At 45.8% G+C, this 144,179-nt stretch overlaps 1 protein-coding gene, 1 non-coding gene and 2 pseudogenes across 3 annotated transcripts; 1 reads left to right on the forward strand and 3 right to left on the reverse strand.

Annotated features, from left to right (window-relative positions):
- Window positions 1-10,432: 10,432 nt before the first annotated feature.
- TRNAL-UAA (transfer RNA leucine (anticodon UAA)) lies at window positions 10,433-10,516 on the reverse strand. Its single transcript has one exon. It is a non-coding gene; the product is annotated as a tRNA-Leu (tRNA).
- A 29,071-nt stretch (window positions 10,517-39,587) lies between these two features.
- On the forward strand, window positions 39,588-111,590 carry LOC142570935 (gonadotropin-releasing hormone receptor-like). Of its 2 annotated transcripts, none has more exons than XM_075679235.1 (4): window positions 39,588-39,661; window positions 71,897-71,955; window positions 108,181-109,208; window positions 110,456-111,590. In XM_075679235.1, exons 3-4 carry the CDS (start codon window positions 108,423-108,425, stop codon window positions 110,876-110,878), a joined length of 1,209 nt encoding a protein of 402 aa, XP_075535350.1. In that variant the 5' UTR covers window positions 39,588-39,661; window positions 71,897-71,955; window positions 108,181-108,422; the 3' UTR covers window positions 110,879-111,590. The 2 variants fall into 2 exon arrangements, with proteins under 2 accessions (XP_075535350.1, XP_075535351.1); XM_075679236.1 differs by having other exon boundaries at window positions 71,897-71,951.
- Window positions 71,472-73,004, reverse strand: LOC142570399 (uncharacterized; annotated as a pseudogene).
- On the reverse strand, window positions 73,747-75,411 carry LOC142570400 (uncharacterized; annotated as a pseudogene).
- Window positions 111,591-144,179: the final 32,589 nt, after the last annotated feature.

Genomic DNA, 144,179 nt, shown 5'->3' on the forward strand with positions numbered 1-144,179 from the left:
TGTGTGTGTTACATTGTATGCTTTAAAGAAAAAAGTTGGGATGATTTGTCTGAGTAAGGAAGAAACATTCCCTCAACGAAGTTGTTGTTCGTGTTCTGCAGCTCGTGTTACGTGAGAACCACCTGGAAGACAGACACCTGAACCAAATTTACTGAGCATGTAACCAATTGGGCGATATATATAGATGAGCGACAGCTCTTTTTGGGGCATTTCAAGCGCGGTTCGCGCGTTTTGCTGTTCACTCGTGCGAAAGTGAATCCAACCATCACGGCACCCAGCTCATTCAACATTCAAGAACCACATAGCGTTATGCTCTTCAAGGCGATCTATACAAAGTGAAGAGAATACAACCGCAGGAGTGCCGTTAGATTGAAAATAACAGCTCGAGTGTAGCGTATCTTCCTCGCGTGCTTACGATAACTGTAGCATTAAAGCGCGGCTGCGAGATACCGATGGCGCAATGCGCCACGCGAACGCGCACAGTCGATCGAATATCTTAATCGTTATCGTTCGTGTTCTCGGTTGTCCTTTGGAGCCGGAGGACTATTTCAAGCTGTCTTCTTTTTTTCCCTGCGTGTTCCTAGTAATAAAAATGAATGGGGCACTTTCGGGGCCGATTCGGAAACCGCTTGAACATTTCCGTAGGCTTCCGAACACTTGCGCCAAGAGCTGCGGTTTACGCGTCGCTTCAATTGTGAAGGGATAACTTCTTTTCGCGGGGGACTGCGATTTGCTTTTTAAAGCAGGCCAAGACAAAACGGCCGCTCATTTATGGTTTTATTGCGACAGCAATTATTTGGAAACTCCAGGCGAATTCCGGCCGTCGGCGTCGCTGCGATGGTCTATATCGAAGACCGAGGGCGATAACATCGTCGCTGCACGCCGCATGCTGTATGTGCAATTGAAAGCGCGCGAAGGTGAGCCGTCGATGGTGGCTCAATCTTGCACGCGGAGGAAAGCGGGGAGGAAGCGCGCCGACTTCCGTCGCGCGAATACCACCGAGGAAGGAGGGGGAGGGGGACCCTTCTACTCCGGCGTTGAAGTTCGCGTTGAAGCGAGAGGCAGCACGACGGTCACTTCGCTCGCTGCTGCTGCCGCGCTACTCACACCAGCGTTCTGACAGCGAGTGTCCGAAGCTCATCGAGTGCTATTAGTTCATGTTTGCTTGCGCCTGCTGACACCATCCTTGTTATTTCACTTAGTAAGCGCATGTTTGGAAGTTTCCACGGCTGATAAAACCACTATCCTTACTTCTTACAGCTGTCTACTAATTTGCTATCACGATCGATGCTTCGCTTTTCGGGTGAAACTGCAAATTTCTTTCTAAAATGACTTAGATCAACATTAATTCGATTTTCTTCTTTTATTTCAAGGCGAGCTCAACATATAGGTGACGACCTATATTCATATACGACTTATTTTCGAGTAAATATACGCTGTTGCCGTACTTTGTGGTGCTCTCTCTGGGCTATTCTTTCTTATTTTCCATGTAAAAGCTCTACGAATATCTGAGTAATGACATGCCAAAAGAAAAAAGAAATTGCGATGACTTGTAATGTTTTTTTTTACTTTTATTGCGCTTATCTCTAAATCGTGGGAAACCACCTTTCTCTGTACCATAAAGGCCTTCAAGGCGAGATAATTTGCTAATCCAAAGTAGAGCTACGCCCTGCGCCACACGGCTGAGATCAACTCCATAGCTTTACGACACCGAAATATTTTAGCATCGGTGCCACAAAAGGGTGAGACTTCTTCCGCGGCCCGACGCAAACTCAGATCGATTGTTACTCGGCGACGCTGCGACAGGACGTCCAGACACGGCCAAGAACCGCCGATCCAGTGTTCGCCGGCGTGGCTAGCTCGCCCATATAGCAGGGTGGGAGAAAACACTCGTCCGCTCAGATGAGCCACATCAGCAGCGCCGGTCCCTTTCACAGGAGCGCCTTCTAAGAGCTATACTGCTCAAATGAAACTACAGTGCATGTACTACCAGAAGACAAAGCTAATCTGGTTTGTTCATCTATGGAAGAAAATTGTTTGTAGAGCTCGGGGAAAAAAACAATATATATAGAGCAAAGAAAATCTTGAAAGCAGTGCCTTATCGATCGATCAGCATTTTCGACCCTAGCGCTGAACGAGATGTTCGCATTGGTTGCACTCCAAAAGGAGCGCTAACACAGCCCTCGAAGAAAGTAGAGTATAGGATTTTCCTGAGTTCTACTCTCCTAATAGCTTTTGTTTATGCCATCATAGCGTTGTATTCAATATCAATGCTCACAATATAACCGAATTCCTCACCTCGATCTGAACAATAGAAGGCAGTAGTTACTCGAATCTAAGCCGACACCCAAAATGCCGGAATTGCCGAATGATATATCTTCAAGTTTTATCAAATTTAATCTATGTGCCGTACCAAAATTACCGACCCTTCCAGTCCGTGAAGATGGTCGAACAGCGCAGCTGTGTTATTTACACCGAGTGTTACACCATGCAAGTCAAACTTTGCAAGCAGTATATATTGTAAATCATTTGTTTCACTATTCTCTCACCTCATTTTCCCTTCTGCGTGCTTCACATGGTGAGCATGATTTAGGAGTGCTTTTTCTTTTTGCGGTTCTCCTATTTTTTTTTTTTTTTTTGCGCGTGAGGTTTCTGATTGTGTTTTGCCGTGGTTCTTTTTTCGCGTGCGAGTTGCTTCGCCCCTTTCTTGCGCGCCAGTAATGAGAGAAAGGTGTGGCTTGAAATGAAAACCATCAGATTGTTTTTTTCTCTTTATTTTGTGTGTAATGTTGTATTTGCTTGGTCTTGTGTTGCCTCTTCTGCCGCTCGATCTTGAGTTGTCGTCTTTTTCTCTGCACTGCTCGGTGTGCCCCCTCTGCTTGAAGCGCTTTGTCTGGAGATGTTGAATCTCTAATTGCTTGCTTTTGAGTTGATGGCAGGTAACGGCGTTTACGTTTCACAATCACAGAGTTGTGCTTCAAATTTAAATATGTTCGTCACGCAATAAGACAATGAATGGCTCACACCCCCTTAAGCAGTGGCTCATACCCCCGTAAACGCGGCCTCCCCGTTACGAAAACAGAAGAGAAGTGAAATTCTACACTGGGAATGACGAGCGGCAAACGGAACCAGCTGTGGAGGAAAACCACGATGTTCGAGCCATCGTTGATAACGATAGTTTTAGCGAACTCCGACAACGACGGTACAGGGTCCGCGTAAACATCTTCACTGTAAAACAACCGTATAGTCCCGGACAAATTAAGTGCGAAAGAGTTATAACGCTAATTATGCAACGCATTACCTCGTCTCTAATTTGCCCGCTTAAATGGTATGACATTCTAGAAGAGTTGACTGTTGGGCTAGTTGGTCGTCCATATTCGAAGAGGCAGCTTAGCGCAAATAAAACCACGGACACAAGGAAGACAGACAAGGACAAGCGCTACTCACAACTGTTTAACGGAAGGAAGGATGGTGCATATTATGCACCATCCTTCCTTCCATTAAACAGTTGTGGGTAGCGCTTGTCCTTGTCTGTCTTCCTTGTGTCCGTGGTTTTATTTGCGCTAAGCTACCTCTTCAAAAAATGGTATGACGTCAGCGCGATTTGAGGTTCTGCGCTAGCTTTAGACCTGCACGGTATTTTGCGCTCTCGAGCTTACGTAACTCGTGAGGTGTGTTCGAGCTTATGCTTTCCCGTCTGCCTTTAATTCGTCTAGGAAATAACTTTTGTGGGGTTGTAAAAGCCAGAACTGCAATTTGATTATAAGGCGCGAAGTAGTTAGAGGTCCCTGGTTAATTTCAACTCCTTTGCATGATTTAACGTGAACGTGAACAGGATGCGAACGCTCTTCCATTCAGCCTCCCTCAGAACGCGGCAGCAGCGTCAGTGATCGAACCGGCCACTTGGAGCTCAGTAGCGTAACGCTGTAGCCACTAACGCGGCGGATCAGAGTACTTTTCGTCCACCGAGATCATCGAAAGTGCTTTAGCTGATCGTACGTGAGAAAATCAAAACCACACTGTCGTCATATCAAATAGCCACTTTGTGCCTCAGTGGACTGCCCTCAGTTCTCTCTATTAGGCAGTTCACTGAGGCACAAAGTGGCAAGGGATCAACCGACATCGGCGCATATTACGAGGGCAGGATATTTGATGTGACGACAGTGCGGTTTTGATTTTCTCATGTAAGATCAGCTAAAGCACCTGCAAAAAGTACACTGATCCGCCGCGTGTATATATATATATATATATATATATATATATATATATATATATATATATATATATATATATATATATATATCACTTTCAGCACTTTCAGTGTGATGTGTTACCGAAATTTTCTGTCATCAACCCTGATTAGGAAATTCTGTCCCTCGTTATCGAAAACAAGGTTGTGGTGGTCGTATATCGCCCTCCAAGCGGAAATTTGAAATCGTTCTTCGATTTTCTTGACCTTTTTTGTCCTTTGTAAGTGAAAACAAACACGATGTCATTTTAGGAGGTGATTTTAATATTAACCTCCTTGCAGATAACCCCACAAAAAAAAGAATTCCAAACGCTAATAAATTGTTTTGCCCTCGTAAACGTGATATGCGATCCTATACGTGGTATATTGCAGACTGAATCACTACTTGATCTACTTATAAGCAAAATGCACCTTCCTATTCTGAAAGCAGGCGCAATAAATACTGATATCAGTGACCACCGCGGCGTTCTTATGTGCGTTCCGAAAAGCAAATTTCCTAATACAAAAAAGATAACAAGTTATTTCAAGATATGTCGACAAAAAATCTGAACAATTTCAAAGAGAAAGTTCGTAATCATGACTGGAGAACTGCTCTTGAGGAAACAAGTGCCGAAAAGGGTTATGTTTTGTTTTTAACGTTTTTTGTGTATATACAACGAGTGCTTCCCTTATAAGCATGCAGAGGAACAAATGAACATCAGAAAGCCATGGATCACACCTGAATTGCTGAAGAAAATTTACAAAAGGGATAGGCTACATAAGAAGTTTGAAAAAACTCGAGACCCTGATAGGCTTAAGGCTTTTAAAGTGTTTAGAAATAAACTGACGGCGGAAATAAGCACTGCACGTGATCAATATCTCTGTAACCAGTTTTGTTGCTCGATGAATAAGTCGGGTGAATTATGAAGGAAATTGAATGGGCTTCTAAACAGATCTACAGGCCCAAGCCCAGTAACAAAAATTCATACTCAAGATAAGGAACTCACAGGCACTGATTTAGCAAACGCATTCAACAGCTACTTCACAGAGATAACTAGTAATTTCGTTGATTCTAATACTCTTCATATAAGAAACGAGAAGTCAATGTTCTTAACACCGACATCAGAATCAGAGGTTATGTCGGTTTTCATGGGGCTAAATAATAGCAAATGTTGTGACGCAGACGGGATTCTGATAAAACCGGTGAAGTTTGTGATAGGAGACATAGCAGAGTGCTTAGAGAGAGAGAGAGAAGTTTAATGATATGAAATGCTGAGAGGTCGGCCTGAGGTATATTCCTCTAGCCAGCTACTCGGCATTGGGGGAAGGGGAAGAGGGAAAGAAAGAGGGAAGAGGTGCATGATGGGTGATGAGTGCTTAGCTCACATATATAACCTTTGCTTATCTCAAGGAACACTTCCGGGGCAAATGCAATTCGCCAAAGTGAGCGTATTGCACAAAAAAGGCAGTAAGAGTGATTTTACAAATTTTAGACTGGTATCCATACTACCCGTTTTCTCAAAATGATTTGAAAAAATGGTTCTTACTAGAATAACAAATTTTATCGAACGATGGAATATCATTCACGGCGCGCAGTATGGCTTCCGGAAGCATCGATCAACACAAATGGCACTGTTAGAACAAAAAGAATTTATCCTGCAATCGCTTGAAAATAAAGAAGTAGCCATTGGAATATACGTGTATTTTACGAAAGCTTTCGAATATTTAAATCACTCTCTCCTGCTAAAGAAACCTGAAATGTACGGATTCCGCGGAACGGTTCCATCACTACTGACGTCCTACCTTAGTGAGCGCAAGCAGTACGTGTATTTAAATGGCTGCTCTTCTAATATGTTACCAATTTTTGCCGGCGTACCTCAAGGGAGTATTCTGGGCCATTTTTGTTTAACTTATATTTGAATGACATTGTTAACGTCGATCCTATGGTGAAATTTATCATTTATGGTGATGATGTGACACTGTTATTCTCTGCAGAAAGTACGGTCAGCTGATTCTGAGAGCGAACAGAACGCTTGTGGAATCAGATACATGGGCGCAGCTTAACAGATTGAAAATAAATGCTAGTAAAACGAAGGCTGTCACATACCGTGCGAAAAACAAGAAAATTAACATTACCTCAGACATTAAGCTGCAAAACTCAAAGGTAGAACTAGTAAGCGCAATTAAAATACTTGGAGTATATTTCAGTGAATATATGACCTGGGACATTCATATCGACCACGTTGTGTCAAAACTGTCTTGCATCGTTGGATTGACATAAGCCAACAGATACATTCTACCGTCAAAGGTTAAGCGTTTATTGTACAATGCGCCATTCTACTCACATATGAAATATTGCCAATTAGTTTGGGGGGACACAACAAAAGGTAATTTTTAAAGAATCGTGATATTACAGAAAAAAATGTTACGAAATATTGAAAACGTCCCCATGAGTCACCCTTCCCACCCTCTGTTCTTGAAGTACTGTATAATGAAAATAGACGAGCTATATCCGCATTGCCTGTGTTCACGTTATGAGCTTGAAGTAAAAAATAACAGCTTTCCCTACTACGGTTGGCATCGCTTTCTAAAAGAACCACACCTTATGAGAATCGAAACACACAGCCATGACTAATCAAAACGGGCAGAACCGGATATGGATAACGAATGGTAAACAGAACGCTAGCGCATTTGCTAAATTTCTGCCATAACAACGGTGTCACTCCCGAAACAGCATCGAACCAGAAACTGAAATTGTTCTTCTGTGGCAAAGCTCCTTTCCCATGACAGAATTTCATGTGTTTTTTTCATCTCTGCGCATGTACGCTATACGCATTGCAATGTACCAATGTACTGTTTCATACTACACAAATGTGTGCCGTTTTATTTTTCGTCTTTTCCTTGATTATGTAGCGCTTTTTTTCATGTTTGCACGTTTCCTTAAACATTGGTTTATCACGCAGTTAGCAAACTTTTCATTTATATAGTTACTTATTCTCACTGTTATCGACAAGTTATTGCTGCATTTCTATTACTATTTGTTTGTGGTTTTTATGTTGCCATGCGAAAACTTCTGTTTCTTCTATTTTGTACTCCGGGGAGCTGGGAACTAGTCAAGCTGACTTGTCAGCTTTTTTTTCCCGCACTCCCTCACTTCGTGAGTGAAATAAAGGCTATTATTATCATTAATATTAATTACTTTTAATTAGTGACGTTTTTAATCATTGCTTGAATCGCAAACATATCAATTGCAATGTTGTATGGCACCTCAAATAACTTCCGAATCACGCATTTGTTTAGTGCTCAGCTTTGCCTCGTTAGTGTTTCCGAGAAAAAAGCAAAAGCTCGCGAAACATCCAAAATACGAAATGGATACGCGCTCGCGCGCCGATACTCAAGCGCTCCCAAGCGAATAGCCACGGATACACGACTTTACCAGCGGCTCGATACAGGCCTTCACGCTATGTGATGGTCGCGGCATCAAGAGAACACGCCGCTGAGGCATTGATAAGCGTAGTGGAGCCTTGTACAATGGCGGCGATAAGATAATGCAGCTGCATATCTTTCAATGGTTGCTTGTAGGCGCTTGAGTAGCGGCGTGCGAGTGCGCATCTATTTCGTATTTCGAGCATTTCGCAGGCTTTTGTTTTTTCTTGGAAAAAACAACCAGAACCACTTAAGCACGAAATAAAGAACCTTACAGGCCCTATGACAGGGCATAAATTAATGGGGGCATATTAAAGAGTAAAGGTATAAAAAGTATAAATTTCGAACAGGAACAGTGCTATAAAAAGGTTACTGTGTTACACAATATCGAAGGCGCAGGGAATACAAAGCAATATCTGAAGGCACGCAGCACTTGTTACTGTTAACAGAGCAAAAGGAATACTGTTTATGAAAATAATATACAACATTGCAAAAATGTGCGATCAAATACACTAGATTGGGCACTCGTGAACTGTATTAGATGAAAAAAGCGTGAGTAACTGAGAGCGGAACGTGTCGGGATTAGATATGGAGGCTATGTTATCAGGGAGGTCATTCCAGAGACGAATGGCACGAGGTAGTGGAGATGAATTAAATGTATTTGTTTTACCGTATATGCGTATGAAACTGAACTGATTATGTAATCTGGGTGAAAAAGAGTGGGGTATTTGCACTTGTAACCGGGTGCGTTTATTAGGGTAAATATATTTGTGGAATAAGCACCGAAGAGCGATGTTGCGGCGGATAACTAACGTCGGCAGCAGAAGTGTAGTTTAATTTGTGCAATGCTTGAGTTTATACCGTAGTGACGTGATATGAACCGGGCTGCTCTATTTTGTGTCATTTCCCATCATATTTTGTATCATATCAGAAGAAAGAGTGCGTTTTTAGTAGTTCCAATGCACGAAAGCTCTCTTTCTATGTTTTATCATAAAAGAAAGACTTGTAGTGCTTCCAGACAAATGCTTATTATTTGTTGTATAACTTACGGCAAACGACTTTTAAAATCGTGGTTATCTATCGAGAAAAAGTGGTCGAAATATGCGGAGTTTTAAAGAATTCCGGCTATGCGAAGAATTCTTTAGTGGAAGAATTATAAAAAGGCCTAATGCTTGTAAACAGCAATATGAACTGAAGCAAGGGTACTAAATCCTCTGAAAAACCCACTATAACTACCTTGCCCCGAATCTTCATAAAATGAAAACTTACATAATCTGTTAGGAGTGAGGTTCGAACCCCCGACCTCTTACGAGTACTAGAGCTTAAATCCGGCGCTTCAGGTAATTCGGCCATCCTGATTACAACCGCAGCGGTGGTTTCTACACTGTTACCAGCAGTAAACGCCAACAAGGCAATTGATCTCTCATAGTGAAGTGGGCTTGTGCCTGTTGAAAGGTGTGCGTATTTCGCAATCTAATATGCGATATTCTACCTGCTACCATAAAAGAGGTGTTTAAAGCACAGCGCAAGGAAATCTAACGCAATACTAGACCGTCAGCATGAATATCGGACTATCGTATCAAGCCGAATGAACTAGCCGCATGAGTTTTCAATATAGGTGTCGACATTGGCTAGGAATATTTTAAAACTAAGTCAACAGTTTCATTTGGTTATACAGTTTATGGTTGTAATTCGAGTGTAAGGAGCGGCAGACTCTAGATACTGAGCAATTTTCGCAATTACGGTAACCAACTTTCTAATTATCAACAATAGGTGGCCAGAGCAAATTAGTACTTTGGCGCTCGTCCTCGACACTACCTACCAGAACGATTAAATTTTTGAATAGCGGATTTCATGTGGGAGAGCTACGCGAACAGTTAGTTCCCCTTGGCAAGCTCCTTGAAACCGAAACTGTCTAGAAAAAGAGCGCCTGTGTCGTCGATGGCGCCGCCTCCTCCCTCCCGCATTTCGTAACGTCTCCGAGGTCACCGCCGGTCCCGCCCCCGAGCAGCTGGCGTTATCTCCTCGCTGTGTGCGGCGGTGGCCTAGCGCTTCAATGCCGGCAGCCCGCCAAATTTACTTCGTCATTCCGCCGGGTGCCGCGTGTCCACTTCCATTGACGAAATGCCGTTTCAGGGGCCCAAGGGAATGACGAAGTAAATTTGCCGGCCCGCCGGCGTTGAAGCGCTAGGCCAACGCCGCACGCAGCAACGAGATAACGCAAGCTGTTCGCGGGACCGGAACGGCGGTGACCTCAGAGACGTGACGAAAGGAGGGAGGAGGGGAGGCGACGTCGACGACACAGACGCTCTTTTTCCAGCCAGTTTCGGTTTCAATGAGCTTGCCAAGGGGAATTAATTGTTCGCGTAGCTCCCACATGAAATCCGCTATTCAAAATTAAATCGTTGGGATAGGTAGTGTTGAGGGCGGGCCCCAAAGCACTCATTTGCTATAGCCGCCTATTGTTGATAATTAGAAAGCTAATTACCGCAATTTCGCAAATTACACACGTAATTACGGAAGTTGCTCTGTATCTAGAGGCTTCAAATCCGTACGCTCGAATGGTAAGCATAACGTTACCGTGATTTATAGTTTTCTAAATTTAAAAGAATTTCATGCAGCTAAAAAAAAAGCACCCTGTAGATAGCACAGAGCGTATCCTTTCTAAGAGCACCTTCAAATTTTACGAAACATAAGCAGAACTTGCAACAACGACAGGCAGGAAACCCGGATATGTAATGCAGACCAAAAAGCTAAGAAAAAAAACAATTTAAATTTTGTCAGAAGTGGGGTTCGAACCCACGCCCTCTCACGAGGACCAGAGCTTAAATCTGGCGCCTTAGACCACTCGGCCATCCTGACGACGACGGCAGTAGCGATCATAACGTGCATTCCAGCTGTAACAAGGATTGCGGCTTTGACGTCATTCATGAGAACAGCTGTTGCGCGTGCCCAGGTGCGAGTTTTCCACGTCTGCGCTTGGCCGCACAAATGCCAAGGCGTGCGAGAGCCGCTTTTAGCCACGTTCTCCAGCAAATGAACAAAATAAGATACGCGTGATCGCGCTGTACAATCGGCGTACGACGTTTTGCGCACTGTCCGATGATCTAGAGATCAGCCGAATGTTTACAAAGCCCCGAGCATGGCAGCCTGGTACGTGGGATTCCAGCTGATATAAGAACAACCTGGTGTTGGTAGAGATTTTGTCGGTTTAGTGATCCTATAGTGCTCGGAGATTCAACTCTTTCTCGGAGCCCGTGGTCTGCAACCGTTTTCGCCCGTACTAACTTTGCCTATAGCCATGTTTCTTTTTCTTGTTTTTTTTTCAACAGAGACTCAGTAATTGCTTTCTAAAGCTTGAGCTCTCTGTAAATGCGGTTTCGTTTTCTCTGTTTATTTTTTTTTTTTTGTCTTGATAAAAATGGGGACTCATCTACAACAGCAAGCAGAAGCATATTCGACTGGGACAGAAAACTACACTTGGCAATAATTTTTATTGAATCCATGACATCATCCCAATAATGAGTGAGCCTAGAGCTCGCGCCGTAACAAGAATACGAGGTCTTCAACGTGGTGCCTTGTTAAACGCTTAAGCTCAATGTAAATGGCAGCCGCTGTTGTTGCGGGGATATAAACCCAAAAAACCGCGTGCGCTGGAACACAAATCCAACAGCACAACCAAAGGCTGAATGTGTGCTTTTTTTTTTTTTCGTGATCGTATACTAGCGAAAGTAGGTATTCAAGGTCCATTGGATGCCAAGCAAACGGTAAACGAAAATTCTTCGTAAGACGCCAAAAATAAAAATTCACAAGTGGTGTTTTCGCGCTTCAACTGTTGAACCACCCATTTTTACGAAACGACGGGCCATTAGTATACATCAATGCTTCCAGCATATTATGTACCACGTCATTTTGATGTCATTTCACACCTGTACTTTACTTCGCGCCAGAAGAATGAGGGAAGGCTGCAAGGATCGGGACATAGATGCGCAAAAAAAAAAAAAGAAGTGCACACCACGGTGCTACAAATGTGTGCAATATTTATCACGGGGGGCGTTCCAAGCCCTGACGCATCTTTCTCCATAAGAACTTCTACTCATGGTTCACTGACCACTCCCGTGCCCTCCCTTTCTCTTCGTCTTTTATCTTCGGACATGATAATAGACAGCTTTAGAATAGCCTTGGCATGCAAACGTAAGCACATTACGCACGTAAATAATTAACGTCGTCCTCACTGTGCAATGCTGCGTAAGCAGTTGGTTTCCGCGTGGTATCCGTACGCTACTTTAACGCACGCTGTTATTTGGCGAACTTAACGTGTACGTACGTAATACGTGAGCTAAGAAATAGCGTTGTGAAACATGGCGAACCTTGTGGCTCGCGCTATAGAGGGAAGTAATTGTGATGTCCGCGCTCTCGTTATTGTTGACGACCAGTAACTGTAGAAATGAGCTTTCATTTCCTGTAAACTCACCCGACACTCTAAATTATGAGTGCATAGCTCATCAAATTTCTGAAATCTTTCTGTGATTACGACGACCGTCGGTCTGGCGAGAGGCGTCGGCATAGAAACGACGGTATGGTTGCCTAGCTTGGACTTGTTTGGCACGAGGCCCCAGGCGGCGCGCTTTGCTTTAGCCATTTACCTCCCGAAATATTTTTGGAAGAACATGCGCAAATTATCAATTTTCAGCGTTATATGGAATCAGCACAATAAGTTAACAAAACACATGCATTCAGAACAATATACCGGGTGTTTAAGCCAACACTTTCAAATTTTTTAAAGGTTGCCTGTGGCAGATGGCGCAATGTTAGAATTCATGAGCAGCCCTACTCGTAGAGGCGGACATTACTTGCCCAAAATGTTTAAATGCGCAATCGACTAATTAACAAAAATTCATAATTTAACCTTTTAACTAATTACCATATGGCCCGTATTGCAAAATTTACAAATTCTAGCCGTGGAGTTCGCAACGCGGATCCACATGGAACGAATTCTCAGAATGACACCAGTTTCGAGATATTAATTGCCGAAACTTTGCGGAGAAATGCGTTGACGTTCCAGTCCAAGCCCCTGTGAGAAGTTCCTTCCAAGCTAAATTGGCCCATGCATCATTGTGCAACAAACTTCGGCAGTGAACTATCTTGTCGTCCCAGTGCACTCCGTCACTGACCGCCGTGGCCAGAATGCAGAAATTCTTCACGCCTCGCGGGTGAAGCCCTTATCGCCCCGTTTAAGTGTTCCCTAAGCTGCGGCCATGCTGGTCACTTTCATGGCGGGGGGAAGTTAGTGTAAGTACTATTAAAGTGCTTCATCGTTTTCATATGTACATAGCCATCATCATCCCTGGTCTTCTGCTTCTTCGCGCTTGAGCTGGCGCGTTTCCTTTTTGGAATAAAAAGCGCTTGGCAACTTGGTCGGTCTAGGTCTCCTAAGAGATATATATATATATATATATATATATATATATATATATATATATATATATATATATATATATATATATATATATATATTTCAGTAGAAGAAACACGCACTAAATTATTTATGTATAAGAGATAGTTGGCTCCTTCTCACGACGACGACGCTATTTTCCTTGTCGGTAATGTTAAAAACGTTTGTACCAAATTTTTGCACAGCAATTGTAGCGTCATCTGTGCACGAAAGAGGGAACTAGACGTATAGGCTCGCTCAGATCGCTTTAGGCAAAAGAAATAGGACCTTCTTGCCGTGGGGCGACCCCAGCAGGTTCACGGTAGAGGGCGCGCGAAATGTGTGGGCATGCTGAACGCGTTCACGCGAGGTAAAGGCGCCCTAGTTAAGTCAGAAGCCCCGAACGGACGCCCAACGTAACATCCCGCAAAGCTGCTTCCCTCTAACGTACTTAAAGGGCCCCTCACCAGGTCTGGCCATTTTGAGCTGACAAGCGCAGATCATACAATGCGCGCCAGTGATCGTGTTTGCAAAGAATTGCATCGCTACGGGGCGCAGAAAGGTCTGAAATTTCAATCCGAACGCCGTTTTCCCTTCTTGTTGCGGCCGCTGCTCTCAAAGCCGGACGGTGACGTACTCGCGTCACTGCGCCTGCGTACTCGGGTCTGCAGTGCGACGTCGCTCGTGGTGAAACGTGTCTTCGATAATTATTCAACGCACCATCTGTTATTTCTGTGATCTGTGGCTTGAATGGACGAATTGAAGTGTAGAGAAATATTAAAACACACAAACGGAATGTCTGTGTGTTTTTGTTTTACTTCGCACCGAAGGAATAGAGATGTACTTCCGCTTCGTCTGCTTGTTCCCATGGTCGTGCGGTCACGTGCATAGGTACCGAAACAATGCCATTTTCTGTCGTGTTACCGCGCCTGATTATGCTCTGCGATCCGCTTGTTCTGCCTCAGTATTCGTGTAGCACTGAATTATACCACTAGTCATGTGTCCTTGTGCACAGCACGCAAAATCGTGCGCTGCGCGAACGAGACAACAGCGGGCTTCCAGATGGGTCGCTTTCTGCCGGTCACCCCTGCTTTGGAATATGGAATGTGCCTGGCACTATCGCTATCGGGGCGCTCAGGAACAGCAGCGTCGCGTGTTGCGCTTTTCTCGCTACGGCGGCTCCGCTCGGCAGACACTTGTAGCTATTTTTTTTCCGCTGGGATTCTACACTGATAAGCAGTGAGGCCAAAGTTTCATTCACTGCGGCTGGCCTTTTCTTGATCGATGTCAGCTATGGGCCAAATAGCAGCCTGGTATGGAAATCTGCTATATGACATGGTATCTTCGACTGGTCGCCTGTATGCCCCGTAGCAGAGTCGTGTAGAGCGGTCGTTTCCCGAGCTCAAAGGTAGGGGACAAGCACGCAAGCCGAACGTGCGACTCGCTCTCGGAGGAGGAAATTGCTGACGCGAAACCACGTGACTACTGCCAACGTCCGATGTTTCGCCTATCCAAAGCTCCTGGCGCTGCCGGAAAAACCCGCGGACGTGCCGGCGGGACAAACGTTCGTCGAGAGGCCAGCATGCAGTGGCCTAGGTTGCCAAGGTTACGGTAGGCCGTCGCCAACAGCAGCGACGCGGCGCTGCGATGACGTTTCAGTCTCGATGACTGCTCCGACGACAGGGCTCGGAGCGCCTCAGAGAGCTCCAAGATAGAGGAGAGCAATCTAGAAGAACCGGCCGAACGCATGGCGCGCACCCTCTTTCAACCAGCCGAAGAGAACGCCGCTCGCGAGAGCGCTCCAGAGTGGTCAAAAACGACCAGCCGAAGATAGCATTAGTGTGGCCGGCCGAAAAGAGGGAGGAGAAGGATTCTGTTGAAAAGGGAGCGATTGACAAAAGAGATGACCACGTTCCGCTTGCGAGCTCCATGCGCCGCACACGGGCGCAAAATATGGCTAAGATGTTCACAGCAGCGTATGCTACACACTATTAAACAAATGTAGACCCTTGGGGTCGTATCTTGGTACAGAACATCGCCATCTCTCTTGCTTGCGCTTCTTTTCTTGAAAACGCTGCGCTCCCTACTTTCCTGTCGTTCAGAATGCTCTCTGATGCTGATAACGCGCATGCCGTTCGTAACTTGGAAGTATCGGGCTCCCCGCGTTAAAGAAAGGAAATGCGGACGAGACAGCTGGCGATTATCGTTGTGTGGCAAGATGCGACCCAAAGGGTGTAATTTTGCTTAAGGGTATCCGCGCTGCATTTTTTCTCGTCAAGCAACGAGGGCGGTTCAGGGCTCTTTTAAAACCAATACATGGATTTTTTTTTTTTGATCGCGCCCCTTATGGAATGCTTTAGCCGCGACCAGCAATCGGACTACCGCCCTCGTGTTCAGAACAGTGACTGGGCCACCATGGCAGGTGAAGGAGTGCGACAAAAGCAAGAGGCTACACGATTAAGCGTACTTTCGACCAGTACGACTCCACAGCACGTCGACGCCGTTCGACGGTCCGTACTCGTGTGAGGTATAGCCTTGCACGGTACGAGTATAGATATTTCTCTGAGCTTCTTATTTTCCCAACATTCACTTATTGCTCATGTAACTCATTCCTTCGAACCTTTGAAGAAAGGTCTTTTCAAACCAGTGTAAGAAAAGGTTGAGTATTCCATTGTAACACGGTCGATATAGATGACGTTCTCCGCGTGGTTCGCAAGGAATTACGATCCCTGTTTAAACCGACCTGCGGCCGGTGGTGATGGCATCGTATGACAGCCGGCCGGCAGGCTTGGCGAACTGGCCTCGAGCACTGCGACACGGTGAGCACTGAACCAGTTGAACGCCCGAAGATGTTCTCTACGCCAGCTTCGTAATGACTACTTGGCATTTTTTTCTTTAATTGTATGCCATAGTTATTATTTTAGTTAAGCCACAAATTCAACATCAATCAATCAATCAATCAATCAATCAATCAATCAATCAATCAATCAATCAATCAATCAATCAATCAATCAATCAATCGATTTATTTGTCGAATTTATTTATTTATTCATTCATTTATTTATTGCTTATAACTTACCCAGAAGCCACTGAAAGGACATTAAATAAAAAGAATGGTAGGCGACCCTAATCTTTGACTTGGGCGTCCCTTAGTGACACTCGCACCTCGGCGTTGGTGTTCTTATAGGTTAACTTTAGGCGAACGGAACGCATGAACCGAACTCGGAGGCAACTGTTCACTATTAGTTAGCCAGATAAACGTCGTGCCACTTTCTTGTGTGTGACGTCATTTGTGACGTCCTTACTTTCGCCTTCTACTTTCGGGTTTCCAGGAATTTCGCCAAAGTCGTGCTCACGTCGTGGTCGTGACGTGGCGTCGCAGCCTCAAGACGGTGGCACGATGTTTAGCCGGCTAACTAGTGGCGAACAGTTGACTCCGAGTTCGGTTCGTGCGTTCGTTCGCTTAAAGTTAACCTATAAGAACACCAACGCCGAGGATGCGAGTGCCACTAAGGGACACCCAAGTCAAAGATTAGGGTCGCCTACCATACTTTTTATTTACTGTCCTTTCAGTGGCCTTTGGGTAAGTTATAATAAATAAATAAATAATTAAATAAATAAATAAATAAATAAATAAGACAAATAAATACATTGATTGATTGATTGATTGAATGATTGATTGATTGATTGATTGATTGATTGATTGATAGCCGTTTCGTTGCTGCTGACGCCGCCGGCCTTTTCGCTCAATGGATCATTTGACGCTTGCGCATCGAAATAAATAAATAAATAAATAAATCGATCTTTAATTACTGCTACAAACAACATTTCCATGATTAGTCAATGCACAATTGGCTTTCATTCTTTCATCTTCACGTATGCGCTCACGTAATCGGGACCACCATTCAATAGCTTCCGCGTTTATTACACCAGAGTAATGATTGAGTTTTGTCGGTCAACATTAAAAAAAAAAAAGGAACTCGAGTTGCGTGTCCGCTTATCGTTGGACATCGTTTCCGCTTACTTCGTTCTCTTTTGTGAAGCTCGCGATCATCTGCCGCTAGCGATTCAGACTCAAAATATTTGCAGTTGCGATCTTTCCACGACGACACCCGAAATAATAGCATATGCGCCGGAACGACACCATTAAACTGATATCATCAAAAGCGACCTCGCGAATTGAATTCCTATGTCAAGGTCAGCTGCTGTACTTTTACACTTGTTCTTGCATGTATCCAGCACCACAAGCCAGTTCAAGCTTACAAGATCACCATGAATTACGCGCTACTCAAAGACGCAGGAAAATTTTTTTTTTCTTTTTTAACATTTCCCGTTTTCGTCACGATGCGAAATCAAGGCAATGCCTGGGTCCCGGTTTCTGGATTCAAAATTCGATTCGAAAAAAAAAAACGAAAAAAAATGAAAAATTCGAAAAAAAAACGCTCATAGACGTCAAATTTCGTCACGTATCGGTAAACCACATCAGCATGATGAATGCGTTACCCGGCGTGTTCAATGTTATCGGCAAAAGACCGCAGTAAGAGGCAGTTTTCATTCTTTCTCTCGTATGAACTGTACCATTTCCGCTAGAAGCAAATTGCACAGAATTAGTATTTTCTTTTACTATACCGCGTGAAAGGGAGATACATGTCTTGATATTCATCCGTCAGTAAAGTGCAATTTCCGAGTTTCTTTCTTCGCTTCTTTTATTGTACTTCCTTTTCTTTTTCCCCACATCCGGCGAGCATTTCTGTCGCCACTGAAACCCACATTGTCACTCTTATCGCAGCTGCAGTCGTTCAACTTCCGATCAGATATCGAATCCAAAAGGAACGGTTTGGTTGGTACAGTCAACGACAAACGTTTGCGGACAACGAGATCTCAAGAAACGTTCAATATCTGAGCAGCCTGTAACAGTAGTCAGTAAAACCGAACATCACAATGTTGTTCACATATACTGGAGAGAGAGAGAGAGAGAGAGAGAGAGAGAGAGAGAGAGAGAGAGAGATGCAAATAAGAGAAAGGCAGGGAGGTTAACCAGAGTTAGAACCTCCGGTTTTCTATCCTGCACAAGGGAAAGAGAAAGGGAAAGTAAAGACGGAAAGAAGAGCGTGACAAAATAAAAGCCTGAAAAAAAATGAAAAGGGACAGAATGGGCTCATAATAGCCTTTCTAATAGGCCACTGCCGCGTAAAAAGGTCAACAAAGCCTTGACCGACTTTCGGTGCGACGACAGTTCATGTCGGCATTCCAAGCGGTGGAGGCTGTTAATGCGAATGATTGGCTGCGCTTTGAGGCTGCGCGGCAATTCAGCTCTTTCTCGGATCTCATGTTCCGTAACATATTGTGGTTGACTGTACGTCTCTCGCAATATTTCTGACGTGCTAATCTCTGAGGGTTCCCGTCATCCGTCGTTTCCAGCATCCCGAATGCATTTCACTGGACATTTGATCGAGGCTTGCGCTCTTCGTTGAAGTTATGGAATTTCGGCGTCGCTTTTGCTCAGCGCTGTACTCCACTGAAGCTAGCGCAGAGAATCAGTGTCCGTATTCGCAAAAACGTTCTTGCTTTTACGCTATAAATTTTTGTAACAGTACACGACATACGATATATCATTATCGAAAGCGGCCAGCCATTGGCAGGCAGCGCTTGCGAACGAAAAGCGTCGTGAATTCGGCACCAGGCACTGCTGGCATCGACTGGACAAAAAATTTCGTCACACTTTAATCAAAGTTGGGCGAATGGGCTGCTAAGCACGCGGGTCGCGGGACTGCATCCCAGCCATGGCGGCCGCATTCCGATGAAAAAGAAATTACGGGGTTTTACGTGCCCAAACCCCGATCTGATTATGCGACACGCCGTAGTGGGGGACTCGGGAAATTTGGACCCCTTGGAGTACTTCAACGCGCACCTGAATCCAAGTACATGGGCGTTTTCGCATTTCGCCACCATGGAAATTCGGCCGCCGTGGCCGGGATTCGATCCCGCCACTTCGTGCTTAGCAGCCCAACACCCACATTGCGATGTGTGCGAAATGCGGAAGCACCCGTGTACTTAGAGTGAGGAGCGCGTTAAAGAACCCCAGGTGGTCCAAATGACCGTAGTCCCCCACTACGGCGTATCTAATAATCAGATCGCGGTTTCGGTACGTAAAACCTCATAATTCTTTAACTTAATCAAATATATCTCTTTTGAAACCAACCTAAATGTTTCCAGATGCAGCCCAAATACGCAGCGTAACGTTCAACTCTAAGGAACCAAACAAACAAACAAACAAACAAACAAACAAACAAACAAACAAACAAAAACAGTCCTTAGAACGGTTAGTGAGATATTCATTACTAACCGAAGTACGGAAAATCAGATACGTCGCCCAAAACAGCCGCTCAAAGTTCATGCTAGGAACCAACGAACGCGAATAATGCGAGGGTTTATCGCATCTGTAACTTGCAGCATTCACGCCTGATGCATAGGCGCTTACGAAACACGTCAACGGTGCGCAAGTCACCAACGTGTTCGCGTCCCTATACTTTCTCAGTGAAAAAGCCTGCTTTTGCGGTCATGTGCCAAAGGTATGTAGCGCACTATAAAGAGGAGTGACAAACAGGGCGCACATTTCTTGTTTTCGTGCTTTATTTTTTCTTTTTATTGCCTAATTGAACAAAACAAAAAAAACACCCGGAGGAAACCAACTGGACCACTGCGCATTTCATAGCACGTAGCCGGTTAAAGAAAGCCTCGTACCAAAAGAAAAGGCAGCGATTGTGTCCGCATTCCTTTGGCAAAACACGCCAAATTATGACCAAATTCCTTCTCGTGGTCATATTTCACTGTCACCAGGACAAGAAAAACCGCGGCGCAAAGTAGCTGTTTCACCGTTGCGGGGGAGGACGACGTTTCATGCACGTCGACGATGGCATGAACCCCGAGCGCATGCGTAGTGTTGGAAGTTCGTTCTTGGTGACTCTGCACAGCGTCTGAAAGTGAAACAAAGCTGCCGTGTCATCCTTATAATACATACGGTAAATAAATGCACCTTCTTGAGGGCCCCGTCGAGATTAGCATAGTTCAGCATTAGGGGCGGCATGTGTTTGTAGCTCTTGCAGCGATATGCGGATTATTATTATTATTATTATCTTGGAGTGGATGGTATATCACCTGTACATTATATGGCACATTTATTTAGTTTCTTATTTATTTACTTAGTTATTTATTTATTCATAGAAAGTACCTTCATGATACTAACACGTTACAGAGAAGAGTGGTTACGTACAGTCCCGTGCAATATGACTTGCAACACCCTAGTTTGTGGTCAGAAGGGCTCCAGGGCCGTGCGGTGGCTCTAACATACGAAACAGCGGCATAATAAGGACCACTAATTGAAGCTTTGTTTAGGTCTGGAACTTACCCTGTGTCTGCGTAGCCGTATAGTCTTGGAGCCCCTTCGACCACGTGCACCGGTGTTGCAGGTCATATCGCGCGTGACTGTACATATAGTTGGGTACGCAGAAAATAGTTCCATACATAGAAAACAATATGTCTGATAAATTTGAGGAAAATGTCCTCATTTCTCAAGTTTAACCCAGGAGGGACTACGTAAGACATTCATTGATGATAGCAAGTCATATGCTTGCCTATGTGCATAAGTTTGTTGTCTTGTTGTTTATTAACTGCGCCAGCGTAGGAAGGTTGGCTAATAAAGCGCCCGCTAACCTAAACGTGAACAATTCTAGGTAGAAATGATCATACTAATCGGAAACCTTCACTATCGCTTAGAGAAAATGAAACTCAGACCATAGATAAGGAGCAGTCAAATTGCAATAATTGCAATAATTGTAAGAGCTATGATTGTAACTTCAAAGCCTTCATATGTGCATACATATTTTTTTCTTCATTATTATTCTAGATGCAAAAACGTAAGGATACGGCAGGCTACGTTATACAGGCGGCTATTCCCAAAAGTCAAATTCGCTTCTCAAGCAACTCTAAAAAAAAATAAAAGAAATGAAAAGGAAGAGCACCGACAAAATATCGAGAAATCTTTATATACGTCTTCCATGTGATGCGCAAGTAGGGAGAATTAATCCTCACAAGCGCGCGTGTCAAGACACAAATGGCATTGTCACGTGCGGTGCGCTGAACGACGAGTAGTGACGCTGATGAACTCACAGCAGCTGCTGCTCGGACGGTAACAATGAAGACCGCAGTCTTAATGATAACCTAGCACGCAGCGACGTCGATGCCACATTTCCCACCCGCGCCAAGCAGCCTCTTCGGCCACGCAGTGAGTGCGGCACCATGACGGAGAACACGTGCACCGAGTACCATCCGGCGCACCGTCAATCGTCCCGAGGCGTACTTATAGCTGCTCTCGAGGGATGGTGCGGTTGTACCTTCAGCGTCCCGGAACATTAAATGAGAACGGATAGTTCATCCGCCAGGCTTTCAGCAACACAGGCCGCCAGGTACTAACTAAGTCGGCTTGTCATGCAACAAGCAGCCAAGGGACGCCGCTCCTACATTACCTTGCCTCTATCGGCGCTATGCAATGTCGCAGCTTCGCTTAAGCTCTTCTTTTTTGTTGTTGTTGTTCTTGAATGCAAGCTTGCTGCATCGAGCTACAGACCGTCTACATTACGCCGAATACCGTCCGAATACCGCGTGGGAAGTATAATATGCACGAGGACTACGATAAACACAATGCGCAGGTAGGTGCTGCCATCTGGTATCGAAAGAGAGCAACAGATTCTTCGCATTGAGCGCGGATCTCCGCGCGTGAAGTTCCTGCCGCTTTCGTTTGTCCGGTTTTATAGTCTTCTCTGGAAGTTCTCTGGCTAGCAGACGACTAAAAGAGGCGATCGGCGCTCGCCGCCATCTTTACGGGGACTTCACGGATTGCAACGCGGGTGCTTGAGGACTTAAATTTACCTCGCTCAGCCTCTACGGTCATATTCGGATTTCCTTACTTCTAGCGTTATCTTTTTAGGTGCTAACGCACCGTTCCGCATCGCGAAGCGGTGTGATACGAGCCGTGGTGAACCGTTTGAAGCTTTTGTGTGCGTGTCCCCAGCTGATTGCTTCTTCGCGGCGGTGAACAGCGCAGCGCGCTCTCATGCGTGCATGTTATCTGCATCGTGTTCCACGCAAGTTGTAGACGCTCATTCACACATTGCGGTACATTTTGGGTTCGTCTTTCTCTGGTGGCGTTCCTTTTCACATATCTCGCGTATCTCCTTTCTCTGCAGTTAGCGAAGGCTTTGCAGCTAGCCCGTGTTCGCTCCGTCTCTCCGTAGTATGCTGTGGCAGCTCGAAACCGATATGTGTTCAAACTGCAGGCCGTTGATCTATGAATACACTGATTGCACTCGGTACATTTAGACACACGTACATTGGCTTATTAACGCGATAGCGTTAAGGAGCTCGTGTCGCAGAAAAGCCGGTGTCGTCGGCGTCGGTGTCGGTGTCGGCGTCCGCGGCGTTGGCCGTGAGCGATAAATCACGGCAGGCACTTCATAAATAAAAGCAACTTCCAAGATGGACTGGGTGGGAATCGAACCAGGGTCTCCGGAGTGTGAGACGGAGACGCTACCACTCAGCCACGAGTTCGATGCTTCCAAGCGGTACAAACGCGCCTCTAGTGAATGCGGTGTTGCCTTCGAAACGAGCCGTGGAAAGTTATACTGCGGTGTATATCGGTAATTATGAACATGTAACTTACAGAAGTCGCAATTACACGAGTAGCGAAGTGCGTTTCCGCTGCATTTCTTCTGGGCTTTCCGCACACGCAGAGCCATCTTGCGGCAAACATAGAAGACCCCCTCCTCTCCATGTACGGCGCTGCCCGACAGATGGCGCGCCACGCGCGCATTGGAGCTGTACGAGGACCGGTGCGAGGCGGGTCGCGGCATGGACTCTCTCTCCCCTTACAACGCTTCGCCTTGCTCCCTCTGCAGAATCATGCGGCCTTCCTTTCTTTAGATCACTATCTGTCTATCTTTCGGCCCGTGCCGATCACGACGTTTGGCTGGCGTGCATCATTTCCCCCTCCGAGATACCGAGTTCTTTGGTTCGTTCCGCTTGCTCAGGCGCACGTTTCGTTGCTGCGCCGAACGCTGCGTTGCTCGACCATATGGCTCGACGCTCACCGCGTCCGATGCGGGGCGCCTCGTAAGTGATGGCTGCCCTGTAGCCCATTGTCTTACACCCCTTGGCGGGTCGACAGGAACGCTGTCGCGTTCCACTCTTGAAGGCGAAGCTTAAGCGTCCTCCAATTTTTGCTCTCATGATTGCGACCAATGTTGTTTTTCGTGCGAAACGTTTCGCTCGTCACAGGCGACGTTCATTTTCATGCGCCAGCCGCGTCCCCAGCTCCTTAAATGAGAAGCACCATCAGCCACAACAAACTTTATGATATGCGTATCAGCTAGACGTACCCGATAACCTGCTTTTTCATGTCTTGTTATGACACAACGCCAACTCATCAATGTCGCCGGTGGTCGACGTGATCGCTGCGAGCAGGGATCCTCCAGCTATCGCTTTCGAGTATACAATCACGATTTCACGTCTTGTCATCCGCCGCGTCGGAGGCCATCTGTTGCGCTGCGCAAGCGAGGTTGGCCGAGTACGCGTCCTGCGCCGAGTCGAGCGAAAGTGATCGTATCCCTGAATGCAACAATATATTTTCAAGCTGGCAACGCACAAATGGGCCGACTACGCCGAGCGCGCGCCAGCCTCGACGGGCGCTGCCATGCTGGCAGCATGTTTACATTTGGCCAGCTGTACCGGCGTTCGATTTTGCAAACTTCGGGCAGGTTCGGGTTGTCTTGGGGTCCCAGCCCATGTGACTTCCTGTCAGAACCGGAACTAGCTGGCTGCCATCTGGCTGCCAGCGGGCTGCCAGAACTCCGAAAATCGAAGAGGCCCAGTGACAGCAAATGAACGCTCGAAACGGAGTTTTCTGTTTCTGTCCCTTCCGCTACGCTGTCGTTGTCAAGTCCCCTGCTCCTCCTGCGCGCGATCCTGGCCATAAAGTGAAGAAAAACAAAATTTGACACAGGAAAGACATGACTCAACGACGACATTAGGGAAAACTAATTAGAGAAACCTGCATGGAGGTGGATGTCATAACCATGGAACTGAAGGATAGTGGACAACGGGGCGCTGCGACAACGCACGCATTAACGGACCCTCATAATTGCGCCGGGGAAAAAAAGCGAAAGACCAGCTAATCGACAGGAAGGCAGACCGTGCATCTACGCCAAGTAGCTTTCGAGCTTCGCCAATTCTGCTGGGCTCCTTGCACAAAGCAGACTCTGAGCCAATAACAACAATAACCAACAACAACCTCATAACATTTTAATATGGTTAGGGGCTTGGTTTGCTTATCTCATTCTATCGTGAAGTTTTCTGTTGACAATGCTCTCGTCGGTACTCTGGTAATCCTCCTTCGATTATAAAGCTCGTATACGTTTTATTTCATTTAGAATCTTGTTTAAATTTAGTTCCTCTCTCTTACGTAAGAGTTGGTAACCAAGAAATACCTTGAATACTACAGTCAGTGCTACATAGAAGCTTAAATCTACGCACAGTGCCAAAATAATCCCGTGAAAGTCTGCACAGTGGGATTTATGAGCAAAGCAGTAGCGATGAGCACTATAGATGACCGCCTGGGGTTTCTGTAACGTGTACCGAAGGCACAGCACATGAGCGTTGTTGCATTTGATTCGTCCACATAAGACTACCGCAGCCGTGACCGTGATCGAACATTTGACCCTCACTCAGAAGTGCAGCGCCGCAGCCACTGAGCTAACACTGCTGATAGAATGTTGCCGTGCAATCAGTCCTCATGGATAGGCAACACCCTTCCCTACCACTTCCCACACTAATTAAGTGTAGTCGAAGACCGTTAACTGAACACTTTTACTATGTAATGGACCAGTACAGCAAAGGAGACAACATGAACTAAGCGGCTTTCTATCCTATATACGCACGCGTGCGCCGGGAACCACTTGAGTATCACTTTTTGGTCTTGTAATTTGGCCGCTCGCAGTACGCGCTCGGCCTCCCTGCAGGCCAAATCTGCAGGGAGGCCGAGCGCGTACTGCGAGCGGCCAAACTGCAAGACCGAAAAGTGAAACTCAAGTAGTTCCCGGCGCACGCGGGCGACGCGTCAGGATGCAATGAGAGCCACAATGAGATGGCACACGCAGCGGCGCGAGCGCTAACCAACCGCGCCCCGGCGACAGACCGTCCGACGTGGTTTGGAACCAAGGACCGCATGACGCACTACAACGAAATCACGAAGGCCTACCGCGTGGCTCGCAGGGCTATCCCACGCCCACACCCGAGGCTGAGTCGAGTGGAGGCGGTACTACTGAGACAGCTTCAGACCGGATCGCTACCGAGCCCGAGACTGATGCATCGCATGTACCCCGAGACATATCCGAACGATAAGTGCAGAGTCTGCCGGAGGGAGACGGCAGATTACACGCACATCTTGTGGGACTGCGTTAAAAATGCAGAAGAAAAAAAAATGAAGAACACTCCCACCGCGGCTAGAGGCAGCCGCGAAGAGCTACGACCGAGACGAACAGGTCTGGGCCGTCCAGCAGGTCCTCGAGGCGCTCGAAAGGCAGGGACCCAGCGAGCCGGCAACGGCGAGCGGAGACCCGCGCCGAGTAAGGGCGACTTCGTAGATGACGTATGCCCTCGTCAGGGCGCACGAGCGCCCAACTGCAGGCACAAATAAAGTTGGCTCCAATCCAATCCAATGCTATGTTTTGAGCACCATTATAAACCAGACATTAATAACGAACTTTGACTGTTTGACGTAATGAGCTGCGCGTCGCTGGTCATATTTAGTTCATTTAATGAGAGTTAAACTACGCCAAATCACTCGCGCGGACTCTTCGTTTGAACTTTGAGTTGGCGACATGCTAGTCTAGTCAAATACCCTGGGAACGAATGGGGGCTCGACTGCTGAGATTAGAGTGATTGCGTTTCGAGAAACGTTAACGGCCTTCGACACCCTGTATAACTCGCCCTTGTGTGAGCCGAGATTATTCAAGTTAGCCCGCTGTCGCCCTCACCAACACCAGGTAAGTGGTACATACGTTTACTCGGTGAAGCAGTGCGTGGACGATACTATGCCTGGCTCCTGAAATGAATATTTCAGCCTTGTGTGAAAGTGTGATTGGTTTCAACATGTTTGGTTTGCCATCGAGCACCACTTTTATAACGACGTGTGCAACGGAGGCTATGTCCTGCTCCACTTACTTCCTTATAAAGGCTTCTGAATGTAGTTCACTCCGTGCGTTATCTCTACCGCATTCCGAATCTATTCTCACATATATAAACATACGGAGCCTTGCGTCACTGTGAACACTGTGCTGACAGTCCACGCAGTGCCTATATAGGAGGGCGCAGGGTCAGCAGGTCACGGGAAAGGCAGGCTGATTAGTCAGTAATGAGCCACGTACCTATAAAAATAATTCGTTGTTCACTAATAAGGGTGCACTGAAAGCACGACGCTCTTGCTTCGCTGCACGGGCGGTAGACTTAGCAGTTTAATATTAATTTATTTATGCATAACTTACATTGGCTTCAATATTTAGCCTTTCCCTGTCAATCTAAATAAGTGATTAATCTTCGCTGTTTGATAATGCTATTTCCAGATTCCTTTCTTTTTATTGGTTCCAAGCGAAATAAGTTTACCAAGTGTACAACGTATGACGCGAAGTTTTGCGGCATTTGTTCTCTTCTTTTCTTAGCAGCCGCTTGAAGTTTTTTTTCCCGCTTTTTCTTGTCCAAAAATTAACTTCATATGTTGCTTTCATTTAGTTTTTATGCGCTCGCGTCTTTGCTCGCGAACTAATAGAACGGAACCTTCGCTGGCAAGTTAAGAACCGTTCTGCAAGGCGCGATCGCTCACGATATCCTGTCCTCGCTTGGGGAATATATACGAAGATACTTCATTCAAACCACACGGTGTTTCTCACACTCTTTAGCTTTCTAGGCTGGCCCGTCCAGTTTCGCACGCACACTAGCGATCACTCTGTCTCTTTGCACTTTCGAAGGGCAGCTGTCTGTCTTCCGGAAGAATCCCCGCTTCTACCAATATTCTCCTTCACAACCTCAACTCCTCTCCACCCCCGTGCTTTCTTTGCACCTGTCAGAGGCTCGCGAAAGTTGCTTAGCTCGGGAGTCTCAAATTGCTCCGTACAGTTTTCCGGCTTCATCCGGGGCACTTTGTGACAGATATACCGGGGCTATATACTCATCCGTTGGTCTTTGCATTAATTAGCAAGTTATGCTTAGGAAATGGTAAGCGCAGGTTCCTTCCATTTTGCCTATAGGCAGCGGAAGTGATTTCGCAGCACAAAGCGCATTCCGTTAAGCTCGTTTGCTACGTTTTCTGTTCTGTCTATCATTTACTTCTTCCGTCCATGCAACGCCGTGCGAACACAGTTCAGGCTGGCTAAAATTGTTGCGAGATGCGATTGAGGCGGCTGTCCTTCTTTAGATAGGAAAGCTCGAGCAGCTATAGAACATTTACACAATAGGCCACTGTCGGAGGATCTCTTGCTAGGCGAAAGGCCACAGAGTTGGCAGACGATAGAGACAATGCGTGCTCTTTCACGTTTCTTAGGCGACACGGGCCTGTCCTCACGCTTGTGATACCAGTTATGCAATGTGTCCTTCACCTCGTTTCTCCCATTATCATCCCCCATTGTGACCCTTTTTCTTCTCTTCTTCACCTTCCATTACATAGAGTAGCAGGCCAAATGCTCCATTTTCCGGCCGACCTCTCTACATTTTCCAGTCATTAAACTATTACTTCTTAAAACTCTAAGAGAGTCATACTTAAATAAAAAGAAGCGCAAATGTGTTTTAGTGAAGAAGCGTAAATTGCATGAACGAAAGCCTTTGTGGATTTGGCCCTATATTGCTTAAACGTGCAGAGTGGGTGGTATGGGGCGGGGTACCGTCAGCAGTGCCTCGGCATCATTGAAAGGTGCTACGCCTCGGCATCATTGTACAGGCGTGCCTCGGCAAGCCGCGCAGCGCGGTTGGCGTACGCCCCCTCGTCAACCGAGGCAGTACAATTCAAGCTCGAGGAAACAACCCGCTGTGAGAACTGGTCACGAAACCTGTAGGTTCAAGCGCCGCACGGGTTTGCGGGGTAACAAGGCTGGCCGGCTGGTCGGTCAACGCAAGAGCAGCCGAGTAGCGGAGGGGCTGGTGTAGGCGAAGGAAGAATGGATGGAGGTAATCGAAGGGGCACCTGAGTGGCCTCACATCGATGCGCCGGAAAACTTTTGAACTTTTGAATATGGTGACGTAGAGCACGTAAGAAACAACGGCGGTCCATGGGAAGAGGATGCGGCGGACGAGAGCAGGTTGGCTTTTAAAGGGACTTCCCGTGAATTGGCGTAGGCGATGTCGCGGTGCATGGCCATACAAAAGTAAAAAAAAAAATGCACGTGTCACCCACGCTTGAGCACAAGTGCGACATTTTTATTAAAAATGAAATTGAATATAAAGGAGGAAAACGCAGGTAGAGACACAATGTTCATGAAGAAAGGCTGCTGGGATAGGTTGTTCAAGAGCAATACGCGTAGAAGCATGGAAGACAGGGTAAGAGAGAGAGAGAAACCATTCATTAAAATAAATGGAAGCCTTAGGAAACTTTGACGGGCCCCGGGAGGGTGGAGCCCTCAGTACAGGACCCCATGAGCGGCGGCCTCCGGGCGCGCTCTCACGTCCTGACCGACCAGACCGCGAGCTGGTCCCGGAAGTTGACGCTATAGACAGCGAGGCTTCCCACTGTCATGTGCCGAAGTGCGGGGTGTCGTGGGGCGGAGCTCACGAGCTGGCACGCCCAAGTAATGCGGCAGAGCGTGGCCGGAGCATTTCGATCTGGGCATTGTTGAGGTTATCTGTGTGTGGGATGCGGTGCGTATAGGTGTACGGAAAGACGTAGAAAATACTTATCTGAGGGGCGGGGGTGGACAGAGCTTGAAATCGGAGAATACGTGATATGACGAGGGCTGTATGCAGTACAAAAGGGATAAGGACGGAGATTAGCTGGGGGTATATAACCCGTTTTACACCGTAGCTGTTGCCCTCTGTAGTCGGTCGGGATTGCTCCTGGCGCGCTCAAAACGGGTGCTCAACTTGGCGTGCTCAGCGGCAGATGGAAGGCTTTCTGTTTGAGTTCTCGCGAAGCAGAATGATGTTTTCTCGTATGTTCAAATTACAATCCGATGCTATCGTGTCTGCAGGTTGTGTGTAAGTCGTATACTTTACAAATTTTCTGACGCAATTTACTTTCAAACATAAATTTACTACAAGGTGGCACTTAAGCCCGGCAAACGGCCTAGAAGAATGGGGATGTATGCTGCACATCCGTGAGCGTCAGTGACGTACGTCGCTTATGGTGGAGGTGCTTGTGTAACGTCGTTCAACGTCCGCTGGGTGGGGGAGGGGGGTACTTGTATATCGCCCACACCAGCTTCGCTGTATATCCACCTTCCCAGCGTAGAATGGAGGCGGATTTTACTTAACTTTATTTTTGGTAATAACATGACAATGTTGAAGTCACAGCCTTCAGCGATTAAATCGCTGCGTGCCAAATTCAATCCCGAGGGGGATTGGTATTGAAACTTAAAGCCTGAAATGTTGACTACCAAGCACAACCGGAAACAAAGTGGTATGAAAGGTAAGCAAGAAAAAAACGCGTCAGTGGCGAACGCACGTGAGACGCGCCGGACAACGAAACAAAAATACGACTCGGGTTAGTCTTTCTCCCGGCGTGTAGTCAGCCTGAACAGTAAAGGACCCTTGCGCTTAGGAGTTGTAATATACATTGAGCTCCGGCACACAAATCTCAGGTGCGTTTTCTAGTCTCTGGCAGTGCACAACGCAGCCGTGGGTAGCTGCCGCAGAACATATCTGCACCTTTTGCGAAAGCATTGGTTCCCGCTGTTTGGGGGAAACCGTTGTAGCGCTCGCACGCGCTCACCGTGACTGGACACATCTCTTAAAAAAGGAGCGTCAAGGTGTTCCTCATCAGCAGAATAGTTACTTAAAGAGTTGCTCCTCAAGTAGCTTGGCTGAAGTGGCTGAATGGCGTGCGCAGGCTTAACAATATTTCGAGCGCCTTAGTCGGTTCTTGATTAAAACGTTCCTACCGATCAGGGCACCGCAAGAAAATCAATCACATAAAGCAGCATGGTTGTCGGTGTTGTTGCTGTCCTTGTTGTTGCCTCAGAGCATGGCTTCTACCCACAGGGGGGATTGGCCACACCGGGTTGATTGAAAAGTGCGCCCAACAATATACCAAAAGGGGCCAAAGGCAAATATTCAAAACGGAGCATTAGCAACTAAATGCTAACATAAATTTTGAGAGGGCCTATACATAAGTTAAGGAAAAATAAAGAAAAATAAAGCGTCCCGCGGTCGATACCCTATAGCAGCGAAAGTTTCCTGACGCTTCAATAAACTTGTGTAGAGCAGTAATCGTCCAACTATGACTGGTGCCTAATTCACCGGCACCAAAGGGCAAAATGTTTGGTCTAGTAAGCGCTAACCCCAGCTTACTAGTTGGAAACATGGGGGATATTCTACGGAGGCAGGAGAAGCGGCGGCAAGAAAGAAAGAAATGGTGCATAGTTTGTGGTTCATTACAAAAAGAGCAGAGGTTAGTTATAGATAAACCAAATCTATGAAGGTAGAAGTTTAAGCGGGGAACTCTATACCACGGATGCTTGAAGTCTGTTTTGCCGATCCTGGGCATAAGAGTCGTCGTCGTGGTCATTGTTAGGAGTTTAAGTAAATGCATCGAGTTCAACGTCATAAAACAACACTCGACCTCAAAAATACGTTTTAGTGGACGCTTACGAGTTAATTATGACCCCGTAGAGTTTTTAACGTGCGCATAAGTCCCGCAATTATTTTTTCTTTCGTCCGCTGTTGGATTACAACTATCGTTCCCTGGTTCCGAACATACGACCTTGTTCTCAACATCGGAACGCCATCGCCACTGAGCAACTACGGCGATGCTTAACAATAATATACTGAGTATTTACTGATTGCTTACTGTAATGTTTGCATATACCTTTTTGTTAATTCTCTAGTACGCAAGGACGGAAGTGCGCATGTTTCGCGCGCGCAATAATTAGGACTATTGTAACATGTTACTGACATGTTACGTGCTTGCTCTTTCTTTACTTTTATTATTTCTTTCCTTCCTGTCTTCCTTCCTTTTTTCTCTTTGTCTCTTTTCGGTCTTGCTTTTCTCTATTCTTCGTTTATTACTTTTATATTTTTTTCTCTACTGCCTTTTTATTCCTTCGTCCTTTCTTTCATTTGCTAGGCGCAATAAATGCATAAAACGGAAGTAACCCCGAGGCGCGCTCTAACCCAATCCGCCCACCGAGAACAATTTATGACCGAGGTGTGCAGAACGTGCCTAAACATCCCACGGGCTTACAACAAACACGGCGCCAGTGCAGTAGCTGCGTTGCGTTGTCCGCTTCTCTTTGGACGTTTTGCACAATGGATATACTCTGCGAGCTACGCTTCCGGCTCTTGATTTTGCAGCCTTATTCTTTATTTCTGAAACCCGCGTTCACCTAACAGGAGACAATTCGCACGCACGAGCGCACGTGTGTTAGGCTTGTTAGTTAAGCCCGGTTATTCGTTCTGGTGAAGCTTCCTATCTATCCCACGCTGTTGCGAAACTCGCTTTGAGAGCGCATTCTTCAAGATATTCTGGTGGCGCTCTTGTCTCTAATGCTATTTATTACGGCGGCTGTTACTCGCAACCCTCCTGTCCACTCTAACGCACGCCCTTACCTTGCTCCCTATCTTCCTCTCTCTCACCTCACTCACAACTTAGAAAATAGGCAGCGCCAGATGCTCGCACTGCTAGCCCCACCATCTCTCCCTGCCTTTGCTTTATTTATTTCTTTATTTGTTCCCTTAACCGTTTCTTCATTCGCAGAGTAGAAATCAGGAGCTTTATCTCCCTACTTTTTCTTTCTCTCCTCCTCTTTCCATGCAGTAAATGTGAGTGGAACTCTGAGTTATTCTTCTTATCTTCTCTGTTTCTTATAAAGCTGTCCTCCTCTCTCCTTCTCTAATTGTGGTGTAGCCAACCGGGCACGACGTTGATTAACCTCACTGCCCTTCCTTCCTCTTCGTCTCTCTCTCTCTCTCTCTCTCTCTCTCTCTGTTTCTGCAATCATGTGCAAATTCATTCAGTTATAAGAAACCATGGCAAAACAACGAAAATGTTGACGTGACAGTAAAGAAACGATCACCGGATCATCGGCGGTGGCATGATGGCGAGGCTGGCATGAACGACAACTCAGGCAATGACGTTATCATCGCATGACTAGGACACTTGATTAAATGACATGAACAGCGAAGGACAAATTTTACGAAAGGAATGGTGGCCGAGAAAAAACGAGATAGAAAAGGAGAAAAGTCCCGTCATGATTCTCAGCTGCAGTCGTGGACCTTCGTGGAGATCGCACAGGCCTTAAGTAGCTCGCATGCGGACTGTTGCCTCTCACATCATCATCCTCAACACAGCTTCACAGCTGCACAGCTTCATTTTTGGTCTTCCCGTGAATGCCCAATGCGAGGCGTTCCACTGGCCTTTGGTTCCCATCGAGTCCTGATTGTACCCCTGATTTAAAGCAAACAACCGCATTTCCAAAAGTAAGTCCTGGAACCCTTACACATTTCCACATACCTCGGAGCACCTCTTACATGTATCCCCATAGCGCTCTATGCTTCATTACGGCTGCATTTCTCTTCCCCTTCACTGTTATTGTTTTTTCCTGTGTTTCCATATATCTATTGCCTTCGTCTATCAATAAACCAAGGTATTTATATTTTTATTTCCTGGCCCTGTATCGCCGCTGTCTGTTCACTGTTTTCATTGAATACCATAACACCTGATTTTCTAACACTAAATTTCAAACCTAAATTGTTGCCTTCCTGTCCACAGACATTAGCCAGGGGTTGCAAATCACTTTGCTTGTTAGCTAGCAACACAATGTAGTCCGCATAAAATAAACCTGGAAGCTGCTGCTTTACTACTGTGCAGTACCTGCCTGCTTGTTTGAGAGATTAAACCCGATATTACTTCCTTCTAGCGCCCTCTCCATCATCACCATGTACATCATAAACAGCAGTGGGTATAAAGGGCACCCCTGCCTCAGTGCGCTGTTGATATGAACTTTCTCCTCGTTCCTCATCCCTTCCCATTCAACGCAAACAGTATTTTCTAGGTAAATCTCCCTCAAAACCTGTAGACAATCGTCACCTAAGCCTTCCCCTTCCAGAATATCCCACAAAATGTTGCGGTCTACGTTGTCACAGGCTCCTGTAATGTCTAAAAAAGGCAACATATAACGGTCCGTCTTCTACATCTTATATTTCGATACACTGAGTAAGAACAAATACATTATCATCTAAACGCCTACCTATTCTGAAGCCATTCTGAAGTTCTCCCAAAATGCCATTATTCTCTGCCCATGCTTGAAGCTCCTTATATAGATGGCACCGCCATCTAGGAGTGATTAAACAAAGTACTGCATCATGAAACTAACAAGCGCCACTGTAAGCGCTGCGGTAGTTCAAACGCACTGAAAACACGGACGAATAAGAGCGCGCATACGAACACATATAAACGCAGGAGTGCCTCTATTCATCCGTGTTTTGGTGTGCTTGAGCCAGTTCTTTAAAATGGAATACCAACGTGTCCAGACTGCCAGATTGCTACTACTATAGACAGGACAGTGGTTGCGGGCAAACTGGGTAAATTTAAGTTCGAGGTGCGGTACGTTTCTGCCATATACGAAAACTAAACACAATGAAATTTTGTCAAGAGGACAACTTACACATTGCGTGCAGAAGCAGAGCCACCTTAAAGCGCACCGTAGGGTCTAGGCCACACTTCTGAAGCGGCCAAAGGTCAAATCAATACTTCTGTGTCCGCCGCTGTGGCTCTTTGGCTATTGCATTGCTTGAGGGTGCGGGTTAAATCCCGACCGCGGCATCCACATTTCGACGGGGCCCGATGTCAAAATTAATCCGGAGACTGCCACTACGGCGTGCCTCATAATGTGATTGTGGTTTGGCACGTACAGCCCCATAATTCAAATGAAGTTTGATACTTCTGCCACGATGCGATGTGCCCTGTGAGGTAGTGAATAAAGTCAGCCCTCTCAGAGGTTATGAAGTATGGCGCAAAACAATGCCTCAAGCAAACACCTCCCCCTGTGTGTTCTGTGTACTGCGCTGAAAAACAGCAGCGGTGCACGCAAGGTAACGTTTAGCATCAACTCACTGCTGTCATGTTAGACTAAACGTTGAACAAGTTAAGCTTTGACCGTCAACATCACCGCTAATTATCGTCAGTCAAAGCAAAGAGAGCAGTGAGCTTTGCGTACATCGATTCTCACAGTGCGTGGGATCCACATAACTTCTATATATTTATAGAGCAAAAGAAGTGGACAAGTGTTCTTTTGTACAGATTCTAGAGGCTGACTGGGAATGCTGGATTCTGGATCCCCCGCCAGACTATTGAACATCATTGTCTTCTGCATATGAACCTTCAACCCCACACTTACACTTTCTCAGTTGAGGTTCTCAATAATTTGTTGTAATTCCTCCCCAGTGTTGTTGAATAAGACAATGCCATCTGTAAACCGAAGATTGCTGGAATATTCGCCGTTGATTTTTACTCCAAAGCCTTCCCAATCAAATAGCTTGAATACTTGTAAGCATGCGGTGAATACCATTGTAGAGATTGTGTCTGCTTGCCTGACTCCTTTCTTGATAGGTAACTTTCTACTTGTGGAGGACCAAGGTAGCTTCGAAGCCTTTGTAGATATTTCACAACATATTCACATATGCCTCCTGTGCTCCTTGATTACGAAATGTCTCTATGACTGCTGGTATCTCTACTGAATCAAATGCGTTTTCATAATCTATGTAAGCCATATGGAGAATTCGATTGTACTCCGTAGATTTTTCAATTAACTGATTGACGACATCACTATGATCCGTTGTAAAATATCCCTTCCTAAAGCAAGCCTGTTCTCTCCTTTGGTTGAGGTCAAGTGTTGCTCTGATTCCACTGGAAAATATCTTGATCAATATTTTATACAATACTGAGAGCGAACTAACGGTCCTATGAATATTCCATTCTTTAACGACTTCCTTATTATGGCGTTGGCATGTTGGCATTCTTTCAGCTCTCTGGTACACTTGAAATCAACGCTTGAAATCAGGAGACATTGCCTATAAAGGGCCGTAAGCTTTCTCGGGCGTGATTTCTACTTCATCTGATTAAATCGACTGTTATTCTATCTTCTGCTGCTTTTCTCCGCGTCATGTCATGCACGGCCCTTATAACTTCATCGCTGGCTATAGAAGAAGCCTCTGTATCCTGTTCATCACTACTACGTATGAAGGCAGCGTGGCTGCTCTGGGTACGGTGCAGGTCAGTATAGACTTGTTCCGCTGCTTTTACTACATCATCGAAATTGCTGATGACACTGCCCTGCTAATGTTTCAGTGCCTAAATCTTTCCTTGTCGTATGCGAAGTTTTCTTTTCACTTAGTTCCTGCTGCGGCCCATTTTTACTGCTTCTTCAATCTTTCTTCTGTTACAGTTTCTTCTTGATGATCAGTTTTGACAGTTCAGCGAATTCATTCTTACCTCTTAAGTTGAACACTTTCATGCTTTGTCTGTTCTTTATTAGGGTCCTTTGTTACATCGGAGAGATTACCTAGAGATTGCCTTGGTGCCTTACCTCCTACTTCAATTGCTACTTCTGTAATCAGCCTAGTTACGATTTCCCTCATTACATCTACGTTATCTTCCTCTTCCTGTTCTAAATCTCATTTCTTGTTTCTCCATTAGGACTTTTCCAGGTCCACTTCCTGTTACTGCGCAAGCTATAATATAGGGGCATGCAACGGCTCCTTTGAAGTAAATGAGCATACAAATTTCAAAGGAGTTTTAATGCAAGAGAGTCGTACAAGGGAGCTACACTGAAGTTCCTGAAAAGGAAACACTGTGCGCTTTTGAAGCTCTCATTGGCTCGAGGTTTCCTTTTTTTTCTTTTCTTTCTTTCTTTAGAGGGAGGAGAGGAGGGAAGGCTCAGAGTTTTTAAAAAGGAAGGTTAGGAGGGAGGGCTAATTACCACAGAATTTCTTACACCATGTTTTATGCGTGTAGAACCAAAGCCGCTCATTGCCTCATGCACGAATATGGAGCAGAACATCAAGCTACACTAGGATCGCTAAATATGATTTTAAAGAGCTCGACTAGCGCAGGAACTAGGCGCGAGAAAGAAAAACACATACAAGAGGACATAAAATGCGGGTGCCTCGAAGCGCAAAAGCTGATAGCGAAATCTCAAATGCCTGCAGTATTGCTGGAAGAACCCCGTATACATACATATACATATATATATATATATATATATATATATATATATATATATATATATATATATATATTCTCAGAGGCATTTGGATAGAGGCTGCGGCTGTCACAAAAAGGCATGAGGTTTCTGTACTTAAAAAGGTTTGTAGTAGCGTGAAACTTGCTTTTTTTTAGCATGTGAATGTTGAGAACTTCTAATTACCAGAAGTAATCCTTTTTTTAAATTTCTGGCCATATTTCTGCCTCACAGGTTCCCTTGCGGTTTCAAGCGACACACGTGAACTCCACAGCGAATTTTCCTGACCCAAAGCTCCTTTCAACGGGACTTTCTTTGATGTGTCCATGCGTCGGTGCACCGTCTGCTTTGTAGTAATGCTTAACGCAAACATTGAAACTGCTCCGCTTCAGTCACTGCGACAACCGCCCGTACATTTAGGGTTCTTTCCAAATTGCTTAAGATCCTTAGCGCTACACTGAAAATGTATTCATTCCAGTCTGTCGAAGGCCAGACATAAGCATGCAGCGTAACGCGCTCGCTTAAGATGTTCATAGAAGCAAAAAAGAAAAAAATGAATTAAAGAAAGAAAGGCGAATCACGTGCCCTAAAACAGACACAGAGGTACGGCTCAAGCAAGCTCTACGTCCTCTTCGGATGTAAAAGGCCTCCAAGATCGGTGCCAAGTATAGTCTTTGTGCGTCTTTGTGCCCCATGCTGAGCAATTAGTTTCTCGTTCGATACCCGGCCAAGGCGGGCGTATCCAAATGAGGCGGAATGCAAAGGGACTCGTGTGTCACGCTTACATATACAGAGAGAAGGCTGAACAACAGGGGGGACTGAAAATGAGCAAGAGAAAATTCACTGTTAACGTCGCCGACGTAGCGAAAGTTCTCTGCTCTGTATCACAGATGGCTGCTTCAGGCTGTTTATGGTGCACGTTTAAAGAACCCCAAGGGGTCCAAGTTAATGCACTAAGGCGTACCTCATAAACAACTCCGCAGTTTAGGGACGCTAGACCCCACTATCTTCTTTTTCTTTCTTTTTTTTTTTGTGTCTGTTTTTGTGTCTCCCTGAATTTGCGCTGCAGCGGCCTCTATAGGTATCTTTTCTTTTTTTCATTCAAATGAGTGTGATAGCGAGGAGACTCTTCAACACCTTCTCTGTAGCTGTCCTCGCTACAATTTACAGAGACGACCGCTCGAAATCGTGATAACGCGATTCTACCAAAGACCTGTAACGGAGGAACTTATTTTAGAATGCCGACATCACAAAGTATCGTAGCGGAGGGCGACGAGGGCATTGTTAACTTTTTAAGGGCAACATAATTGGTCGAGCGGCTGTAGCCTGACCAGATGCTTACAGTGCTGCAAGTGCTACTGTGCTGTGTGGGGACAGTATACGGTGACAGTATTTGATATGTGATTGTATGCCTATGCTCCTTTCTTTCTTTGTCTTTACTTTGCTGTCACTTTACCTCCCCCTCCCCTCTCTCCCCAGCGTAGGGTAGGAAACCGGATCTACCCATCTGGTAAACCTTTCTGCCTTTCCCATTTCTTCTGTCTCTCTCTTAATTCATATGAACATAAAATAAATAAATTAAGACAAGCATAGCGTTCACGGCTCCTCCCTTTCACGTAACGGAAATTAAGCGAATAAATACTGTAAAATAATAAGTTACGTCACAAATACGGAGCTGTAGATAAGAGGGTGGATGAAAGATGTCCTATAGAAACACTGGAACACACGCAAACAAGAGACAAGAACAGGCTGCACCCCGCTCAATTCTGAGTCCCGACCGGGCCAAGGGGAAGAATACATACAGGTTACCTAACGCACGCGCGCATACATAATAGTTAAACCTGTGCTTCATCATATATGTCACACGACGATGACACGCATACTAGAAACCAAGCCCACATAGATACACATAGCGTTAGTCGATCTCGCTTACATAATTTCATAACAAACACATTTATTCTACCTGTTTATTGCAAGTGTGCGTGTGTGTGCGTGTGTGTGTGTGTTCATTTTTAAGGGGGAGCTTTAGCTCTGGTGCTCCTATCCTATCATGTAAAATGAGAATTCGTTTTTCTCGGTAACCACTGCACCAAATTTGACGAGATTTATTGCATTTAAAAGCAAAACTCAAAATCTAGTGACTGTATGCAACGAATTTTCGATTTAGGTTGTCAATCTTCTATGAAAAATTTGGGAAAACCGAAATTTTTCAGGAAACGAAACTGTCAAGTTTACAACTCTGTATCTCAGCAAGGAAATATGATATCATAGTTCTGTGAATTGCATCTGAGAGTACATCTAAAGCGCACAAATTTGATATTTGCACACAAATCTAAAAAATTCAGCCGTATGGAAATACAGCTTTTTCAGAACCCTTGTACACAACGTAACAAATTCACGTAAGGTATAAATTGACATATCGAATTTGTCCGCTTTGAATGATCTAATGGATGCTGTTTACAGAACCACGATATCTATTCTTGATGCAGAGCTATTAATTTATAAACTTCGCTCGTCTATTCTTTTTCGAACTTCCCAATTTCTGAAATGTTTTTAAAAGAATTCAGGCCCTAAATCGAAATCCCGCTTCCAACAGTCACTAGAGTTTAACTTTCTCTCTCGAATGCAACAGATTTCGTTAAAATCGGTCCAGGGGTTATCTCAGAAAAGTGTTTTTGCGTTTTACATATATTTGAATAGGCCGCATCGGAGTTGGGCCTATTCTCACGCGCACGCGCACATATTCTCACGCGCACATCAACCAGATTGAGGGCGCTTGACGCGGCAAAGCCGAGCATGAGCTCCCAAATGCCGATACCGTAAAATAAGGAGCGCCCGAGCTTCGTACCGAATATGAGCACCACCTCGCGAGTGTCGCCGAAATGAAAAGCAGCGAGAGGGGAGGAGGCAGTGAGACGCGGCGGGTGGCGTCCCCTGTCGTCCGGCTTTGCCACGTCGCGACCGCGTTGTGCCGTGGTGCGGCCCGCCGCACGTGCTTCGCGCCGGTACCAGTCGGTCGCGGTCCGCGTTCGGCGTAAGACGGCTCCGTTTTGGATTACGTGCTTGCCCGCCTTTCGGTTGCCGGTAAGTTTGGCCATGTGACGAGGCGGGGCACTGCCAGCGTCTGGTAGGAGCGCTATAGACTTACGCTCTGCGCGCGGAGAAAGAACGTGTGCTTTAAGATGACGCACAATTTTTTTATAGCACCACGTGAATGTCTTTCATGGCGTGATAGTTAGTCTCCCCTAAGCCCAGAGTGCAACGCTTTAACCGAAACAACAGCTCCCTGTTCTTACTAAGAATCTGGTGACTAAAACTCACACTCATCTCGTGTTTTCTCGCTCTTTCTTTTTCGTTTTTGGTCGTTACAACTCAAACCAGGAGAACATTAAACTTTTCACCGTAAACATACGCTGCGTGCTTTCTAGTCCGCCTCTTATGTAGCGCTGTTTCGCTGACTTCAATTTCACGCACTTATAGAATGACACACGAGGTTTGGTCGCATGATGACGGCAAAATAGTTTATGGGTTTCTTTAATTTTTCTAGCTCATGTGCTGCTGACAAGAGACAGGAAATATTACAAAAAGGGGGGAGGGAGGCACAGACGTTTAATCCAGAACGTGTGACAGGCACCGTTTATGAGTGGTGTAATCACATGGTGCTTGTTCATTAGCTTAAAAAATACAAGCGGCCTACAGATTGTATGTGGGTTTGTAATAAGCTTTCCGGTAAGTTATTCATGCTGAAATGACGTGAACCCTGATACGTTGAACGCACAAAATGACTCTGCCTTGCTAAAAAGAGAAGCACAGCTTGCTGAGTACTCGTAAACAATGGCAATTAATTTCAGGACTTAAGCAGAAATCATACCACGAAATTTGTTTACCACGCAAGTAACTACAATTCCTGATTTTTCTACTCTGGCGTACGTATCAATATGAAAATTCGAGGTTACTCATTACACCGGAAAGGTTGATTGCGTTTTAAAGAAAAACATACTGCCGGAACATTATACCGGTCGGGCCGCATGGTATATTACGACACATGGCGAGCCCAGCTCAACTTTGTCATAGCTTTAAAGCTTGCTATGGCAAGTGTGCGGTGATGAATGCTCAGTCTACAATATGAAATGCTCCTTTTATTTCTCGTAGTTCTAATTCTGTTATAAAGTCGGCGGTGCCTAGACGCTTAGCTCGATATTGGTTTGCTTTCATCTTCACCTTATGAATCTTTCTTCTTCACCTGAACAAAAAGTCACTAAGGAATTTTTTGTGACACATAACTTAGTACTTCGAACTAGAGCACACTGAGACTGGAACAACCAAGCAAAAGCATTCAATAAAGTAGCTGCACTTTTCTTCGTGTGACTTCTTATAGTTCACATCAACGTGCGTAACGTTATGTGAGTCCTTGTTAGGTGCAATACCATTGTTTCCGGTTGAAACGTTATTACCTTCATTCATTCAGAAGGCACCTAAACGCTCACGTGCAAGCAAAGGAAAAAAAATTTGCTGTGTTCGAGATTCTGGGGGAAAAAAAATCTAAAATAAGAGACATTACGTGACGTGCAATATCACTGGGTGGCTCAGAAAAATGAGCTCGCTGCCCGCGGAGAGTTGGACGCTTACCTATCATTCTTTACTCTGCTTAATGAATACACATAGTGCACAATTGGTGTTGGTTTGCAGTACTATAATGATTGCGGAAAAGAGGACAGAAGAACATTTCTGCTGGTCGCACCGTAACTGTTTATACTTTGACTACTGATACCTAAACAGCAAACCGCAGAGAGGGCGGAGGTTACTGAGAGGGAAGGACATGGAGGAGGCATGGGAATAAAGAACAGATATGAGGAAAGATATTTACAACCATGACATCTTTGGGCCCGAAGACCGTTCATTCATGGGGTCACTTTTCGAATAGACTCTTAATACAACAGTTCATATCACAGGTTCTTACATTGTAAGCGCGAAAAAAAAAAGACATTATTCGGCTGACTATCACGGCTAGATGCTGAAAGGAGGATCTAACACGTGCGTGTAGAAAGTGCCCAATTCATGGTCGCAGTGGTATACCGCTAAACTGACATGACACGAAAGAAAGACGCAATACCGCGGAAAATATGTGAGTTTTCCTCGCTTCGCCAGTATTGCAGTGCCACTCGGCTCAATAATTTTGTTTTTCCTACGGCTTGCATATATATAGCATGCGATTAGCACGGCGCATTTGTAAATGTATCCTTAATGCCATCGGTCAGTATAAAGTCAGCGCTTGGTTCGTCCTATTGTCTCTTTCTTTTGTTCCGTGTCGGTTTAGCGTTGCCTCTGCAACCAAACAGCTGTGCCAACTCGCCCAGTTTACTATTCTTGTTATTTCATTCCTTTTGTGTTTTTTGCCACAAAATTTACTTTTCTTTACACAGATACAAACAAGAATGTCCACGTCATGAGGTATAGGTACGTACCTTGGTGCTAAACTCTGGATTTTTTCTGTAAACTCACGGTAATCAAAACGCACTTCGGGGAGTCTTGCGATCGTCTGTGACGACGCAACGCTCTACGCAAAATTTTAGTTAGCTTTTGCGAACGCTGCAGAAAAAAATAAATACGAGTAAACCAACTGTATGCAGCTCCGGATACATCTAACTTTATCTTCTAGATAAAAATTTTTTAGCTGGTTGCTATTTAATTTTGAAAAGGTGTGAACGTACCTCAAGTACCGGATGTTTCAGCGAACAATATTCAATTTAAGAAACAAAAATTGCGTGTGGAAGATAGCGCAGTTCTAGTCCATGAGTTGGTCAACTCGAAGAAGGGGGCATTACTTCCACAAGAAATTGAAATGCATAATCGGCTAAATAACTAAAGTCACTAATTAAATTTTAGCTAGTTACGTCATGGCACATACTGTAATTTAAAAATTCTTGTTGGGGAGTTCGCAAGGCATATCCACTTGGAAAGAATTCTCAGGATGACACCAGTTTGGAGGCATTAATTCCCGAACTTCGCGGAGAAATGCATTGGTGTTCTAATTACTTTGGCGCTTCAATGCATAAAACGACGCTTTGCTAAGAAAGTAAGCGGAACGAGAGTGCATTTTTACAACAAGTTTGACGGCGGATATCTCGTAAATGGTGTCATTCCCATAATCCTTTTTTCGAGTGGATATGCCTCGCAGTCTCACCCGCTAAAATTTGTAGATTGCATAATGGGCAACAAGAAAATTAGTTAAAATTATTGATTTATTAAAAATTAATCGATTGTGCATTTCATTTTATTGTGCAACTAATGCCGCCCCTTCGAGCAGATCAGCTCATGCACTGGTATCGTGATATCGGCCGCTTGCAATTTTTATAAAGATTTTTCGAAAGTGTTCGTTGAAACACCCTCTATAACGAACAAAGGGCCGCGCGACGAAAAACAGACCGCGAGTAAGGAATAAGTTTTCACTCCAGTTCGAGCTTCGTCGCACGTCGCGGAGTCTCCGAGCGCCGTCACAGTGGTCGGCGATCGTAGAGTAGGCGAGATACGCCTGGGCCCGACTGCATTTATGAAGCGAGCTACTTCCCCGCGCGCGTTAAGTGTACGCGTGGTCAGGCGGGCGGCTCGGCGCGGTGCGGCGAGCCAGCAGACCATGCGCTCGGTTAAGAGTTGGTTCAGCAATATCGCGAGCGCATTGCGCCACGTATATGAGCAAGTGTCAGAGAGTCTCTGGCGCGCCACAGTCCTTGCAGGAGCTCTATCGAGGCGGCGGAAAAAGCAGGCGGAGGAGGTGCGTTGCTAGCTGGGGAGGCGGGTCCTATACAGTCCGCGCCGGCAACTGCTCGTGCCCGAGGGTCGCTGATCGAGTGCGGTGGAGAGCGAAGCCCGTCGCAATACAGGATACGGGGAAGGCTAACGGCGAGGACGGCGGAGAGTGCAAATGCAACGCAACAGGCTGCGAGCCATATCCATCCTGTGTACTTCGCCGCCCCTTTTAGCCGGCCCACCACACGTCACCGTTCGCACTCCAGTTCGGCATCGCGGAATAATTTGAGGAGGAGGGATTTCTCCCAAGTAGCCATTTAGCAGGAACGCGCCATTTTGCTCGCGCAAGCAAAGTGTCACTTGAACTTGTGTGCGGAGTCGTTCTATATACGCAGGAGTCCATACATTAACGCTTCGCGTTGTCTTTCAAAAGCAGGACACTCGAACAAATAACGCTTAATGTCACCCGTGGCTCGACAGTGCACACACACTACGACGACGACGACGACGACATATTAAGCCCTGTCTAGCACCCTGCGCAGATGCGGTAGAGAATGGGTAGCTGAATTCGGCTCTTTTTAGTCCCTTGGTCCCGCAAACTTGGTGCGGTGAAGACGACAAGGAAGGCATGTTGCTTATGACATTCGTATCGATTAAAATTAAACCATGGGTTTTCACGTGCCAGGACCACGATCTGATTATGAGGCACGCCGTAGTGGGGAACTCCGGAAATTTGGACCCTCTGGGGTTCTTTAACGTGCACCTATATCTAAGCGAACGGGTGTTACTGCACGTTCGCCAACCATCATTTGTATCGATGAGACCCGATGCATTGCATGAGAGCCTGCGCCCGTATGCAATCGCAGCAACTCCGCACGTTCTCTCTCTCTCCTTTTTTTTTTGCTAACTGTTACAAGGCCACGCGCCCATCACGCGCAGCTTGCCAGTTCTTCGCACCCGATGCGCCGCTGTTATATGGAACGCCTATATCGCGTTTCGCTAGCCGGGTGCCTCATCAAAAACGTGAAGTACATCTGAAGCAGATCCTGCTATACGGACGTCATATTATTTATATTGAATGTATATTGTAGCTGCATTTTTTTTTCAGCATACGCATAAACACAAATTTTCAGTTGCCATTTAGGAGAAATACGTTCGATACGGTTATGCATACTTAACACAGCCAGTCCATGCGCTTGCGACAAAGTACGAAAACATTGGATAAACCGTCATTTGTATAATGACATAAAAAAAGAGAAAAATTCTATGAACCACCTTTTCATAAAAAAACACGTGATCAAGAACCAGTTGGCGACATTCAAAAAGGTTCAGAAATCACCCGCAAAGCAAACTGAAGGAAGCTAAACAAAATTACTATCAACAACTGCTTTCTGACATACGTAATGAACCGAAACTGATGTGGAACACTCTGAATAAAATAGCAAGTAGAAAGTCGACTATCGTGTCACACGTACCATTACTGAACAAAAGTCAAATGACGAGCATGAACGAACATATTGTTCAGGCTGGATCGTTGTGCCTCGAAAGGAGGCGAACGAAGAGAGGTTCATGCGATTGATATCCCACCGGTGACTAGCTCCATTTCTTCTGCAACTCACAGATAGCGTTGAGCTGCAAAATCTGATGCACAAGATTAAGAATTCTGATAAAACCGGAGCCGATCAAATGTGTCTCTAACGGAATAAGTGTTGTTCGGGCTTGTATTGTTAATTTGCCAATATATACAGAAATGTTTTCAGATGCGCTAAAAACCGCCCGCATAACACCAATCCATAAAGGTGGGGCGAAAGATCAAGTGAAAAATTATAGACCAATATCGGTCTTAAATATATTTCGAAGCGTTTTGAAAACGTCGTAGTTGACAGGTTCTGGTCTTTTTTGGCTAAACACAATGTAATCTCAAGTATCAATACGGTTTCCAAAAAAATAAGATAGCGGAGCAAGCCCTTCTAGATATCAAAGATAAAATAATCGAGAACATCGAAGAACAGATGGTTACACTTGGTCTTTTTTTAAGATTTGCGGAAGGCTTTCGACTCGATAGATCATAATATACTAATACATAAACTAGAAATCTACGGAATACGCGGCGTCGCTAATGATTTAATAAGAACTTATTTAACGAATCAAAAAGAAATTGTTCAGATAAATTATATTGCATCTGACATTTTGCTTATAAAACATTAGGGTACATCAAGGCTCGAAACTAGGCCCATTATTGTTCTTAATTTATGTAAATGATATTGTACGAATACCCGAGTCACCTGACTTGAAAATGCTTGCCCATGATGCCAACGTTTCTTTTTGCATCCAATGAAACGTCTGAAATTTCTGTCAGCGTTAACGCGTATCTAAATCGCTTGTCAGTTTGGCTGATAGAAAATAGTCTTGAAAGAAATACTGCAAAAACAACATACATTTTATTCAGGGCTCGTAACAAGGACATACCCAATGACATTAACATTCATTTCAATGGTGCGGCAATTAGCCATGTCCAAGAACAAAAATTCTTAGGCGTATTGTTTGATGAACGTTTATCTTGGGGTTCACATATAAGGATGCTATGCGATGACCTTTCTAAATATGTCTGTATCATAAACAGGATAACACAGCTGATTCCGCTTTGACTCAAACACCAGTTATACAGTACTCTCCTTTACTCTAAACGCTGCTACGGGCTTTTGGTTTGGGGAAAAACTTCCAAAACACTACAACAAGTTAATTCGTTTAGAGAAACGAATCCATCGAATATACGGCAATTGCCATGGCCGTTTTGTGGACCTTGAAACAGCTCCATTATTGCAAGACCACTCCCTTCTTCGAACAGAGAGAATATAAGACGCTTTTGGTCGCCATACATAAACGAAAATTATTCACCAAAACAGTCAATGATGAAATATCTCGTTGTCCACAACGTCGGAATACCAGACACTTACCGAAGACAAACAAATCATGGAAAACCTACACTCATATATCAGTCGATAGATATATTAAACAAGGTAGGAAAACTGTTAAATTTTAGCACTTCAGAAAGTGCCTTCAAAAAAGAGCTTTGTGCATTATTACTTGTCGATGACATTTGCTTTCACTAATTATTGATCAATATTTTGTTTCCATTGCATCTGTATGTATGCATGTATGACCTAACAAAGAGTTCATATAGATAGAATTTGTTCTAATGTTTATGCGACTTCCTCATTCCAATGAACGAATGCTGTAATAATTTCTGTGACTGAACGTTTTGTTACTATTGTGCGAAATACATGTACGTTTTATGTGTGTTTATTTGCACTGATTATAATCGCTATATGTAACTGTCGGGTCTGGGACCCCCCTCAGGCCTTCGTGCCTTTCCCAGTCTCCTCCCCTCGCTCGAACAAGAAATGAAGTTGATTCATTCATTCAACAATACTTATCCGACCGCGAGCGTTGAATTTAACTACTTTGCTCTCTATTAAGCACACATCTACTGTTAAACACACATCCATGGGGCCTGAGCGAGGGTGCATGAATGGAAAAAACCACTACGCGCTAAACTTGCGTGTGTACGTTGCATGCTTGCGAAGCTTGTGCATCAATGGTCCTCTTGGGGGACGTCATCTGCAAACGCTCGCTGACGCGGTGAACATTAAACAGTGCGAATATTACATATAGTGCGTGTCGCAGTCGTATAGTGTCTATTGCTATTGACGCGTGTACTTGTCTTCATCGGGCGACACGTTTCACCGCCTAACAAATGTTATCGCACACCACAGGACGCGCTTGCTTGTGTCGGAAGTTTCTGGAATGTTACCGATGGTTCCATCCGCTGTCTGTGACCGAACCTTGTGTAATCTGATTGGATGTGTGCGCGTCGAGAATAATGTAGAACTTTGTGGAAGGCGCGCGGGTACCAGCGATTAGTCGGGAACATTGGACGATTGATCTATAAAAGCCGACGCGCTTGACCCGTTGATCAGATTTCGACGACCGCCGATCGTGTTCGCCGCTACGGTTGTTCGTTGAGTGTAGCCTGTTTTTGAGGGCACAAGTTCGCACTATAATGCGCTCGTTTCGTTAATCACAGTTTTGCTGTCTTCTTAACCGTCACTACCACGTGACACTATCGTAAAATATCTGACGCCAGTTTATGATGTTGCTCACGCGAAACAACAAAAGCGTTTCCATAGACAAGCAAACAGATATTTTTTTATAAACCCCATATGCGCAATGACATCGGCACGTCCGCGCAATGTGCCTATGTGCCCTACGGACATGACAGCAATTTCCACAAAATGCGAATATTTGAGGAGAAATAAACTTCGGAGGGATGTATTCAATAAATATTCAACTAGTAAACAATATCTTTTAAAGTGGGTATACGCTGTACCGCTCCTTCAACACTGAACTATCGCTAATTTTGTGAAAAGCGGTGTAATTATATTTAAAACAGCTTGCCCGCCATGCTCCTTGGCGGCACAATGTGCCCTTGAATTCATAGGCATAAAATGCAACTGAACTTCAGTACTTAACATTATATCTTAGCGCATTTGCACAGCGCAGTTACTTTGTAAACGTGAAGGCCTAAAGCGCGTTTCTTTCGCAAAGCTTTAGTTACGTCGATCATGTTCGAAAATATTCGTTCCTTGATGCGCCACTCATTGCGCATTTAGCTTTGGTTTCTGATGCTGGGAATGTGGCCACAAAGACTCGAAATTAAGCATTGTCATGTCTGCGAGGCAGTGCGAATCTCATTTCGAAAGCGGGGTGGAGGTGAAAGCCTTTGCGCTGCGATGCTCACGCCTCCCAAAGAAAAGGCGACTGCGTCGAGTCTGCAAATTTAGACCATTGCCCGCAAATTTTTAAAATTACGTCCTTCGCGCTTTCACCAAACAACCCTGTGGAAGTCACCTGCACATATAAACCGTCTCATACTTGGCAAGCAAAGCTTGGGAAACTACTTAAGTATGGTGCTCGTAGCAATTTAATATCTCTCAGCGCATTCCTTACTGAACTGGCTTCTAACCTGCGACGTCTTCTAATTACTGTAAAACTATGACGTAGAGTTATTGTTGCGTCAAATAACATATCATTTGTATTCCGTGAGCTTGGCAGTTATGTATTAAGTATTTTGTCGCCAGCGCAGGCGATGTGCTACCGAAGCTGCGCATGTCATTCCGATAGTGTCACGTGGTAGTGACAGTGAAGAAGAACAGGGGCACAATGCAAGTCACGAAACTAACTGTTTATTGCGTGAACCTGCGCCCAGCGAAACAAGTAGCACAACGACAGCGACAGGCACACTCGTCGATCTTCGAAATCTGATCTGCGAGTCAAGCGCGTATAGTCTTTTATGCATGGCTCGGCAAAGGTTCCAGCGTAATTGCATACCTTCCAGAAAGTACAACATTATTCGCGTAGCGCGATCTATCTGATTAGACGAGCTCCGGCGAGAACAGATACAACAGATAGAATCAACTATAACATTTTAGTAAGTTCGAAATCATGCAGGCGTACCTTGCGTTGAGCGATAACGTTAACCCGTTAGCGAGTGAAATGCGGTCCTCCGTAAGAAGGATAAACAAGTGCACATGTCAATAGATTCGTACCTGCGATATCTTATGCACGACACTTGCCCCATATATCGGAACTGTAATATATGAAGTCGTTAGGTAATCTTAGTTCTGCGCCATGACGATACGTATACGCAACGCGCAAGCGCTTTGCGGAACATGGCAGCCCGTGTCGCGACAGGGCTTTTAAAATGTGCCTGGGAGTACCCACGTACTTAAACGTACGAAAACCTGCTGCGCCATCTGAAAGATCAAAATAAACGTGCTCGTTGTCTAAAGCCATGCCGAGCCAAGTCTTCAGGTAGCAAAGCCAGACCGTCGTCCATAAAAAAAAAAAAAAGCCGAAAGAAATAGAGTCTTCCGCTGGTCGTTTTTGAAACCCTTCATTTTAAGAAAACACAGAGTCTCGCACTGTCCCGAATAAACGAGAACTACGACAGCAGCATGCCGAGGCCCCCCACGTACGCGCGCAAGAATCGGGTGCGTGCGAACGCAGCGGCCGCGTACACATCAGATACCGATCGGGTTGCGTTCAGCACGTATGATTTCGATGGAGGCGAAATGCGAAAACACCCGTGCACTTAGATTTGGGTGCATATTACAGCGAAGCTGTACACCTCTACCGTCCAAGGAAATTTTCTTGTCGTTGCGGTAAGCAAAAACCTCCCCATACGTGGGCCGATCCCGGAGATAGTACAATTTTAGGCCGACCCGCGGCGGGGTAGAAGCAGGCGTTAAGCCCTCCCCATACGTAGGCCGATCCCCAAGATAGTGCGATGCCGGGCCGACCCGCGGCAGAAGTGCAGTTCGTCATTAAGGGGCCCACATGCACAGCTTTGCTGGTCATCTTTCTTCAAAGAGTGGAAGGGCGCTGAGATTTTTTTTAAAGAACCTCAGTTGGTCCGAATTCCCGGAGCCTTCCACAACAGTGTGCCTCATAATGAGACAGTGATTTTGGCACGTAAAACACCAGAATTAAAATTTTCAATCTTGACATGTTTGACGTCACTCTTACGTACCAGCGCTAGGCTCTGGCGTAAAATAAAAAAAAAATATGCTGAACTTCTACTCCCTTGTCCCCGTTGCATAATCAATTTATTACTTTGAAATTTACAAACTTAGGGTTTTAAAAGGGTCTACTTCGTTAGTTGTAACTCATTTAGTGTATCTTAGTGTTCCGTTAAAGGGATATTTTTCGCCGCCGCGTTACACAACGCCAACGTCGTGAGGGTGGCTTCGCCGACACCGGCTGCAGCTAAACCCATTCTTACAATTTACGTAGATGGGCCCTGCTCATTGAAACGAACGTAAAACACCCCAAAATTAGGCACCAACTGAACCATTTTGGATGTAGTTCGCTGCATTAAAAACAACGTATCACGTTGCAAGAAGTCACTGTGTAGAGTCAGATATTTATTTAGGCCATGAAATATTTCACAATATGCGTCAAAATACACACACTTAAATAACATTTTCATCTGACGATGTGGTGATCACGTCTGTACAGAGTGGTAGCAACGTCTTCAAGGCAATGTTCGGCGCTTACGCTTAGGAACTGGAGGCACGAACCTCTGCTACGAGCCCAGGCTAAACAATGCGACTTGGGAGATGGGCTACTAATTTAGCAGCGAAACACGCCCGCTACAAAAACCTGGCGTGCCTACACATTTTCCGAACGTTTTCTACGCCCCAAGCCGATATGTGGAAGACAGTGGGCGCAAACCCGAGTGAAACTTTGCTATAAAGGTGCCTCATTCCATTTCTGGGTTCGAGCACTAAATTAAATGCTGTGCGGCCGGACACTGATGCCGAACGAACACAAACTACTCAGACGTGGGTAACGCAGAGTAAAGTGTGTTGTATCGCTTGATAGATCGGAGGGCGCTGCACTTAAAAAAATTTTTTTACGTGCCAGAACCACGATCTGATAATGAAGCAGGCCCTATGTGGGGGACTCCGGGTGGCGCTCCACTTTTCCAAGAACGCCCTTGAACGGTACATTCCATTTGCCGTATTGCTTATTTTATTGCGTTGTTTTTTGCCACTTCTCCAGGTAAGGTGTTTGCTGCCTGTAATTTCCCCCGCCATTCTTACGCGGGCTACTTGGAACAGCGCGCACGTACGATTCTGGCTCAAGCGACCACAGCAGCGATTCTATCAAAGAGGTTACGTATATGACTCTAACCGAACTGTAGTACGTTACTCGCTCAAAGGCCTGTTATTAACATTAATATACAGGATTTTTAACGAACGAGTGCACAAATAAAACATGCATGCGATGCAAACGTAATGTACGGAAAGCTCAATAGTGTAGTTTCGACCTTGCAGAATCACAGACCTACACGCAGCGATGCTGTCACTTGCTTTCAAACCACTGCATTGGTAACATTTACAGCGCACAGCGAAACTTTAATTACAGATGGCTCAGAACACCTAGTGGATGGCTCAGACTACATAGTGAACGTAGTTTAGGTGAAGACCGCGTATTAGGACTGCGGAGTGACTCGTGTTCCTGTTAACTTGCCTCCCGCGGCAGCAAGGAAAGCTGGCGTCGATTTTGAGTGCGCCTATGTAAAACTTCTTGACGATCCTATATAAAGAACTACCAGCCGGGACAATGAATTACATGGGCTTCATAGAATTTAGAATACCTGCAGAATGGTCGGGCTGAAAAAAAAAGTGGCAACCTCTGCACACCAGGTCATCAGGAAAATCTTGTAGTTCACTCAACTGGGGAAGACGTAAATGTTCAGCGCCGCGTTAGTCTTCACTCTGGGATCATAAGTGCGTGGCTGCTAACCAAAATTATCAGTCAGTCCCTGCGAATAGCTGTTTCTTCCCTACTTTTCTTGTTTATTTCCTTCTTTTCTTTCTTTGGAAGGTTCATCTCCAGCATGTAAAGTAATGCTATCATGCAAATACGCCTTGAGAAGAAGTGAGCAGTAATTTCATTTCTTTCTCAAGCAGCCGAAGTACAGCGCTGCTATAGACGCGATGAGCCCCCGACTTCCTGTCATAATGGACCCTCGGGCGTTAATGCAGACCGGCCATTCTTAGCGCGAAGATCGTTATAAAGTGAAGGATCTATGTGCGTGCCCAACTCTTCCTACTCGACGTTCCTTTTCTTTTCTTTTCTTTTCTTTTCTAATAAGCAGAGTTCCTGTCCTTGTCGTTCAAATGGAACGGGGACAACGGAAGCAACCAAACTAAGAGCGACAAACGGAAGCACGGATGAGCTCGGAAGGGCGCGCACAAAACACCGTCTGCACGAAATTTCACGAGCTGATTACCTGCACGCCACGTATTTGTGGCCACGGGAATGCGACAAGACCCAAAAAGAGAAAATTTAATGCGTGATTTAATGGCGTTAGAGCGCAGTCCTTCTATGCGACCTCAAGGAGACCCTAGGTCCATGAACAACCTATTCCTTGCAAGGGCCAGCGTTAACGGCGCTCCAGAGATTTCTGGAGGCGATCGACATTCCCGAAAAAATATTGATTAGAGTATATGTCATCTATTGTACGCTCACTGCATGCATTTACTTTTGCCGGACTTTGTTCCATCCTGTGCCTAACTTAATGTGCCTTCGTGTGACCTTGTTCCATGTTTCCTTATGAGCGATGACTTCAGTTATGTGACTCTACTCTGTGTTCCTTTGTTCTTTCTTTATGCCCTTTTTTCTGCTTTTTCCTTTAATTTCTATCTTTTAGGCGCCGTCACATTTAGACAAGGTGTTTTATTATGATATACGCTACCTTTCGGTATCAGTGCAATTTTCGGTAATGTTTTTATGTCTGTGGCCATCCTTATTTGCACTTCTATGCGAAAAAGGCTGAGCCATTCCACTCTGGGAAGGTGGATGACCAGCGAAGCTGTGTAGCAGACGCCAAGGAGGCGACACAAAATTTTGAACAAAGGTACGAACACATTTAATGTCGTGATCGGTGGTCATCGTAACGAAAGGTACGCACACACATTTACATTTATACACCAGCGTTCATTCGTGTTATACGGTCCTCATACGCATTGGTGTTCTTATTTCACGATATACTGAAGCATGATAAGCGGCAACAGAGCCAGCTGTGCCATAGTAGCATAGTAATAGGTGCCAATTATGAGGGCACACACACACACACACACACACACACACACACACACACACACACACACACACACACACACACACACACACACACACACACACACACACACACACACACACACACACACACACACACACACACACACACACACACACACACAAACGCGCGCGCGCGCGCGCGCGCACGCACGCACACACGCACGCACGCACGCACGCACGCACGCACACACACACACACACACGCACGCACGCACGCACACAGATATTTGATATATAAACAGGAAACGATAGTGTGCCCATCACGGCTCTGACGTTATGGCAAGATGCTATGGCGCAGAATGTCCCGGGTCCGATTCCTGGCAGCTGCGTTCACGTTACAATAAAGGCGCAACGCACATGTTAAGTAATCTTAGCGCCTGTTAAGTAATCTTAAAGGCGCATGTTAAGTAATCTTAGCTGGCCAACATTAATTCTGAGCTCCCATCAATACAGGCGCTTTTTCGCAGAATGCAGTGGGTTGCTTTGTGACGTAAAACCCAACAATTTAACAATTACGTTGGGGGTGAGTGGCAGAGATCGTTGGTGAAACGTCAAATCCTTAGATACCCCCTTGCGGAAAATATGGCTACTGAAGTTCTGCATTAACACACGTAATTCTGAGAATATAAGTTTTTTTTATGCCATATAAAACTAAAAGGAAAACGCCTGTGACAGATAGTGTAATTGTAATTCTTGAGCTGGATTACGAGAAGCGGAAAGTACTATACTCGAACCGTAAATTGAAATGCATAATCTAATAGTTTAAAATTCACTAAATATATATTTAATTGTTTGTTTTACGTAAGGCACTTACTGTGATTTGCTAACTGCAGCCGGTGAGTTTGCGAACACCGCATTTTTACATGGAACAACTTTTAAGGATCACACGGACTTCGAGATATGCGGCATGAAAGTATCGCTAAAGATGGTCTATTACACCACTTACTTTCTAACCTAAAAAAAGCAAAAAATACACCGTTTTATTTACTGACGCAAGAAAGGTAACTGGAAGTCCCGTGTATTTCGTCAGACATTTTGGGAATATATCTAAATGGTGTGTGATCCTGAAAATTCGTTCTAAGTGTACTTGCGTTGCGAATTAACCGGCTGTGCCAATGTGTACGGTATAGTAATGAATTACATAGTCAATTAGTGAGTTTTGTTTAATTAGTCGTTTATGTATTTCGATTTCTCGTCCAAGTAATGTTCGCCTCTTAGAGTATTCAAGCTCAATGATTAGACGTATAGGCAATCCGCCGCAGGCGATTTTAAAAATTCGGAATGGTCTAAAAAAGACACACCCGGTGCCAATGGAGAAAGCGGTTTTTCTTATGGCCAGAGGTAAATGGACTCTATGGTGGACAATATCGCAAATGAATAATGAAAGTAATACTCTTACACAACCCCTCACCCCCCCCCCCCCCCTTTGGTCGAGAACAGTAAACAAAACTTCCGGCGTGATTGCTGCTTTGTCTAGGCGCATGGAAATAAGGTAATAAGTGTAAAACGCTTCAGGCACACGAGACGTAAGTGAGAGAGATATATAACTTTATTATGTCCTTGATAGGGTTCAGGGGTGGCGGGGGTCGGGAGACTAACCCCTAGTCCCCCCCCCCCTTCTTGCTCAAGCGGCGGCCAGTCCTTGCTTTCTGGCGGCGTCTTCGGTCATCCGGACGGCCCAGAGCTGCTGCTCTCGGTCCAAGCTGAGCAGCAAAGTCTCCCACTGCTCGGTCGTAGTTATGATGCGTGTGTTAGTAGGTAGGTGTTGGTGGGCGAGGCTATGGGGCGTTGCCAGATAATGTGATCGAGGTCCGCGCAGGCCTCGCACGCTTTGCAGAATGGGGAGTATGCATCGGGGTAAATTCGGTTGTAACGCACGGGGTTCTGGAAAGTTCGCGTGTGAAGGAGTCGCCAATTGGTGGATTAATATTTATTCAGTGTTTTGTGCGCTGGCGGGTAGCGTAACCGCTCTCTGCGGTAGTGCAGGAGAATTTCTCTGAACGTGACCATTCGGTCCCGCGCGTGAGCGCGATGAAGAGCAGAGGGCTGGTCGGGATCGGAAGACTCGTGAGAAGGATGATGCACCCGGTGTGCGAGAGCTCGGGCGGCCAGACCAGACTCGAGTGACCAGGGGCCCAGATGATCTGGACGCGGCGTTGCCTTGAAGGAGGAGTGCCAGAGTATCTTCTGCTCTTGGGGCACTATCAGTCCTCTCGTGTAGTTGCGAATGGCCGTTTTTGAGTCGCTGATGACGCAGAAAGTGAACCTCGTGATTACGCGCTCCCTCTCAGTTCTGTCACGAGTTCTTCGGAGAGGAACGGCGCATGCGAAACTTTCAAGTAAACTGCTCACCATATGTGACAGTCAATGGTCGATGCAAAAAGACAAAGCATATAGAAATCTACACGGCTTGAATCTTTGTTTACTTCATTGATATCGGGCCATTAAACATTCTGTCGAGTGTGTAATGCTCGCACTTGTGGTTTCACAGTTTCTTTGTACCGTTGTCTTGTGCGCTTCACCTGTAAAAAACTCGCTGTTGCACACAAATTGCCTGCATAAGTTTATTACCAGTATACGTATGCAGCATTTCCGTATCATGTTATGAGAGGTTTCCGACGCCGTATTCGAGCGCCCACAATTATTTTTCTGTTATGTTAATAAAAGAGAAAGCGTGCATGTGTGGCGAACAAATTGAGATTATATGTAGGGAGACTGAATACACTCTAGAGCTAAAGATACCATCAAGAACACGCTTTTCGGAAAGCCGCTTCATGGCACGTGCGTGATGGCCGTGCAAAGCGGTAGCGGAAATGTTGGGAGCGTCGAGCGCTGTACGCTCAGCCAATGCCTCTCCTGTCAAATCGTCGTAAAATGGAATACCTGGCTTCCTCTCACATTTCCTTATCTTACATAGCAGTGCAGCTACTTACTATTCGCCGCATCGAGCTTCGAATCAACTTTTACAAAACTCAACCACGTGGTCGTTCTCGCATTTCTACGCTAGCCGCAGCGCAACTGTCAAAACTATATGTGTAGTGGGGAACACGCATGTGGCGCTGTGCGACTGGCCACCGCTGCGGCGCGAGACCCGAGCTCGGGCTGCTGATACGAACGGCTGGGACTCGCGATCAAGAGCGACTTGCGATCCCTCGTACGAGCTGCAATAAACCCCCTTTCATTTGGTGGAGGTGCGGGGTAGACCTCGGAAACTGGAACTCCGAAGCCGGACGCTACCGACTGCTACGACCATGCCTGACGAAACCACCCAGGAAGATGCACCACAGCCTCCGGCGGTCATCGTTTCCGGTGTGTTGCGCCAGCGTGATCCTGCCATCTTTAGCGGCACCGATGATCATGACGTGGAGGATTGGTTGTCATCTTACGAACGGGTGAGCCAGCATAACAAGTGGGACGACGTCACCAAGTTGCACAACGTGTTGTTTTACTTAACTGGCGTCGCGAACCTCTGGTTCCGAAACCACGAACACGATTTCGGCACATGGAGCACATTCAAAACAAGTTTCGCTGAAGTGTTCGGGCGCCCCGCTGTGCGCAAGCTTCGCGCAGAGCAACGCTTACGGGGGCGTGCGCAACATCACGGTGAAACTTTCACAAGTTACATCGAAGATGTCATTGACCTGTGTAAGCGCGTGAATCCGTCAATGTCAGAACAGGACAAGATCAAACACATTTTGAAAGGCATTGATGAGGACGCCTTTCAGATGTTGTTAGCGAAGGATCCGCGTACCGTGGCCGAAGTTATCAATTTGTGCCAAAGTTTTGACGAGCTACGGAAACAACGCATCTTAGCTCGGCGCCCACCGCCTACGGAAGATTCGTTAGCAGCATTAATTATTGGCGACAACCACACAACTTTGCTGACGCAAATAAAAGAATTTGTGCGCGAGGAAGTCGCACGACAGCTCTCGATTTTGCCGACCACGGAGAAGCCTTCTCAATGTTTGGCTCCAGCGCTCCGACAGATAATTCAAGAGCAAGTGACCGAAGCTCTTCCACCTCCGTGTCAGCCGGCTCCCGTGGCCGCGCCTCTGACGTATGCTGAAGCCGTTGCACGGGCGCCTCGTCTACAGAGGTTCTCTCCTCCGCCTTCAGCGCCTCGCCCGCCGGTGTTCTCTCCTCCGCCTTCGCCTCGCCAGCCGGCGGATCCCTTTTTCAGTGCACAGCAGCAGGGTCCAAATCCTTGGCGCACTGCTGACAACCGCCCAATATGCTATGCCTGCGGTACCCCGGGTCATGTAGTGCGCTTCTGCCGCCGGCGCTTGCCGGCCTTCGTGGGCACCCCGCGACGACCCAGCTCCGACTTCCGACCTTTCCATATGCCTTCACGACCACCACCGGAAGTCTACGCTGCTGATGACATACCGGCACCGCAGTCACAGCTCTACGGCACTCGTCGCTCGCCTTCCCCTCGTCGGCGCTCACTCTCACCCATGCGTCGTAGACCCAGTGCCAGTACTACTGAGGCGGAAAACTGATTTCCGCAGTTCCTGAGGCACGAACTGCGTCATCGTCGGAACATCAAAGTCCTCGTTTTTCCCCCGCTAACGTCATTGAAGTGTGCGTTGATGGCATCAAATCCCTTGCGCTCGTCGATACAGGTGCTGCTGTGTCCGTGATTAGTGAGAAGCTTTGTCGTGCATTGCGGAAAGTGACCATGAAGCCTTCGGTTCCATTGCTTAGAACAGCCAGTGCGCAACAAGTACAGCCAGTCGCTATGTGCACTGCCAGAGTGCTGATTCGAGACATTCTGTATTCCATTGATTTCTTTGTGTTAACTTGTTGCTCCCACGATGTCATTCTCGGTTGGGATTTTCTGTCGCGCCATCATGCCGTCATCGACTGTGCACGTGCTGAGGTTCAGTTCTCCGTTCTGTGCGATTTGCCATCTCGCGACTTTCAAGTTCACGATCTTAGCAGGATCTGTGTAGCTTCAGATACTGACCTTCCTCCTCACAGTGCTGTATTTGTCCCTCTTTCATGCGCATCGCTTGCCGAAGCGACGGTCATGTTTACACCCGCTGCCGTCTTCATTCGCCGCCAGCCTATATTGTTGCCTTTCGCCCTCCTCACGGTTCACCATGGTGCTGCAGAAATACTGATTTCTAACCCAAATTCGTGCACTTTGGCTTTGCACTGTGGCGAGACTATTGGCAACATCGAGTCTGTGGACGCTGACGCTATTGTGCACTTCCCCATGGCCGACGACGTCGATACTGCCAACGTAACAGCACTGACGCCCCATGTGCCGTCTAACCGAGTCCCGCCGGATGCTTTTTGTCGCTCCATTGCCGATGACCTCGAGCCGACACAACGTGAGCGGCTAATTACTCTTTTAAATGAGTTTCACGCGTCTTTTGACTGGAACCAAGCATCGTTAGGCCGCACAAGTACCGTCTCTCACCACATTGACACGGGACACCACGCACCATTACGCCAGCGTCCGCACCGCGTGTCATCCACCGAGCGTCGTGTCATCACCGAGCAAGTTGAAGACATGCTTGACCGTGGTGTTATCAAGCCATCCTGCAGCCCTTGGTCATCGCCCGTAGTACTCGTTAAGAAAAAAGATGGCTCGATTCGTTTCTGTGTGGACTATCGTCGCCTCAACAAGATTACACGAAAGGATGTCTATCCTCTACCGCGCATAGATGACGCCCTGGATTGTCTACATGGTGCTGAATTCTTTTCTTCTTTGGACTTGCGATCGGGCTATTGGCAAGTGCCAGTGGATGAATCCGACCGCTCGAAAACAGCTTTCATTACGCCTGATGGCCTGTATGAGTTTACGGTAATGCCATTCGGCCTCTGCAATGCGCCAGCGACATTCGAAAGAATGATGGACAATATTCTGCGAGGCCTCAAATGGAAGACGTGCCTGTGTTATTTAGACGACGTGGTAGTTTTCTCCCCTGATTTCACCTCTCACCTCTCTCGTCTACGCGACGTCCTTACTTGTCTTGCCACCGCCGGCCTTCAACTTAACTTGAAGAAGTGCCGCTTCGGCGCCCGCCAGCTGACCATACTTGGCCATGTCGTTTCCAAAGACGGCGTCCTTCCCGACCCTGACAAACTTCGTGCTGTCGCAGAATTTCCGCGGCCGACTACACTGAAAGAGCTCCGAAGTTTTATCGGCCTTTGCTCGTATTTTCGACGCTTTGTACGCAATTTTGCCTGCATCATCGCTCCTCTGACGAAGCTCCTGGCTGGCCCAGGTGACCTTCGCGATTGGACTCCGGCATGTGACCACGCCTTCACCACTTTGCGTCGTCTGCTTACCTCACCACCTGTTCTACGCCACTATGACCCGACTGCACCGACCGAAGTTCATACGGACGCCAGTGGCGTTGGTCTTGGAGCCGTCCTTGCGCAACGCAAGCCTGGCTTTCCGGAATATGTGGTTGCATATGCGAGTCGGGCCCTCACGAAGGCAGAAACCAATTATTCTGTCACAGAAAAAGAATGTTTGGCTATCGTTTGGGCGTTACACAAATTTCGCCCTTACTTGTATGGCCATCCGTTCGATGTTGTGACAGACCACCACGCGCTCTGCTGGCTAGCGTCACTGAAGGACCCGTCAGGCCGTCTTGGACGTTGGGCTCTTCGGCTCCAAGAATTTGACATTCGCGTCATCTATCGATCCGGGCGCCAACATTCTGATGCCGATGCACTCTCCCGATCGCCCTTGAGATCCGACGGAAGGCCACCCTCCCCCGTAGAGTGCCCGGTTGCTACACTTGCTGTTACTGACATGCCGTCTGAACAGAGGAAAGATCCGTGGATTGTGTCTCTCATTGACATTCTTCACAGTTCTTCGACGGCTACATGCCCTCGAGCCCTTCGTCGCCAAGCCACCCATTTCGTGCTACGGGACGCCATCTTGTACCGCCGAAACTATCAGCCGGATGGTCGCAAATGGCTGCTAGTCATCCCTCGCCATTTGCGCTCCGACATATGCACGTATTTCCACGCCGACCCCCAACAAGCTCATGCTGGCGTCCTGAAAACCTACGAGCGGCTCCGTCAGCGCTACTACTGGCGCGGCATGTATTCTTATGTCCGCAAATACATTCGGTCTTGTGTAGCCTGTCAGCGACGCAAGACATCTCCTCATACGACTGGCCCTCTGCAACCTTTGCCGTGTCCTGCACGTCCTTTTGATCGGATTGGCATTGACCTCTATGGGCCTCTTCCATCCACTGCTAAAGGAAATCGCTGGATAATTGTTGCAGTAGACCACCTCACAAGATATGCCGAAACTGCTGCACTTGCCTCGGCTGCTGCTCGCGACGTCGCCGCATTCATGTTACGGCATTTCATCTTACGGCATGGCGCACCGCGAGAACTGCTCAGCGACCGAGGCCGTGTCTTCTTATCCGAAGTTATTAATGAGCTACTCGCCGCTTGCCACACTATTCACCGCACCTCTACGGCGTATCACCCACAGACTAACGGTCTCACGGAACGGTTCAACCGCACTCTGGGTGACATGCTCACCATGTATGTTGCGTCTGATCATTCCAATTGGGACGATGTCCTCCCTTTTGTGACGTACGCGTATAACACCGCCGTTCAGGCTACCACAGGCTTCTCCCCATTTTTCCTTCTTTATGGACGTGAACCATCCACTACCCTCGACACCGTGCTACCATATCATCCGGATGCCTCTGAATTCACCCCTCTTTCCGAAGTTGCTCGCCATGCTGAAGAGTGCCGCCAACTGGCTCGCTCGTTTACGTCGGATACCCAAGGTATCCACAAAGATCGACGCGACAACGGGCAGCCTCCACAGTCCTTCGCCGTGGACTCTCACGTCTGGCTTCAGCTGCCCTTCCAATCCCCAGGCCTTAGCCCAAAGCTTGCTCCGAAATATCAGGGTCCGTACCGGATCGTCGCGTGTACATCGCCGGTGAATTATGTGGTCGAACCGGTGACGCCATCTTCGGACAAACGCCGCCGTGGCCGCGAGACGGTTCACGTCAGTCGCCTGAAGCCGTACCACGACCCCCTTATCGTGTCATCACCTTAGGTCGCCAGGATGGCTCCTCTTCGCCGTGGGGGAAATTGTAGTGGGGAACACGCATGTGGCGCTGTGCGACTGGCCACCGCTGCGGCGCGAGACCCGAGCTCGGGCTGCTGATACGAACGGCTGGGACTCGCGATCAAGAGCGACTTGCGATCCCTCGTACGAGCTGCAATAAACCCCCTTTCATATGTATATTTTTTTGACAGCGTCTATTCCTGCCTCCGCGATGAGCGCTAAGAATCACAGCCTTCTTTCTACGCAGACGACGACGAAGTGCCTTCTTCTTAGAATGCTTCTATCTGTGTTCTCTGGTTTCCGACGAAATCTTCGGAATTTCCTGGTGCCTCGGCTCCCGGTCTTGTGGCCATGGACGCGGAGCCTCCCAGAGACCCTCCTGGCCAGAGGTCAACAAGGCTGTCCCTCACGAGGAAGAGAGGAAGCGTGCTCAGTGACACCGAGGACGCTGAGCTATACTCGATGTCGGACGAAGACTCATCGGATGATAGCTTCATCACGGTCCGCAGAAAGAGGGCCAAAAGGAGGACTGTCAGCGCGAACCCAGCAACGCAAGCGAGCACGGCGACTCTGAAGTCAAGGCCTGAACGCTGGCCTCACGCCATCGTGTTCGTACCCGAAGAGCCCTCAATCAACCTCAGACTGCTAAACAGGCAAGAACTGTCTGTTTTCTTGGAAGGGGTCTTGCCGAATGAAATTAAGGACATTCGGATAAATGCACGCAAAAATGTCCTCGCAATCGATGTTACCAACGGCAGTGCGCTCGAAAAACTGAAGCAAATCTCGGAGCTAGGGCGCATCAAAGTGCGTTCATATATCCCGATGGATGATGCATCCACAGCAGCTGTCATTTATGACATCGATGTCGCCATTCGCAACGCGGACTTGCCTATCCTCGTCAAACAAGGAAGTGAGGGTGTTGTCATCACGCGTGTGAGCCGCCTTGGAACATCGCGCTGCGTCAAACTAATTTTCAAAAGAGATTGCTTACTAACACACGTCAAAGTCGGTCACTTCCGACACCCTGTTCGCCCCTTCGTAGAAGAACCTCTTCAATGCCATCAGTGCTTTAGGCTTGGACATGTCAAGGATGTCTGCCCAAACTCGATACTGTGTCCCCGTTGTGCTGAACCTCACGCGAAGGAGACGTGCCGGGCTACTGTCCTAAAGTGCGGCAACTGTAATGGTTCCCATGCTGCCTCGTCTAGGGACTGCCCTCGCATCAAGAAAGAGGTCGCTGTTCTCAAGCAAATGGTTCGGGACAATTCGACACACAGGGAGGCTGCTGCAACGATCCGGCGTCGGCGTCGGCGTCACAGAACCTCCTCAAAAAAGGCAGAGCCGCGAAAGGAGAGGGGCGCGCTTCCATCGTAGCACCCACATTCTCCAATCAGGCCAAAAAGGGGCTGAACAGCACAAGAAAGTCGCCTGAATGGAATTTGTCTCAAGAAGAATGGCCTGCGTTTCCGAGCCAGCAATCTCCCACAGAACTACAGATTGCCCGCTACAGGCGCCCGCTCGGGAGCCTACTCCTGCCGCTGATGCCACACCCAAAGCAGATCGTCAAGTCCTTTCAATGCTGCGTCCCCTCATAGATGCCATTCGAGTGATTCTGTCGAACCTTGGAACTACGTCTGCTCTAAGTGCACTGAAAGTACTGGACGCCTTAAGCCCAGTGCTTGAGTCCCTCGAATATAGACATGGCCAACCATCGCCCATCGTTTCGAGAACAAGTCAAGGCAGCGTCAATCATACAGTGGAACGCAAGAGGACTAAAATCACATCTTTCAGACTTTCGTCAGTATATATATGCTAATTTGTTCCCAATCATTGTCATATGTGAGCCTAATGTGTCAAAACCAGTCAGATTATCGAGATACGAAGCTGTTATATCCGCAACAACTGATGCATGCAGCAAAGTCATCGTTTTTATTCGACGAGAACTGACCTATGTTCGCCAGCCGATTCCGCCTCATAATAAGAATCAATACGTTTGCCTACCAATTAAAAAGGGCAAACTCATGTTTACACTTGTAGGCGTTTATATATCGCCTTCAAGTATTTTTTATCCCAAACGATTAACGAACATCTTGTCTGTGTGCCCTGCTCCTTATGTCATCATCGGAGATTTTAATGCGCACCATACAGCATGGGGAAGCGCAAGGACAAATGCAAGAGGGCAAAGACTTGGAAACTTCGCCTGCAACCACGGCCTTTCACTCCTGAATGACGGCAGCCCAACGTTTATACGAGGCGTGAATTATGGCAGCTGTCTTGACCTAGCTTTCGTCTCCAGCACTTTCACAAGATATGTTAATTGGTTTTAGGATATCGAGACACACGGGATTGATTATATTCCCACGTACCTTGTCATCAAAGAGATGTCCAGGCCCATCCAACGGAACACCATTCGATTAATTGATTGGACCAATTTTACTTCCACCATGGGAGATGCTTGTCGAGAGGGCTTGTCCTCTGGATTAGAGGAAGCAATCAAGTCTGCAATGCTACACGCCGCGCGCACGGTCACGGTTTCATCGAAGCACACGGAATTGGATATAGAGTTGGAGCGACTTCGTGCACTCCGTCGTCGTGCGGAGCGGCGTTACCGGCGTAAAAAATCCATCGAAGACCTTAGGACAGCCAGACGACTACAAAAGAAACTTCCACGTCGCATGGATAGATTGGCATCTCGACGTTGGACAAGGTTTTGCCAGTCACTAGACCCCCGAAAGCCACTTTCCCACATCTGGAGAACCATGCGTGGTCTACGTTCCCTCCCTGAACAACGCTTCCCATTCAAAGCGCTGGCGCTCTTCCAGGGGCGGCTCGAGGCTGATGTTGCAAAAGACTTTTGTGCAAGGATCGCTGGCCAAGCAACCGGTCCAGGCTTTCCAGCCCCCAGTCGCATCCCTGTTTCACGTGACGGCCACCTGGATCTTCGTTTCATAATGGAGGAACTAGAAGCGGCTCTTGCTCTATGCAGGCGTTCTTCATCCGCGGGACCAGATGGAATATCCTGCCGCGCCTTGAACAACCTGAGTGATGGTGCACGGAGAGAACTGTTACATATATACAACTGATCTTGGCAAGGTGGCATGGTTCCCGAAGAATGGAAGACAAGCCGCTTGGTCCCTCTCCTGAAGCAAGGCAAGTCCCTACTTGAACTCACCTCATACCGCCCAATAGCGCTGAGCAGCTGTGTGGGAAAGATAACGGAAAAGATTATCTTTGCCCGCTTGGAGTGGTACCTGGAACATTACAACATGTTACCAAATTGCATGGCTGGTTTTCGTCGAGACCGCTCATCAGTATACAGCGTTGCTGATCTCGCTACGTATGTCCAGCATCAAAAGTCACGCAAAAGATTATCTGCAGCTTTGTTCTTGGATGTGAAGGGGGCATACGATAACGTATCTCACCAGGCTATCCACGATGCTCTTGAGATGGTTGGCCTAGGTGGTCGAGTTTTCCAATGGATTTCTCATTACCTTTTTATGAGATCGTTCTTTGTCTGTACCGGTGATGCTAAAACCGCACGACACTACACGTACCGAGGTGTTACTCAAGGCGGTGTGCTAAGCCCTACCCTATTCAACCTCACACTCATTGGTTTCGTTGATCTGCCAGCAGCGATCAAGATATCAATATATGCCGATGACATATGTATATAGACCTCAGGTGTGACACGTCCTCAGATACGTGCAAGACTTCAAAAAGCTGCTACTCTAACAGCTATATACCTCCGCAACCAAGGTCTTGAAATTTCGTCAGACAAATGTGCACTGATGGCTTTCACTCGCTAACCAATGACACCTTACGCCATCTCAATAAATGGCCAGATAATTTCTTTTGAGAAGACTCACAAATTTCTTGACATAATCATTGATAGAGATCTCTCATGGAGCCCGCACGGGACCTACTTGAAACAGCGTCTGACAGCAATCTCCCAACTTTTCAAGTTTCTGGGAGGAAAGACTTGGGGAATGTCAGTGCATGCAATGTTGGAATTGTACAGGGCTCTTTTTCTGGGCTTCTTGAGATACAGTTTGCCCGTACTGACCAAAACGTGCCAGACAAGTCTTCGTGCTCTACAGGCTATTCAAGCTCGGGCTCTCAAGGTTTGTCTTGGTTTGCCAAAATGCACATCGACAGCAGCGACTATTGCGATTGCCCGGGACCAACCTATACAAACACACATTGAGGTAGAAGTGCTGAGAGTGCACATTAGGCACATTGCCCGTGCCTGTTGCCACCATCTGGCAACACTGCCGTCAGAAAGGCCACAGGCATCATGTTGTACTACGATTTCGGAATATTACACCTGCCTTCCATCAGGTTTCACCACCGCAACTAAGTTATAGATTCCTCCATGGCGTTTGGCTCGACCCGCAGTGCACCTAACTGTAGCAGGAATCAGGAAAAAATCTGAGCTGTCATCACCTGCTGTTAAACAACTAACTCTGCTCCTTTTGCACGAGAGTTACGCCGAACACGTACATATTTATACTGATGGATCGGCAACTCCAGTGTTCCTTTGGGTCCGTGGTCTTCCCAGCGAAAGCCACCACCATCAGTTTCAAGACATGTCACCCAACGACGCCGATGGCTGCGGAACTTGCAGCTCTTCGCGCTGCACTTCGTCTCGTCAGCCAAGAACAACCTCGAAGATGGTCAATATTCAGTGACTCAAAGGCAGCACTGCAATCTTTGCTATCGGCCCTGCGGCGCGGACCACACGAACAACTGGCATTTGAGATTAGAGAACTAATCCATACCTTAACTGAGAAAGAACACCACGTGACATTTCAGTGGCTTCCAAGTCACTGCGGAGTCATAGGGAACGAACACGCTGATAACGCTGCTCGGTCGGCTCTTCAAGGGGACGAAGAGGAGCCGATACTGTTATCAAGGACAGATGCCGCAAGAAAACTTCGAATGCTCAGCCGTGACATCACGTTCTCCTTGTGGAACGCTGGAAGCTTTAACAACTACCGACTCCACAATCTTGACTCCTCTCTACGCCTTTGCATTCCAGCTGCACTCTGCCATCGCGAAGCTACCCTGCTTTGTCGATTATGGCTAGGGGTGGCTTTCACCAGGTCTTTTGCTTACCGAATTAGATTGGCCGACGACGCCTCGTGTGAGGACTGTGGTAACGAGGAGACTTTGTTAACACCTTCTTTGTGATTGTCCGCGCTATAATTTACAGAGACAATCACTCGCAATCGCGATAACGCGTTTTGACCGAAGACCTCTCGCAGAGGAACTTATTTTAAAATGCCGCCATCACAAGCCATCGCAGCAGAGGGCGACGAGGGCACTGTTGCGGTTTTTGAGGGCGACAGAATTGTACAAGCGGCTGTAGCCTGAACAGATGTTGATAGTGCTGCAAGTGTCAGTGTGCTGTGCGATGACTGTATGCGGTGACAGTGACCGATTGTGATTGTGTGTCTACGCTCCTTTCTTTCCTTATCTCTACTTTGTTACCACTTTAGCTCCCCCTCCCCTCTCTCCCCAGCGTAGGGTAGAAACCGGATCTTTTTCTCTGGTTAACCTCCCTGCCTTTCCCCTTTCATCTCTCTCTCCTCTCCTCCTCTTCTACGCGCGATGATTTCGAAGCGTAGCGGTGTCGACCATCCTTGGCAAAATGTTGATCTACACATTTTCTGTCCGCGCCGGATGGCCGCTGCAAGGCTTGCAATTTAGGGGAAACCGGGAAACGTCGCCCGCCGTTTCCTAAAACTTTCTTTCTTTCTTTCTTGCTTTCTTTCTTTCTTCCTTTCTTTCTTTCTTTCTCTCGCGTTTTTTGAATGTTATATCTCCAATGTTCCGCGGACTGGCGAGCATTAGGCATTTGTGTAGGACTGCTGCACAGGGAAAAACACGCATGAGCGATCATGGGAATGCGAAAGGGAGATAAGAGACACTCTGCCGCACGAGGATGTAAAAAAAGAAAAAAAGATCGCTTGGGCCAGAACGAAAGTTCGTCCTATATTGCTCATTTACTATCGTTTGCCATTGTTTTCTTGATTTTTCAATTTTATATCTCCGTTAAGTCCGTGAGTTGTGACTGTCGAGACACGTTGAAAACGAGCACCATCTTGTTTCGGACGTGTGAGTTCGCCGTTTACCTACAGAGAGAGAGAGAAGAGAGAGAGAGAGAGAGGATGTTCTTGATATGATGGAGGTGAAAATTGGGGTAAAGTGCAGCGCAGTAACTGTCTCTCTGCAGAGCACACCTCAACCGCGCTGCACAAGGGGGGGGGGGGTGGAATGAAAGGAGGCCACCTACAGAAAGCCATGCACCGCTGCACATCACCCTCAATACTTCAGCTTGCGGAGATGAGACGAAGGTGCAGGCGGGGAGGGTTTCCTACAATTATTACTAAAGGAAACTATGACACTCCAATCCAATCGTTCAGCCAGCATAGGAATAATCGGTAGTACATGCATTTGTCTAATCTTCGTGCTTGTAAATTCAGACGGTCTCGTTCGTGGCTTTCTTTATTACGCTTTATCTGCCTTCATTGTACTAAGTTTCATAACAATGTGCACTTTCCTAAGTACAGATGACTCTGCGAACCGGCACAATCGCTATTATATGCAGCGATTCGGTCGAAGTATACGCAAATCCAAAACGCGCCAAGTGTGTTAACGCGCTGGCTTGCCCGCGAGAAATTCATAAGGGCATGCTATGCCGCTTGTCGATGCATATTACCGCAGAGAGCTCTCCACACGCCAGGTACGAGCACCCTTGGGAGGTCGCCTTCCAGGCGGCTGATCGCTAAAGCCCCTAGGCATTACTCATCGCATCGACATTAGAAGAGCACCAGCAACGGCTCGCGGATGGCGAGACAGTGTGTGTCTCTCGTGCAAACGCACACGGCAGCGCCCGAGTCCCCTGAGAAGTCACGGCGTGGTTCCTGGTCTTCGGGACGAGTGAAAGTGTGTTTGGTGTGGAGACGCGGTTCACTGTTGAATAGGCGCCCGTTAACTGAGCCTGCAAATTGTGTGAAAGTGCTTTAGTCTTGCGTTTCCGTGCACAAGTTCACCCACAATAAACCAGTTTGTTTAGTGTGCTTCATCGAAGAGTGCTACATTTATAGTGCAGATGCGGGGCATGATTGGAAGTGCCCAGTCCGTAAGAGAGCGGAGCCCCGACCCTCATCGATTAGAATCCAGAGAACTGACTCCAGTACACCAGAGCACAAGCCGCCGCCTCCGAGGAGACTCGCCCGAGTTACGACCGCTTCCTGTTGCTGCAGCAGTGCAGGCAACAGTTGCCAGCGATGGTGCAACCATGACCAGCCCGGTGGCATCGTCCCAGCTCATCGTGTACTCACCACACAGGCCCGAGTCCTTCCAGAGCGATGCGTTCGAAGATGTGGAAGACTGGTTAGAACACTTAGAGCGAGTCGCAGATTTCAACGGCTGGGACGAGGCACGGAAGCTTCGCAACGTGTACTTCGCGTTGGAAGAGTCAGCGAGGACATGGTACGTGAATCATGAAGCGGCGCTATCTTCATGTGAAGAATTTCGGCGACAGTCGCTTGCTACGTATGACAGCACCGATCGGCGAGAGAAGGCAGAGCCCGCTCTCCAAGGCAGAAACTAGCGCAACCAACATGTCCTCGATTGATATCGAGGACATGTCCCGCCACTTCGTGCGCGCTTATCCAAACATGACCGAAGAGAAGAAATTACGCCATCTGATGGGTGGCGTTAAGCAGGAGCTGTTTGCAAAACTCGTTTGCAACCCACGACATAGTGTTGCCGAGTTTCGCACCGAAGCGACGACCATAGAGAAGGCGCTGCAGCAGCGTGCCCATCCCTATAATCGTGATGTCAACAGCGCACGAGCCCACCATCTGTCAGCAGGCCGATGCAGTAACACCGAAGCGCCAAGAGAAACTGGTGCGATCAATCGTAAAGGAGGAGCTTCGAAAGCTGCAGCTACCAGGAGCCACGCCGTGACTTCTCATTGGACAGGGGGACTCGGGTGCTGCCGTGTGCGCGTGCACGAGAGTGAGACACGCACTGTCTCGCCATGCGCGAGGAGTTGCCGGCGCTCTTCTAATGGCGATGCGATGAGTAATACCTAGGGGCTTTAGCGATGAGGCGCTTGAGTACTTCACGAGAGTGCTCGTGACTGGCATGTGGAGAGCTCTATGCGGCAGCATTGCTGGGTGGGCGTCTTCTTTTGGGATGTATACTTCAGAGGACCATCAAAAAAGATTTTCCATTAGATCCACAGGGTATTAGATATTTATGTACAGAAAACGAAGATGGATTGCCGTTTGACCTTATACTAGTTGGCCTTCACTGTCTATGGCGCGCCCGTATGGCGGGGTTTCATTGCGATCTGGACGCTTGGCCCCCACGAATGTATTTTCGAGAATGCGTGTCCAGATTTGTAGAAATTCAGAAAGCACGAGGATGTGTACCTGCGTGGTTGTCGAGGGTGGAACCCTTGACCACATTAAAGAAATTCTAACACTAGCGCCACTAGACACTAGCGCCAGAGTTCCCTTTAGCAATTATTGTATGAAGCTCTGTGGCGCAAGCTCTCGCCTGCGTTCTAACTGCGTATATACTCGCGGACAACTTTCTGCAGCTATGAAGGGAAAGCTACGGAGGCAAATCGCTCACAAGTGATAGCGCTTCTGAACAGAGTCCCGTGTTTTCATTCCCATTACATTAATCTGGGGAACAGAAAACATAAACACGTTATTAGCAGCAGTTGAATAAGACAAAACACACCACTGAATGTAAGAATTTACTTATTTTGTGGCTTTTCCCTTCCTCGTCTAGGCAAACGCGGAACCGTCGCACGTGGAAGTTGCGTCGATTCAGCGTCTGTTCCGAGCAACCAAAACACTGTCAAACGCTAGCGGATTACTTTGAGCGGTAACACGTGCAGAAGCTCCGCCCCCGTAGCTTTCCCTTCATAGCCACAGAAAGTTGTCCGCGAGTATAGATAAGACCAAAATCGAAACGCGCTTGCGTGGCCGCGAGAAATTCGTAAGTGTGTTCTGTGCCACTTGTCGATGCCTGCTTCCGTGGCGTAACGGTTTCCATATCAGTATTCCATACTAAACACCGTGTGTTCGAATGCTACCGTCGGTCAATTTTAACGCGATAGCGTTAAGGAGCTCGTGTCGCAGAAAAGCCGGTGTCGTCGGCGTTGGCTGCGAGCGAAAAATGGCGGAAGGCAATTCATAAATAACAACAGCTTGCAAGATGGGATGGGTGGGAATCGAACCAAGGTCTCCGGAGTTGGGGGACGGAGACGCTCAGCCATGAGCTCGATGGTTCAAATCGTGACAAAATCGCCTCTAGTGACTGCGATGTTGCCTTAAAAACGTGCCGTAGAAAGTTATACTGCGGTGTATATCGGTAATTATGAGCATATAAATTACATAAGTCGCAGTTAAACGAGTAGAGAAGTACGTTTCTGCTACATTTCTTCTGCGCTTGGCGCACACGCAGAGCCATCTTGCGGCAAACACAGAAGATCCCCTCCTCGCAATGTATGGCACTGCCCCGACACGTGGCGTACCACTCGCCGGCTTCTCCCCTTCGTCTCGTTTGAGCCACTGGGGCCGTTAGGGGACCGGTGCAAGGATGCCTCAATACACTTGCGTTTAATAAGCTTTCTCGCTCTCTTCCCATACAACTTCCAGCGTGCGTCACTCGAACCCTCGTGTTTAGGTGACGCGGCTCCTCTTTACGCTCACAGCACAATTCCTAGGTGCAGCGTCCGATGTGGGACGTCTCTGAAGTAATCGCTGCGCCGTAGCGCGTCTGGTGGGAAAGCGATGTGTGCCGTGCTGCTGGCGAGGAGTCATGCTTCTGCGTGGTGCTCCCAAGCGAGATAGAGGATGATCCCATCGAGGCGTCAGCCCCATGTTCGCGTCCGCCTTCATGGCGCGTCGCAGCCCGGCTGTGCGTGCCGATCACGACGTTTGGCTCGCGTAGACCGTTTCTCCCTCCGAGACACCGAGTTCTTTGGTTCTTTCTGCTTGCTCAGGCGCACGTTTCGTCTTCGTGTGACTCACGAGCATGCCGAGCGAATGAGTGGGCGGTGCGAACGGGGTGCGATAACGCTATCGCGTTCCACTCTTAAAGGCGAATGTTAAGCGTGCTCCAAATTTTTTAATTATATTTATTTATTATTTAAAAAATCAGAGCATGAGAAGATTCTGCGGGCGGTTTGTGAGCAGTCCGTGAGGCGCTGTTGTGCCCTACAGGGCAATGTTCTGCAGGAGGACTATAATTAGGGAGAATGCGGGCGGGTACTTAATGTTTTCATGTCAGCAGGCATAAAATGAGGGCCCGCTCTATATTCCCATTTGATATCCAGATGACTTACTCAGAACTCCCAGCATAAACACAAGTGTGTTCAGTGGAGGTATACACATGAGGTGCTGTGATTTGCAGGCCATTAGGCACTGCAATCTGTCGAATATCACATTGGAGCAATCAGGAAGCATTCGACTACAAAGCATGGCGAAAATGCTCGCCATAGTGAAGTGAGATTCCAAGAAAACACAACTTGATTTTTCAGCATTCGTATATTACTCAGATCTCATTGAAAATGAATTTAAAATTGTGAAAAAGTACTTGCTGCCAAAGTAATTAATAGATGGATGCATAATAATCATTCCACAAATATTTTTGACGAGTGCGTGCCTTGAATGGCCTTGTAAGGACTTGACAATGTTGACGAATGTGCATTCACGTTGTTCCTTGGACGAAAACGTTTCCAACACTGCTTTCTGATTTCTGTCCAGGTCACCAGTGTTGCTTTTAAACCGGAGCTCGACTTCGATGCAAAGCTGGAGAAAAGTAGGTACGGTGAAGCCAAACTAGTCATTAATACTAACCACACGATGAAACATTCTTTTCATATACCTTACGCCATTGGGACCTAAACCAATACAACATCATTGCCAACTACTTCATAACAATTGATCACTGCACAAATTGTTATTCTTTACAGAATTCAGTTTTATAATCAGTGACCTACCATTCCCTACAGCAGAGTATTAGACAACGCCGGGTCCCTGTATTCTTTTAACAATAAGAAATAGACATGCATTTACATTGTTTTCTAACAAGAAATACTCAGGCAGAGGGTCATCATTGCCTTTGCAGTCGTCTTCGTACGTGACTTTAAGGAGGACTTGCATCCTTTCAGCGTCATGCATCACGGTGCTCAAACTAACCGCTTTCAATGCCTAAAACACATTAAAAGAAAATGGCGAATATGAGGTACACAGGATCAAAAATATGTAATCAAAATTACACATGCAAGCAAAGCTCTAGCTCAGCGACAGCCTTTTTCCTTGTGATCGCTGTAGTAGAAACAGTGACATCACTGCTTATCATTTTCTTGTGCTTCCACACCTTTCGAGCTATATACAGTCAGCCTCGTAATGAAGGGGCTCTGGAAAAAATTAAAAATGCGACCGCCAAACCAAAAATTATGTTTCTGCGCTGCCGACCGTCAAACATCTTTACTAACCATGTATTTTAGACATTAACTAAACATAAAGCAACCAGCCTCATCAAATTTGTTGAATTATGTGAGGAAGTAAAAATAGAGCAGAACAAAACCGCACACCTCTGAATGCCAATTAAGGACAGGGTGTTCTCTGACATGAAGAACCTATGAAGCGCTTAACACTTAAGGAAATAGAACTGCCTAGAATGATTGTAATAACAACGGCTCTCGTTTCAAAAAGTATCAGCTTGTTATACAAATCACCTGTCAAAGTACTTACATGACCATGGGTCTGTGTACCTAAAAGGTGCTTGTGAGGTTTTCGCTCATCCCACAAAAGCAGGGGGTATTTCGTGGCGAGTGCACCACCAAGGGCTTTTTACATTGAGCGACATTCCCCCTTGTTCCCAGTGGTAACGAGATTAGGCTTACTAGAAGGTAAACAGTGCAGGTGCTTCTGTCTAACCTTTTAACTTTCGCCATTGTAAGATGATCCAAATGGCTGTAATTATACAATATCAGCAAGGACCACTGAGATAACCAGGCATCGCTTGCGACCTAATACAAGGTCTATCACATGCTGGTGCTACTGGGTAGCTTTTTTTTGCATCCAAGAAAACCTGTGAAATCTTAAATAGATACCACGCCAGTCCCTGCTCATGTAATGCGACAAGTTTCACAGTGCATATTTCAAACCAGTCGCTGATACAAACTCGTTGACTTTCGCTGTAGTATAACCAGCCGTATGACTTAAGCTGCGAGCTCTTATAGAACATTGGTGCATTTTTAGACCTTGGCTTAAGATGTGTGGACACAATATAAAACAATGCAATAGAACAGCCTAGTACATTAACTTTCAACAAAGAGCAAATAGGAAAACTTAGTCAAGGAACAAGTTCGGTACTGCGCACAGCTGCCATGACAGTTTTTTTTTTGCAGCCTTTCAAAACTCCTTTCCCTTGCAGGATAGGCTGAACGCTGTCAGAAAATTCTGACAGCGTTCTGAAAAAGGAGCCAGTCACAAATTTCCTAAACAGAAACAAGCTTTATTCACAAAAGACCTGTCATTCCACATACATTTTGCATTTTATTTGCATTAAGCAATGTTAGAAAGAAAGGGCCCAAAATGAGCAGGCATTACAGCAAAGGTGACTCATGAATATACTTCGTGACGGCATAAACGATATCAATTATGCATAAGTATGGAGTGGCCAGAGACAGAAAAGCAGTTCAAGTTTAATCACAACATTATGCAGTGTCTTCAGAAGAATAAATGCATTCAGTCGTTGTGAATAGCTCACTCTAACCAAGACCAGAAGAGTGATGAAAATCTTACCTGCGCAAAGCAAAATTGTTTCTACTTCATCAAACATCGGAACGTTATCAAACACAGCCACATCACACATAGAGATTTTGGCACCAGAGACAAAGACAGAGTGCATGGGCATAATAGTTTGGCCAATAGCATCAGGGTCAAGTCCACGTGGCAAAAAAGCCGATGTTAAGCTGACTGGCGCACCTACTTCTGGTGCAGTGGCACTCTCTGCGGAGACTGGCTTGTGCTGCCAAGGTACCACCCACAGGTAACTAGACATTCTCATTTGAAACTGATCGGCTACAGATAATGGAATATTTTTTAAATTCCAGTACCTTTTCGATTTTGGAAGGATATTTTTATTTTCAAACCTCGTTGTCCAATGAGGATGGAAAGAACCAAAGCGCCTTATCTCAGAAACCATATGCACCGGCATGTGCAGTTTTGATTTGAATGAGTCAGAACCATACTGCTGCACGAAAGCCTCGTTATGGCGTGCTACCATGCACTCAATGTCCCCGAGTGCATCTGGGGAGATAACAGGCGAATAGAATAACTGTGTGATGATGCACAACAGCACAAAACATTCATAATGGGGTTCTTGTGCAGGCTCTTCAGGCATAAATTCATCGATGATCAAAAGAAAATGTAGAAGTAGCATTAAACTGTAGCTTGCCGCACATGGAAAGCTGAAGTTGGACCCAAAGCCTCCAGGTTAATCGCTTTTACTCACATGTCTATGAAAGCAGAACTCAAACATGGCAGTGGTAAGTTCGCTTAAACTCATCCACGCTGCCTCCCTTACAAAAAACTTACTGAACAGTGGCGCCTACAGAGGAACATTCCTTTCTAACAAAATGTGCATTGGGTCGTATAGGAAGTGTGTGAGTACGGAGAAATTTGCAATTTACGCAAGGACTGATCTTGACTTAATGCCACACTGTGCTGACAATTCATTACGGTCCTTTTTGAAGTTGCTGCCTGAAAGGCTGGTAAGTCGTCTTGATACTGGGACTCTGTACGTAGTGGGCATTGTATTTCATAATGAACTTATGAAAATTAACTGCAGGAATCTTGAATGCCCAGCACGCCAAGCGGACATTCTTGCTGAAACTTTCCTTGAAACCTTCTATTTTCTGGCATGCCAATGTGTCCCCAATATAGGCGAGCAAAGAACCTAAAAAGACTTCACCACAGGCAGTTTTTAGAGTACAGCTACATTGAAGTGAACTTATGGTGGACACGAAGTCTTGAAGAAGCATATGTTTTTCTCCTTGTGATCTAAGAGCACTTGATTTCCCCACTCCAAGCAAGAATATGTTGGCTACCTTGAACCTTTCTGATGGTGGGATGTTAACAAAAGAGACATAAAACACAGCTTGTCTCTCCGGTTTTTTTCGTGCCAAGCGATTGGTCAATTCAATGTCATCGTAGTACAGAGGCATCACAATAGTGTTCATCTGATGAAAGCTTGCAATTTTGGGCATTTGAAAACGTGTGCCACTAGTAAAATCTTTTAGCAATGCATTGGTTGATGTCTGCAATGTACAATGAAAGAGGTGGGCATAGCTCGCATGATAATCACTGTCTTCAATGGCACAAAGTAACCTTTCTCACCATGCTGAAGTTTTACTTCCTCTATAGGAACATAAATTCCCTAAGAAGCGTATGGTGCCTTTCTTCCTTGCTCATTTTCAACTGCAGACACAACAATGGACGTTACAGCAGTCGATAAATTTCTGATACTCCCACAACAATTGCATCGACTCCACCTATTGGACATCGATAATGGGACTCAGTATGTCTCGCCAGACATGAGAGTTTTGTGAGGATATGTGTGCTTGAAAAGTATTGTACAGCACTATGCACATCATTTTCGCTCTAACATGACGCAACATTTAATGAGGCATTGCTTACATTTTCGGCCGCAGTGAAAAATAATGTTTGCCTCTCAGCCCGGGGCACACTAGACTGCTTTTAATAAGTACTGGGAATGCAGCACTCAATGCTTTCAGATGATGCGCATCCACTCTTTGTATGCAATTTGTACTGCACCATGTTGAGAAACCGCTTTCTGCACTTTGTGCATACCAAAGCAACCTTGTTCATGTGTAGCACTTGAACATGTTGCGAAAAGGTACAAAAATTTCTGGTGGTAAATTTGCACGCCACACACGTGTGTTTGCAGACCTAGCTGGCTTTTGATGACACAGTAACTTCATTGACGTTTTCCAGAGGAGCTGAGCTGGAAGAAATTCCTTGCGACAACCCTACAAACATGAATGATGCGAACTGTCTGCACGTGCTACACAAAGTGTTATATCATCTAATTCTCCGCCATTACTACATTATCAGCAATAGCTATAGCTGTGTACAGTACCATGTAAAGCGCGACTAAATGGCACATACATATAATCCAGTTTACAGAGACGATAACACTATTTCATTAGCATTGCATTAGTGAGAAGCTAACGGTTACAACAGCTATTCTGTTATATTATTCCTTAGAGCAAAATTAAAAACCAGCCAACACGTCACCCTCTAAATATTCCAGTTATGCTACATGTTTTCTTGTTTTCAAGGAAGGCGTGGTGGATTTCAGCACAGCTTACTTTCATTGCATGCGATGCCTAGCGGTTGATTCGTGCCTAGCTCAGCTTCTGATATGTCAGATAGGGGGTGATCTTCGACCCAGGGTATTCCACTTGCAATGGAAAGCTGGGAACAAATTACCGATTAAATGCCTACCAAGGCTCTGTATGCAGTGATTGCTTGCTGCCCACTACCCTCGTTAACCATTCTTTTGCGGTCTTGTATATAATTATTTTATAACACTTGCACGGATTCTGTGATAGTGCTCAGAATAACTGACGTCATGCTCAGTGACGTAAAAAATGCAATAAAACCCTTAATTGCCTTGTTTTATTTACACATCTGTACTAAATTACTTATCACGCATTCCAGTGCAGGATATGTAACTGCGATATTTTGAAACAGATTTCGGTTTTTCGAAGCTGCGCTTTCAGAAGGATCAAATGCAAAATGCGCTGGTAAAATGATTGTTGACATCAGTTATTTGACGCGTTTGCTTCCTTACAGTCATATATAATACTAGTAAACATGGGTCTCCACGTGGTATTGGCCTACGGGTGCTGAATATTAAGAACTGAAATTTTCATCGCACCATTTGGGTTTCAACGGCCGGACATGGCTCTGATGTAAAATTCGAAGCATAGATCACGTGAGACATAAAACGGCTGAGGTATAATCACTGCATAGCCGTTTTAATTCCCCACAAGGGCTAAGCCAGCCTATCTCAAGAGCTGAAATGAAGAGGAGGCAGCTATGAAATCATAGATTTTTAATGCGACAGAAATTAGGTTATCGTCACTCGAAAGTTGCCGTTTCCTCTGTACCTACCTACCTACGCATGTAACGAAATTCCTTGATGGCTTGATAGGGCAATCATGTCATCAAGGTTCAGTGGAAACAGAAATCACCAAGGACACCCAAAATTTGGCAAATTGGACCGCCCCAAAATTAAAATAAGAACGTAGAAAATAATAAATAAGAACTAACTAAAATATAAGAAGAGAAGAAAACACAATAATAACAATAACCTAAAGAAAAACAAGAAGTCCAACCCTGGAGACACGAGCACGAAGCCGAGGGAAACCTTGTACCCACTGGAAAACCAGAATTTAGGTCACACTTACTTCTTGAAGGAAATACTTAGGAAAGACCCTAAGTTCACAACAAGAAGGCCCCGGGGCCTTTTTGTTGTGAACATTGCGCTATGTGCTATGTGGTGAACATAGCATATGTTGTGAACCATGCGTGCGTAAAGCATCGCAGCCTACAAATGACGAGCAGCTGCTGTTGGGTCAATCAAAGCTCACAGAATTAGAAAAGCTGGAACTGTTAAAATACGAGAGAAAGAAAAATGTCAACATCCAAGAACAACAAAGAAAGAAACGTGAGCGTGACCATATCCCAACGGCCATCAGAGGTGATTCTCACAGCCTTAATCTTCAATCCGAACAGACCAATTGTCCAGAAGTAACCAGCGAAAAAAAGCACGAGATAATAGGCAATGCCTGAAATGTCATAAACTTGTCGAGTAGCCCATTGTCCAGGGCCCAACAAAACATCCTTTCGAAATGTCTAACTTTTTGTCCGGCGTCCGGAAGGATGAACGAGTTTCAGTTGTTCCAAGATTTGGATGATTTCGCGAGAAATTTGAGCCTAAGGGAGCACTATGATCGAAAAACTGCAGAAGACAGTCGTGATCAGCTACCTGAGCTCTCCGATAAATTATGGGCACCTGGTGAGGCACATGATAAATAATTGGGCATGACATTTGCGTGGTTCAAAAAGCAACTATAAAAGAGTACGAGAGGCATCGTCCCTCCGCAGTGACTTCTCAAGAGAGGAAGAGGAGGCGCTGCGGACCTTGCGTGAAGGTCAAACAATTGTCATAAAGTCAGCGGACAAAGGTGATGCAGTGGTGGTACTTGACCGGAGTGTTTACATAACCGAAGGTTTCCGTCTACTAAGCAGCTCTAACTGCAATGAATCCTACCAAGAAATTTCAAAGCGAAAGGAAGGGCGTACTCACTACTCTGCTCAAGGCAGGGAAGATAACCGGTGCAATATCTAAAGCCTTGATACCAACAAACTGTGGCCCCGGCCGTTTCTAGTTACTACCAAAAATTCACAAAATAAGCAATCCCGGCCGGCCTGTCGTTTCCAGCAATGGAACAGTGACTGAGAAAATATGCAGCTTTATTGATATTCTCATTAAGAGCATTCCATCTTCATTCCCCTCGTACATTAAAGACACAAATCACTTCCTTCGGGAGGTATCAAACCTGGCGGTACCTATCTGGTATCTATGGATGTCACATCTTTGTACACCAACACACCTCGCTCCGAAGGCACAACTTCCGCAGTTTCAGACTACGCTGTCTCCAGCCAACATAGGCAATTAGAGAAAGACACAGTTGAGGCTGTTGTAAATTTAGTACTGAAATATAATCACTTTGAGTTCGAGAACACGCATTATCTGCAAATCAGCGGAACCGCCACGGGAACGAAGATGGCGCCAAATTAGGCAAATATCTTTATGGAAGCGTTAGAAATCCCCTTCCTCCCAAATTCGACCATAAGACCAATATTTTACAAGCGATTCCTGGATCACATTTTCTTTGTATGGGCCGACAGTAAACAAAGTCGCTTGCACTTCATTTACAATTTCAATTCTCTTTACCGGTCAATCTGCTTTACGCACAACTTCTCCCAAGATAGTATTAACTTCCTCGACGTCACTTCGTCTTTGAGTGGCGGTCGCATTTCCACGTCCCTATACAAAAAGCCGACAGATGGTCAGAAATATCTGCATTTCTATAGTAGCCACCTCCATCACTGCAAAACAAGCATCCCCTACTTCCAGGCCGACAGATATAGAACAATCTGTTCCGAATCTGCACAATTGGAGCGGCACGCGGAGGAACTGAAATCCACTTATACGCCAAATATATCGTCAACAAATAGTAGGCGATGCCACTGAACGCGCCTGCAGCTTAGATCGAGCACATATAATGGGAGTAAGGGTGATCAATACCAATACCCAATCAGATCCGAACTTGGTCCTCACATACACTACCGGTGCTCCACGGGTCGATGCCATTCTCAACCGCCGTTTTAACATAATGAAACAGAGCATCCGAATCGCTACTATGTTCAAGGGGCCGCCTCGGGTTGTATATAGAAGAAACAAAAATCTAAGGGATTTGTTAGTCAGGGCGAGGACACAGAAACCAAACACGCCCAAGGGTTGTCGACGGCGCGGGAAACCTCCTTGCAGGGTATGTCGTCACATGACAACAACAGACACTACTGAGACATCTAACTTGTCCTTTGTATATATAGTTAATGAAAATCTTGACTGTGACTCCAGTAACGTAGCGTACAAAATTCGATGCGAGGTCTGTAAGCAAGAATATATCCGACAAACAGAGACCCCTTTTCGCCTGCGGTTCGACAATCACCGCGCGCATGCGAAAAGTCTCCCGAATTTGCCCTTCCCCAGGCATGTTCGACTGCCCCTTCACTCCTTTGAACGAGCCAGCGTCGTGCTCTTGCAGTGTGGTTTCCAACGCACCCGGGCACGCGAGCAGAGAGAATCTTTTTTCATCCATAAATTTGGAACGTACGCTAAGGAATTAATGCGAGTCCGGGGCGTCCGACGTGCCTCTGGGATATGCAGTGAGAGTGCATTGGGAGCACGAATACATGCTCTCTGCTCAAAAATTGAGACGCTGGCCAATGTCCGGTGCTCACTCCGCGTGCGCCTAGAGGGAGCGAGTGGAAAGCTAATAAATCCAGCTTCCTCCGCCCTGCCATTGAAGTAGTCATTCTGAGTGAAGACGAAGTGATTCTTTGATAGAACGCTTCTACGTTTGTCTCCGCTTTTTCGCTTTGTTTTCCTGCATTTCTGGGAGCTGCCGCTCCCTCCTTGCGGCAATGGATGAAGAAATCTCCGAGGACTTTCCTGATGTGCAGCCGTCAGGTCGGCTAGCGTCCAGGAAACGTGGAAGTGCGTCAAGCGCTACAGACAGCGAGGCCACTGAGATATGTTCGGACAGCTACGACTCATCGGACGATGACTTCCAGGTCGTGATGAGTAGATCAGCGAAAAGAAGACTACTGCAGGCATCTTCGTCGCCAAGTGCTTCTACCGTGAAGAGTGCACGTCTGCGCTGGCCGCACACTGTGCTCTTCATGCCCGTGGACCCGGCGACCAATTTGCGGCTCCTCAACAGGCAGGTCCTCTCTTCCTTACTTGACAGAATCGCACCAAATGAGATTAAAGACGTGCGAATAAACTCGCGGAAGAATGTCCTGGCAGTTGATGTTTTACATCGCAGCGCCCTACAACACCTACGTAATATAACTGATATCGACAATGTAAAGGTGCGATCAATGATCCTCACAGGCGGCGATGGTACTGCGGGCGTCATTTATGACGTCGATGTTGTCATTTCTAATGACAACTTGCCAACGTTGATAAAGCCAACGACAGAAGGCACTTTCATTACAAGGATTTCCAGATTGGGAAACACACGCTGTGTGAAGATTTTGTTTGAAGGAGACAGCCTTCCTTCCCACGTCAAAGTAGGACATGTCCGCCATCCAGTACGACCATTCGTACCGAAGCCCCTCCAGTGTTTCAAATGTTGCAAGATTGGCCACGTGAAGGGTGTCTGTGTGAACAACGTCGTGTGCCCGCGGTGCTCTGAGTCTCATTCAGAAGACGCCTCCAACGCACATGTTCTAAAATGCCCTAACTGCAGTGGTCCTCACAAGGCCTCATCAAAGGATTGCCCGCGGATGCGTACGGAATTCACCATTCTAAAACGAATGGTGCGGGACAATTCAACGCATCGAGAGGCTGCTACCGCTGTACGGCGACGTCGGCATCGACACAAAACGTTCGCGAAATTCCGAAACTGCAGATAGGTACACGCCAGCTACCGTCAGAAGGACTGCCGCATCACCACACTGCGCCACCAAGACAGATACAAGGAAAGAAAACAAAGCGGGGAGGCTCGCCCGTCCTGAAGAATGGCCTGAGCTACCGAGCGCACATCTCCCTGCTAAGTTACCTCAAAACGCACCGACTTCCACGGCTTCTGCACCTGTTGAAGCGACGCTGATTGATGATCTCCAGGTCATCAACATTCTGCGGTCGCTCATGAATGCCATTCGCGTTATACTTACCAACATGAAGTCTTCGTCTACGCAAAGCGCACTACAGGTGCTGGACACTTTGAGTCCAGTACTTGCAGCTCTTGGTTAAAATCATGGCTCTCCAGAAGCCGTCGTTTCGTGACGAAGTCCGAAACGCGTCGATATTTCAGTGGAACGCCAGAGGACTGAAGTCACGCATGTCGGACTTTCGACAGTTTGTGTTCACGAATAAGTTCCCAATCATCGTGATCTGCGAGCCCTTATCAGATAACATCAGACTGTCCGGGTATGAGTGTTTCATGTCAGCCACCCACGGAGAATGCAGCAAGATCATCGTATTCATGCGACGTGATCTTACGTATGTCCATCACCCAGTGTCGCCTGACCAAGAAAACCAATACGTATGTCTGACAGTAAAGAAAGGCAAGCTCACTTTCACATTAATTGGAGCCTACATATCGCCCTCAAGTCGGCTGGACTGCGAGAGATTACGGCGAATCACGACGGCGACTCCGCAGCCTTTGGTGATTACTGGAGATTTTAATGCCCACCACCATCTCTGGGGAAGTTCTAAGATAAACTCGAGAGGCAGAAAATTAGTGTCATTTGCCTCCGAACAAGAACTGTGCTTGTTAAATGATGGAAGCCCCACCTTCCTGCGTGGAACTGCCTACTGTAGCTGCCTGGACCTGACCTTTGTTTCACGCTCTTTCACTAGAAAGGTCAGGTGGTTTCCGGATATTGAAACGCGGGGAAGTGACCACTTACCCACTTATCTTAGGGTTGAAGGGTTGACGGACTCCAGGTTAGCCGGCGTCACACAATGTATCGACTGGCCAATGTTCAAGTCAATTGTCGAAGACGGCTGTCGTGATGACTTGTCCTCTAGCCTAGAGGACATCATAAAAGGTGCCCTAGAGGTTGCGAAACATTCGCTTCTGAGAACGTATACACGCACCGAATACGACATCGAGCTAGAGAAGCTTCGCGCAATTCGTCGTCGTGCAGAGCGAAGATACAGGCGCACGAAGTCTGTACATGACTTGAGGTTGGCCAGAAGAACTCAAAAGAAGATTCAGCGTCGCATGGACAAACTCGCATCGCAAAGATGGAAATCATTCTGCGAATCTTTGGATCCACGAAAACCTTTGTCTCACATATGGAGAACTGTTCGTGGTCTCCGTGGAACCCCGCAGCAGCGCCACCCTTTTAAGTCTTTGGCCCTTCACCAACAATGCAGCGAGATTGACGTAGCGGAAGCTTTCTGCAGGAGGATTGCTGGCGAAACTAGTTCCGCTGGAACATCGACGCTCCACCACTCACCGGTTTCACGCGACCAGCGCATGGATAGTCCTTTCTCCATGGACGAGCTCGAAGCTGCACTGGCCTTGTGCAAGCGTTCATCTTCACCAGGACCCGACGGTATAACCTACCGTGCCCTATGTAATCTTGGCGAAGAGGCTCGAAAAGAGCTCCTGCTCTTGTTCAACAGCTCCTGGCAGACAGGTACGGTTCCGCAGGAATGGAAGACCAGTCGCCTAATTCCACTACTCAAGCCTGGCAAGTCGCCTGTAGACATTGCGTCATACCGACCAATTGCGCTTGCCAGTTGCATCGGAAAACTAATGGAGAGGATGGTTCTAGCACGGCTAGAATGGTACCTCGAACATTACCAGGTATATCCAGATGCAGTGGCCGGCTTCAGGCGTGGCCGTTCTTCCATAGACAACGTTATCGACTTAGTGACGTACGTCGAGCACCAGAAGTCCTGCAAAAGATTATCTGCTGCCCTGTTTCTGGATGTTAAAGGAGCGTACGATAACGTAACGCACGAAGCGATTTTGAACGCGTTAGAGGCAGTAGGACTTGGCGGCAAAGTCTATCTCTGGATAAGTAGCTATCTACATAAGAGATCCTTTTTCGTGCTTACCGAGGATGGCCCGACCTCACAGCGTTACAGTAACCATGGGGTGCCTCAGGGCGGAGTACTCAGCCCAACGCTCTTCAGTCTAACACTCATTGGACTCTCCGACATCCTGCCAGGCACCGTTAGGCTCTCCATCTATGCCGACGACATTTGCATTTGGACGTCGGCTGTGACGCGACTGCAGCTTCGCGCGCGGCTTCAAAAGTCAGCCACTTTAACATCATCCTACCTTAGAGAACAAGGACTTCGTATATCATACGAAAAGTGCGCAGCGGTGGCATTTACCAGGAAATCAATGTCTCCATACATGATATCCGTCGACAGACACATGATCTCGTACAACACGAGTCACAGATTTTTGGGGATGGTCCTTGATAAAAATCTCTCCTGGACCCCTCATGTGAATTATGTGAAAAAACGCCTGACAGGAATTTGTCATATGTTTAAGGTCCTTGCAGGAAAGACCTGGGGAGTACCAATACACTCTATGCTGCAACTGTACAGGGTCCTCTTTATTGGATTCCTACGGTACAGTCTACCGGTCATGTCCAACACCTGCAGAACTAACCTGAATATAATTCAAAGCATCCAAGCCCAAGCCCTCAAGATATGTCTCGGTCTACCGCGGAGTGCGTCAACGACTGAGGTTATTGCAGTCGCTCAAGATTTCACTATTAAAACGCACATTATCATTGAAACAATGCGTGTGCACATACGACACTTTGCCCGGACCCCTACCCACCACCTAGCAAGTCTCCCAGTAGATAGGCCCCACACGACATTCAGTGCGACTGTCTTCGCGCACTGTGCCTCTTTCAGGTCAGGTTACACACCTGCGGCAAGGCCTTCCATTCCTCCATGGTGTATGCGCCGTACTCAAGTGAACCTTACAATCCCAGGCCTTCAGAAAAAGTCGGACTTGCCATCATCAACGCTCAAGCAACTAACTTTACTTCTCTTGTACGAGAAATACAGCGACTGCACACACGTCTACACTGATGGATCAACTACATCAACCAGTTCCGGCGGCGCTCTAGTTATACCAGCAATGAGAATAACCAAGCGGTTCAAGACTTCCCATGTCACTACGTCCACAGCTGCAGAGCTCGCGGCTCTCCACGACGCGCTTCAAGTGATAAACACTGAAAGTCCTAGAAAATGGGCAGTCTTCTGTGATTCAAGGCCGGCCTTGCAATGTGTGCAGTCGTTTCTCCGACATGGAACTCACGATCAGCTCACGTGCGAAATCGCGGAACTTGTTCATCACTTAATAGCTAAAGGTCATGATATCTCTTTTCAGTGGATACCAGGTCATTCCGGTATCCTTGGAAATGATGACGCCGATAAGGCAGCTCGGACGTCAAACCAAGAAGACCGCTGCGTCCCCATTCCTCTCTCAACGACCGACGCCGCGAGGCAACTTGGCATTCTAGCACGCACGATCTCCTTGGCAGAGTGGAACACCGCACATACAAGGCGCACAAGACTGCACAGACTAAACCCGTCACTTCAACTCAAACCTCCAGCGGGTCTACACCGACGTGAAGCGTCTCTTCTGTGCCGGTTATGGCTTGGAGTTGCCTTCACGAATGCCTACTCAGCACTAATTGGAATGGCTAATACTCCTGCATGTGATGTTTGCAGATGCGAGGAGAACATTGAGCACTTATTGTGCCATTGTCCACAATTTCAAGCACAAAGACAGTCTTTGTCCAACACATTGAGGAAACTAGACGATCGTCCTCTGAGTGAACAGACCATATTAGAGCACCGTCCCGACCGATCATCGGCTCAGAAGGCAGTGAAGGCACTTTTGTGTTTTCTCAGAACTTCTGGTTTGCTCGAGCGACTCTAACTGAAGTGCTCTCCGTACGCGTATCTACACCTTCTCTCTCCCTTCTTTCTCTTCCCCTTCTCCCATCCCCCAGTGTAGGGTAGCCAACCAGACTATTGACTGGTTAACATCCCTGCCTTTCCTGAATTCTCCTCTCTCTCTCTCTGAGTGACCTATTGCCCCTTCTGGGAATCCGCACGTGCTGACGTGGTGTCAGTTGTCCGTTAAACGTTCGAAAACTGCTCCACACGGAAGCGCCTTAACTGAGCTCCCGAAAACTAAGCCCAGGGACGTAGTTGCTTTGCGAACCCCGCGTGTATATCCTTCTTAGAAATTTCTTGCGCACTTCAGCTGGACCACAAAGTTGCCGGAACGGGCTGTGCCTTGTATATATGTGCACTGTGACACAGTGTTACTTTCCACAAGTCGCCACTCTTCTGTCTTCCTTCCGGGCCCCTTTTCTATTGTTCTCCCCACCGCTCTATTCATTTGCCCTCTCTCCCGCTACAACGGCGGCACGCGCACTGGTGCTGCGCAGCGACCGTTTTCTCCCTCCTCGCCTCGTCTCAACGGGAACCTAGCCGCCGCTACTCTCCGCCCTCCTTCCACTCTCCGACTTATGTCTCCCTCCTCCTGTATTTCTCTCTTTTTCTTTCTTTAACTGACCTCCTTGCCCTACACACATGGGACTCCGCCTTTCTCTTGCCCTGCATCGTTGCCAGTAAAGCAGCTGTAAATCTGCCAAAGCGCCGAGAGAAAGTCAATCACTGCCACAACTGTCTCTTTCGGTTTGATGTATCTGAGAACGACCGGGCACCCAGTCTGCTGTCTTCACTATCATTATCCCACTGCCATTTTCTTGTAAACTCTAATGAAGATCGGTCCGAATACTTGTTTACATTGCAGCCCCGCTCAAGCTCTCTCTCTCTCTCTCTCTCTCTCTCTCTCTCTCTCTCTCTCTATATATATATATATATATATATATATATATATATATATATATATATATATATGCACAACACTAACACTCCCGTTCCGGATGATCACTGTGCTTTACATTATATACTTATTTTGCTTCTATATTCACCATAGAAGATCAGGCTGATCTGCCAGATGCATCGGAGCTGAACTACTAATACATGTCACCAAGTGAAATAACAGTTGAAGGTGTCGCATGTCTGATAAATAGCATCAAGCTAACCACATCCTGTGGTGTTGACGACATTAATTCTAAGACTCTGAAAAACACCGTCATAGCATCTAGGCAATCTTCAGGCAATCTTTAGAGACTGGACTGCTGCCTTCAGATTGTAAGATAGCAAAGGTCGTACCGATATTTAAGTCAGGTAATAAACACGCAGCGAAAAACTACCGTCCAACATCATTAACGTTTATATGCTGTAAAATGCTAGAATATGTAATTGCATCAAATGTCCACAGTCACCTGGAAGCCAACAGATTTTTCTTTTCTAACGAACAAGGATTTCGGAAAAAGTTCTCTTGTGAAGCACAATCACTAGAACTGATTTGCATGCTAACACAGAAGAGGATCTCCAAACTGATTGTGCTTTTCTAGACTTCCCAAAAGCGTTTGACCTCGTAGCAGATTGCCCTTTGATTTTGGAATTACCAGCTCTTAAATTAGATTCTCTTACATTAACATGAATTCGCAATTTCCTTTCTAATCGTCAGTAATTCACAGCAGTTAATAATTCTACCTCTCCTCTTTCGCACGTTACTTCAGGTATACCACAAGGCAGCGTTCTTGCGCCATTGCTATTTCTAACATACATTAAAGACTTACTCAATAACGTTTCCTCACACGTGCGCATTTTTGCAGACGACTACATTCCTTATCGTTCCATCAAATGTGCCGATGATCATGCAATCCTCCAAAAAGATCTTGAACTTATTTACCTTTGGTGTAAGACATGGCTAATGAACCTTAACGTTCCTAAATGCAAAATTATCTCTTTTAGCCGCAAGCATACTAAATCTACGTTTCCTTATCACATAAATAACATCACTATTTTGCATGATACTCAATATACATATCTTGGTGTTAAACTAACTTTAACTCTTTTGTGGTCAACGCACATTGCCTACATATGCGCCAATGCTTCAAGATCATTAGGGTACATAAGACTAGTAAAGACATTCTAATAAAGACATTCGTAAACTAACGTATCTAGCATTTGGTCAACTTGACCTTGAATACGCCGCATCCGTCTGGTCTCCCCATCAGAAATACCTGATCGAAAAACTCGAATCTATCCAGAATAGGGCTGCGCGTTTTATGTCACGTTGTTAAGACTATAACAAAAGCATAACACAAATTAAACTCGACCTCTCACTGCAGCCCTTGCACGATCATCGTGATATAGCCCTGCTATCATTATTTCATAAATATGTCCATAACACAGCATCATCAGTACTGCCTCTTCAAACACCTCATTACAGGTCACACCGGCTGTACAATCTGTTCGATTTTATGCGCATCTACGGAAAGACTAATTAATTTAACTACTACGCACTTCCAAGAGGTGTTCGCCTTTGGAACAATCTTCCCAACGCCATGGCTTATGAGAGTGATCAGGAAAAATTCCGGCATCTTCTAGCAACGCATTTTTCAAACTCTACATAACCTAACATGTTCTTTTTTCTTGAGTTTCCCTTTATTATTGTGCTGCTACCCCTTAAATACTGCTTTATTATAGCCAAATATTGTCCCGCTCGCTCTGTAATTCTATTGGTTATATTTTCCTGTGTGAAACTTTCTTGTTCACTGACCTCTCGCGTTCAAAAGCACTCGGTTTGCCGTTTGTATAGAATTTTTAACACCACATTACTGCATGTTAGCGCATTTCTCACACTGTATATTTTGTTTTTTGTATATGTGTTCACATATGTATTTTAATTACTGTGTTTTTAGTGTACTCTCCCCCTTACACAATGCCGCTAGGGGCCTGCAAGGTATGAATATGAGCGTAGCAACGTTTCTTCAATAACAGCGGGCTCAATGTTGCAGATCACTCCTCAGCAGTGTTAGCTGCATATGGTTTCACATGCCGTGAACGTAATTGCACCAACGCTCATTGGTATATGTCGATCTTCGAGAGAAGGAGGCACAAACTTAGAAAGATGTATATATACGTATATATATATATATATATATATATATATATATATATATATATATATATATATATATATATATATATATATATATATATATATATATATATATACTAAGAGGTTCTCGTATTGCATTTTTGTGTGCCGCGCCCACAGGTGGGTACCAAGTGCAAAAGCCGGATTAAGCATACTAAATTCCAATCCCTGCTGAAACTTTTCCACGCGAGTTCTCACAATTCGACATGATTCCCGTACAATTTACGCGGCAATGGTCCGGCTTTCGTAATGTATACGCATTCTATCCATCTATGTCACAGAGAAAGCTTGCGGTACCGCACAACACAAAAGAATTTCGTTTTCTTCAATACAAAGTGCAGCGGCCTTTTTAGAAGAAAAAGAAAACAAGCATTCCTCACTTGAAATACATCACTGTTGAATGTGCAAGCAAATGTGCAGCAACATTTTGACCACCGGTACAGGGCAACTTTTCTTTACAATGGATTATCCCCAGTGTAACTGCAGACATTAAAAGCTATTATGCGACACAAGCATTCACGTCACCCGTCTGCTCTTAACGCAATAAGGCCCGTCACATTCCGTCTGTTGTTGCACAATCGGCTAGCGAAACTGCTGCTGAAATTTGTACTACGGCTTCGTTTAATTTAACCACTGAAAGCCGCTGCTGCGTTTCAGGCTTGCCTGGACGAAACCTTCCAAAATTCTTAACATTATTCAAAAGGCACAGCGAATAATATAAACGCGTTGTATACGCCAAGCACGTGCGTTCTTTTTTTAAACGTGAACATGCTTTTGAGGCGTGGATGGCAAGATAACCTAATAATTATTTGTAGAATTGCCCAAGAGTTTGAATTCGATGAGGAAATAATACATCTTTCCGCAAGTTCATCTTCTCTTCCAGAACACCGCAAGAATGGAACCGCCTTCGGAAACATTGTTGCGCTTGTCGATACGAAACTCTTTCCTGAGACAATAATTAAGGTTGTACAATAGACGTGATTATTGCCTTATATTAGTTATATAATTTCTTGCATTTCGATGTTACAATTTTCGTTTCACTTTAAGGTGTCCTCTGTGAATCCGTTGGCTCTTTAGAGTAACATAAATATTTTTAGCGTGATAGCAGTACTGTCTTTATTAACATCATTTAATAAATAATAAGTCAATCTTTTTCTAGATAAAAATACTATTAATCTGATTATTTTATGCAGCCCTGAGGCTGAGTAGTTCAAGAAGTATAAGGAGCTCTGAAAACGTGATGGAGTCGTGCAACTGACAAAGTTATACCCTTCACGACAATCTACCGGCCCGTCCTTGGGTCTAATATGAGCCAGTTAGAGTTCGTTTTTTCTTGCAGAAGAGTATAAAGCGTACACCGTCACCAAAAACATTAACTCGACTGCAACGGTGGGGTTGCGGGGGGGAAATGGGGAGGCGGTGAATATCGGCCCAGCATTATGACATAAAGTAGAAAAAGAAATGGTGTTAGGTTTTGCGATATTGCTCACACCACAACTGCGAGACCCTTCATCGGGAATTAAAATGTAAAAAAAAGAGAATTAGAAACACTGACAACAACGAAGGTCAGGACTTGTCTCAGTGTATAGTATACCGAAAAGTTCGGTGCGCAAAGCCAGCCAATTTAGCGAAGCTGCCGACATCCCACACCCGTCCACGTTCGCTTGAGTTCCCGATATTAGAATTCCTTACGTCTTGGCTCAACTCCTGCAGCGTCTTCAGCCCGGCCCTTAACTTGGCAACGGTACACCCGCGAGGGATTCGTTTTTACTTCGATCAGGCGCAAGAACCTCCGAAAAATTTGTAACTTCGACGCGTCATCTAAACTGCCTGCTCCAGCGTTTTTAGAACTGATGCTTTCTCTTGAACTTTCCCGCTAGCTATACGAATTGCCTGAACCCCTCACTTTGTTTTGCTTTGTTTTCAAATAAACTGGTAACATATTTGAAGCCTACTTTTCTTTTCTTTTTTTTTCCTTTCCTTTTTTTCTCTTTTTTTTGATAGTAACGCCTGGTGTCGTTCGCTTACAGTTCTCATGCAATGAACAACTTTAATGAACGTTCTACTTCTTTATCTCGTTACTCACCAAATGTTGTTCTTGTTTTCCTCAGTTTGTTGCGTCCGAAGAGTTCGGTAAGTCTTCACAAAAATCTGACACAGTCGTCACAAATATCGACCGCATAAGCAAATTACTGTGGTGTCTCCACCAAGGCTGCTTCAGCAGCGAGTAATAATAATGTCTTTTTTTTTCTGCATTGCGCGCAAAAGAATTATCGCTCAACTTCATCGTCATTACACCAAACTTACCTACCGGGTATTAGCGATCATTGTATATTCCAGTGTAATTTGCAGTTAACCGTCCCGTCTGTTACCTCGTCCAAAGTTATTCGTGATTATAAAAATACTGATTTTGCCGCAATTAATCACGAACTAGAATCTTTCATCATTGACTACATTCCAAGTTTCCACTCCCGATCTATTGAAGAAAACTGGTCAATATTCAAAGAAAAAGCCAACTCCTTATAATTAACCAGTACATCCCGCAAAAACGTGCTTACTCTAATTCTCGCGCACATTGGTTCAACTCGCGTCTTAAACGTTTACTGAACAAAAAGGAACGGCTTTCCCGACGAGCTAAACTAACCGGCTGTGATGAGCGTTAGAATGCTTACACAATAGTACTGAGCGACTACAAGCATGCTACAGTTGGGTCGAAAAAAAAAAACACACCTTATGAGCACATGTTTCTCTCTTTCTTGAAAGACAGCCCATAGAAATTTTGGAGTGTGGTCAACGGTGAAAAATCTAGTGCCATTGAACAGTGCGATCTTAACAACGAACCTGTAGATCGCAGTGCCTGTTGTGAAGTCTTGAATGACGCGTTCATCTCTGTATTTTCAGGCACTGTGCTGTGCGCAAGCGCTGTTTTTCCTGATGTAGATTATTTTCCAATGTTTGCTATTATCATTGACCTTGATGGCGTTGTAAAGTTGATACAGACCTCAAAAGTTTCTGCATGCACTTGAGTAGACGGTATCAACTGGAAATTTCTTAAGGGGACTATAACTTATTCATCTATATTTCTGCGCGAAATCTTTGCTCAGTTACTTCAAACCACCATCCTTCCGAACGATTGGAAAGCATGGATGGTGATTCCCGTACATAAGTCTGGTAATCGTTACTTCCCACTGAATTACAGACATATATCCCTAACCAGCGTTCCCAGAAACTTAATGGAGCACATAATTTACTCACACATGCTTTGTTTTTTCGAGTCAAACTTATTTTTTACCCCTACCAACACGGATTTATAAAACACCTTTCCTGCGAAACACAGCATTTGTCATTCACTAATGATTTATTCCAGGCGATGGATGCTAACGGTATTATTGACTGCATATTTTTAGACTTCGCCAAAGCCTTCGATGCTGTTTCGCATGCATTACTTCTAACTAAATTAAGAAACCTCAGCATTGATCCTAGCGTACGTGCTTGCTTGGATTAAGTGTTTTTTGTGTAGCCGTTCACAATTTGTTTATGCCAACGAATGTTTCTCTTCTAGTGCTCGAGTAACCTCCGGTGTACCGCAAGGGTCAGTTCTAGTGTCATTATTAGCTTTAATTTATATTAATGAGCTCCCAGACCAAATTAAATCATCAATCAAGTTATTCGCCGATGACTGTGTTCTCTATAGCGTGTCATTTCTAATCCTGGCGACTTCGTTAATCTTCAATCAGACATTGGCATAGTAAAATCATGGTCTTCTAGATCACAAATGAAACTCAACTCTAATAAATGTAAGGCGATGCGTGTGTGTCCCGTGCTGTCAGAAATACCGCCCTTCCTGCGTACAATATTAGCAACATACCTCTAGAAAATGTTTCATCATTCAAATACCTTGGTATCCACATTACACACAATCTTACCAGGAACATTCATATAAATTACATTTACGGTAACGCTAATCGTATGCTTGGGTTCTTACGGCGTAATTTTTCGTCGGCAACTGCAGCTGTCAAGTTACTTCTGTACAAATTCTTAGTGAGGCCTAAACTTGAATATGCATGCTCTATTTTCGACCCTTCTACTCTAAAGCTAAAAAATTCCATCGAATCCATTCAAAACCGAGCTGCTCGTTTTATTCTTTCTGATTATTCTCGTCATGCAAGTGTCTCGTCAATGAAGCTAACCCTTAGCTAAACCTAACCTAGAGTTTCGGCGTAAATACTTTTTCGTAAGGTTTATTAAACTAACGAAACACTTAAGGATGAACTAATCTCCCTGCCATCAAACCTATCGTCACGCACGGATCATTGTTTTAAGGTTGAAGTTCCCACTTGTCGCACCAATGTCTATTTCGATTCCTTTTTACCACGAACGATGAATGACTGGAACCACCTCCCTGCCGCCATCAATCCCATTTCTGACGCCACAAACATCAATAATGTTGTCAACGAACCTATTTGTAATAATCACCGGGCCTTGAGAGTAAGATAATAAGTAAATAAATAAATAAATAAGTAAACAAATAAATAAATAAATAAATAAATAAACACGTTTCTCGCAATGTGGATGGAAGAACACCATATGCTAAGCTCAAAACGTGCTAAAAGAAATTGATAAGAAAATAGCTTAGTTGAACTGCCAGAAGTGTGTATAGAATTTGGAGTGCGCGTACCGGTGACAGTCATCTTTTGCCGGGAGCCGCTGGAACTGGCGGTGCGAACGGCCGCGATCGGAAACTGTTGGCAACTATTGCGTCGCCGGCCTCTCCACAAACTGTGGGTGGGGTCTACAACATGGCGGCCATGACGCGTTTCCGACTTCGCAATCACTTCCAACGCATGCAGCCCTCGAAAACACATATGCTTCGAGATCTGTTTCTGCTACTCAGATGCTGGGGCATTCATATGGTTGCTACCTCTAAATTGTCCAGTGATCAAACGATGACTCTTTCTTATCGCGTGCTTACCACCAGTGTTCGTTCGTCGTGGCTTTAACGTCGGCCGCCTCATCATCAAACCCGCCGCCACTGCGCGGGCCGTCCGACAAAAGGCGCCGGGGGTCGAGATTAATTGCGCTTGATCAAAGGCGTGTGCAAGAGTAAGAGATTGCGGTCTATGGTTCGGTCTCATTGTAAGCGGAGCCTTGGAAAAGTATAAACGCACTTGAACGAAAAACGTAAGAAAGAAAGACCTGGGGAAACCACCTTGAAATTTCGGCGGCATGTTCCTGTGTCGTTGTATATTTCTCTACCTTCTGCTGAGCTTCGGTAAGTTAGATTTCATTATACTAAAATTAAGAAAAAAAAAGCTGCGTTGCATTAAAACTCCAGCGAGGAATCAGGGTGGGAACTGTCGCTGATTTTAGCTGCACGAAAATTTCCAGATACGCTATAGAATACGATGGCATTCGTTAGGATACAGCTGCCGTCCCTTACAGCGATGGCTCAGGCGAGAAGCTTGAAAAAGGGAGCTTTCGGCTTTACTTTCTCCAGCTGACAATCAACGTCGATCACACCACCAAAGAAATGCAATAAAGCGTTTGCATAGTATCCATCCAGTTTTACCTGCCCAAATTAGCGCAGAAGGAAACATAGGAGCTCTGGACTAATTTTGATGGCCTGGTGTTGTTCGGTGCCCTGGAAAACTACGGTACATGAAAGTTCCTTTTTTTTTCATTTTGCCCTGAATTTGAACGTGGCCGCTGAAACCGCTAATGAAAGCCGTCTATGGAGCCACGCAACCACCTGGGAGCTCGCCACCGTGGGGCTTTCCAATAAGCTTCTTCAAGAAATAGCCTGCCACTTTTTACCGGTTTAGCGCTATTTTATCTATCGCTACTGAAATGAAGTCATCAAGTAAATTACTTTAGAGATCACGGAAGTGGGGCGTTGAGAGGTGGTGTAACTGAAGCAAAGGTGCGTCTCATCGAAGAAACTATCAAGCAAGCCTTATATCAACCGCCATCTTTATTATGAATAAGTTTACATTATGAATGTGCCATACGTTGCAGAACCGCTGCGTAAGGGAGCGGTTCTGCAATACAATTTTTCAATTCTGGTAGGGGCGCACTACAGTGCGCCCTCAACAAGATCTTATAACTGCATTATACCTGATGAAGACTTCTATGCTGCGCTATCCTCTAATTATTCGCTCATTGTGAGTGGATACGGGGATGACGTCTACTGTGCATATTTAATAATAGTTTTTCATAACGCCTAAGGTTGCCATCTTATTTATTTGCAGCACATGCCAATGTGTAATTTCTGCTTCGAAGTACATCTATACTAATCTGTTCCAGTTGCGACTGATTTATCTTGCTTTCGAAACAGTCGGGTCAACATGATTACCATATCGATCGCCGTCATTGCTGTCATCGTGAGTGCCCTCGTTGTCTGATCAGCTTTCTGCATGGCTCATCTAATTGTTGGAAGCCAAGTAAATTCCTTTCAATTTAGTGGCCCTCCATATAGCTTTTCAAGCGAATGGCTTCCTTCGGGGTTTTCGTTTTTTGTAATAAATATTTTCATCCGTTTTCGAGATGCTCGGTGGCCGCAAACTCTCCGCCGATCCAAAGGCACCGATGCAATGGGCACGTTTTTCGCGTGGGCGTTCGTCAGCGAAGCCCAACTGTCGGGTCCTCCGAGTCTGACGCGTTGTCGCGCGATAGCTTTAGTGCCGTCTGAATGTCCAGATGCTGTGGTTGGCGCTGTGTCACATCTCTTTGTAGAGGATGTCCTGCACACGCACATGCACGCTCAAGCGCGTAGGCTTGCGCATGCGCAGTCTCCGCGTTTCTCCGCCGTATGGGCTGACGGACGCAGGTCCTGTTCGCCCCCGAAGTCCGCCAGGCGTCTCTTGTAGAGATGTGCCTAATAACCCGGCCGCAAGACCCGATGAAATCCCTAATACAGCTAATAAAAAAAACCTCATTCCAGAAAGCACGGCACTGCTAAGTGATGCCACAGGGCATGTAATTAAAACGAAAAAAAGAATTCTGGTCGGATGGCGTCAAAACAAGATGAAGCTTACCTACAAAGGCAAAAGCGATACCGATAAGGCGAGCTCGTACAGGCCAGTTACGGTAAGGTATACGTGAAATATAGTATAGAAATGCGAGCCATAAAGTTAGAACTGTTGGAGCCGGGTGGCGAACAATTATTTACACAATGGGTTCAGAGCAGGCAGATGCTTAGAGGATAATATGTTTGTACAAACTCATTGTATAGAGATTTCAGTAGCTCAGAATATACCTTTATGGATAGAATTGCAGGATATTAAGGGAGCCTACGACAACGCACAGAGGAAATTGTTATGGGATATTTTCAAGCATGAAGGTACAGATGACAATTTGGTGGAGCTGTTGAAGGCGATATACAAAGGCAACCCAGTACAATTTGCATGCGAAAGCCGAAATTGTAATGAAGTGGTGGAAGTTCGCCACGGAATGAAGCAAGGATGTTCTCTGTCTCAATTGATGTTCACGCTTTATGTTAAGGGCGTAGAAACACGACTGGAAAACAGTGAATTAGGATTTGACTTATGCTACATGCGTAATGGACAAGTGGCGCAAATAGAAGGTTTCCGGACGACATAGTGCTACTAGAAGATAATGCAAGAGATTTACAGACACTTGCGAATATGTGTGGAAACGCAGGCACAAGGCCAGGCGTTAAGTTTAGCATGTAGAAATCGGAAATTATGATCTTTAATGAAGAGACGAGTAATTACGTGGTGTCATTTCAACAGCAATTCATACCCATAGTAAGGCAATATAAATACATCGGCATATACATGAACGAAGGAAACACTTACTCATGCACCCACCAAGAAAATCTGAAAATAAAAGGGAAGCGGAATGCAGCAATAGGGAAACATAGAGCAACAAATATGAGGTGCTACGTGGAATCTGGAAAGGAGTAATGGTACAAGCGCTAACGTTCGGAAACGCCATTCTGTGCTCAAAATCGGATATCTTGTCGGCGTTGGAAGTTTACCAAAGATCGGGAAGCCGGCTGGATTTGGGAGCACACGATAAGACAGCAAATCAGTCAGTGCAGGGTGACATGGGCTGGGCCTCTTTTGAAGTCAGAGAAGGGCTGAGGAAAATTAGTTTTGAAGAAAGACTCAGGGACATGGATCAAAATAAACGGGCGGCTAAAGTGCACAAGTATCTCTACCTGAAAAGCATGGACACTGAATGGAGGAAGAGGTCAAGAAAGTATCCAGGAGAGTAAACAACCAGGAGTCATCAAAAACAAAACGAGTGAAAGAGAGACCGTGAATCGGATGCAAAGAAGCGAAACAAAAAAGACACTTAAGATTTAAAAGAATAAGAAGGAATAAATTAGAAGGGAAAATCTCTGCGATAAAACACAGGGCAGTGCCTTGCTATATGAGGCTCGAGATGGTTGTGTAAGGATAAAAACATACCGGAACGAATGTTCGTAACAAGATGAGGCATGCGTCTGCTGCAGCATATGTCTAGAGACCGCTCAGCACATCCCAATGGAATGCGAAGGGATTCAATCAGTGAAACCCGTAGGTAACGTACACCTTCCAGAAACGCTTGGCTTTAAAGTGGACGGAAGCATCAACCGGCCAGCAGTCGAGATAAGCAAGATACGCTTAGAGTATTGGTGGGGAAAAAAAATGGGCAAGAGATTTTGGCCGGATCCGCTACAGGCATAGGTAGATGTGCAAGGTAGATAGACAAGTATCGAGGAGGAGAAAAAAGATTAAGGAGATGTAGACGAAAATGGTAGAATGAAAAGCATGTATAGCATACCTGATTAAGTAGATCAGGCTGGCTATATTTTTCACCGCCCCGGCTCAAAGGGATGAAAATAAATCACCATCACGTTTGTCTTTCCGTCTCAACCAAGCTTCGCTTAGAAAAATTGAACACTCCGCGGTATCTGCGTGGATTCAAAGCGACTGGACGGGGAAATAACGAGTCTCCGGATGGAGTAACCGAGCGGGGAACAAAAGCGCCAGTTGCGCAGCCGTTGTCATGCCCTCGTCGACACGCTGTCGTCATTCCGTTGTAGTCGTGCAATCTTCGTCATGATGCCGTCGTCGTAGCGCCATCGCCGTTGTCATCAAAACGCAATCTACCAAAGCATGTAGGCGATAATTTGTGTCGTGACCCTCAGGCACTGTTATCGACAACAGCAGCAAACGTCAGAAGTATTGCTAATGTGTCCATTTGATTTCTGCGCTCCGCATACCTTGGCAATAATCTTCAATGGTTTCTGCGACAATACCCCCTCCATTTTCATGCGGTGTTTTCCTAAAGACTTTTTGGACAGACTGCGCGGGCGATAACAAAAAGGTTTCTGAAGTTCCCGAATGACACGATACTGGAAGAGGGGCCTTTAGACTATAGCGATCATTCAACTTCACACTTTAACACTCCTTCCCTCATCTTTGGCGCGGAGTAGAAGTTTAGAGAGCACCAGCAGGGACCAACCTTTCTGCTTTTACTGTAAATTAACTCTCTATATCTCTCAATGTACGGTTAGATTCTATTTGATTTTCATAAAAAAATCTTTCCTCGACCCCAGATTACTATTCAGTAATAGATTTGCGCTGGTGCCATAACACATTTCGCTCAATACCGTACGCAGCAATGACGGCATTTGTCAGCTTGGACAGTGCGCTGCACACATGCCGTAGCAGCAGCGATTCTGCTAGTGGTTGCCTTTTCTATTAACGCAGGCCATGGGTCGGTGTCCGTATTGTTGCCAGCGTCCGCCTCCTTTGGAGCCCTTTCTCATGTGCACGGCCTGGTATGGCCTGATCGCCCAATCTTACGCGCACTCTCCTCTCACCGACGTAGACTCTCCTCGCGATATGCAATTCAATTTGGTGTAAGTTACGCTTTCTGCAGCGCTTGAATTGGACTCGATCAGGTATATACAGTCCCAGACCTAGCAGATCAAACTCAAACATTCCCGCTTGCTTCTCGTTTCCGACGATGGCATTTGCAGACAATTTTTGTTTCATTCGCTTTTTTTTTTTCAATAGAGCATTTGCAGTTGATGAATTCCGTTTTTCGAGTTTCCTTCCAAACCCGTTGCTGCGCCATGCATCTCTGTCTTACTTCGTATTTCTTCTTTTATTTCGCTCTCTCTCTCTCTCTCTCTCTCGAGAACGTTCCCTTAGAGGATATTAAAAACCGCAGACGAAGTTCCGGCTCGGTTTTATCTGCGTTCGGAAGCCGCTTCCCTTCCGGTATCACGCTATGCCATTCGAGAGCGAAGCATTGGTGCAACCGCTTAGGGACACGAGGCAGATTGGTTCCTGTCTTGACTGAACGCGATGTAAGCGAGAAGGGCTTCTGGTCTTTGAATAGAAGGAGGTCTTCCGCTCCTCACGCAGGAAGCTGCGGACAAAGCGCTACTTAGTATACGGAGCCAATCGCGGATCAAACAGATGAGCACACAGAAGTCGTATAACGGAAGGCGTAGGGTAACTACTATATAGGGCTGCCTCGACAATTCTTCCTCCAGATCTTCCGCCAATAGCCTCTTATTCAGGGCAGAACTCGCTTCGCAGAAATTAGGGCTAAGAGAAGATTAAACGAGAAGAAAGGGAGTTTACCGAGGGGCCCAATTTTTATTAGTCGTATCATAAGAAGCGAACAAATACAGACACCAAGGAAGACATAGGGGAAATTACTTGTGCTTAATAAATCACGTAAAGAAACGATAAATTAATGTAAATCAAAATGGATGAAAAAACAGCTTGCTGCAGGTGGGGAACGATCTCATAACCTTCGCATTACGCGGGCGATGCTCTACGAATTGAGCAACGGCGGCGCCGTTTCCCCATCCACTTTCCGGGGTACTTATATTTCCTAGTCAAACCCCTATGTTGTCTTTGGTGTAAGCGTTTGTTCGCTTCCTATGATATGACTAATACAAAAATCAGGCCCCTCGGTTAACCCCCCTTTTCTCACTCATTACATAACGAGGGTCTCGAATTCGGCAACATTGATGCATTCAGGTAGCATGTGTGAGCTTATTGACCGGTTGCCTTCACCCAAATAAGATCACGTTCTCGTGACGCCTGCGGCAGAAAGGATATTTCACATCTGCTGCCAAGGTTTGTGAGTGATGGCGCTGGCTAACACTCCCAGGTGTCTACTAGGAAACGTAAATACCCAAGAAAGTGGATGGGGGAACGGCGCCGCGGCAGCTCAATTGGTGGAGCATCGCACGCGTAATGCGAAGGTTGTGTGATCGTTCCCCACCTGCGGCAACTTGTGTTTTCATCCACTTTGATTTCCATTAATTCATCGTTTCTTTACTTCATTTATGAAGCGCAAGTAATTTCCCCAAAGTTGTCCTTGCTGTCAGTCTTTGTTTGCTTGTTATGATATCAAGAGAAGATTGTAAGAGCTCCTAAGCTACGAACAGATCAAACACACTGTTACAGGGGTTGTCTCATGGACGATAAGTTCTCTATGCCACTACTGAAATTTATACGTGAGCAGGGCCTCCACGCGCTTATTTAGATGCACATCTGTGACTCAGGGCAAGCTTCACGAAAAAAACAAAGTTGTTCTTAGGGGACAAAAATAAAAGTGTTGCGGAAATACTGATCGGAATGCAAATGCAAATACTGCACTTATTGTCTACATTATTCACTCACGTGTGGTTATGACGCACGCGCGGTGCTCACGCATGAAAGCGCTGGTTTCTTCATTGCATAGCTTACGAGTGTCAGCGGCGTCCTTCTTGTATCAGCTTCTTTTTTGTTCTTGTTTAGCGGATTTATCTCGACTTCGACAGTTAGTGACGCGCGAAAAAAACTAAGCGCGAAATACTTCCTTAAGGAGTATTTAATGAGAAACCTGTTGCCGCGTGGCAGCAGTAAGGTTCCCAGTTGCTACTACTGACTGCCTAACGTAGGGGACCGAAAGTCAGGGGTGCGATCGGAGATGGTTGTTCGGCGCGTTCGTTCGGTTACCGGCGCGCGCGATTGGCCTACTCCGCGCCGACGTCGCCAGCCGCGGGGCGCCGCCCCGTTTTTGGTGACGTCAAAATGACGACACGCTCCTGTCAATCATCCGCCCACCGAGCATTTCGTCCGAACGCGACGGGAGTTGAGAAGTTTGGAGCGATCATACGGCTTCGCATGGCGCGTCTGGTGGATTGGATTGGATCCAGCAGGCGGCCTTTTCGGCTGCGAAATGGCAGGTTTGAATCCAATTCATAGTTTAATTCTAGAAAATGGCGCTTCCGTTGGAAACTTAGGTTGTTGCGCTGGCTTTTCTAGAGGAAGGAGGAGAGCGGGTAGCGGTGCGAAACGCGTTTGAAGAGATGGCAGAAAGTGAATTCCGGCGTCGTTTTTGTTTCTCGAAACAAATAATCCGTTGGTTGTACAGAGAAATCGACAAGTTCATCGGTGCCAGCGAGCCACTGGGATGTTGTCGCTGCCTCTTGAAAAGTGCGCCACTCTTTCGTTTTTTCGTTTTTTTTTTCTTTTTCCTTCTCGCTGTGCGCGACACCACCTAGGGACGACGCAAAGAACCTAATAGTTATAAATTGCAGTAGTCACACGTACTACTATTTGAAAACGTGTTTGTGCTTGAGAAGAAAAAAGTACATTTCTTTAGATAAAGATTTAATTCACTTGGAAGACGAGAAACATTTGGTTTTGTAGTACACTGTTTGCAAGCAGACGACAAACGACGCAAGTAAACTTCCGGGGAGGTCACCGCTTCCTGATTGGCTGCTCTCTCCGCCCCGGTGTCACAAATTTTGCATACTGCAACTCTGTGACGTTGCAGCAACTGAACAGAACGCGTATCGAACAAAATATCTCCGATCGCGCCCCAGAGCCGTCCCCGACTCTTCGCCTCAGCCTGACTTCCTCGAGCGAGCGCGGCATCTTGCGACGCGTCACGCCTTGCTTATCTGTATGCTTATCGCCCGACCGCGTCACGGCTCTGTCGTCTCGCACGCTGAAAGGTCAACCTATCGATTGACCGCGCAATTCGTCATGCAGCGGCCCATGCCCTCAGCACCGGCGAGCAAACGGCTTGGTCCAGCGCACGAAGCGTACCTCAAATGACATCTTGTCCCTCCACGTCAGCGAGCTAGAACTCTACGCTCCTCGTGATTCCTTGAGTGACTTCTCTTCTCCTCGTATAGTGCTGGCTCCAACGAGGAGGGGGGGGGGGGCATGAGTGCAGAGGATTAGGTTGCACATTGGAAACGACAACGAAGTGACCGGCGTGTGAAAACGGTAATAGAGAGCAAAGAGGAAGAAAACAACAGGACGCCAGATGATTTTGTCGGCCTTGCATCGCAGAACATTTGCTACTGTCACTGTGACACTAGGCTACCATGTTAATTCCCGAAATCAATTATTGGATGAGTCATTAGGTCACTGATTGGGTCTTCGCAATTATTCTAATACCATCCAAAAACGAACACAAAATTTGATGTTTATATATGATTACAAATAATTTTTTCATATCTGCCAAGTAGATACTTTTCTGCATTAGCATGACCTTCATCCCGATTTAATATTCCGTTTAGGTTTTTCTCTCTTCCCTTCCCTTTAACCTTTAACCGCCGGCTACTTGGCCAATCCCCCGTAATGGCTAAGCGCCACAAGTGAGGAGCAAGCAAGTAAGCAAGAACATGACCATGCATACGTGAGTCAATCAAGGTTACGATTTGCACAAATCCAAGCTTGGCAACAGCATGACATTTTTTGATCTGAAACAAACATCTGCAGTCTGTGCAAGAGTCCGCTTATTTATATAGGACTATTAGTCACAAGGTAACCAGATCATGAAAATCTGAAATCTGAAAGAAGAGCAAAGATGGCTAGGAGCACGTACGGGCAGAGATGACCGGCAGCTTACCGGTGTCCTTGAAGAGGAAAGCGCGCGATTATTTCATTCCGCCATTACTAACTTATGAAGCAAGAACTTGGACGTTAGCAAACAAGCTTGAAAAGCAATAAGGAACCACACAACGAGCGACGGAACAAAATATGTTTGGCATAACGTTAAGAGATAAGAAGACAGCATGTGGATTAGAGAGAAAACGGCGGTGGCCGATATTATAGTTCAAATTAGGCAGCTGGACAGGACGTGTTAGGGTTAGGGCGGGTAACCGGTGGTCAATACAAGAGAAGCGCAGTAGAGGGAGAGATTCTTGGTTGGAGGGCTGAAAGGTGGGGTTAAGTGCAGCGCGGTAACTGTCTCTCAGTAAAGGACACCTCAACCGTACTGCATAAGGAGAAAGGGAGAGAAATGTGGGGTCAGCAGCGACAACAGAGAATGCCTAGGCGCGTCACAGGAGAAGCTTAAAAACGGTGTGCAAGACCGGCATCGTCTGCTAAGGTTAGTGGACGGCAGCGAACTGAAAAGATTGAAGAAAGAACGAAATTTGCAGGCGTCAGATGGGGTCAGTTAACGCAAGACAGGGGTGCTGGAAGATCGCTGCTTGGCACCTTCGTTCTGCAATGAACGTAGGTTAGGCTGATGAGCATGTAGACTAATCATAATATAGTCTGCAACGCGAAAGAGAATTTCGCATTTATTATGTCGCAGCTTGTTGCTCCTGTTTTGAAGCACACTACAGCTGCTTACATTACACAGATTCATACTCATTACACACACGCATGACACAGGCGCAGACAGACAACTCTCATCCCTAGTACAGTCAATAGTGGACGTTGTCCTTGTGCTTTTAAGCTACCGACAAACTACTTGTGTTGCAAATACAATGCCTATACTTGGTACAATGAATGTGCACTCTCATTCAAGTCCTGGGTAAAATCTTTCACCTAAAATGCACTTCTTCATTTCAGCAAGAAAAACCGTTTACAGGCAGCCCTCAAAAGCGGCGTTAACCGCGACCGGCCCTTAAGCGACCCGCTGTACCACACACAAAAGGCTCATGTCCGAGAAACCTTATATATGCAACACTGTCAGAAGTGCGGCCAAAAACGTTTGTCACACCATGCCACCATTGTCAATCCCCCCCCCCCTCTCCCACCCTCGCGCTATTTTCACAACCACTGCCGTCGTCACCGGGGCCGCTGTTATCCCATCTCTCCGTTTTTCCTGTCGCTCTAGCGCCCGTAGCAAAGGCCAGAGGGAAATGTAAGCGCGGTGGACCATGATGCGAGAGACAAAAAAAAAAAAGGAAGAAGAGAACGGGCAGGGAAAGAGGAGGCGGAGGCAGGGCAGCAAAGAGCCCGCGTTTGGGTGTGACTTAATTGTTGCGCTTTGTTGTGCTCGCTCTTTTTTGGGATAGACATTTTCCTAAATGCAGATAATAGAAAGCTTTAGCGTGTCTGGTGTTCCTGCAAACGCAAGCGGACTGGGTGTTTTACCGGATTGGCGGAGGCGCAAACCTGAATGCCTTACCCGGTGCAGCCGTCTGGTGGGCATTCTACGTTAGCTGCTAGTGTAGATTTCCTGCAGCGACGTAATCGTAAACATTTCACCCGTAAACGCGAAGCCGAGCAGCATCGATACGCAGTAAAAAATGGCTGGCAACGCGAGCGCATATTCTCGTATAGCCGCGAAGCGGGGCGGCAGTATTACGCAGTGATGAAACATGAGCGGAAGAAGGCCGTATCCTACTTTACAGGTGCAAACAGGTATACTTTGAGTACAGGACAAGTACTTTGAGTAGTTTGAGTGTGCGATATACTCTGGTTTCGGTCAGCCGTGTCTGTGGTGTTGGTGTTCGACGCCTTTACGTTCAGCTAAGTGTTCAGCTAACTTAATAAGAGGTACAAATTGAAGGTGGTACAAGTCTATGCCCCTACATGCAGTCATGATGACCAGGAAGTCGAAAGCTTTTATGAAGACGTGGAATCGGCGATGGGTAAAGTCAAAACAAAATACACTATACTGATGGGCGACTTCAATGCCAGGGTAGGCAAGAAGCAGGCTGGAGACAAGTCAGTGGGGCAATATGGCATAGGCTCTAGGAATAGCAGAGGAGAATTATTAGTAGAGTTTGCAGAACAGAATAATATGCGGATAATGAACACCTTTTTCCGCAAGTGGGTTAGTCGAAAGTGGACGTGGAGGAGCCCGAATGGTGAGACTAGAAATGAAATCGACTTCATACTCTGCGCGAACCCTGGCATCATACAAGATGTAGACGTACTCGGCAAGGTACGCTGCAGTGACCATAGGATGGTAAGAACTCGAATTAGCCTAGACTTGAAGAGGGAACGGAAGAAACTGGTACACAAGAAGCCAATCAATGAATTAGCGGTAAGAGGGAAACTAGAGGAATTCCGGATCAAGCTACAGAACAGGTATTCGGCTTTAACTCAGGAAGAGGACCTTAGTGTTGAAGCAATGAACGACTATCTCATGGGAACCATTAAGGAGTGCGCAATAGAAGTCGGTGGTAACTCCGTTAGACAGGAAACCAGTAAGCTATCGCAGGAGACGAAAGATCTGATCAAGAAACGCCAATGTATGAAAGCCTCTAACCCTACAGCTAGAATAGAACTGGCAGAACTTTCTAAGTTAATCAACAAGCGTAAGACAGCGGACATCAGGAACTATAATATGGATAGAATTGAACAGGCTCTCAGGAACGGAGGAAGCCTAAAAACAGTGAAGAAGAAACTAGGAATAGGCAAGAATCAGATGTGTGCGTTAAGAGACAAAGCCGGCAATATCGTTACTAATATGGATGAGATAGTTCAAGTGGCTGAGGAGTTCTATAGAGATTTATACAGTACCAGTGGCACCCACGACGATAGTGGAAGAGAGAATAGCCTAGAGGAATTCGAAATCCCACAGGTAACGCCAGAAGAAGTAAAGAAAGCCTTAGGAGCTATGCAAAGGGGGAAGGCAGCCGGGGAGGATCAGGTAACAGCAGATTTGTTGAAGGATGGTGGTCAGATTGTTCTAGAGAAACTGGCCACCCTGTATACGCAATGCCTCATAACCTCGAGCGTACCGGAATCTTGGAAGAACGCTAACATAATCCTAATCCATAAGAAAGGGGACGCCAAAGACTTGAAAAATTATAGACCGATCAGCTTACTGTCCGTTGCCTACAAAGTATTTACTAAGGTAATCGCAAATAGAATCAGGAACACCTTAGACTTCTGTCAACCAAAGGACCAGGCAGGATTCCGTAAAGGCTACTCAACAATAGACCATATTCACACTATTAATCAAGTGATAGAGAAATGTGCAGAATATAACCAACCCTTATATATAGCTTTCATTTATTACGAGAAAGCGTTTGATTCAGTCGAAACCTCAGCAGTCATGGAGGCATTACGGAATCAGGGGGTAGATGAGCCATATGTAAAGATACTGGAAGATATCTATAGCGGCTCCACAGCCACCGTAGTCCTCCACAAAGAAAGCAACAAAATCCCTATAAAGAAAGGCGTCAGACAGGGAGATACGATATCTCCAATGCTATTCACAGCATGTTTACAGGAGGTATTCAGAGGCCTGGAGTGGGAAGAATTGGGGATAAAAGTTGATGGAGAATACCTTAGCAACTTGCGATTCGCTGATGATATTGCCTTGCTTAGTAACTCAGGAGACCAATTGCAATGCATGCTCACTGACCTGGAGAGGCAAAGCAGAAGGGTGGGTCTGAAAATTAATCTGCAGAAAACTAAAGTAATGTTTAACAGGCTCGGAAGAGAACAGCAGTTTACGATAGGTAGCGAAGCACTGGAAGGGGTAAGGGACTACATCTACTTAGGGCAGGTAGTGACCACGGATCCGGATCATGAGGCTGAAATAACCAGAAGAATAAGAATGGGCTGGGGTGCGTTTGGCAGGCATTCTCAAATCATGAACAGCAGGATGCCACTATCCCTGAAAAGGAAAGTGTATAACAGCTGTGTGTTACCAGTACTCACATATGGGGCAGAAACCTGGAGACTTACGAAAAGGGTTCTGCTGAAATTGAGGACGACGCAACGAGCTATGGAAAGAAGAATGATGGGTGTGACGTTAAGGGATAAGAAAAGAGCAGATTGGGTGAGGCAACAAACGCGGGTAAACGACATCTTAGTTGAAATCAAGAAAAAGAAATGGGCATGGGCCGGACATGTAATGAGGAGGGAAGATAACCGATGGTCACTAAGGGTTACGGACTGGATTCCAAGGGAAGGGATGCGTAGCAGGGGGCGGCAGAAAGTTAGGTGGGCGGATGACATTAAGACGTTTGCAGGGACAACATGGCCACAATTAGTACATGACCGGGGTAGTTGGAGAAGTATGGGAGAGGCCTTTGCCCTGCAGTGGGCGTAACTAGGCTGATGATGATGATGATGATGAAGTGTTTCCCGGTGGAAACGTGCCCTACTTTGCCGTTTGCAATACTTCCAAATTGTCTCGAAAAAGGAGAACATTCCCCGCAAGCACGAACGCAAGCTTCGCTTGTAAACAGATTTTCAGTGTGCCTTGAATCCACGTCCTTGTTTTATTAATTTTTTTTACCGAAATGTCGGCCCGCAGCTGTCAAAGTATTCGTTGTCAAATATTTCTTGTCGTCAACGTCAAATTGCAGAGAACTCCTGAAAACACAAAACGAAGTGCGACTAGCGTGGACTCCGCTAGAACTCCAGACGTTGTCACCATATATGTTACGTCTTGAACACGACACCATCCATTTTCAACATTATCACACATATTTATATAAGGCATGTTTTAGGTGCAGAAACGTACACCTCACAATGACGCAATATGAAGGCGCATTCATGAACGTGGCACCGTCATTACTGTACCTGCAGCCTGAGCGTCATACATGGCTAAACCTTTCGCGCGTTTTCAGATTTGTGCATGTTGTCACCATTGTCCTAGAAACACTCATTGCTAATGCTGAAAAAGCTGCAGATGTCTATAGCGACCACAGCAGTTTATGAAAGACTGCAGGCAGAAAAACGCGGCGAAGAGTTAATACACAGAGCACTACGCAGCTGTAAAGGAACTTCAAGCTGCCATGTGCACCACTGCGCTGGGCTGTATGCATGGAAAGCACCTACGTGGCCACCTGTTTTCGAGATATGGCCTCTTTACGCAGTATATTTTATTGAGTTCTGATCGCTCTTCGATCGAAGCAGTGAGCAACATCTTGTACGCTCGTTATGCGAGTACAGAAATAAAAGAAGGTTCAAAGTCGTTCTGCAGAAATTAAAAGTACATTGGACAATAATGAGCATAGTTGTTACGCTTTAGCGACACGTCTGCTAATAAGAGTGACAGTTATTTTGGGAAAGGACACTGTTTTCTTCCCTCTGGCGACAATCTACGCCTTTTGGTATATGCAGACAGTGAATAACTAACAGTGCATTTGGGGAAGTGGAAGTAGCGGTCAGATAATCATAAGGCGGTGGTTGCGGTCATGGTCAGCTGAGCTAACACTTTCTTTTTTCGTCAAGCAAATATCTTATATTCACAAATGCCTCCATTCCTAAAACAAAGTGGTGATGAGGTTTCGCATGAATTGGTCCGAAATCTACATAGCGCTCTCTCAAAAGTTTTGAAAGTGTTTGATAATTTCAAGAATAACGGCTTTTTTTTGTCTTTTGGCAGGTACAACACAACTGAGAAGGCCTACAAGCACATGGACTCCTCCGTCTCTAGCTTCACTGCTTTTAGCCTGCTGGCAGCAACAGCACGACCTCGTCGTGATGCAGTTTTCAGCCGAACGCTATTGTTTAAAGCACGCCGAATGTTACCAAGCACGTAGAATAAACTCTTCGCGTAACATATTCCGATTTGTCCAAGAGCTCTTCAGTGGATGGAGGTAAACACCGAGCACCACCTACTTTGTGATGACTGAAGCAGACGCTTTCGACGCGTCCACTGAGGACCCACCGCCAGGCCACGATGCAGCAGACAATGTCACTGCACTCCTAAACAATGTCACCGACGCCGTGGCTACGGACGAAATGATGGGCCCTCGCTACCACAAGCGGGTCCGCATAGTCATCATCATCACCATGATCATCCTGTCCGTGGTCGGCAACAGCGTCGTCTGCTGCAACCTGCTCGTGCAGCAGCGTCGCCGGCGAGTGTCCAAGGCTCGAGTGCTCTTCCTGAACCTAGCCATAGCGGACCTTCTGGTGGCCTGCATCACGATGATGTCGCAAGTGGTGTGGGAGGTGATGGGCCGGCTGTGGATCGCGGGCGACGCCTTCTGCCGCTTCTTCAAGTTTCTGCAGACGTTCGCGCTCGTCTCGTCCACCTACATGCTCGTGGCCATCGCTATAGACAGGTACATCGCCATCGCCACGCCGCTTGCGCCTAGCACGGATCCGTGGAAGCTAGCTGCCCTGACGTGGTTGACTTCGTGCATGCCGTCACTGCCGAACGTCTACGTTTTCCACAGCGTCGAAGTAGCGCCCGGCAAGTGCTTCTGCGCGTCCATCTTCTACGACCCTGACACGCCGCTCTACCACCGCCAGATATACATGGGCTTTGTGTTCTTCACGGTGTTCGTCGTGCCACTGGTGCTCCTGATTGCGTTCCATGCTGGAATCCTGTGGGCCATTTGGAAGCACACTGCGATCAACCGGCACATGGGCCGGCAAACCACTTCCTCGATACCTCGAGCTAAGGTTTGTACTCGCCGTCTTCAGTCAAGAGGGCTCTTTACAAAATCACTGGTTTAAAGGGAGCAGCATAATATGTGAGTAAGGAGCGCAAGGAAAAAATTCTAGCAGACGATAGAGGGCGCATGATAAAAAGAATGCAGTAAGATAAAGTAAAATGATCCCAGGTATATTCCCGGTGTGAGCGTACAGACAACTCCACATGTGATGTTGCAGGTACGTGCCCCAATGTATAAGCGTTGTGACGGCAGTTAATAGCTTTCGTCTCTTGAAAAACGCATATTCTAAAAGCCAGTACGTAAGTGCCTACTCTACAGGGAATATAAAGAGGATACTAGCAAGAACAAGTGCTTGTGTTAGCAGCAACAGTTGCGCATAATGTTAACGCAATGGGAAAAGTGCATATGTTCACTTCTTGGCGTATTTCGCATAATTAACGATCTAGGTCAGTAAAACCTCCTGCTAGGCTAGTTGGTTCATATATATAGGCTTCAAAAAAGGCACTGTGTAAAACAGACGAAGACGATAAGGGACACAGGTAGCCTAGCGCATGCTTTGAAATTGTTATATTTCAGTCAGAGGTCTTCAATTTCAGCTTCCCGCCACAGGTGCGCAATGAGGCCTCGTAGAGTCACCAAGCAGAAATAAAACCCGGATAATTAGCTACAAAAATGTACAGAAAAAAATTACAGCCAACATGCCGCGCCAGAATCTCTCCTCGCTACCAAACAAAGAAATTAAACCATGTTCATCCCTGTTTTACCATCAGAGGTGGTATAAAACGCTTCTATCATTTCTATGTCAGTTTTGCTTCTTCCCAGAATCTTGATCATGAAGGTCCGACATTGCGCAGGCAAATGCGCAATGCGCTTCCTCTTACACGAATGTGAAAAGAAAAATTTAATTATGGGGTTTTACGTGCCAAAACCACTTTCTGATTATGAGGCACGCCGCAGTGGAAGACTCCGGAAATTTCGACCACCTGGGGTTCTTTAACGTGCACCTAAATTTAAGTACACGAGTGTTTTCGCATTTCGCCTCCATCGAAATGCGGCCGCCGTGGCCGGGATTCGATCTTGCCACCTCGTGCTCAGCAGCCCAACACCATAGCCACTGAGCAACCACGGCGGGTTACACGAATGCAGTGCGGTTCGCGACACAGCGCCCAGTTTTCGCGGCTTGCATTATCCTTGCATTATGTCCTTCAGTTCCAAATTATGTGGAAATAAACAAGTGGTTACCTGTGGACGCAGGTGAAGACGTTGAAAATGACGGCCGTGGTGTTCGGCGCCTTCCTGGTGACGAACGTGCCGTACATGGTGCAGGAGGCGATCCTGGCCTTCGGGAACCCGGGCATCCTGGACGCCAACCTGGTAGCTCTCTTCGGCGTGATATCGGCTTCCAACAGTGCCATCAACCCGTACATCTTCCTTTATTTCCAGCGGCCACACGGAGACATTGAGAACGGCGGTGGTTTTTGGCGGACCGCGGCTCGCATGGTCCGCGACTCGCTCACGTGTCGCCTGCTAACGCGGTCGCGCGCGGGCTCTCAGATGTCCACCGATCCGGAGGACAATTGTCCCCCGATGCGCCAGTCGAAGATGTCCGTGGCGAGAAACGGCAACCCGGCGGCTACAGACACTCCGCCGAACATGAAGAGCCGCGCCACGTGCTGAAGGTGGTTGCCGTACAACGCCGTTTTTCTGTGTCGGAGCTCTTCAAAAGTGTGGTTGCCCCATGGCTAGCGTTAAACCGAAGCACGTAAAGTTGCGAAGCAGCCTCCGAACAGCCGACGAACAGAAGAGCGAGAACTGGTGGTACGGCCCCTCCCCCCAGTTTCCTCATCTGGCAGGTCACGGTCAAAGTAATCCTAAATTCCTAAACGAATGCAGCGTGGCCCTTGACAACAAAGTGCTCCGGAGGACACCAACTTGGAAGTGGGGCAATTTGCACACTGGAATGTCGTTTGCACGTTTTCAAGAGAAGGGGCAAACCAGCTCTGGAAGTCATCGGGTTTCTCTTGAGTGAGTCGGAAAAGGTTGAGACGATGCCACAAGACAGAAGACGCCGAGGTCGAGGCATGCAGATATTCCCGAGGTCGAGGCATGCACTTGGGCACGGCACTGGCCATGAGTTCCCACAACATTCATTTCTATTCCACCCCCGTATTATTTTTTTAACCACTGCTATAAGCAAAGGTGCATGAACAGTGTGTGTGCGCTCCGGATCCGCCGTTCCATCGAGTGCACAGTGTGGTCTTCCGAGAAGAGAAGTTCAGGCTTAGTACTTTTGGGGGGCAATGTGCTCAGGTATATATGATTTAATGTCACAACTCTTTTTACAGAGACAAATTAAAGAGAGAGCTGGAAGCACTGATTGCTGGTGGGACATTTTCGTGTGCCTCATCTTTTGCACATTGACAAATGCACAGCGGCTATCAATTGGACGTGAGGCGTGCCTGAACCACAGGAGAACCTCACAGTCATATGTTTAATGTGCCCTCAGTTGGGTGTAACGAATGAATGAATGATCGAATGAATGAATGAAATAATGAATGAATTAATTGATTATTTAATTAATTTAACATTTATTAAGGCGAAAGCTGTAGATGGCTCATGGGTCGAAAAATTGACCATCCGGCCTTATGCAACCAAAATTCAATGGCGTCAAATTTGGGGGTTGAACTATCGACCGTATATGTGGCAGTCGAACCCACAGCCTTCGGTGTTAATTAATGCAAAGTTCAGTCACCGTTACTTCAGGTAGAGTTAAGGCACCCGCACCTGTGAACTCTGGTCGGAGTTGAACCATCTGTTTTTGGTGGGAGTCAAACGCACGAGCTTTGGTGCTAATTAAGGCACAGTTAAATAAGTTAGAGTTAATTAAGGCATTCGGAACCACGACCTTAGCTGGCATTCGAACCCTCGACCTTTGGTGGGAGTTAAACCCACAACTTCTGGTGTTAAGGCGAAATTAATTAATGTACTGTTAATTAAGAGTGTTAATTTAGGTAATAATAATAATAATAATATTTGGGGTTTTACGTGCCAAAACCACTTTCTGATTATGAGGCACGCCGTAGTGGAGGACTCCGGAAATTTTGACCACCTGGGGTTCTTTAACGTGCTTAATTTAGGTACTCGAACTCACCATCTTTGGTGTTAATTAAGGTGGGGTTAATTTGGTAAGAGTTAATTCAGATACACTTAATTAAGGTACTCGAACCCACTTTTGGTGGGAGTCGAACCCACGACCTTAGGTCTAAGTTAGCGCGAAGTTAACTAACGTGCAGTTAATTAAGCCACTCAAACCCACGACCTTTGGTGAGAGAAAACAATAAGAAGTAAGAACGCCTTCGAATGAGAATGTCATGTAAATAGTGTCTCGTGTGAGCGCCGGCTTTCACCTCCATCGTCTTTAGCCTATGCTGAAGTGACTGTCAACTAATTTTAACTGTTATGCCTAAGGTACGAATGAGATGTTAGGAGCATAAAAAAGGAATTTCCTTTTATTCCGTTGTGATCTGGTCTTCTGTAGCATGTTGACAATATTTGTGGTCGGAGTATTCTATTTTTATTAGTTGCGCTGTTAAGAACACAGCCTGAAAATAAAGATGATATAATGCCGTATATCGAGAGCTCTTATGAGATGTGTTTCCACGTATGCCCATACTGGTGAGGAAGCGCAAGATATTTCTAAAGTTCATTGGAGGAGCATCGGTGGTCCCAAGTGCAGCACGCTACTCCATATGATATGCCCGCCGGCACGTTCATTATGAACCTCAACAGACAATGTGCGGTATCCGTGGAAGCCGTTCTTTCTTCTTTTTCCAAGAATGGCCGCCTTATATAAGAAGCACTAAAAGATCTATGAATACGAATACAATCCTGCATCTTGCAGGAACTCCAGCAAAGCTGCGTAATTAGAGCCGTCTATGCTGCGCTTGCTCAAGTGAGCATGTCGGTGGCTACGGAGACCAGAACCTCTGAGCAAGGGCTCTCGGATATGTCTTGTACCTGGGCAAGTTTATAGCAGGCGGTACATGTTTTTGTCCTGTGCCAGGGTGGTGCAGCTTGGGCCCCTGCCCATACCCTCCTGAAGGAAACTTCATCCACATTTGTGAGGTTGTGGACGCCAGAGTGGGCACACTGGGCAATGAGATCACCTGCGTCTTGTCTAAGGGAATATTTCGAGCTAGTCTTGCACACGAGGTGTTGGTGGGTGCGTGTTCTTGTCGAGTGCTTGGTTGTCTGGCAATGCACTGAAAAGGACAGAACTATGTCCTTGTACCCAGCGTACGTGAACATGGAAAGGTGAGTTATTGTGAAGCGTATGTATCTTTTCGCAAGTAGATATAGCTTTGCTAGTTCTCTGAAATTGTTTCATGACAGTAGAAGTCGTGGTGTATAATTGTACTTGTGTGATGCCTGATAATAATGAGACTGCCTCACTCGCGTCGTGTATGGCCAGGAGTTCAAGTAGAGTCCAGCTATAGACATCCATTGTATAATTCTTATTTCTTTGTAGAGGAAAATACGTACGGCTTATCCATGCCCTCCGTCCACAGCCACGTGTAACAGCAGCGTCTGTGTACAAAACACAGTGGTCCTATAAAATATCGATGTGCAATGGCACCTTCGGCTTGAGCTTCTTACTGAAGCCGGGTGATTTGTTTACTGTTATGCAAGTGAACTTCCAGGGGGGCATTTCATCTACTTGATGTAGCCTCAGTGATGTTTTGTGAAAATAGTCATATAATTCAGCAGCAACTGAAACATGTTGCCTACTCAACCAACGTGGACACTCGTTCACGTTATGTTGCCAATTCGGCTATTGTATTCAGATGGCCGTGTTCTTGAAGGGTGAACAGAAGGGTAATCTGAGGTAGAGCGGTGGTTACGCTCATCGCTTCTCGATTGATTATCTCGATCTCTTCCCGCTGCTTCAAGGTAAGGTGGTGAAATTGAGCTTGATAAAGTGTGCTTGGTTGTAGTATAGCCCGAACAATGCCACGGACTGCCTGAGTACGGGCTCCTCTTCATTTAGGCGCACTACTTCGCATCAGGTGAAGAGCTGACTGTGATTTCTTCTTTATTTTACGTGGCCACCTCGATCCTGTTCCGCGCTGCTGAATATCCAGACACCAAGAATCGGTACTCCTTCTACCTCGGGCAACGTGCACGTCGAGAGACGAAGTTGGAGATTAGTTCGCTGGTTGGCTAAGCTGATTGGCCGAGGATGCCTGCATCCTTATGGCGCGTACTCCAGCCCGGCCAATCAGAATTTCAGCAGCAGAAAATATTAACACGTCCACAAGGTGGACATTTACAAAATAACCCCCCCTCTTGCACTACGGGCGTAGGTGCCAGTTACGTCTAAAGCCTGCTGCAGGTCGCGTAGTTGTATGTTGAGGTCGTTACTTGCAAACCATATAGTCACGTCATCGGCGTATATTAGAAAAGGGATGTGTGGAATATTTTGTAGGCTCCATAACAGAGGAATGAAGGCCAAGTTGAAAAGAACAGGAGTGAGGACAGACAATGGTGGAAAACCTCCATATACCTCTATAGAAGGTTGCAATCCTGTTGGCTGATTTGTTCTATTCATTTGTCATCCGTCCCGCCGAGTGACGAATCCCGCCAGCTGCGGCGGCGCGACTTCGTGCAAGCGAATGAGGAAGCGCAAAAGATTGTAAAAATGTAAAATAAAAAGTGCGCCAGGTCCCATCTCTCGATGACCGTCGAGGGCAATTTGTTTAGCAATGAATCAGTATAGCAACATAACGCATTCCCGCCGTCGAAAAGGGTTACGTATGAGGCCTAACCTTAAGAACACTCGGCGCCATCTAGCGGCGCCGCCGCGAAATTTGTGCATGCTATCCGGAGCGCATGGCGCGTCGGTGCGTGCGAACGCTGAGAAACGCATCATGCGGTGAACCGGGATGCCCTCTCGCGATTCTTTCTGAACCACTGCGCCATCTGGTGGCGCTGCCGAGAAGTTCACTTGTGGCCTACGAGACCGGAAGCGTGGGGCGCTGGCGCTAGTGAACACTGAGAATTGTTCCTTCGCTCACCGCGTCCTCAGTCGCGCATACTCAGTGACCCAAGTTGGCGAGAGGGCAGCACACACCCAGTGCATGGCGCAGCTCGCTAAAGCGTTGGCGTACTAGGTGTTCATTGAAAAGCAGCGCGTACCCAGTGCAATAGCGGCGCGCACATACTGGCGCATGTCCAATTATTCTGCCCAGCCCCGCATCTACCGTGATCCACGTCGACGTGAAAGAGGTTCGTTGAAGAGCGGCACCAATGTACAAAGTGGTACATACATGCATACATACATACATACATACATACATACATACATACATGCATACATACATACATACATACATACATACATACATACATACATACATACATACATACATACACACACACACAGATTGGTTGTTTCCAATCCTGTTCCCTCAGCACAGCAGCCCGATGCGCTACCCTTTCGACCACGGTCTAACCTGTGCCCAGGTAGGCGGGAAAACGGTAAATGTATGTATAAATGTACGAATGCATTAAAATAATCATTACAAAGTACGACACCAGCACACCCAAATTGCAATGGATATCCCTGTTCATTTATTTCTGATCACTACACCGCTTACTAATTGATTAAAATTGCGTAGGTGTCACCGCCATTCTGTGGGAACACCTACACGTTTCGCTTCACGGGTTACATTCATTTGCAACTAGAACTGAAAAGGAAAATGTTGTTGCAAAGGACGAAAAAGAAAGTCGCAGTTCAGACCAATAGGAGATATAACAAGGTATTAGGCTAATATTAGGCTAATAAATGAAGAAATGAAGAATAAGTTCTTCTAAACGTCCGCTAATCAACTAAACACGTGCGATCTCAATGCACCCTAAAACACGCGTGAACGGAATTCACTCTACGGGCGCGACCACTCGCAGTCGCTGGACGCTGGCGAGATAAGGAGGGCAGGGTGTCTTGCGTGCTTGACCAAAAGGGAACCCGATCCGCATGCTGCCACTCCGCTCGCCATTTCAAAGGCTGGACAAATCACCTGATGACCCACAGCACATGGCCGCAAAGGAAGACAGTGCCGCATCGAGCCACCAACCTTTTAGACTCCGGCCTAGCTGCAATTTTGCATGTATTCGCGGGTTTCTTTTCACGCTCGGAAAAAACTTTTATGTAGCACGAATCGAGCAATAGAAAGCTGCATCGGCAGCTTTTCATATTGCTCTAGAATTTTCCCATTGACACTTTTTATCTAATTTTAACATTTGAGAAGTTGATTAAATAATTAAGACTAGTTATGTAATCAAGTGGAATCCAAAAAATAACCTGAGTATCTCCAAGCGATGGCAAGCAGCGTTACGTTGGTTCTGTCCAGCTACGTGACATTTCCATATATTTAAATTTTGGTGCACGATAGCTGCGACGCCCTGCATATAATACGATTGTAATGCGAAGTGAGGCCGCACAGAAACAGGAATCGACGCATAAAATCGGATGCCCGCAGGATTTTATTCATCGTTACTGCGAACTGCGGTTGCAAATTAAAGGGAAAAAAGCGGCTGCTGACGCATTCCTCACTGTTGGTGAGAACGACGTCTTCCTCCATGACATCCAAGGCTGGTTAAAAGGTTAACAAAAACCCGGGGCACTTCGCCGACCAAATAAAGATTTAAAAGAAAAGAAGACGTTTCGGCTCCCACACGGGAGCCTTGTTCATCGTGTCCTTGCCAGGAAAAAAGGGCTATCTCGACGCCTTTATCTTGAGTCCCTCATGATCCAGACTACGCCACACACTCTGAACAGGAGCGATGGCAATCTGCCGTCAGTGTATGCGCGCTGCCTGCGTCACGTGTTCTAGACTATTTAAGCGAGCTGCTCGAGCACTTTTGTTTATTTTACCTGTGAACAAGGCTCCCGTGTGGGAGCCGAAACGTCTTCTTTTCTTTTAAATCTTTATTTGGTCGGCGAAGTGCCCCGGGTTTTTGTTAACCTTTTAACCATGTTTCATCCCGACCAGACGGGCTTCCGTCAAACACTGAACTTCACATCCAAGGCTACTGGACAATCAGCACTTCATAAATGTGTTTGACACAATGTCGCATAGCTAAGCCTGTCACTGATTACGGGATAATGCACAGCACAACTGAAGGTCATTCTCGCGACGCGCCTTCGCAATAGTGGAGATCGTTTTACTGAAGGTTCCGTTTAATATGTCGTTACCACATATGTATACGGTACTAACGGCGTTCTAATTGATCTGAAGAAAGACGGCGAAAAATGCACAGTGGCAACTCCCACCTTTGCCCTAAAGGCGAAAGGGCAATGGGCACGGCAAGCATGGCAGGTAGGCAAAAAAGAAAAAAGGAAGGAAAAAAGGAGAACATGTTACATTTGTGCACGAACCCGATATAACGCGAGGCGCGTTCTGAGGCCATACATTTCGAGAAAGAAGAAGAAAAAAGGAAAAAAAATTGGCAGTGGCTTAGCTCGGCTATGCCAGGATATACGTAGCGAAAGCTAAGGCATAGCATGGTTAGCCTTGGTTAATCTTGTTTGCAAGTCCAGGTTAGTCTGTTTGTCTAGCTATGTTGTGGCGTTTAGCCAATCGTTCGGCGCACTGTTTGTCTGTCTCCTGGGTGATTCATTCGCAATTTCTGAGCGTTCTAATTATTTTTCGTCATTGACAATTAGCCTTGAGCCCCTAAATAATTGAAAGCAATGTTCTAGCAGAAAAGGAGAGTATCTGACGGCTTCTTGAATTTGTTATTCCGTCGTTTCTTATAACCCGTTTAAGAACGTATGAAGCAGTGTCGGTAAGTATAGGAGTACAGAATCACTGCAGCCATTGCGCAATGCGACTTGTAGACATGATGCTTAGCTGGACACACTGATTTTCACAGGAGAACTTGAGTAATGCTGAAAAGGCCGCTTACGGATTTAAGCTTACAATGTCAAGAGATAATATTGGTTTCACTTGGTTGTACATCTGGCTCTGTTTCTAAACATACTTTATTTCTTCGTGAACGATAAGGCGCACGCATCAACTAATATCAGAACACGTGATCTCTAAACTCACTCCCTTCGAGAGCAGCATAATCTCAGAGCGGATACTGACGTATTCATAAGAACAACTTTATTTCGATGCACACAACGTCGTCCTCGTGCGTTAGAGCATCATCTGTTGGGGCCTCCGAAATCCCCGAAAAACAGGCATGTAGGCCGCCACTCTCGGAGTCCCCGTGCCCGGACCAAAACTGCAGACCAATTGTCAAGCGGGCGCACGTGGCAAACCTGATATTGAGCGACCAATCGCTGGCGCCTTTGTGTGTTTGACAGGCGCCATACAAGGAGGAGGAGGAGGAGTACATTTTAATGAAGAAAAAGGAGGAGAGGTGGGCCTGGAGAGCGTGTCTCTAGCCTGTTACTCCTCACTGGGGAAAGGGGAAGTGGGAAATACAGGGAAAGGTAGGTGGCGGGTGATTATGTTATGGTACAATGAGATACTATATACGGCCTTGTCCAAGACGCGGATGCGCACTGTAGAGACCTTGTCCGCACAAAAAAGTTATAGTCCGAGCTTCGGCCTGACATTACCACGCAGCCTCAGCGTGGCGACTACTTGAGGCTGAATAATAATTTGACGTGCTGTCACGTGGCCATGACGTAGTATGCTGCGCCGGTTACCTACTATGCTACGCGACGCTTCTCCTCACCCCTTGATCGACTTTTTTTTTCCTCGTGAGCTCGACGCGCCTCCATGCACCTTTGTCAGCGCTGTTTTCGATAATAAACCACAACTTGGAGCACGCCTGCCTGATATATATAATACTGTCGCATCAAAAAGCTTTATTAGTTTCCGTCATTTCGATGTAAGGACGCCGATCGCTATTCATGACGTGTAAAATTCTGCTTTAAGGCGGAAAATTCTTGCCTTTGCGTTCGAGCAAATTGCTTAGGGTAGGAATTCGTACGGTCTCTGTGCATGCGCGGTAAGGTTGGCGAGAGAAAGGTAATAATTAGTCATTCTTCCTGCAGAAAAAAATATTACAATTTTACCATAAGGGCAAAGCAATGAACGCGATAGCAACATGTCAGAATATTACACGAAGTGTTAGACTCGTACCTGTAGTGGCAGTAGAAAATGAAGTAAATATAAGGCAGACTGAGTAGAAACGATCTGTTGTGCTAGGGCTCCCCTGTTTTAACTCTGCCATCTGGCAGTTTCATTTATGTTTATTAATTAAAGCCAGCGTGTTTCTTACCGGCTTTACTACCACTTTACTGCATCGGGTATGTTTCAAATTTCTTTCCTGTGCCGATCCCGGAGGCAGTGCACAGCTGCGGCACTAAAATTACATCTTTTTTGAGTTTCGAACCTTTAATATTTAAGACTGAGAAGATTAATGATGAAACGTATGTGCAATTGGTGTTTTCCTTCATGACATTTGTTTGAGGGCTGCCATTCTCAAAATTCTGAGGAGTAATCTTGTAAACTATGTAAGACCTGGTATTAGCAAACTTTAGCGATAGAGTGGCGGAGCAATATAAACCGCATATACAGCATGTCATATAGCACGTGCACACATATACCTAATTATATACGAAACCTTACGACGACGACGACGACAGCGACGGCGAAAATTCGCTGGGGTGTCCAAATAACTGAATAAAAAAGACGTGTACTGTTGCCCACGTTCACACATCTACAACATAGAAATTGCGAAGAACCAGTTTATCTGTCATAAAAGCGCGCCTATTTCATTAAATTCCGCTATAGAAAAAAAAAAACGCTAACGCGTTGAGATGATCAGACCGTCTCTTTTTTTTCTTCTCCGAACTTCAAAAAAAGCTTTCGTTGTGGCTCAGTCCGCTTTATTTTTATGCTGAGTGCATGTGAGAAAGCCGGGGAGCACACTGAAGCGAGCTAATAACTGCAAGGGAGTTTTAGTTATCCATTATTGCTCAAGCGCACCACACCTTGACAAACAATATAACAAATTTGTAAATTAACTTTGCGGGTATTGGATAAGAAGATATGCGTCTCCCTGCAATCGCGGAAAGAAAAAAAAGGATAAAGCAAAGAGTAGACATCTATCGAAAAACAGGACGCAGGCTTCTTATATAGCGAAAAAAAATATGTGGAAGGCAGACTGCAAGCGTAATATGGAAACACAAAATAACCGAACCAAATTAGGAACGTTTCCTCTGTGTTCTTCACAATAGCTAATTTAAATTACGGGAGCTTTCCCAGAATCACGAACTGCTAATTTCCCCCTGAAAAATAAATATATAATTTTGTTTTCATTATTTCCAAGAACATGCCATTGATTTTACAGTAACTTCTCGGCAAAAGTGTTCTATATTCTACAGCACAGTAAAAACGTGCCATTTCCCTCACAGGCATTCTTTTAAATTTATTCTGAGTCAATTTTTTTGCTGCTAAAGGAATGCAGCGCGTTTTAGTCATCCACTTCTAAGTATAAGCGGCCGAGATTCACAGCCTATGCAAGACAGGTTAACGGCCGGTATACGTATAGCAATGGAAATATTCGACGAGTAGATAGAAGAAATTTTCGTTTTCTGAATATATCAGCTGCAGACCTGTTGGACCATATATTCACAAGACAGGTTTACTGGATTCCTGGCCAAAGGCTCACAGCGGTGGCGGACTCTACATATCGTGCAATTATCAGCAAAGGCGGCTGGTCAATGGCAGAGATCACTTACGAACAAAAACCTTTTTGGATTCGCCCCCTAAATTTGCTAATGGCTTTGGTATTATTATGAAGCAAGATTATATGTTATTGCGTAGTTCGAACGAGTCGATGCTTGAACCATGCCTACTTCCAAGAAATTTGGAAAGTACAGCGTCATTATTGAGGCCTACAAGATGTTTCAGTCAACACTGCCAAAATGTTTTTGAAATGTGCGTGTTACAGATAGCGCAATTCTAATGCATGAGGTGGCCTACTCGAAGAGGTGGGCATTACTTACAAAAAAAATGAAATGCATAATCGACTAAATAACAAAATGTCACTAATTAAGTTTTAATCTAATTCCCTAATTGTACATATATTGCAATTTACAAGTTCTAGCTTACAGAGATCGCAAGGCATATCCACTTGAAAAAGCATTGTCCAGATGACACCATTCACGAGACATGAGCCGTCAAACTTGAGGTAAAAATGTACTGCCGTTTCACTTACTTTCTTAACGAAACGTCTTTTTATGCATTTAAACACAAAAGTAAGCGGAACGCCTATACATTTCTCCGCAAAGTTCGGGAACTAACGTCTTGAAACTGGTCTCATCCCGAGAATTATTTCCAAGTGGATCCGCCTTCTGAGCTACCCGGCTAGAATTTGTAAATCGTAATACGTGCCATAAGGTCACCAGATAAGGGCTTAATTAGCGAAATTTGATTAATTAGTCGATTATACATATCAATTTTTTGTAAAAGTAATGTCCGCCTCTTCGAGTAGACCAGTTGATGAACTACAATTGTGCTACCTGCCACGGGCATGTTTTTTTTTGTTTACTTAAAGTTATTACAGGGAAAATGAGACATCCACCCGAGCGTAGTGAATTCATGCAAAGGAAAAACGGGTTCCTCGACAGAAAAAAGCCTCTCAGTTGAAGAAAACTTCGTGCTCGTCCGGGACTCAAACCCGGGACCACCGCCTTTCCAGGGCAGCCGCTCTATCACCCGAGCTAACCAGGCGGCTAGCAGATGGTAGGGCGAAGTTTCCCTTTATTAATAATTCTCCCTTTATTAATTACTTCTCTCCACATTGTGGGTTTCCGCTGAACTATTACGTCAAAATTTCAAGTGTTTGCTGAAAGACGCAGTATATAAGCACCGGTGCGCACAAATTGTTTCGAAATGCTTTGTCGGTGTCCTATCTTTCTCGAAAAGGTCGTTTTTTAGGACTTTTCTTTTCTTTTCAAACTTTCGGTCAAAACTTCGTGTATAACACGCCACTTATGGTATCCAGTTTCTCCTTTGAAGTGAAAGAGATTTCAAAACTAGTACCAAGCCCATGGCTCCTATGAGAGGACGTGTCGACCAAACACTGACGAGCTTCCATTCTGGAGGAGCTACATGTTATTCTGGAGTCGCAAATAAGGTAACTGAGTGATATTTATGAAAGAAAGAAGCTAATGGATGCTCGTTGCATCAACTTCTTTTTCATGTCTGACACCGCTAGGAATTTCAACCAGTGAATTTCATTAATTTTGCTGAGAGACCGCTAACTTTATTAATTGGAGAATGGGCTCCCGAAATCACACCCCGTGCGACATCATGATACCGACAGTTCTTTAATAAAGCTATGGAGAGCTAGCAGGTTTTGCGTAAATAGCAAGTTGTTCTTTTTTTTTCGTTTCGTCATGTTTAGCATCGCTTTATCTTTATTTCCGGATTCGAATGACGGCGCAACACTTCGTTTCCTCTACAGTCACAAAGCGTTTTAATTCCCTGTACTTTCGCTGCCTTCAGCGGATGCCGGTCTTTTTGGAAGTTTCATGCTCAATGGTTCTTATTCGCCGCGGGTGACGACATGTACGGTGAAAATGTCCTTTTCGCGGCATAGAAGTACAGAAAAAAAAAGTAATTTCTATGTACCTTAGGTTTACGGCGGTTGGTGATAAGGCTATATCCAAAGACATATTTGCCGCTAAAAGAACACACATAAAAATAAGCAATGTCTCTCATTTTTGCGGGAAATATGTCTTTCATAAGTACACCGACTCGGCCAAGAAGCTGGGCCGGTAATCGAAGAAAGGCTCTTATGCTATAATTGTTCGTAAGAACATTTTTCAGCCAATCTTGATGCTGGACATATTATTAGTGAAGGCGGCCAACCAATGTCATTGATCTCTTACGAACGGCAACCTTTGAGAATGATTCCCCCAGTCATTCGGGAGGAAAAATAGAAATCAAAACAATGACGCCAGTGAGGAGGCTTATAATGGTGATGATTGTGCCAGTCGGGATATGGTATTGATGATGATTAAGGTGATTACGATAATAATGAAGATGATGGTGTACTGGTGATACTGGCTATTTGGCGCAATTTCACAATCGTTTGCTGCGCTACGCAGCGTGAGTTAATGAAAGCGTGAATAAATGCTGTTCATTTTCTACGGAAGACCAGAACTCAGCTGAGTTCGGGCTTTCACGTAGAACGTGCTTTTTTAGTACGTTGCTGCATATTTTCGTGTTGCAGATTTGTGCAATCAGATTATATACAGTTAAATCAGCGTCTTTTTTTTACCGTACAATAGCGGTCCGTCGTTTCCGGTGTAAAGTTGATGGCGCCATTCCTAGGCACTTGAATTGATCCTCGGTATTTGCGGTATTTCTAGCATTACATATAAACAATAATAATAATAACATTTGGGGTTTTACGTGCCAAAACTACTTTCTGATTATGAGGCACGCCGTAGTGGAGGACTCCGGAAATTTTGACCACCTGGGGTTCCTTAACGTGCACCTAAATCTAAGCACACGGGTGTTTTCGCATTTCGCCCCCATCGAAATGCGGCCGCCGTGGCCGGGATTCGATCCGGCGACCTCGTGCTCAGCAGCATGTAACAGGTGTAGCAGGTAACATGTGCAAGACATTTGCTCAAGCAAAACACCTACGCCGCTCGTTTTTGGAGCTTCTATTACGAACTAGGGGGCCCTCTAACGTAAAGCTATTCCAATGTGTTTTTATTCCAGTTACCTGACGTCAAATAGCCCCTGTGTGCTAATTTCAGGCAAATTAGCACACAGGTGCCTACTTTCGGACTCGAAACGTTAACTGAACTTTCTGTTTATGTTCTCTTACTTTATTTAGTGTTTTTCAGCACATTTAGGATTTCATATTATATTTCATGCACGAGGAGGAGTTGATAAAGGCACCAACTTCTCGAGGAATAGCCGCGAAAAGGGGAAATTAACCTCTTCTTTGAAAGGGTCAATCTAGAAGAGAGAACAGACGACAGTGAGAGGGAGACTTTATATTCATGGCGGTCTAAGATTAAAGAACAGGGAGCACATGAATGTGGCCTTCGAGAATCAAGATCGGTACGAGGTCCCCGAAGCCGGTCGCGATATTAAATTTTTTTTGTCGTTATGACAAGTGCTGCTTCATTTTGTGTGCTTTGCTTCGGCGTGCCGACTTTCATCGTCATATGGCGTACAATTGCAATAGGCTTGGCAAGTGAAACGAATATACCAGATCCATAAGAAATGAAAATTTCTTGTGAAATCTCTTTCGGCTGAGACGCTGCGTCTGCCTTGTTTAAAGCCCGTGTTATAGAGATATCATGCATGCAATTTTTTCGCCTTACCGCTTGACCGACAACTATGTTCACTCAGGCGTCCGAAAGGTCAGGCTGCTAGACGTGCCGATCGTGGCGCAATAGTTGTTTTGTTTTGAAGTAAGCCCAATCTGAATTCCGCTGTGATTTTGCCACTCAATTCTTTTTTGGTTGCTTGTTTTTTTATTCTTCCTCCTGTGTAGTTTTCATCAACTTCTGTGCGCCCAAACTCCATCGTGGATAGAAGCCATGCTTTGCGCTTGCCTGACTCGCCAGTGCGTAACTTTTGGTTCCATCTGAACGGAAAAGAGCGCCAAAAAGACGTAGCTGAGAAAGAGAGAAACGACAAACATGGGTGCTCTCTCTTTCTCGGCTACGTCTTTTTCGCGCACTTTTTCGTTATGATGAAACCACACCAACTCGCCCAGCTCTCAGTTTTGATGCATAACTTTTGGCCACTGTGTCGGCTGCATATACACCGACTATGGAGGGGGTCTCTGGGCCCGAGCTCCATCCAAAGTTTCCCGGGGGGGGGGGGGGAGGCTGAGCCCTCCCCCATGCCATGGTCTAGATTGCTTGAACTGGGTCCTCACAAAAGCCGATGAGTCACCGGACTTCTTAAGCAACATCATGTGCACAGATGCAGCCAATTTTCACAGGAAATCCCTGGTAAATTTGCATAATTCACACTATTGGAGTGACTACAATGCACATTGGGTAAAGTGCAATCAGCACCAGTACCAGTGGTCGTTCAATGTGGAGTGCGGAATGTCCGCCGGTGCTATAATGAATCCCATCTTCTTCGATCACACACTGACCGGACAGCGTTACGTGGACGAAATTCTTGAAGGAGTGGTGGATGAGTTTCTCAGTGAAGTCCCGCTGTGTGGTATCAGCAAGATGGAGCACCAGCACACATCAGCCCGCTAAGCACGAAACTGGCTGGATGCGACTTTTCATGCGCAACAGATTGGAAGTCACGGGCCTGTAAATTGGCCGGCTAAGTCACCTGACCTCTCTCTACTCGATTTCTTTCTTTGGGGTTATGTGAAAGATCGTGCTTACTTGATCGAGACAGACGTAAGATTAATAATAATAATAATAATAATAATTGGGGTTTTACGTGCCAAAACCACTTTCCGATTATGAGGCACGCCGTAGTGGAGGACTCCGAAAATTTTGACCGCCTGGGGTTCTTTAACGTGCACCTAAATCTAAGCACACGGGTGTTTTCGCATTTCACCCCCATCGAAATGCGGCCGCCGTGGCCGGGATTCGATCCCGCGACCTCGTGCTCAGCAGCCCAACACCATAGCCAAGACGTAAGATTAGCTCAAGACAAGGATAACGGATGTCTGCCATAGAATTTGAGCGTCGGTCATCAAGAAAGCCACTAAAGATGTGATAAAGCAGACTCTGTACTGCGTAGCTGCAAAAGGAGACCTATTCGAACAAGTCCTCAAGGCAGCAGCTGGTGTTCGACGGCGCTTAAGAATTTATAGATAATAAGGGTACACTGAAATCTGGTGTATCCTTTGTTTGTTTTTTGTGCAGCTGATTAGTTTTGTGCAGGCGAACCCCGGATTGCCAACACGGCTAATATAGAAGCGGTCATTTACTTTCTTGAACGCATCGGTTTGCCTTTCTCAACACGGGGGTCGCTTGCCGGTCTGTTTATTTCAGTTTTATTTTATGCCACGAACCTGGTTTTGCAGCACGTATACAATCTGAATAAAACTAGAACCCTCTCTTTAATTTGGCTTTGGTCCGAAGCAAGTTTCTGATGCGAAATATAGCTGCGCGCACACTCTATCGACGCGATGCGAGCAATTTGAAAGCAATTGGAGGATCTTGAAACATGCGCTGCATGCCTATTACATTGCTATTCGCGTTTCGTGCGTGGTGAGAACGGCGCTTGGGCCGTGTTATCAAGGGGTCTTCGTTATCAATTTGATCAGTCGGCCTTGAGAGAAAAGTAATAAGTGTGACGTAGAGAGGAATGAATAGCTGCGAAACCGCGAAACCTGCTGTTAGTGCTCTTTCCGCGCCTTTATCAAGGTGATGCGCTGCCTTTTCGGGTTTGCCACAGGAAACGCAGTTACTTTCAATCAGCTTATTTGAGGGCGTTGCTTTATGTGCGGGTGGGAGCGCAGTCACGTGGTATTTTTCATATTTTGTGAGGTTTGTTGGCCACGCGGAAAAAAAATTGCGCGCGATCAGTACGCCGCTGAAAACACAGCATTTAGATGTCATTCGGGGCTGCCTGAGGGCATGCCTACAAATGCCTCATTGACACCTTTATAATTAGGACAGTACTTTTGGAATTAGATAATTAATTGCAATTGTCATATAAAATTTCAGGAACGAAAGAATTACAGGCGGCTACTCCACTGTACTGGAAACAATATGCACTAGGTTTTCTTCGAGTAATGCAACTGCTCTTTTTTTTTTGTCTTTGTGCATATAGTTGGGTCACCCTGTATAATTCTCCCAGAAACACATATAAGGCCGAGCCGGATTCACTCGAAATCAGAATCAACAGCAGTCATGAACAGTAGCGCTTATACCCGGATTCACATTAAAAAAAAGAAGAGAGAGAGAGAGAGAGAGACTGCAGTTTCGCCGGGAAGGCGAAGCATTATTAATGATAGGGAAGTATACGACAATTACATGAAGGAAGATTACACCACGGAGAGACGCCAGATTCTTGGTGGTGGGAGAGGACCCAGGCTGTGAAATGAGATCTGGTAAATTCTCATACGAGACCGTCACTTCAGTGCATTCTTCTTCGAAGTCACACGAAGTTTGTTCACTTAAGAGCAAGATATATATATATATATATATATATATATATATATATCGTAAAGGTGCTCCCACCTCCGGAAAAATGAATACTTCCCGGCTATGGTCGGCTGCCCACATTATTTGAAGGGTCACCAATTTGCTGCAGCTCCGGCATTAAATTTTGCGCCTTTCGTTTCTCTTTATCTTTTCCTGGCCTAGTAGGGAGCGGCTGAATACAAAATTCTAGAACAGGCGAGCAGTTCTATGCAACTTGCTGTGGAGACCCAACTTACTCGCTTCACTGATCTCACATTCGACATGAAATAAACTTCTAGGGCAAAATTCACAAAGCTTTTCGTTCGTATACAGTGCTGTTTTTTGTCGGCTGATCGCCTTCGCTAATATTATGTCGTACACCACTAGAGGTTGGCACGAGCGTTTTTGGCGCAAGAACGTTTTGTGGATACGGACCCTGTTTCCCAACGCAGCCACTGATACCTCCCCTTTCTAGTAGAGAAGGGTAATAGGATTCAAAGTACTCAGTGCAAAGTGGAAACACTGTAGTGATTGGCGTTTGCGGGGAGCTTCCTTAAGGCGTCGCTCACCGTCGTCGTCATGGCGGACGTCACTCTCATTCTCTGACGACCGTAAATTGTCCCGCCGGAGGGCGGTGCCATGGCGTCATGACACCGCTGCATGCAGGTCAAACTACACTGCAAGAAACTTACAGCGTGAATTATTTTTATAGGGTGTAAAATCACTATTTGGCCCTACAGAGACAGCATAGGAGCCAACTGTTGGGAGATACCTGCGGAGGAAAATAGTAATTAGAAGTTAGTTCTAACATATAACGTTGGTGCACAGGCCTATAGGCGTACGTCATTCTACGGAAAGACGTAATTAAAGGGGGGGGGGGGGGGTATATTGAATCAGCGAATGGTGAGCGCGGGAACAAAGGTATCCGGCCTGCTCCTCCGCGGGGGGTAAAGATCGACGGGTAATGGAAATGGAATTTCTGAAGGTAAACATGATGATGGACGCGAGTACAGAGGGCTGTGTACAAACACGGGAAACCTCGACACGGTCGCGGCATCAAAAACACGGCTATGATTTTCCCGTCCAGGTTACTGTCGCGCGAAAATGTCAGTATTATTGTATTCTTCTTGCAACAGCCATGCACTCGCCCTATTTCGCCAGGCTGCCGCTCTGAAAACGGGGCGATCGTTCAGGCGATCCAGTGTCTGGTGAGGTGTGTTGGCGATGCGACTTTTATTCGGGGCACTCGAAAATATATGTACAATAACACCAAACGTGTCAGAAGTGGCTTCCAGAAACCCACACTGCAGACGACATGAAGACGTAGAAGACAGCAAAAAAGCCGGAAGGCGCCGACATATTAATTTATGACACTGTGTTTGACCAAAGCGTGCAGAACTTTTACGCAATCACCCACTGTATTCGCGATATCTGGGCCGCTATTTTGTAGGGATGCCTTATGCCTTATTCTATGCTATTCTTATCATCCACCACACACGGCCGCCTGATCCCGTTGATAATGTGGGTAGACCGTCGCTCTGACCACTGGCCAAGCGCGAAAAGCCTGAAAAAGCATAGAATCGGAAAAGGCATCGCTACAAAATACCGGCCCTGATGTCGTAAAGGTGTCGGGAGTGCCGTATACAACCTTGAAGAATCAATATATGTATATATATATATATATATATATATTGATTGTTGTTGTATATATCGATATATATTGTTTTATGCCGGACATACGATCCAATATATATATATATATATATATATATATATATATATATATATATATATATATATATATATATATATATATATATATATATATATATATATATATATATATATATATATATATTATTGTATCTTAGCTTTCAAGAAGAGTCGTTCAACACAATAAACGTTTCCAGGGCGATATAGTTGAAGACAACATACGAAAATGCCATCACCCGCACTGCAGAGTACGATACCTGCTCGCATAATACTGTGTATATACACACGTACGCTAATAAGTCTCCGTTACTCTTAATCCCCGTAGCGTTTTGTTTCAACAGCGAGCGTCTATGCCGGCAATTCATTCGCGGCACACCGCCGTATATACTACAGGGAACGTAAACATCCCCTTAGCAGTTTCGTGTATACACTATACGAGCCAAGCGCGGAACTAACTGTGAACGTGCGTGCCTCTACGGGAAGGCTTTTGTTTCCGAATTTGATTGACCAATTTAGCGGATACCATATACAGCGATCGCGGTCTCTGCGTGTTTCTGTTCGATCAAAGGCGCGCTCACTATGGTCAGCGATCGAGTTACGACGACCACGGCCACGGAGCGAGCTCATAGCCGTGCGCAAAATAGCTAGACGCAAACGCCGGCAAGCATGCGCGGGCGAAACTCTTCGTCCGTGCCCCCTACCCTTCTCTGCCGAGATGCGGTTCACGGTTCGCTTCGTTGGATGCGAGAGCTCGCGCGTTCTCACAAACTTGCTTAGCTATATAGCTCCTCTACTCGCAGGAAGCGTGTCCTTCCTGAAACTGGGAGAACTCACAAGGGGGAGATTGCATTCACAGCCGCGGCGCTCTCAGCGCGAAGTGCGCCAGGCGATTTCATTAGCCATGCACGGCTCGCCGGGCGCGGTAGACCCAGTGGAGCTCCGTGCCCTTCTCGACGCGCAAGGAGCGACAAATGCGCTTTTGGGCGTCGCCCTGCACCGCAGCGTTTGACCCAAAAGGTTCAACTCCTCGCGCTGTGTGTGGTCCTATATACAAGCCAGAAGCGTCACTGGTAGACTATGGGCGAAGTGTTTGCGATAGACGCGGGCAGCGGGGAAAACTTGGGATGTAAGCAGAGACGGTGGTGTTGCGCTGCAAATCCAAAGCGCTTGACGGCACCGTCGGTCGGCTTCGGTGCTTTCAGCGACAGGAGTAAACAACAGATGACGCAGGAGACTACGTCATATAGGGAGCGGTGCGGCAGATTTCTCTTGTCGCTGCTTTGGCCGTGTTCGCGGCACGTGTTTTCCGCTGCTTTATGGGCTTTTTGCCTGTATGCCTGTGTGCGTGTGTGTGAGTGTGAAAGAGATAGATAGATAGATAGATAGATAGATAGATAGATAGATAGATAGATAGATAGATAGATAGATAGATAGATAGATAGATAGATAGATAGATAGATAGATAGATAGATAGATAGATAGATAGATAGATAGAGCTTTCAACATTTACTACCAGAATTTAACTACTTTATTTATTCTGAGAGCCTACAAGGTTGTTAGGTCGGTGCTCTGAAATAGGGCATAACTGGAGAGGTTGAAACCATAATTTCGGCGACTACATATCACGCATATCAAAAGACTTGCGCTAATACATATGAGTTAATAATAATATAACTATTACGAAAAGGACACTTAAGTGCGCGCAATAATGATATATATATATATATATATATATATATATATATATATATATATATATATATATATATATATATATATATATATATATATATATATATATATGCACGAGGTAGAGGGACAAAGGTCAAGTGCCATGAACGTGAGCGACTGCACATAGTGAGTAGGTGAATAAACTGCATATCAGAGACCAAGCTAGGGTAACAAAGTATTTCAGGACAATAAAAAACAGCTTTTTCAAGAGCATAAGGTGGCTAATTGAGAGTTTTTGAATATCTTTAGAGAGTGTACGAGAGCTCGTGGGCGTAAGTAGCGTCTCTGTCGGCGCCACGTGTATAATAAGCTGAGCTCACATGAAAAAAAAGAAAGATGAAGTCGAGTCGAGTGAGCTTGTCGGGCCGTAAACCTGTCGTTGGGTTCATGTGAACCCCATAACGTCTGGACGAGCGAGTACATTCAGCCTGCTTGCGAGGGGTGGGTTGAATTGCCCAACTAGCTTGAGAATATGCATTATACGCGGTTTTTCCGGTGCTGGATGATCACGCGTCTTCTTGCTCGACCCGTTCGTACTGAAGCCATGTAAACGAGTATATGTATGTCTATCTCAGCCAACACCCGGAGTACGGCGGCGGGGTGGCAGTGATGCAGTCACATCCAGCTTTTTAGTCAGCATCTCTCTCACAAAGAACCACAATGCCCCTCAAATAAGTATACTCAAGCTTAGGTATCTCTGGTCTTCAAAGTTATAGCGTAACGAATTTGCTTGGCGAGTTATGTATTGCAAGCCAGCACCATAATAACGCTTCAAGTTATGACGATATCAGTTTGCTCGATTTAAATAGAATGCTCAACTGCTCGACTGCTACACCTCTCACAGCATGGCTATTTCCACAGTTTTGAAGATTACCTTCGCGTTAAATACTAAACAAGAACGCAGAAACAAGAAATAACAAGATAATTACTTAAGATAACCACGCCGCAAGGGAGAGCTCTGTTGGCATCGGGCCATGCCACTAGCTAAATAATGCATACATTATGCAAAAAAAGGTGAGGCGTGCAGACAGGACACAAGAGAAGAGAAGTGGACAACACGAACGCCGACTATCAACTGAAGGGAGCACTCAGGCGAAAAAAAGAAAGAAGACACAAAACTCATCTGCGCAAGCTCTGGAATGGTGTCACCACGTGTCAGTCGGGTACATGGGCTGGTCTACGTGAGAGATAACTGTTAAGGCACTTAATCTCTTCCTTATGTAAAGTAATCGAAGGCTGACTCACGAACGCACTTCCACCATTATAGATATGCCATGCCTCTACCATAAGACGCGTATCTTCATTCTTATGCCTGTACAATACCGCGCATTCATCTAACTCTGGCGTGCAGTTACAATCTTGGCAATGTAGGGAAAGATTAGAAGGCGATCCATCGGTTAACGCCCTTTTATGTTCCATTAGCTTCTGATTGATACACCGCCCCGTTTGCCCTATGTAGAACTGGCCACAGCTAAAGGGAACTTTATAAACCACACCCATACGACAGTCAGTAAAACTGTTGTTCTTATTGTGTTTCACTGGACAAATATCTGTTCTTTTTTTTGCCTTTACCTGCTCCTTTTTCCTCTGTACGGCAGCACATATCTTACCTAGCTTATTGGGAGCAGTGAAAGCAACATTAACGTCACATCTACTTGCATCTTTTTTAAGCCTGTGCGAGACTGAATGAATGTACGGGATAGCAACTACTCTTTTTTTGCTATTACTGCTTTCTGTAATCACGTCCGTCCCCCTCGAAACCGACTTCTTTAGGCGTTCAGCCACAGTGGCCACTGCTACACTAGGATAACCTGCTTCTAATAGGCGCCGGACCTGCGCATTAGAACTGGCGCTCATTTTGTGCATGCAGGATCTGGTGAGAGAAGACTTAAGGCACCACATGGCAATTCCGTTTTTTTCTACTTTGGAATGCTTGGATTGAAAGTTTAACAACGGCTTCGAAGGTCTTGGGGAGTACTGCCAACAAACGTAATTTTGTTCGAAAACCAAGGAAATGTCCAGAAACTGAATTACGCGTCGCTGAGGAAATTCCTTGGTAAATTTTAATCCTCCTCGATAAAGCTTAAATTGCTCACTCACTGAGGTAGCAGCGGAATCAAATTTTTCCCTGTTGCAGAAAATCAGGTAATCATCAACGTAACGAAATATCTTGATAACGCAATCACCGAAGGCTTTCTCTAAGCAGCTGTCAACCTTTTTTTTTTTTTATTGAAGTGAATGTTAGGAGAGGTTGGCGCCTTTATGTGGTGGCCCCGGCTACTCCTTGTCACTTGGTTGACGAAACAAATTTGCGCAAAAAGGGAGAATAGCGACACTAAATATAACATTCAGTAGAACACCGGATCAATAAAAAATATACAGTCCAACAGTACATGAGTCGCAAAGTTCTGTGCATGAGTTCAGTCCACGTACGCATATATGAAGTCCGATGTTTTGAACAGCCAAAACACACAACAACACTTGTAATACACTCCAAGTACAGGACAGAATTATACCTATTGCGTAAAAGTTGCGATCCCCACATAAACCAACTACGCACCACGAACAACGTTTATGTAACTCATTTAGCGTATTCGGATCATCCAATACTTAATATTTCCCCAAAATGTTGGTCTCCTCTAAAAACTTTTTCAGAGCAAGAAGCGCTCTTTTTTGAAGGCCCGCAGTTGGCCATGGGCCAAGTATCTTTTTTAGAGTGAATGGTCTTCTGTCTAATATAAACAAATTAGCTTGCAGTACCGTTCTTTGTGTATCGTATTTCGAGCACTCGAGAAGAAGATGATGCACATCTTCGTCTGGATGGCCACAAGAACACAGCGGACTAGAGACACGTTTTATTTTGTACAAGAAGTGTCTCGTAAATGCAGTACCAAGACGCGGCCGGTGTACCAAAGTTTCAACTTTTCTGTTGTCTCTTAGAGTTTCCGGCATCGATAAGTTTATACATGGGTCTATTGAGTATAATTCCGAGTTCTTAGTTTGCTGGTCAAACCAGGTAGTTTTGCTGAGACGACAAGAAATCTGTCTCAGCATCAGACGGACTTCACTACGCAATAGGGGAAGATTGGTTGTCTCTGCGTTATTGTGCGCTCGATTCGCAGCTGCCTCTGCTGCAGTATTACCAGGAATATTGCAGTGCCCAGGAATCCACTGAAATGCAATTACGTGGTTCATTGCGCTTGCTTTTGTAAGTTCTTTGAGCGTCTCATACAATATCGAAGTGTTCAAAGAAGTTTTCTTATTGCTCTGTAGTAATGTGAGAGCGGCTTGCGAATCGCTAAAGATAACCCATTTTTGCGAATGTTTTTCTAAAGTTATGAAACGCAAAGCACACAGGATTGCAAATAGTTCTGCCATGGTGGAAGATGTCTCCCGGGATAATTTAAATGTTTGCTCTAGCGCTAAATGTGGAATGACGAATGCGGAAGTCGAGGAATTTTTATGACACGAACCATCTGTATAGACGTGGATGTACTGGGGATATAAAGAGTAAATTTGGTAGAGTGCCAGTTGCTGTGCGGCTACTATGAACATGTCTCTCTTAGATATAATCCCGTCAACCGATAACTCTATTTTAGGGTATGTTAACATCCAGGGAGGGTAACTAACATCTACTTTGCATAATTCAAATCTTGGTAATAATGCTTTATGTTCTCGAACAACATCGTGAATTTTGCTTTTGTTTCTTTCGGTGAGCGCGAGGTTTAATGGATGCTTCTCGTGTTGGGTTAAGATGCGATAAATATGTCGGCATGTTTCAACCGTTCGTATGACTGGAAATGGGGGGTGACGAGCTTCAGCAATTACTAAAGAACTCGAGGTAGCCTGCGGAACCCCAAGACACACTCGCAGCCCCCTTGCTAGTAAACGTTGAAGACGTTCCTCAGAAGTTTGCGATAAACCATGAAGAACAGGTGCCGAGTAAGCAATTTTTTGTTTTATGAGTGCGTTATTAATTTGTAGTAGCGAAGAGACTGATCCCCCCCCCCCCCACGTTGTGCCTGCGAGTCGCCGAAGTACGTTTATTACTGCATTGGTCTGTTTTTCAATTGCGCGGATGTGTGAAGCCCATGTAATTTGGCGGTCAAGAATAACTCCAAGAAATTTATGCTCTTTCACAAACATCAAAGCTTGCCCGTTAAGCCTAAGTTGGAAATTAATCAACTGTCGTCTAGTGAAAGGAAGTACGGCTGTCTTTGCGTACGAAAGACTCATGCCTCTTTCTTTTAAAAAGGTGTCAATACTATCAAGGCCCTCTTGCAGCGTTGTTTGAATGTCTTGTATAATAGAACCAGAGGCCCATATGCAGATGTCATCTGCGTACAGAGAATACCGTAGACCAGACGGGAGCTTTTGTGGCAAGGCTGCCATGACACAATTGAATAAAAACGGACTGAGAACACTGCCCTGCGGAACGCCCTGCGTGATGCTGTGATAATTACTTTCTCCTTCTATCGTTTCCATAAATATTTTTCTATCTTTCAAGAAGTTTGACACGGATCGCAGCGTTCGACCGTGTAGGCCAAGCTCTAACATGCCAGCAAGGACGTGTATGCGACTTACAGTATCGAATGCTCTTTGAATGTCTAAGAATACTGATACTGTCACATTTCCGCAGCTTCGTTCATGTTCGACGTATGTGGCAATATCTAATACTGCATCCATTGTACAACGATATTGTCGAAAACCGGTCATGTGGTCGGAAAACACATGTGTGTGTTCACACCACCATTGCAGTCGACTGTCTATCAGCTTCTCCATTAGTTTGGAAAAACAGCTTGTGAGACTGACGGGTCGGTAGGAGTCAAGACAAAGTGGAGTCTTTCCTGATTTTAGCACTGGAATTACCCGAGCTAATTTCCATGAATCCGGTAGAGTCTCTCTTATCCAGATATCATTAAAGATCTCCAAAAGAGTCGTTCTTCCTACTGGACCTAGGTACTTTAACATCACATACGTAACACCATCTGGGCCTGCGGTTGTCTTTGTACGGCATGACGAAAGAGCACTTTTCAATTCACTTAAACTAAACTCACAATCAAGTTGTGGATGTTGTGACATAAAGCACGCACGAAGCTTCTGTTCTGCTAGTGTTGTCGAACTTGCAAATTCTAGGCAAGTAAACGGAATTCCTGGTCTGGATATAAGTTGACAAAATTCGTCAGCAACAGATGTTTCCGGAGTGCTTCGAGCTATGGCAAGGGCTCGAAAGGGATGGCTCTGGGTAACTGGACCACTAAAAGATCGGACAACGGACCATATTCTGGGAACTGGAGTAAACGGAGACAACGACGCGCAGTATTCTCGCCATTTTCTTGTACCTAATTTTTGTAAGCGTCTGCGCGAAGTTGACTGAACTTTCTGTGCCGTTTTGTAGTCGTCCAGCTTTCCACTGCGGCGGTAAGCCCGTTCTGCGCGCCTTCTAATTGCTCTTAGGCATTCATATTCGCCGTCGACTGCAGCGTACAACTCAGGTAAATATCGCAAAGAATAAGGGCAACCTTTGAGCCAATACATATGCCTGATTTCTGCACAAACACGCCATCTCTCCACCCAGTCAGCGTCGACTTTAAGTACATCGAAAGAATTTCTAGAAAAGCTCCCATGGAAACACCGCATCTGTCAATAAAAGCCAACTCTTGCACTTGTTTAATGCACTCATTTGCGCAATTTAGGAACCCGTCATGCGGCAAGGAGTAATACAGGTCTTCGATATCCATACTAAAAGCTGTACAATCACCAGGATTTTGCTCTCTCAAATACTGAGCTACTGCCGGAGAATTACGCAAGCAAAAGGGGTCTGAAGAAACTAGTGAAGCTAAGCAGTTCTGTAGGTAACTAGCGACACAGACCTGCCACGTCCCTTTCTCTGACACTATAGAACGATAAAGAATTTCTTGCTTATGGGTCTTCGCCGAGAAAAACAGTTCTAAGATGAGGCATTTTGCTTTCTTGACATTAGAGACAACCCTATAAAGATTATGTCTTGACAGGAGATAAACCGCACGTTGCTTAATCGCCGAAGGCTTGAGTTTTATTGAATGTAAATTCTTTTCTATGGCTGAAATTGGTTCTTCTGAAAACATGTCATCTGACACAATTACGAAATAATCTTCCTTGCCAGATATTACTGGTCTAAGTTTATGCTCCACAAGGTAATTAACTAACGGTCGGACAGGGTCAGACGTCTTAAAATTAGAATTTGATTGCTTAATGCTTGCAATGCAATCTGAAATACAGCGCAAGCATTCTTCTTCCGGGACGAACCTGGTTATGCAGCGTGGTATGCTTAAAACGTCTTTTCTTGCATAATGAATTCTTACCAACTAGCTCAGCTTTCTGTCGTTCGAAGAATAATGCATACACTTTGTAGTCCTCAATTACAGGCTGATGCAAGGATGCTTGCCCTAATGAATTGGCATTAGTTCCAAACGCGCAGCTGCGTTCAAGTTCCGTCCACAGTATAGAGCGTAGCTAGGAGCGTCACTTTCATTCGTATAGCGGGTGTTTCAGCGAACATTTTCAATATTTTTTTTAACTTGCCTGTAGCAAATAGCACAATTCTAGCCCATGAGCTGGTCCACTCGAAGAGGCGGACGATATTTACGCAATAAATTGAAATGCATAATCAACTAATTAACACAAATATAACTATTTTTAATCTATTTGCCTTATGGCCCGTATTGCAATTTACAAATTCTAACCGGTGAGCTCAAGAGGCGGATTCACTTGGAAATAATTCTCAGGACGACATCAGTGCCGAGATATTATTTCCCAAACTTCGTAGAGAAATGCGTTGGCGTTCCAGTTACTTTTGTGGTTCAATGCATAACACGACGTTTTGTTGAGGAAGTAAAGGGAGCGTCAGTGCAGTTGTGCCGCAAGTGTGACGGCGCATACCTCGCAAATGGTGTCGTCGACACAATTCTTTTCAAGTGGACATGCCTTGCAGCGTCACCCGCTAGAATTTGTACATAGCAATATGCGCCATAAGGTAATTAGTTGAAAACAGAATTAGTTAATTTTTTGTTAATTAGTCGATTGTGCATTTCAGTTTTTTTCTACAAGTAATGTCCGCCTCTTCGATTAGATCAGCTCACGAACTAGAATTGACCTATCTGCAACAGGCAATCTTAAAAAAAAAGACATTTTGAAAGTGTCGATGAAAAACCCTGTATAGACTTAACAGGACTACTTAGTATCATACACGCTTATTCTGAGTCCGCAAAAAAAAAAAAAAAAACGTTTCACGGAGTTGTCTGCCTTTTGCCACAGGTGAGGTTCTGACCATGGTCCGAGTAAATTTTCATTGCAAAGTGAATGAGGAAGTTCTGCCTCGGCAAATCACGTGCCCCAATTTACGCACAAAATTTATTATTTCACCAATGCGACTTTGTCTGCAGGAACTCTAAGGCAATGTGCGGCGCTTCAGTGTTACGTCTAACTATGGGTCAATGAACTCGGCCCTCTACATGCACCTGCTAGCGTGCCGCTCTATTCTGTCATTACTATGGCTCAATATGTACCATTACCTATCAGTTGCATCGTATATTGAAGCTCCTTAGTTGACCAGATGTCCAGTTTTGAATGTCAATAGGTGCATCAAGTATTACCAATCGGCATCAATCTTCATAGCGAACGGACTCCCCAGAACTTCTATATTTCATTGTCTTTAGAAATGCAAACAAAATGTCTGGCGTTGCATTCCATATTCGATGTTACAATGTTATCTTTTCTCCTATATCCATATACAGTTGCATGAGAATATCTAGTTACTCGAACGCCCTTCTTAAACAGTGTTCGATAATTGCATTCACTTCTGCTGCTAGATGTGGGGGTTTTCAGTTTTCCGTTGTTCTTGTCAAGACGCGTATTGAAGTTACAAGCTTAATTGCACTTTGACTTGCTTCCTAGTTCAGTGTGAAAGGAAGGCAATTCAAACGAGTGCATTTCAAAACTATTGGCTGCTTCCCCGAAGAAAATACCTACAAAAAAAGAAAGAAAGTGAAGTGTGTGATAGAGCTTCTCTCTGCATAAATATTTAAATCTAACGTCCCGCCTTCCATTCGAAGAGAAGCTAAGGAAGGGAAAAAAAAATGTTAGCCATTGCATTTCAGCATGCACTCTTTACCTGTCTTTCGGTTGCGTATGCTATAACTCATTGCACCAAATTATGTTGTTATATGGACTTACGCCGCTTTGCGCAAGCCAGCATTCTTGCTTGTTGCATATTACAAGCTGCAGGGTTTTCGATGCAGGGAAGGGGAGTTTAAATTTGCTGACAGCCTGTGTCGTTTAGCCGAAATTTATGGTTGCAAAGCGTTCGTCGGTCCTTTATAACAAAATATATTCAGCCACTCCATCTCTGTCAGCACGTTATTATAGCGAAGAGGTGCCTAATGGCATCGCAAACACCCGAAGTGTAAAAGTCAGAAGATGACCTGGCATCCAAAAACACCACAAATTTGCTCCCTCACTACCCTCTGCCAAAGACGCACGGTCAAAATTTGTAGCAATTTTTCACAATTTGGCGCCGCTTCAGCAGCAGGGTTTACCACATACGAAGTATGCATGAAAGGCACTCAAGCGCAACTTTGAAGAAAATAAACGATGTATTCTTTTTATGACTAGCCTTCCGCCTAATCTTGATATGGTAGCAAGGGAAAAAAAATAAACCTGCGTAATTTATTTTGTGATTCGGGCAAAAGTGTCAACTAAGTTAAGTGTTCCTTCGGTGACGATAGCTTTTGAAAGAAATTTTAAAAGTAGTACCAGCTGCTCTCACGTAGATGAAAATTTTTTATACAGCTTTCTATAAATATCGTTTCTAATTACCATCCTGCGCTTACTGTTTAAGATTCTCACTTTAAGGTGGTTACTGGCAGATGTGTTGCGAGAACTCCGCGGGTATCAGCAAATTTCCGCGTTTTTTCCACGACGATCTCTATTGAAAAAAAAGAAGTTGACATTTATTGCGCGCTAATTAAAAGAGTATATGAACGTCCCTCCTGATGAACGAAAACAAGTAGAGAGTCACTTTGGCGGACGCTAGGGTTGATAAAGGAGAAAACCAGCGCTCTCACGAGACATTCATTAAATCACACTCTCATTCGAAAGCGCTGTTACTCCCTGTTAGTTATTTTCGCCCACCAAAAGTGGTGGGCTGGAGTGCCTTAATTATCTGCATGTTGATTTACTGTGACTCAGTTAATTAAGCCTTAATTAGCACCCAAGATTGTGGTTTTGATTCCGACCAATGGTCGAGGAACATCAATTATAATTTGGGTCCAGTCAAAGGTGGAGGGTTCGGCTCCCACCAAAGGTCGTGGGGTCGAGTGCCTTAATTAACTATATTTTAATTATCCGTGACTTAATAACATTTGATTTATTCAACACCGAAAGTCGTGGATTTGATTCCCATCAGTTTTCGTGCCATGACGCCGGAGGGTCAATATTTCGATAACGCCCGACATCAGATTTTTCGACCCATGAGCTACTTTTGGCTTTCGCTTTAATAACACCTTTATATTGACATCCTGGGTTCATTATCTCACTGTTCTTACACTGGCGTCATTGCTGGTACATATGCACATTACGAAACTTGACCTCCTTTTTATGGAATCGCAACGCGATTGAAATTGGGCGGCATGTTTTCAACATGGTGGGCGTACGTTGCTCCTTATCAGACTTTATGAACTGATTATTTCTACATTTATGTTATCTCTCTATTTTGTTAGTCCGTCTGTCCGTCTGTCCGTCTGTCCGTCCGTCTGTCCGTCCGTCTGTCCGTCCGTCCGTCTGTCCGTCTGTCCGTCTGTCTGTCCGTCCGTCTGTCCGTCTGTCCGTCTGTCTGTCCGTCTGTCCGTCTGTCCGTCCGTCTGTCCGTCCGTCTGTCCGTCTGTCCGTCCGCCTGTCCGTCCGTCTGTCCGTCCGTCTGTCCGTCTGTCCGTCTGTCCGTCTGTCCGTCCGTCTGTCCGTCCGTCTGTCCGTCTGTCCGTCTGTCCGTCCGTCTGTCCGTCTGTCCGTCTGTCCGTCCGTCTGTCCGTCTGTCCGTCTGTCCGTCCGTCTGTCCGTCCGTCTGTCCGTCTGTCCGTCTGTCCGTCCGTCTGTCCGTCCGTCCGTCTGTCTGTCTGTCCGTCTGTCCGTCTGTCTGTCCGTCTGTCCGTCCGTCCGTCCGTCCGTCCGTCCGTCCGTCCGTCCGTCCGTCCGTCCGTCCGTCCGTCCGTCCGTGCGTGCGTGCGTGCGTGCGTCCATCCGCCCCTGGTTTCAGACGGTGAGAGCCTGAGAGGTATTCTCACCTAGCTTCCTCGACCGGAATGGAATTACTAAGGCACTTTGTAGGGCCTTTTTCTCAAAAACAAAATCAGAAAGTAAAGAAATTACAAAAGTAATCAAGAACATTGACTACACACTCATACGCTTCAGCATAAAGTGGGGAAAACCAAGCGGCTGAACAAGCAATTCACAACGATGGTGTCGATTCTAGAAACACTGGAGGAGAGATGTTGGTAGAAGTCGCGGAAAGTAATAAGCTGCGAATAGTGAACACCTTCTTCAGGAAGCGTAAGAACAAAAAGTGGACATATAAAAGTAATAATCGGAAAACAAGAAATGAAATTGATTTTATACTTTCGGCCAATCCTAGTATAGTGCAAGATATAAAAGTGTTAGGTAGGTAAAGTGCCGTGATCATTAGGTTAGTGAGCTCTAGGATTCACCTCAATTTGAAGAGAGAAAGTGTAAAATTGGGAAAGGAGGAGGAGGCCAACCTAGACGGGCAATAAGGGTGAAAGCAGAGCAATTCAAGCTGTTACTTTCATACAAATATGCAGCCTTAGAACAGAGAGATGTAGATGACATAGAGGTAATGAATGGAACCATGACTAGGCTGGCTTCAGAAGCAGCAACTAAAGTGAAAATTGAGGCACCAAGGCAAGTAGTGAGTAAGCTCTCCCAAGTAATGAAGATCCTAATAAAGAAACGACAAAGAATGAAAGTGTCCAACTCAAGAGATCAGATAGAATTCGCGGAACTGTCAAAACTGATCAACAAGGTGAAAGTAAGAGATATTCGAAATTATAATTTCAGAAAGACTGAGGAAGCACTAAACATGGACGCAGCATGAAATCAATGAGAAGAAAACGGTGCTTAGAAGAAGCCAAGATAACAGGGTAATATCATCAGCAATTTCGAAGACTCAGTTTCAAAGCTACGATACTTCCATTCGAAGTGGTAATTAACAGGTTACAGAGACTCCTTCTATAACTAGCAAATGGAGTTAAGAGAGCCTTAAATGACATGGAACGGGGGAAAGCGGCAGGAAAAGACACAATTACAGTTGATTTAATCAAAGCTGGAGGACACATCATGCTTGAAAACATTGCGACCTTTTATACGAAATATCAACGACTTCAAGAGTTTCAGAGAACTGGGAGATTGCCAACATTATACTAATCCACAAAAAAGTGAGACGTTAAAGCACCGAACAATTATAGGCTGTTAGCTTAGTTCCAGAATTGTATAAAATATTCACCAAAATAATTTCCAATAGAATAAGGGTTACACTTTGTTTCAGTCAACCAAGAGGACAGGCAGGCTTCAGGAAGGGATACTCTACAGTAGACCACATCCATGTCATCAATCTAGTAATTGAGAAATCTGCAGAATGCAATCTGCCCCTCTATATGGCTTTCATAGATTACGAAAAGGCGTTTGATTCAGCAGGGATACCAGCAATAATAGAGGCATTACGTAATCAAGGAGTACAGGAGGCTTACGCAAATATCTTGGAAAACATCTACAGAGATTCCACAGCTACCTTAATTCTCCACCAAAAAGAAAGAAAAATTCCTATAAAGAAAGGGATCAGACAAGGAGACACAATTTCTCCGATGCTATTCACTGCATGCTTGGAAGGAGTATTCAGGCTATTAAACTGGGAAAGCTTAGGAGTAAGGATCAAGGGCGAGTATCTCCGCAACCTTCGGTTTCAAGAATACATTTGCCCTGTTCAGCAACACTGGGCACGAGTAACAACAAATTATTGAGGATTTCAACAGAAGGAGTACAAGAATGGGCTTGAAGATTATTATGCAGAAAACAAAGATAATCATGAGTGGTCGGGCAAGGGAACAAGAGTTTAGGATCACCAGTCAGCCTCTAGAGTCTGTGAAAGAGTTCGTTTACCTACGTCAATTACTCACAACGGACCGTGATCATGAAAAGGAAATTTACAGAAGAAGGAAAGGGGGTTGGAGTGCATACGGCAGGCATTGTCCGATCCTGACTGGAAGTTTACCATCACCTTTAAAAAGAAAGGTGCACAACCAGTGCATTCTACCGGTGCTAACATACGGGGCAGAAACTTGGAGATTGATAAAGAAGATCGTGGACAAGTTAAGGACGGCGGCATAACGTTAAGCAACACGTTAGGCATAACGTTAGGCATAACGTCAAGAGACAGGAAGAGAGTGCGATGGATCAGAGAGCAAACGGGGACAGCCGATATTCTAAGAGATATTAAGAGAAAGAAATGGAGCTGGGCAGGCCATGTAATGCGTAGATTAGATAACTGGTGGGCCATTAAGATTACGCAATGGGTGCCAAGAGAAGGAAAGCGAAGTCGAGAACGGCAGAAGACCGGGTGAGGTGATAAAATTAAGAAATTCGCAGGCGCTAGTTGGAATCGGTTGGCGCAGGGCAGGGGTAATCGGAGATCGCAGGGAGCGGCCTTCGTCCTGCAGTGGGCATAAAATAGACTGATGATGATGATGATGATGATGATGATGAATTAAGGCACAGGTAATTAAGATATGTTAGGCAAGGTACTCGAACCCCTGAACTTTGGTGCTAAAGATACCCGGAAACGGATTTGCCGATCTTGTACAAACGTACTGAGTCGTTAGGGTAGGTCCTTCTCATCATTAACAATATACGGGGTTGTTATATACCTGCCAATTAACGGTCGCAATCAATGCAAGTGTGGTTTACTGTATTCTTCTTGCTAAAGTGGGAAATTAATCAAACATTCGTTCAGCTGCGGTCAAACATAGCCAGCTCTTTCCCTTAGTAAATAAACACACAAGAACGTGATTCGCACATTGATTCTTATCTCGTCATTTAAGCAAGAAACCCAAGGAAGACAATGAACTTCTGCGTCTTTTTTAAGAGCGATGCCAACACGTATGGCATACATGTATGGGGAGCACTGTCGATCCATATAACGACCGGAACGTCAGACTCGCCACGATACCAACCAACGAAGCACTTAACGCTATCTATAGTTTGCGTGCACCGAGCGTATAATGTTCGTGCGCGCCATTTTTGTTTTTTTGGCAAACGAAACTTTAT

Source organism: Dermacentor variabilis, chromosome 2 (assembly GCF_050947875.1).
Source record: "Dermacentor variabilis isolate Ectoservices chromosome 2, ASM5094787v1, whole genome shotgun sequence".
In the NCBI taxonomy this organism is placed as follows: Eukaryota; Metazoa; Arthropoda; class Arachnida; order Ixodida; family Ixodidae; genus Dermacentor; species Dermacentor variabilis.

What these genes read in the sequence shown, in the direction of transcription:
- LOC142570935 (XM_075679235.1), top strand. Translation starts at nt 108,423, where the DNA reads ATGACTGAAGCAGACGCTTTCGACGCGTCCACTGAGGACCCACCGCCA. An exon ending in CCTCGATACCTCGAGCTAAG is followed by an intron (nt 109,209 to 110,455) that starts GTTTGTACTCGC and finishes CTGTGGACGCAG; the next exon opens with GTGAAGACGTTGAAAATGAC.